Below are 115,694 nucleotides of genomic sequence, written 5' to 3'. Positions count from 1 at the left end.
AGGGTAGATAGAAATAGCCTCAGCATGAATGTGACCACTCTGTTGGTTACTGCTACAACCAACTCTATTTTGTGGGAAATGATCAGGTCAGAAAGAATCCCGTGGTTAAGGGAGAGGTACCCCAATCCTGCTCTAACAGGTTAAAGGTATAGCTCACTAGACATGGGTTAGTTTGTCTTGAGCTATGAATGTGACTTTTCCCCTGGGGCTGCTAGCTTGGTCACACATGGCAGCCTGCTGGTCAGGGCACAGGGTGGACTGTAGTTCTGGGAAGCTCCTTTTACTCTGTTTATCTCACTTTCCAAGAGTCCATCTTTGAAGCTCACGCCCTTGTTCTATCCTAGAGCCAACTGTCTTACTCTTTGCTGAGATGAAAGCAAAAGCCTGTACCTAGTCTGCCATTTGGACTTCCAGCCATTCTCTATACTATGCGGAGGAATTGTTTTAAAAAACAAATGTGATACGGTCAGCTCCTTGATTAAAAGGACCTCAATGGCTGCTTACTGCTCTTTCGATAAAGTTAGAAATACTATATCCTACAGGGCCCTGAGGTCTCAGGACACTTACCATCTCCATCTAGTTCTCAGTTGCATTTGTTTAAAAACAGTCGAATTGGCCATACTCTGTTTCATGTTAGGGGTGCTGAACACTGATGTTCACGCCATGAGTATTCATCAAGCTCTACTCTTTGATTTGTGGACTGGTCTGTACATATAGTATATTCTGATGAAAAAACAAAACTTCAAAACAAGTAAGTTGCCCAAAGTTCTGGGAGTTCCTTAGTCATATTCTTCTTTATGACCTTTTAGATCACTTGACAATCACTATGCAACTATGAATTTCTTTTCTCTCTCTTGGGAGAGAAAGATGGAATTAACAAAGAGGGGTTGATTCAGCAAGTTACATCATGGTCACAAGACAGATTATGCAAATTGCAACAAGAACACAACATGGTCCTACAATAATTTTGTGCTCTTTTTGTCCAGAAATTATGCTGGCTTGCTGTTTCCTGTTGCTAACTAAGGATGAAGAGTCATCACATGTTGCGTTTGCCTGCCATTCTACTTAAAACTGCAGCACCCATGACATCCTGCTCTATGCCCCACACTTTCTATTTCCCATACTTGGCTTTGCTTCTTTTTCCATAGCCCTTGGCACCTTCTAACTTGCCATATAGTTAGTTATTCTGTTTATTTGTCTGTCTCCTTCCACTAGAATGTAAATTGCATGACGCAGAGATCTTTTGTTTTGCTCAGTGATTCATTCCCCAACCCAGGATACTGCAACCTAACATTAAATAGTTGAATGGATGAATGAACGAGCCTGAGGTCTACATTCCCAAATGGTAACTCTCCCATTACCTGCTTGGGCCCCTGAAGGCATGTGCATTTGTACACCTGCCCTACACATCTGTCCCTACTGACCTGCCTCTCCCTCCCCTCCCCCTAACGCTTGCCGTGCTCGCTGGCCTTCCTGAGCCCACCTCTGGGCCTCGGCATATACAGTTTCCTCAACTGGAACACTCTTCCTGCATCTCTCTGCCTGGTTAACTCCTGCTCAGCCTGCCCTCTCAGCTCACACTGTCCTTGATCCCTCTGCCTCGGTCCATTCCCCCGAGCATGGAGCATGGAGAACAACTGCCCTTAGTTTAAAAAAAAAAAAAAAACAAAGACAAAAAACTGGGGAAATTTTCTTTAATTTTATAAGACATAAAATCTTTTCCATCTGCTTGCAGAGATGGACGCCCTCTCCTTCTACCCTGACCCTGAGCTCCGGATATAGCTGCTGCCCGCCCAGCTGCCCGAAGCCCAGCTCCTCTGAGTGAGTCAGTCCTGGAAACCGGTTCTGCAGGGCCAGGCAAGGAGTAACCATGGGTCAAGGTTACTAATTGGCCCCCTGGTCCTCTGTTTACACAGGACTTATATTACTCTTCATTGCATCCCATCTGTGTCAACACTGAAGGGGAGGGAGAGGGAGAGGGAGAAGGCGCTGGCCTTCCAGGGCATTCTGGCCACACCACGCATCCTCAGCGCAGGACCAGGGCAGACACCCTCTCCAACCAAATAACTCTGTGATCAAGGGCCCCTCCTGGGACCCTGGGCACAGAGAGGTAGAGTTTCTAAACAGAGGCTTCTGGGAAGTGTAACCCAAGTAGGGCATAGAGAATTCTGGACTGAAAGAGTTGGAGAGCAGCTTCCCCTCTCTATCCAATTTTGAGCTCAGGAAATTGAGACCCAGAGAGGGTAAAGGGTGAATCCAAAGCCACACAGCATGTGAGTCTCAAAGCCAGCACGAGAACCTATAAGTTTCATCATGTTTTATGGGCCTGGGCTTCTACAGCAGGAATTCTAGGTTCGGTTTCCACTAGCTGTGGGACCAAGGCATAGAAATTGATGAGAATGGATAGAACTTAGCAACTTTTATCTGGGGATGTTCAAAATACAGATGTTTGGGCCCCACCCCTCATTCACCAGGGAATGTAGGAAAGCCCTGACATGGGGATTTGGAAACGCTCCTTGGAGGTTCTGATGTGCCTGCTAGAAGGGAAGGATGGGCCGGATGACGCTTGAGTCCCTCCTAACTTGACAGATATTCAGCTGTAGATATTAACATGAGGCTTGTGTTAGCGTGCATTCCTGTTTTCAATCTTCAGTGGGACAGTTTGGCTCCCTAGGGGGAATCCCAAAATTTTAAGAAGTTTTGGGTGTCACAATGATGGGGGTCGTTTGGTAATGCTGTCATTTGGTAATGGTGATGGATGCTAGAGACATTGCAAAGGCAGTCCCTCACAATGAAGAACTGTCCTGAGCCCTACACATTTTTTTTTTTTTAACATCCTGCCAGAACAATCATGTAGGAGAAAAACCAGTTCATAGTCACATGGGCCAAGACCTCAATTTCACTTTCGTACAAGAAAAAGTGGATTTCTTTAAAAACATGGTTTTATCGTACACTCTTCCCGGAGCACATCTACCCTGTTGAAAGTTGCAGGTAGGTTATCCTTCATTTTGTTTGGAACTTTATCAACTCTTAATCCATCATTTTGGAAGATCACGTCACCCATGGTAATGCTGCTCACATAGTACTTGAGTCAACAAGACAACACCTCTGTACTGGACTGCATTTGTAGCTTTCCCGTTCAGAACAATTGTATGTAGTTGTATAAAAATACTAATTTAGCCTTATTTCAAAATGGCAAATATAAGGGAAAAAATGACAACAGTATTAAATATTATCTTCTCTTCAACGCATACGTATCCATCGTAAGTTCACGCATCTGCTAACTTCACGTAGGATTTTTTTCTGATGGCTTTCAGTTTTGAAGTTAGGACACTATATTGCTATGTAGGTAGGTACTCACCCCTGTTTACGACATATATTTTGTAACTCCCATAAACAAGGGGTGTTGGGTTTAGTTGGTTTGGGTCTTACTGATCTACAAACACCAAAAATCTGCAGGAATATTGATAGATCTGTAGCTCTTGGGTAAGCCTTGAAAAGGCCTAGGGTACACTCAATGGGGCAAGGGGCAAGTTGGAAAGGCTAATCAACTGTCAGGATCAGGTCCTGATGGGGATTGAGCCAGACCTAGAGCAATGAGATGAGAGAGAGCTGGGCTTGCTTTAGCTGGTCACAGAGCCTAGATTGGCATCTTACCTGAACTCCATCATGCACATGGTGGAGGAGGTTAGACTAATAGTTCTTGAGTGCCTACTGTGGATCGGGCCCTGTGCTGGGTACACATACCCACCCGCCCTCACAGTCCCAGGGTAGATGCTATTAACCTTTATTTTTCAACCAAGGAAGCCCAGGCTCAGTTAAACCCACTCACCTGAGCCCACACAGTGATCTCTGGGTAGAGGCTCGTCTGGCTTCAAAGCTGTTCTGTCATCGCAGGCCCAGCTGGTTTCCTTCTGCCCAAGGAAGTTTGTATTTATTTGGTTTTTGATAAGCAGTCACTCTCTGGTTTTGATGCTTTGCTAGGAGTGATTGTGTAGCCTGGTTAGCAACAGGGGGCTTCCTCAGGAAAGGTGGGCTTCCTTGGGAAATAACTTGTTTCTCAGGATCTGGCCTGGCCACTCTGACTTTTGGCTGAATTGGCACCTGGCACATGTAGCTCAGTGATCCACCGCACCTTGCTCTTTATCCCAGTGTGGCAACCTCTGGGAACATGCTCCCTGCCCTGGGCGGCTGTTAGCACCCTTTTCCCCAGTGGCCGGTTCTGTCATGATCTTCCCAGCCTGCTGCTGTTGGGTGGTTTCCTGCCCCTCCTTGGGCAGGGCGTTTTAGGCTCCATGACCAGATGTCCTGCAGGGGGCTTTCCTGTGGGCCATTCCTTCCCAGGGGTGGTTTAGAAGCTGCAGCTGCCCCGAGATCTTCCCGCAGCCCTGTCCTAAGCTGAGCTTCCATAGAAAGTCCCAGTTGGGTGGGTTGGGGGTGGTGGTGTCAGGGTCAGGATTGGAGGCATGATAGCACGTTCATGCTTTTTAGAGTGGGGACTGTGTGCTTGTGTCTAGAGGGAGGGTTGTCACTGACTTGGCCATGGCTAGCTGCCATTGTAAGCAGAACCAGATTTGCCAGCATGGATTATTTTAAAAGAAGCCACATGGGGAAAAAAGTCCAGACTGTCTTCCTCCACATTCTGCCCCCTGCCATCCCCGGCCCTCTGTCATCAGCAGGTATTTCGGTTCTCCCTCGTCCCCCATAGGCCTTTCTAATCCCTCCCAATCTTCTTTTTTTATCCCGGAAGGCACCATGATGGCGCCAAACGCCAATTTGGGGAGCATTAGTTCTCCTCTTCACCCTCATACATTTCATCAACCTCCTTAAACCGTCCCAAACAAATGCACAGTCTTAAAAAAAACACGGTGCTTTCTCTGCAAGCAGGGTGTTGAGGGACTTGCTTCAAGTTTTATTGCGCATATGTCTCACCTGCGGGTCTTGTTAAAATGCAGGTCGAGATTTGGTAGGTCTGGAGTGGGGCTCCAGGAAACTGCATTTCTAATCATCTCCCAGGTGATGCCAGGGCCGCTCACTGGGAGACCACGCCGCGAGTATGGGAGCCCCAGCACCCCGCCTCTGCCTCCCTGAGCCCCTCCTTTGTAGAACTTCTGAAGCCTCTACTGTGTGAGCATCCGGGGGGAAAGGGGAAAGAGGTGGACGTTTGTCCCCTCCTTAGCCATCGCTCCTGCTTTGGCACATCTCTTTTCTCTCTGAACTGTAATTCTCTCTCATTTATATCCCCTTTGCTCTCTGCTCTCTTGCTTTCTCCCGAGGGCTCACCAATAGAGCACTAGGACAGGTGAGTCCGATAGTCAGTGGGGACTTTGCTCCAGTTTGATTCCCCCTGTGAAGGCTGAAGTTTTCTTTCTTAATCCTCATGCATCTTTTATCTCTGGTCATTTTCTACTTGATGCTTCTCTTGTAATCCCTGATGTTAAGCTGCAGTCAGAGGGAGTGTGGGGACAGGAACAGTGTGCCGGAAGTCTCAGCCCCTGTCCCCCTCCCCGCACACACCCTCATCCAGGGCCCTTGGGCTCTGCCAGGAACTGCCAGGAGTCATGTTCCTTTCCCCGCCTTGGTTTCTTCATGCATGTATTATGGGGTTGAACTGCAAATAGTTGAAGGCCCCTCTAGCTCTAACGTTCTTTGATTCCAATTCATTAACAAACATATCTTAGGTTCTTCCTACAAAATCTGAAGATTTCACTTCCCATCCAAACTCTGCTCCATTCTCCTGTGTGTCTTTGGGATGATCATTTACCTTCTCTGGGCCTTAATGTCCTTGTTGACAAGTTGAGAGATGATGAGAGTCACCTGAGCTGGGCAAGTTAGGACATAAATACGGCCTTTGATGTAAAGTTGCCTTAGCATAGTTCTTGGCAAAGTAAGTATCTTAGCTTAGGCTACTATAGCATAATACCACATACTGAGTGGCCATAGACATTTATTTATCACAGTTCTGCAGGCTGGGAAGTCCAAGGTCAAGGTGCTAGCAAATTTGGGTTTTGGTGAGGTCCTCTTCCTGGCTTGCAAATGGCTACCATTTCACTGTGTGCCTGCATGACCTCTTCTTTGTGTATGGAGAGAGAGAGAGAGAGAGAGAGAGAGAGAGAGAGAGAGAGAGAGAGAGAGGGAGGGAGAGAGAGGAGAGAGAGAGTGAGAGAGAGAGAAGAGAGAGAGAGAGAGAGAGAGAGGAGAGAGAGAAGAGAGAGAGAGGAGAGAGAGAGAGAGAAGAGAGAGAGAGGAGAGGGAGAGAGAGAGAGGAGAGAGAGAGAGAAGAGAGAGAGAGGAGAGAGAGAGGAGAGAGAGAGAAGAGAGAGAGAGGAGAGAGAGAGAGGAGAGGGAGGGAGAGAGATAGAGGAGAGAGAGAGAGAAGAGAGAGAGAGGAGAGAGAGAGGAGAGAGAGAGAAGAGAGAGAGAGGAGAGAGAGAGAGGAGAGGGAGCGAGAGAGAGGAGAGAGAGAAGAGAGAGAGGAGAGAGAGAGAAGAGAGAGAGAGGAGAGAGAAGAGAGAGAGGAGAGGGAGAGAGAGAGAGAGAAGAGAGAGAGGAGAGAGAAGAGAGAGAGAGGAGAGGGAGAGAGAGAGTGAAAGAGAGAGGAGAGGGAGTGAGAGAGAGGAGAGAGAGAGAGAGAAGAGAGAGAGAGGAGAGGGAGAGAGGAGAGAGAGGAGAGAGAGAGAGAAGAGAGAGAAGAGAGAGAGAGGAGAGAGAGAGGAGAGAGAGAGAGGAGAGGAGAGAGGAGAGAAGAGAGAGGGAGCGAGGGGGAGAGAGAGAGAGGGAGCATGCTCTGCCTGGTCTTCTTCTTGCAAGGACATGAATCCTATTACAGGGCTCCACCCTCATTACCTCATTGAAACCTAACTGCCTTCCAGAGGCCCTGCCATCACATTGGGGGTTAGGGCTTCAACCTATGAATTTGGGAGGGGGAAACCTTCAGTCCATAACAATAAAGGTTAGACAATATGGTTGAATTTATTCATCTGGGAAGAATGAACAGACCCCCTACTGTGCAGTGTGAGGAGCAGAGAAGTTGTAACAGGTTTAGGGAGCAGTCAGACGTGGACCTTGCCCTTCAGTCAGCTCCACAGAAATTCTAGATGAAAGGATGAGAGGTGGCAGTTCAGGAGGCTAGGGAGAGCAGATCCTAGGATCTGAGAAGAAGTAAAGCAGAGGGGTCGGGGATGAGGGCTGGGGAGGACATAGCTGGAATCCCAAATTTACTCTTGATGAGTAGGCATTGGCAGGAAGCCCAGGACATTTTCTGACCCTTCAACACTGAGGATGCATGTCTGCTGGGGAACAGCAAGAGGACTAGGGGTATGGGGGTGTTAGTGCCTGGTTTAGGAGCTCTGGATAGTAGAGATGTCTGGGACTTCTGATGGGTAGGGCTGAGGGCAATGAAGCCCAGAGATAACCTGTTTGACTCTTTCATAGTCTTGACCATTCTGGCTGGGAAACTGGGAAGTGCTAAAGGGGCTGTGCAGAGAAGGGCAGATGTGATAACAAGGACTTCCATCCTAAGAGCACTAGATGAGGGTAACGATGGTAGTGATGACACCCCAAATTAGTGTCATGACATTTTGCAAAGGGATGGAATTGGGTACACTCATAAGTGTCATTTTTATTAAGATTTCAAGATGCCATGTAGGTGTCATTTAAATAATTTGTTGGAAAAAATTACTGTATGCAGATCACCGATCAGTTACAAGTAACTACACTGTCTTCTGCTTCTGCTGAATTAGTGCCACGACAACATGGGCAAGTCATGAAACTGACTTAAGAGTTAGTTCTTCTGGAAATGAAGGGTGACCTCTGTGATCCTGGTGGGTGCTCTCACTTGAATATCAGATGACTCCCAACATTGCTCACGAAAATAAAGTAGTATTGGTAGCATTTTTGCCCAACAACTATAGTCACTGTTATCCATTTTTGTGGGGAGAGGGGAGGATGGGGATAATATTTCCAATAAGGGCGTTTTCCTGTCGCTTTTCTTCAGGCATCGTTGACCTCGGTGGAAGTCTCCAGGAAGGAGACAAGGAGCAAATCTCTGAGTCACTCAAAATCGCAAAGGCCTCTCTAGAGACCCATCTTGAGTCGTTGTTATGGATCAGTTTGCACAGTGCTCTGCAGGCTGACTCTCTCAGGGGCTCCAAGTGGCCAAAAGTGACCAGCAAGTTGGTTTTTAAAAACGGAGACTGAAGAAGCTGGGTACCCTCTGGGGCGGGCGCGTTCCACCTTCTCTAAAGGCCCGGGCGCCGCCCCCGCCAGGCCAGCAGGAGGCGCGCACGCACCGTGGGGCCCGTAGGGGACAGCGGGCCTGGCGCCCAGGCCGGGGCGTGCGCGTGACCGGCGGCGGAGCCGCGCACGCCAGGGCTGGGGAACGGGGCGGGCACCGTGGGAGCCATTTCCGGACGGGGCGGGGGGAGGGGCGGGGCCACCGGCGGCCGGATCTCTAATCTCGGCGGCGGCGGCGGCGGCGGCGGCGGCAGCGGCAGCGGCAGCGGCAGCGGCGGTAGGAGTAGACGCCGCCTGGGGAGCTTTCGCCCAGCGGCCCGCGAGTCGATCTCGCGGTGAAGAGGAGCAGGGCCGGCGAGACAGTGTCCGAGGGAAGGAGCGCAGAAGCTGCTCCCGGCTGAGGAGGTGGACGGGGCCGCCGCGGACCCGGAGGAAGGAGGAGGGTCCGGGCTGGGAAGGAGGGCTTCGGCTTGGGATAGGGGAGAGTCGGGACTGAATGGGAGGCGGGTCCTGGCCGGGGAGAGAGAGGAGTGTCTGGACTGCGGGGGGTCCTGTTGCGGAGGGGTCCTGTTGCGGAGGGGTGAGGAGAGGAGGAAGGGCCAGGCCGGACCGAGGGGCTAGCAGCTTGGGGCGGGCTCGGGTTCGGGCTGAGGGTAGGGGCGCCGACCACCCGAGGTCTGAGTGAGTGCAAGGTTCGCGAGTGGGTGGGGGAGGGCGCCAGGGCCGAGAAGGAGCGGGGTCCGAAACTCCACTCGCTGGCGGGGTAGGAGTGGTCTTGGGGTGGGCAGGTTTGCTGGTCCTTCGCCGGCGAGGAGAGGGTTGTGGGGAGGGAGGGATGAAGTCGAGAACGAGGCCTACCTGTTTCTAAAGGGAGTCCACCGGAGGCTGGACCCTGGGACTGGACTGCCTGTAGCGTCCGCTCCTTGGCCGGGTTAGTTTGAATGGGCGGGGCTCCGGGCCTTCAGGCCCTGGTCCACTGCAGGCTGGGCGTTTCCCCCGGTAGCTACCTGGGGGGATTGCTTTGTGGGAGGGTGGCTCTGGAAGCGTTTGGGCAGCTGTGGGAGGGAAGCAGAGTGCCAGCAGGATTCTGATTCGCTGGTTTGGGGTGCTGGGGTGGAGTGTGAATGCTAGGAGTGAAATCTGAGCTCTTAAAGGAGGGATAGAACCCTTTCTCTGCAGCTCTGGCGAATCTCGGCGGGCCGACGGGAGCGTTTAAAGCGTTAGAAGTAAACAAACGTGATTCCCTTTTGCAGAGGGGAGGCACTGAAAGGAAGCTTGGAAGAGGAAGATGCCTAGTACGGACCTTCTGATGTTGGTGAGTCCTTTTTGCATCTATTCTCCTTGTTGTAAGTCACTTGTCGTTTACGTTTTATTTTTAGTCCGAAGGATGAGTGTGTAGATTTCTTTCACCTCTGATGCTTGCTTTTGGTAGCTGAGAGTTTCTGCCACCTTTTATTTTGGGTTCAATGATTAAGATGGATAAGTGACTGATTTAAGTGTATGTGTGTATATATATATATAATGAATATTAAGAATCATTTTCAGAATTCTTGCAGTTGATTTTAATCTCTCCTTTCTTATACTACCAGAACAGTTTTAAAACTTCTATTAAATTTTGTCTGGATCTGCCGTATATTAGTTTATAAGTGTTTGTTTCCCAGACTAGAGTTTTGATTCTCTGGAAGGCAGATATCTTGTCTTATTTGTTTAGAGATGATAAACACCTGTCATGGTGCTTCGTATATGGTGAATTGCTTAATTGCTGAATTGAGCTGGTTTGAATTTACTTCTGCTGTGCTGAGGAGTATGCCTGTTTTGGTAGAGGCTGTTTTTTTCCCCTCTCCTCTTGAAATCTTTCTGTGCTGTTTTTTCACTGAGCAGGGAAAATACAATTACCAAATGAGTGTTTACCAAAATGACGTTTTATTCTTGGGACATTCATGATTCCATGGAGGCTCTTTATTGATTTTTTTTCATAGAGGCTTGTTACTGTGAGGATTGTGAGGAGCCAGTGGTTTTCAAATAGCGATGTAGAAGTGTCTGCGTTTAGTTTTGAGTAAGTCACTTCTTTGAATCTGATGTCTTTTTGTGCAAAAAACACATTGATTTAAAACATTTCCTTTCCCTCTCTTTACAACTGGTAGTTGGTAGCTGTCACTGGGAAATTGGTGAAAACTAATAGTGAGGTTTTTTTAATATCCAGTGCTGATGTCCTGTAGTGTCAAAACCTGTAAGGTCTGCAGGAGAGATTAAGAGGGCAACAAAGTTGTGATTGGTTCTGGTTTGAGGTGGGGAACAAGGATAATTTTTAGAGACATAGATCAATACTTAGTTTATCCACAGGTTCAGTGAAGAGTTCACCTAAAATAGTTTTTTTTGCCCCAGATTTCATGGATTGTCAGTAGATAATAAATTGTGTTGTGTAATTTTGAATTCTCATTACGAGAGCAATATGTTAGAAGAATTGGAAACTATTAATAAGCAAAAGGAAGCAACCCCCAATAATTCCACTACTCAGAAATAACCACTGTTAGCACCTTGCAGAATGATTTGCAATAATTGGCAACTTCTGTTTTATAAAGCAGTATGTGTATGTAAATTAAGATTCCTGTATGTCAGTAGGATATAACTCCATGCCCAGCCATGTGCTTATTACTTCTTGGGCCTGTGGGCTCCCTTTAACAGCCTGAGCAGTGAGTGCTTTTAATCAGAATATTAACTTTGGAATCAGTTTGAAGTATTTCTCTAGCTGTTACCACTAGTTTTCACTTCCATATTTGAAAATCTAGATGTTTAGGGGTGTTGCTTTGCTCCTTGGTGTAAGGAATAAATTCATATAGATAACAGCTGGCCCTTGAATCATCACTCTCTGAAGACACTGTACAGGTTGCTTGAGGTGCCTCTCTGGAAAAGTTGTCCTTCTTTCTTTGACTGCCCTGTGCTAAATGGTAAAGAACCAATGACCAGGGCTGGGCTTTCAAGGGGGACACTAAACTGTCATGATCTGAGTTCAAGGTGTTTCTCCATAGTTGCTTTGTACAGTATGATGCGTTAGACATGTTCTTGGTCCTCTAACTGGGAAAAAAGGACCCCAGTTAATAGAAGATAACGTCAGTGTAGGGCAGCATATGATAGAATCTCAGAATTAGAAACAACCTTACAAGTCATATGATGCAACTTCTTTCTTATATTGCACCTGAATCCTTTTTAGACTATCTCTGCTAAATGAATATCCAGTCATCCATACTTTCTCCTGGGAGAGTAAGATGGGCATAAGCTAAGACATAATACGAGGTGGATTCAGGAATAATAGTTTAAGTCTGATAGCTAACATTTATTGAGCACATATTATGTGTTAGGTGCAGAAATAGATATTCTACATGCTCATTTAATTTTCCCAAAAACTCATACTTTCTCCTGGGAGAGTAAGATGGGCATAAGCTAAGACATAATACGAGGTGGATTCAGGAATAATAGTTTAAGTCTGACAGCTAACATTTATTGAGCACATATTATGTGTTAGGTGCAGAAATAGATATTCTACATGCTCATTTAATTTTCCCAAAAACTCTGAAAAATATGCTGGCATTCTATTTTTATAGGTGAGAAACTAGACTTAGAGGGTACCATAGCAGTGAAGTGGAGGAACTGTGTTTTAGCCACAGCTGGTTTGACTTCAAAGCCCTCTTTTTTTTTTTTTGGCTGCGTTGGGTCTTCGTTGCTGCACGTGGGCTTTCTCTAGTTGCAGCCAGCGGGGGCTACTCTTCGTTGCAGTGCGCGGGCTTCTCATTGCAGTGGCTTCTCTTGTTGCAGAGCACGGGCTCTAGGTGCGTGCACCTCAGTAGTTGTGGCACACGGGCTGAGTAGTTGTGGCTCATGGGCTCAGTAGTTGTGGCTCATGGGCTGTAGAGCGCAGGCTCAGTAGTTGTGGCACACGGGCTTAGTTGCTCTGTGACATGTGGGATCTTCCCGGACCAGGGCTCGAACCCGTGTCCCCTGCATTAGCAGGCGGATTCTTAACCACTGCATCACCAGGGAAGCCCCAAAGCCCTCTTTCTTACCTATTTTGTGATGCTGCCTCTGTGTCATATTCATCGAAAGGGATGGAGGTTGCTGAACTGTGTGACTGCTGAGAGCAGGTTTGTGTGGAGCAGGAGTGGGATAACTCTGCCCTCTAGGGGACACTTCGGAAGAGTGGTGGGGATGCTTTTGTCTTGCAGTCTCGTCTTCTCTGAACATACGTTTTATTATACAAATCTTCTTGTTTCTCTTCCCTTACATTGCAGTTTGGGCGCTATATTGAAATTTTAAAAAAGTTATATCTATGGGTATAATGTTATAATCTTTGAATTTCATTTCAGAATAAAGAGCATTACAAAATATTTGTTACAGAAGGGGGCGTTGGGTCTGATAGGGTAGAAAGCCACTTTTGTGGACAGTGTGCTATGGCAATAAAACTTGAAGATGGACTGGAGTCCATATATGACAAACTTTGGATTCCAGACAAAGGTTCTTGGGCTGTCAGCCCTCAGTGCTTTCCTGCCTTTGACTTTGTCCTCACTTGATTAATGGGTTTTGCCTGCCTTTTTCCATTTGTTCATTTATGCCACGGACTGTGATACTTTCCACGTAACGTCTCAGAGAGAATAAAGTGAGTGAGTGTATTCATTCATCTGAGAATTCTGATGCTTTCAGAGGGAATTCAAGTCTGGAAATTTTTTAGCAATCTTTCTCCACTTTAGCAACCATTCTTTTCATCCATCTTCCCCTCCTTCCTAGTGCTAGGGGTGTGTATCGCTTTGCGAGTTGCCAAATACTCCTAGCTTTAACAACAAAAAAAAGGTACTTTATAAAGCTAAGTCTACTCCCATAGACCCATCCAGATGGATGACTCAGAGTTACCGTATGCACTGTGGTAGTGCTGGGTGGGGTGTGAGTGATAAAAGTTGATCTAGGGTCGAGGTTCTCAGCCAGGGGCAGTTTTTGCCCCAGCCCCTATTCCCCGGACGTTTGGCAATGTGTAGAGACACTTTTGATTGTCATACTGGAGGAGTGCTAGAGGTCAGAGATGCAACTGATTGCCCTACTCTGCAGTGTAGTCCCTCACAACCTAGAATTACCTGGCCCGAAATGTCAGAAGCGCCCAGGTTGAGAAACCCTGCTCTAGGTTCCTTAACATAAGTAACAATATCTGTGCCGCCCTGGCATTCATGTGGATGGGGCAGTAGGTCTTTTCTTAGAGTTTAATGGGTCTGTTACAGTGATACTTGGGTTGTTTTGCCCGTGGATCAAGCTCTGCTGCTTTGGAATATATATTGGGGAGTGTACAGCATGATATTCTGAAGCACAGTAAAAGTCCTAAGAAGTGCTGTCTTTTGCAGCATTTCTGCAGCACTGTTGATTTGGAAACGGTAAGCCTGTCTCAGTTTTGTTTCTCAGGTGCAAAAATCACATCTTTCCAGATATTAGAGCTTTATCTTTGACCCTTGAATCTTTTTCAGGGATGCTTTCTTTATGACTCTCAAATGGGATTTAAGCAATAAACTGAAAGATTGACACTAAAAACTCATTTCTATTATTTGAATCTGGTGTCTTACTTGTAGGCTTGTCTATAAGAAAGGGAAGATTCATTGCAACTGGTAGGACATTTCAATTTTTGTTGACAATTTGAGTGGCCATTGTAGGATGAGCACTGTTTTTGGCCTTGTTCCATTCTTGTAAATAAAGCAAAATATAATAACAAGTATGATAATTTCTCCAGCTTTTGGTCTAAAGGAAAGGAAAGTTATAAATAGATAAACCCCAAATCCCAGTCTTTGGCTTGGCTTTGCAGTCTGTGTGTCAGGAATTTTTAGTAACATTTACCTCTTAATTAGGCATTGCCCAATCTAGTATTACATGTAGTTTGTACGCATTGGTGGCAGAAGTGGGAATCAGCCTGGGATTAAGACTTTTCCATAGGGAACTGATTTGTAGTGAATCAGTCCATATGTGGAAGCATACAGAATGCAATTACTGAGAGAAAAACAATGCTATGGGGTAAGGGGAGATGGGAGCCATCAGGGATGACGGAACAGTGCAGGCTGAAAGTAGTTTGTTGGGTCTATCAGTTATCTCCTGGTGCACTCCAGCAGTGTGATTGCTCAGAGTTAAGGAACACCAACAGGGGTTGGTGAAACACTTCAGGGCTAAGAGCAATTAGCACCCTTAGGCCTGATGGAGCAAGAGAGGGAGTAATTTCTGGAACTTGAGAGAGCTTAGCGGAAGGAGAAGGTAACCTATGGGAATGCAGCCACTTCCAACCAGTGGCCTAGCAGGAAGGGAATCAAGGGGAATAAACACCTCACATGTTTTCTTTTCCCACCCTCTGGTCTGCTGGAGCTTTTCATTGGTCAAACCCAACTGGAAACCAGAGGATACAGGAACCTGGGTGATTTAATTTATAGGACAGCCCCATGAAGCACATAACAGAGTTGAGGAAGGTTCGGTAGAGGAGTATACTGAAGTCAAGGTAAAGTTAGTTTTGAAAGGTACAAGTGAGAAGATAGTGTTGGAGCAGTCTTGAAGAATGTAGGTCATGGAACGTTATAGAAAAGGAATGTTCTCGCTGATAACAGAAGGATAGATTCAGAGGCAGAGAGTTGCCACAGCTTCAGAGCTAGTTTGTTCCCGTAGTAGCCTTAGAATCTTAATTGCCAGAGGGGCCTTTAGAAATCTTGCAGTGCCACTTCCCTTCCCATGTGGGAATTCCTTCCACAATGCCTGGCCAGGAGTGGGTGCGGTATAGTTTCTCAGGGAGTCCTTTCCATTGTTGGACAGCTTTAAATGTTAGAAAGCTTTTATTTGTCCAAATCACTGAATGTGTCAGGATTAGGTTTGGCTGAATATAAGAGAAAAATCTACAGAAATAGAGATTTCTAAAAAGTAGAAATAAATTTTTCTAAAGTAAGAGAAATCCAGAGTCAACAGTTGGTGCCGATACTGCCATTCCTAGGTCTTTGAGGAGGTTCCACCGCTCAGTGCATCCTCTCCAGGTCAGGATAGCTGCTTTGAGCTTGAGCTGTCAGGTTTGCGTTTCATTCGGCGGGAAGAGGAAATGGGAAGGAAAAGAGCTTGCCTGCATTCTTAATTTATTATACAAACAGAAGAGTGTATAATGCACATATCCTCATTTTAAAGAATAACGATGAAGAAAACAGTAATATATCTACCACCCAGGTTAAGAAATAGAGCGTTCACCACCAACCCCATGTGCCCCACCCTGGTTACATCTCCTTCCCTTTTCTCCATTGATCTCGCTCTACTATCCTGATTTTGGGGATAGTTATTCCCTTGCTGTTTAAGAAAAAAAATTACCACCTAGTTCTGCATCCTGAATTTTAATTTTGTTTGTTTTCAACTTGATACAAATGGATTTATATGTATTTTTTTAACCTTTAAAAAAATTGAAGTATAGTTAATTTACAATGTTGTGTTTGTTTCTGGTATAGAGCAAAGTGATTTGGTTATATATATAGATATATATGTGTCTATCTATATTCTTTTTCAGATTCTTGTCCATTATAGGTTATTACAAGATAATAAATATAGTGCTATATAGTAGGACCTTGTTGTTTATTTTATATATAGTAGTGTGTATATGTTAATCCCAAACTCCAAATTTATCCCCCCTCCTGCCCCTCCACTATCCCCTTTGGTAACTGTTAGTTTGTTCTCTATGTCTGTGAGTCTATTTCTGTTTTGTAGATAAGTTCATTTGTATGATTTTTTTAGATTCCACTTATAAGTGATTTCATATGATATTTGTCTTTTCCTTACTTCACTTAATGTGTTCATCTCTGGGTGCCTCCATGTTGCTGCAAATGGCATTATTGCATTCTTTTTTATGGTTGAGTTGTATTCCATTGTATATATGTACCACATCTTCTTTATCCATTTATCTGTTGCTGGATAGCTAGGTTGATTCCATGTCTAGGCTGTTGTAAATAGTGCTGCTGTGAACATTGGGGTGCATGTATCTTTTTGAATTAGAATTTTTTAGGGATGTATGCCCAGGAGTGGGATGGCAGGATCATATGGTAACTCTATTTTTAGTTTTTTAGGGAACTTCTATACTCTTCTCCATAGTGGCTGCACCAGTTTACATTCCCACCAATAGTGTAGGAGGGTTCCCTTTTCTCTACACTCTCTCCAGCATTTATTATTTGTAGACTTTTTTTTTTCTTTTGCTGTACACGGGCCTCTCACTGTTGTGGCCTCTCCCGCTGCGGAGCACAGGCTCCGGACGCGCAGGCTCAGTGGCCGTGGCTCACGGGCCCAGCCACTCAGTGGCATGTGGGATCTTCCTGGACCGGGGCACGAACCTGTGTCCCCTGCATCGGCAGGCGGACTCTCAACCACTGCGCCACCAGGGAAGCCCCTATTTGTAGACTTTTTAATGATGGCCATTCTGACTGGTGAGAGGTGATACCTCATTGTAGTTTTGATTTTCATCTCTTTAATAATTAGCGATATTGAGCATCTTTTCATGTGCCTGTTGGCCATCTGTGTGTCTTTTTTGGAGAAATGTCTGTTTAGGTCTTCTGCCATTTTTTAATTGGGTTGGTTCTTTCTCTGATATTAAGCTGCGTGAGCTGTTTGTGTATTTTGGAAATTAATCCCTTGTCCGTAGCATTGTTTGCAGATATTTTCTCCCAGTCCATAGGCTGTCTTTTCATTTTATGGTTTCCTTTGCTGTGCAAAAGCTTTTAAGTTTAATTAGGTCCCATTTGTTTATTTTTGTTTTTATTTCCATTTCTCTAGGAGAGAGGTCCAAAAAAAATAATGCTGCGATTTATGTCAGAAAGTGTTCTGCCTATGTTTTCCTCTAGGAGTTTTATAGTATCCGGTCTTACATTTAGGTCTTTAATCCTTTTAGAGTTTGTTTTTATATATGGTGTTAAAGAATGTTCTGATCTCAATTTTTAACATGTGGCTGTCCAGTTTTCCCAGCATCATGTGTTGAAGAGACTATTTTTTCTCTGTTGTATATTCTTCCCTTCTTTGTTGTAGATTGACCATAAGTGTGTGGGTTTATTTCTGGGCTTTCTATCCTGTTCCATTGATCTGTATGTCTGTTTTTGTGCCGGCACAATACTGTTTTGATTACTGTAGCTTTGTAGTATAGTCTGAAGTCAGGGAGTGTGATTCCTCCAGCTCCATTCTTCTTTCTCAAGGTTGTTTTGGATATTTGGGGTCTTTTGTGTTTCCATACAAATTTAAAATTTTTTGTCCTAGTTCTGTGAAAAATATACCATTGGTAATTTGATAGGGATTGCAGTGAACGATTTATATGTATTTTTGGTGATTTTCCTATATTGCCCAGTATTTGCGAGATTCATCCATGTTGTTGCATGTAGTTTATAGTTTAGTTCATTCATTTTCATTGTTGTATAGCATTTCATTATATGATTACTACAATTTCTTTAGCCATTTCACTGATGATGGATATTTGGACTGTTTCCATTATTTCTTCTTGTAGTTCTATTAGATTTTGTTGTACATAACTTGATATTTTATTACTAGGTGCATCCAGATCTAAAATTGTTACATCTTATCTAGTGAGTTTTATCTAATAATGCTTTTTGGCTTAATATAACATAGCTATATGAGCTTTTTGTCATGAAATAGGCAAACTATAAGTGTTTGATGAATGAATGTCTTGCCTGTTGTATAGGCAGAAACCGCAGAGCACTCGTCCTAGCCTGTTCTCCTGGCACATTGTTATTTACGTGTCCTGTTATCCTACGAAGTGAACAAAGCACTTTTAAATTAAAAAAAACAAAGTGTGGAGTTTTCTTTTTGGAGGGATATTTGTGTATAGTAAAGGGCACAAACCTTAATTGTACAGGCCAATGAATATTTGTATATGGATACACGTACTCACTGCCCAGATCAAGATGTGAAAAATGTCCAGCATCCCAGAAAGCTCCTTATATCCCTCCCAGCTGATACCCACCAAAGGCTGTCATTCTTCTCACTGTAGTTTTGCTTATTTTTCAGTTTTATATAAATGGAAGCATACAATATATTTTCTTTTGTGAATGTCTTTTGTTCTGAATGTTGATTGTATCTGTGAGTTGCAGCCATGGTCTGATGTAGCAATATTTTTAAGAATTATTGCTGTGTAGTTTTATGGTATATAAAATATCAAAATTTATTCATTCTGTAGTTGATGAACATTTATGTTTCTAGTTTTTGGCTGTTATGAATGACATTGCTACATTCTTGAACATGTCTTTTAGTAAACATAAATACAATTGTTGGGTCATGAGGTATACTGCCAAACAGGTTTCTAAAGTGGTTGTACCAGTTTATACTCCTGTAGGGTTTTCTTAGTATATAATTTTGGATTTAGCTTTGGGCAACAAGTTTTAACATTTTGTTACCTGCACAGTGGAGGGAGCTTTAAGAACTCTTTCCTGAAGTAGTGTAGGTACTTCTAAAATGTGAAATGCCCTTTTCTTGGCATTCTCGTTTACCTTGTCTATAACTGTTAATAAACATTTGATGGAAAAAAAACACCTTGGTTCTTTTTGAGTATTAAAAGGGCTCTGTTAAGAGCAGAGTTTAGATTTGTAAAACACCATTTGTAGCAGTTAAGTCCAAGGCTGAAATCATAATCCTTTGGAACTCTTTGGAACCTAAGTAGTTGTGGTATATTTACGCCTTGTGCTTAGTAGTGGGAAGACCTTCTTTTTGGAGACTTTTCCTGAGAGGCATTTGAGTTCACTCCTTTGAATTGCATTTTGGTAGGTGAGGCTAAAAAGGAATACATTAATCCTGCCTTGAGTTCCAGTCTTAATGGTGCTGAGTCTTTGAGACAGTTGAGGGAAATTGATAATTGTTTCAAATTCTAATGGGGAGGAATTGAGGACAAATATGAGAATGCCATGGTGGACCTGCTCCTTGTTGAGCTGTATTGCAGCCAGGGTGGAAGAAAGCCTAGGATTAGACTATTACCCAGCCCTTTTTGATAAGCTTAAGGTTTCAGATGCTTTCGCATGAGTCATGCCTGCAGCAATCAACAATAGTCTATCTGGATGACTGAAATCAGGTTTATGATCTGTAAACATAAGTAGGTAACTGGTTTAATCCTGTTTTGTTAGTAGGTAAGGGGACACTTGCAACCTTCTGATTGAATTAGATTGTGGAAAGCTGAGTTGATTTAACATCTGTCTTACAAAATTGAGGAGCAGCTCACTATTTACCTGCATTTATTACCATCATCTGTAGTAAAATACAGCATAGGCATGGAAATCAAACTACTTAAAGCCTCTCGCAGCTCTACCTTTGTGGTTTTGCCTGGAACATTGCAAAGGTCACTTTTCCTTGCTGCTAACTGAAAAGGAAAGGAAAATGTTTATCAGAGAATTCAGATTCATCAAATAATTTGTGAAGTGTTTATTATCTGCAGTCATTTGCTCATTACCTTGCTGCATTTAATATTCACAGCAACGCTGTGAATTTTTTCTTGTGAATTTTTTGTTGAACTATAACAATGGCATCTAGTTTTGTTTGCAGATGAGTGAAATCCAGTTGCACAGAGGTTCAATAAGTGCCAAAGGTCACACAGCTTCTAAGTGAGAGCTAAAACTAGAGTAGAAGCCTTTGACACTATCCAGACTTTCTAGGACACCACAGTGGCCTGTAAAACACTATTAACACGACTCTCAAAGAATTCACAGGAGTCGTGATGAGGTGTCAGTTCAGGACAATACTCAGAGGTGTCGGTCCTTTTCAGATATCCTGGGTAGTGGCTGGAGTATGTGTTCATGAAAAAACACAAAAAGTGTTTTGAAAAAGTTTTGTCATTTTAGCAGTTAGTAATTTTGTTTATAGATTCTTAAAAACTATACCTCTGGACAATAATGACCCTTTTTGTCTAGTTTACCCAAAATTACTCTACAAATTTCTATGTTATTTTTAAGATACTTAGGGTTGCTTTCATTTGGAGTCCAAAGCTTTAATCTCTGTTTCTGGAATTACAAAGTTTCTGCTATCTTTGGCCATATGGAAACTTTTTTTCCAGAAAGACTTTTTTTTAAAGAAAGTCTTTGAATCCAAACAATCTTAGGTGGTTGGTCTTAGCTAAGAAAACATTTGGTGAGCATAAATGGAATTGCTGAGTCATAATGCTTTTTTTTCTTTAAAGTATACAATCCAGTGGTTTTCAGTGTATTCACAGAGTTGTACAGTTGTCACTACAATTTAGAACATTTTCAGAAGAAACCCCTTACTCATTAGTAGTCACTTCCTCCCCGTCTCCTACTCCTAGGCAACCACCAAACTACTTTTTGTCTATAGATTTCCTTATTCAGAACATTTCCTATAAATGAATCATGTAAATACTAGGTGGTGTTTTATGACTGACTTTTTTCTCTTAGCGTGATGTTCTCAAGGTTCATCCGTGTTGTAGCATGGATCAGAACTTCATTCCTTTTTATTACACTCATGAGGCTTTTCCTGAAGAATTGTAAGTGATGGATGTATCCAGTGTTTCTATTTTGTTCTCAAAAATGTTGTTTGCTTTATATATAATAGGATAGTTTGTCATATTAAGGCTACTTCTGTGATTCATTTTAGGGAAGGCATTATTAATCTGAGGAATATGGATCCCATATATAACTGGCCTTCAGGATGTCCTGAACCCTTCGTAATTATTTGCAAGATTTTATATTCCCAGGCATTTTTTGGTGGGAGAAGTTAGGGGACTGAGAAGATTTAGCTTTTGTTAAAAGATAATTTCCCAAAAAAGGTAAAATCATGACACTCATACAGTTAGAAAATGAATACACACTTTATTTTACTTACAGTGTTCAAAGGAGAAGTCCAAAGAACAGATACATTTATAGATCAGGAATATTAAAATGAGTATGCAAATGGAGGCAAAACTAGTTTCTTCCATAGTGGAGAGGGAGGTCATTTGAACCTTTACTGGACATGGCAGACTTTATACGTTTATAGATTAAGATCAGTTTGCATTGCTATCAGTTATCTACAACTTCCAGACTTGTAAAATAACTGCCGTATAATCAGAATCAGAGGGATGTCCTAGACAATGTATGATTTTCTACTGGAAACACACATTTTCTCCTGCACTTGCAACAGATTATCCAAAAAGTCTGAAAGTCTTCCAAGTGTTAATTTTTTTTTTTGTGGTTTTTTTTTTTTTTTTTTTTGGCGTTATGCGGGCCTCTCACTGTTGTGGCCTCTCCCGTTGGGGAGCACAGGCTCCGGACGCGCAGGCTCAGCGGCCATGGCTCAGGGGCCCAGCCGCTCCGCGGCATGTGGGATCTTCCCGGACCGGGTCACGAACCCACGTCCCCTGCATCGGCAGGCGGACTCTCAACCACTGCGCCACCAGGGAAGCCCCCAAGTGTTAATTTTAAATTTAGAGTTCTACTTCAGTTTTAAAAAGCATCTCCTTTGTGACTAGATTTAGAAAAATGTTTGTATCCGTTGAGTATCAGTCAGAGACCCAGGGATAGGTCTCTGGTTTATTCTTTTGAACAGGATTATTTGTTAGAAATCTCCAGAGAAGTAGGCTTTGCATCTTAACTTAGGTTACACTTTTGGGCATATATTCAGTATTTCTCATCTCTAATATCAGCATGACTATTGAAGGGAGGGGATTTCTATAACTAGTTTAGAAAAGTCTAGCTTTTCTAGAAAAAAAAAGTCTAGCTATCTTAGCTCTGACAAAGGTAGCTAGATAATCCTATTAGTAAAAGAAGTACAGGAAGGGAGAAGCCTAGACAACTTCTTCCGCAGTTGTGGTATGCTCAGGGAAGTCAAGACTTCTCCTTTGTGTGTGAAGAACGTAGGATTATTTCCACTAGACCTTGCTTATTCTCCAGGGGGTTCTCATTTCCAGTCTTCAGAGGATAATGAACCTCTTTTACTTTGAAAGGTAACTTCTGTGCACGTGTACAGAAAGTCATCTAGCTACTGACTTTAAGAGACTCTGGGAGTTCATAGCAAATTTGGCAACATGACATGTTCCGGTTTGCAGAGTACTTTTTCCCCACATCTTCCCTACTTCCCTCAGGCTGAGAATGTATTTACCAAGAAAACCCATGATTGCCCTTACCTCTACATCCCTCAGCCTGTTCCTCTGCTTGTTCAACTTAGTTTTATGCATTTCAGTCTTCTCTGCTAGGTTAAGCTCCCTGTAGTGCCTTTCTTGATAGACATCAGAAGAGAGGTGCTCAGAGTTGTTAGTTGACAGAATCAGCATCTGTCTTCACTTGAAGACAGACTTATGGTCCTGACCATAAGTAAATGAATAAGAAGTTCTCAGCAACCATTTGGCAGTCTTCGGGGCTGCCCACTTTTATGAACCCAGGAGCTTGGATTTTCTGTGAGTGCACTCCTAGTGACTGGAGAACATTGCATGGCTGTCTCTCCTTTCTGAGGCCAAGATTGTGTCTCAGTGACGGGGTGCTTTGCCCAAATACTCCAGTGTTAAGTGTAGAGCAATTAGACTTTGTAAGTGCTTGTGAACTAGTACTGAGCATGTATACTTGACTCCAGGCATGGCTGGAAGGGAAATGTGGACAGTTAATTAAGCTTTTTGAGATGAGCTTCTCAGATACTGGATCTTTTGACTTACATAGTAGAATTTTGGGGGAAGTATATGGTTTGCTCTTTACCTCCTAAGAAATGATGACTCGGTCCTTTTAAACATTTCTATATCACACAGTCACCGTTGGTTGGTTGGAATGACTGTTTGGTTTATTGCTCAATTCTTACTTCTTTAATGACCCAAGGGAATTTTCCCTTTGAGCTTGTGATCTGTTTTTGCTGATAAACTTTAATGCCTTTTGAGGCTCTAAAGACAATAGTGTTTTCTTACCTGTTTGCTTTGCACTTTGAAGTTCTGCAGAATGTAATATGAAAGAGAATCAGATTCAGTTAATTTTTTTCTCATTTTTAGAGCAGAAGTAGAGTAAGAATAAATACTTAACTTTTAGGCTTTCTTCTGTATTTTAACTTCACTCCCTTATCTGAGTCTCAGTCACTAGAGTACCATTTGATTTGAAGACATTCAGGCGTGGATGAACTGGGTGAAACAGGTTTTTCTTTTCCTCAACAGCCCATTCCTGCTTTAAAGCTCAGATTTCTGACTCTTCTGGAAAAACTCTTGAGTGTTGAATTGTGCACTTGTATTAGAGGTGAAGAAAGTGGAAGGAAGAGGAAAACAAAATCCTTTTTTTCTCTGTAGCATTGCAGAGTGGAAGATTTTGATTTTCTTTAGTATCTGGCTAAAGAATAAATATTAGCCATGAGTAATGCATTGATCTGTGGATTGATGTGGCTGGGCCCCAACTTTAACACTTACAGTAAAACTTGGTGGATGTCTTTTTACCCCCGTCTTGTAATATGTTAACTCAATTATTGGGTAATTCTTTTATCAAAGAAGGGGATGGGGAGAGTAGGGGCCATGTTGTGGTGTAGAGAAAGGGTTCTTAACCAAGCAAGGATGTCTGTCACAATCACCTGGGGGAAGTTTTCCAAAATATATATTTCTGGGCTCCACTCTGTACTTACTAAACCTCTGGGGTGGAGTGTTCTGAAGAAAGCTCCTTGGATGATTTTGAAGCATTCTACTGGTTAGCCCCCATTAAATCATGGTGAAGGGATTGTTATAATTAAGGAAAGAAGCACCATCCAGTGTGGGTCTGGAAATGTCTTCTTTCAGTGATAGTCATTTTTAGAATGTTTCTTCTGGTATAAGTTGGTAATTAAGGACATTTAATGGGGGAAAATTATCACTGCCTAATTGGCAGTTGGTTAAGTACAGTAATAGTTCTCAAAGAAGTTTTTTTGGGGGGAATGGGGGTGTGGATAGTGCCATTATGGGAAGTCTGCTTACAGAATCTTGTTCTCTTGAAGTGATTTAAGGATTGAAAGAGTTTATTACCATTGGGGAGAACCGTGGGCTAGTACTGATAGGAAAGTATCTTGTGATTGAAGAATTCTGAGTTTGCTGGATTGAGTCACTCCATCACGTCATAATCCTGGCCTCACAAAAATGTTAAGAGAATAAATCCTAAGTATAAAAAGCGCTGAGATTGTGTTGAGTGGAAAATAACCTTAGTGTTAACTCCCTTCACTGCATTACAGAACCGCATTCTAAATTTAAGGAAGCCAGGAGTGAAACCACTCTAAGACACTGGTTTTACAACTGAAGGTCATGATCCATTTAGAGGGATGCAGGGTCAATTTAGTGGGCCAAGCCTTTGAAAAAAGAAGGAAGAAATAGAGAAGGAATGTAAGTGTATCACAAGTAATAAGGTGTTAAGTATTATTTTGGAAATTTTTGTTTTGGTTTTATATCTTTCTGTTGCTGTGCGTGCTAGTTTGTGTTGTAAAATACATTTCTGTGGGACTGTATTGGAAAAGTTTGCAACTCTTTGGTCTAAAAAGTGACATGCCCTGGGACTTCCTTGGTGGCGCAGTGGTTAAGAATCCACCTGCCAATGCATGGCACACGGGTTGGAGCCCTGGTCCGGGAAGATCCCACATGCCGCGGAGCAACTAAGCCCATGTGCCACAATGTGGAGTCTGCACTCTAGAGCCCGTGAGCCACAACTACTGAAGCCCGTGTGCCTAGAGCCCGTGCTCCACACCAAGAGAAGCCACCACAGTGAGGAGCCCGTGCACCACAACAAAGAGTAGCCCCTGCTTGCCACAACTAGAGAAAGCCCACGCAGCAATGAAGACCCAACACAGCCAAAAAAGCCCAAACCATATGCTTAAAAAAAAAAAAAAAAAGTGGCAGGCCCCAAATTTAGCAAATTTGTAGACTGCTACTATCATGTTCACGAAAGTGTCTTGCTCCCTTGAAGTGATTTGGGGGGTGAGAGGGTTCAGTATGAGAATAGTAGGCTACCAAGCTCCCATACATCCCAGCAGCTGCCTTTTGTCTAGTAATGATTAGGATTATTGAGTACTATTTTGATGTCTTTTAGGTATCTGCTAAAACCTAAATCTTTAGATTGAAGTGGGATGAATAAAAAGAGAAAGTCTGGTTAGTTTATTCATCCTTATTTGACAGTAGCTTCTTCAAAGTAGTTAATATTTTAAATCTTCACACTAAAGTTGATCTTTTTTCCTTTAATATTATACTTTTAAAAGATTTATGGTATTCTTACTATCATTTTATATACATTCATTGGGCAAAGTATTTTGTTTTTTTCCTCTAGGGGAATACATTTCCAATTTTATAGAAGTGTGAAGGGAAGAATGCTTTTTTTTGTGGAAGTTTTACCAAAACTACTTTTCTATTAAGCAAATATTGGAGATAAACAGCCACGAACACCCACACATACCCACAGACACACATGTACACAGACACTTTATTTTGTGAATATTCTGCGTCCCTTCTAGATAAAGAAATGAAGGCACAGGTGGGTGAAATAATTTGCCTGGAGTTGCACAATAAGCTAGTGGCCTTCATAGACGACCACTTATGGTTCTTGTATTTCCAGAGACACAATGTAGAGATTAAGTTGAAATAGACAGAAGCCTAAGTATTGTAATTATAAATAAATATGCAAGTGTATATAGACAAAATATATTTCTATAAGAAGAAAGATGCGGTGGGAAATAGTAATTATAATTATATTAAGTTCTCGTGCCATCTCTGTCTAGATGTTTTTTCTGTAGTCATGACCTAGCAGTACAATATTGGTTTGTTGTATGTTACCATATATCCAAGGTATATTCTGCCAGGAGCATAAACTGTGGAAAGAAAATTCCTGGGATAGCGCTGGATTGTAATGTGTTTGGTGATCCTCTGCCTGTGACACTGAGAGTGAAGAATTGAAAGAGTAGTAAATACTGGCAGGAGGCGTGGGTTCCTAGTCTCCACTCTGACACACGCCCGTCCGCATGAGCTGAGGTATGCCGTGCTGCTTCGGGGCCTCTGTAAAGTGAAAATGTGGGCTTGATCTCTAAAGTTCTCTTCAACATTTAGATTGTATACTTCCCCAGGGCTGGAATATTGCATCAGAACCCAGCCTGGGGTTGGTGCTGGTTGCAAGGCCCCAAGGAACTGCCTCATCCTTTTTTCCAAGGAGATAGCACACGTTACCCCACAGAGCCCTATAGTGCAGCGAGTTGTCAGTGTTGTGAGGTGCTTCTTTGTTGGGACTGAGCCTAGGTTGTTTGTGGTAACCTAGAAGGACCTTGGAATGAGGCCAGGAGATATAATTTCTGTGACCAACTGGTTGCCCATTCAAAAAGCTTGCTAGGACCCATCCAAGTACAGTATCATTCTGTCACAGGAGTAAGAGAATATAGAAATAGATCTCCTTGAGAGGTGTTTCTCTATATCTCCTCTTAAGGAGATGTATTCGAGGACTCCCATTATCTTCTCATAGCAATTACAAAGAAAATGTACTTCTGCTGAATATAATTTTGTAAATGTTAGCAAGGAATGCCTTCATATCTTAATGGGCTTTTTCAAAATGGAAGTAGTTTGCATGGGCTGACTCTTTGCTCTTTCCCTAATACTAGTTGTGTTACTCGTTGGTTTAGTCAGTGCTGTGATAATATCTACAGTCATCTTTTGCAATTGGTAACCCCTATTTTCTGGGTGAACCAGGAACTAGAATCACCAGAGGAAAAGCTGATCTGTATGATTGTTCTTCCGTCATCCCATTCATACACACGATTCAACCATTTGGTTTGATCACAGCTTTAACACTAGAAGATTCTCTATGATAGTTGAAATTATGACATGCCTTCAATGGTGGTAGACCCCTCTGGTCTTTCTCGGGTCTCGACCAGCACTGCCACTGCTGTGCAGGATTGAGATTGTTGATAGCAACAGTGGGCTCTAGGGAATGGCCACCACGAACTATGAGGGGGTTGCAGATAAACTGTGTTTCCATGGATAGCCCTCTGGGAACCCAGTACTTGTCTAATGCTAATTACCTTATACTGCAGCCTAATTGCTAAGTGTATAAATGCTTTCAACAAACATTAGTTGAGCACCCGTCCTCCTTCTGAGCTTTCATGCTGCTCCTCGAACATTGCATGTAGATATCCAACAGGAACATGAACCTACAGCATTATCTTGTTCTCAGAATCTCCTCTACCATCTTCAGCTTCCCTTCCTCTTTTAGTCTGCCATGGTTAATGCTGTCACCACTTAGCCAGTCTCTCAAACTTGAAAATCTGGAATTATTTTCCCCTCTCCATACTTTCTATATCTAATAACTTATCAAACACTGTTCTAAAAATGTGTTTCAAATCCATACCATGTTTTGGCCCAGATACCATACTGCTTAAGGTGAAACCCAGTTTATTTCTCCCCTGGACTTTTTTTAAAAAATTAATTAATTAAATTTATTTATTATTTTTGGCTGTATTGGGTCTTTGTTGCTGTGTGCAGGCTTTCTCTAGTTGCGGTGAGCGGGGGCTACTCTTCCTTGCGGTGCACGGGCTTCTCATTGCAGTGGCTTCTCTTGTTGCGGAGCACAGGCTCTAGGCGCGCGGGCTTCAGTAGTTGTGGCACGCAGGCTTCAGTATTTGTGGCTCACGGGCTCTAGAGCACAGGCGCACGGGCTTAGCTGCTCCGTGGCATGTGGGATCTTCCCAGACCAGGGCTAGAACCCGTGTCCCCTGCATTGGCAGGCGGATTCTTAACCGCAGCGCCACCAGGGAAGCCCCTCCCCTGGACTATTTCAACAGTCCTCTTAACTAAAATTTTTGTCTCTAATTTCTGTCCTCCTTCTCTTCCTTTCCTATGAAGTTATCTTAAAAAAAATTGCTCTCCTGATTAATACCCATACCTTTCGTTTTGTTTTTGTTGTTCTGCTATTTGCTTTTTTCTTTTTTTTTTAACTCAACATCGTGTTCTGGAAATTTTTCCATGTGGTTCATTTAAATCTGTCTTTTTAAAAATACATAAATTTATTTATGTATATATTTTTTATTTTTGGCTGCATTGGGTCTTTGTTGCTGTGCGCGAGCTTTCTCTAGTTGGGGCGAACGGGGGCTACTCTTTGTTGTGGTGCATGGGCTTCTCACTGCAGTGGCTTCTCTTGTTGTGGAGCATGGGCTCTAGGTGTGCAGGCTTCAGTAGTCGTGGCTCACGGGCTCTAGAGCGCAGGCTCAGTAGTTGTGGTGCATGGGCTTAGTTGCTCTGCGGCATGTGGGATCTTCCCAGACCAGGGCTCGAACCCGTGTCCCCTGCACTGGCAGGCGGATTCTTAACCACTGCGCCACCAGGGAAGTCCATAAATCTGTCTTCTTTTTAATGCTGCATAGTATGGGTACATAAAATGTATATATTATAGTTTATTTAACCATTTATCAATGGACAGTTATTTATATTTCTTTTGCTGTTACAAAGAATACTGAATTGAACGTCCTTGAACATGTACATAGGTGCAATTATATAGATACCAAAAAGAATTTCTGGGTAAAATTGAATATACATTTAAAATGTTAATAGATACTGAAAAATCACTTTACAAAAAGTACCTATCAATTTATACTTCCAATCTCTATGCTTTTTTTTCCCAAGACCATTTAAAATCTGGACATAGTGTATTTCTCCCAGCCTCAGTTCTCTTGTAACTTGATGTGTTCATTCATTTACTTGGTCACTGTCAAGCCGCTCTCCAAGCTTTTATTCAGTACAAATTGTTTGCCAGGCACCATGCTATATGTTGAGGATTTAGTGCTGGAGAAGACAGATATGGTCTCTGCCCTCATCTAGCCTGTGCTCTTACTACACAGACCTTTTTGCCATTCTCAGACTCTTTTTATGCATTTGCAGCTATTATTCTGTCTTCCTGGTATGACTTTTTTTTCTTTTAATTTTTCTGCCTAGAGAATTTTTTTGATCATTGTTAGATTTTATCTTCTGTCATATCTTCCTTATCTCCCCCCAGGTAGAGTTAGATAGGCCTTCCTTAGTGGTCTCTCTTAGCACTTCATTTACATCCTTTTTATAGTGTTTATCCTGAAGAGTTCCAGTTACTTGTTTATATATGTGTGTGCCCATGTGTGTCTGCATGTGTATGTATGAACCTCTCTCATTAGATTGTAAGCTCAGTAAGGGCAAGAACTTAGCATATATACCTTAATGTTCCCCCAGCTTAATGCCTTAAACACTGGAGAAGCTTCATAAATGTTGAATAAGTGAGTGAATGGCAAACTGAAGACGAACTTATTTTTACAGGGCACCCGGTGGCTTGTGAATATGGCTGGGATCCGGTCAGTCTTCAGGGACCTAATCATGTTGTAAAGGAGATGAGAAACAGATGAGTAGACAGCAAGGCACATTGTGATAAGCTCTGTGTAGAGGCACAAATGAATGCTTGACGAGAATTTAATGGAGATTAATTCTCATGAGTTGGGTATTCTGGTAACTTCATGGGAGAAGATTTTTTCTTGTGCTATGTATTGTGAGGGATACACATAATGATAAGATATGGTTCCTGGCTATAAGAGTTTTCGTCAAATAGGGCCTTAGAGCAGAGATTGGCAGGCTATGGCCTATGGGCCAAATCTGGCCTGCTGCCTGTTTTTGTATAGCCCATGAGCTAAAATGATATTTTAACTTGAAATTGTTTTTATAAAAAGAATATTTTGTGATATGTGAAATTACATGAAATTCAAATTTTAGCATCTGTAATTAAATTTTGTTGGAACACAGCCACGTTCATTTCTTTACCCACTATTTTGTGACTGCGTTTGCGCTACAGCAGCAGAGTTGAGTGGTTGTGACAGAGACTTTTGGCCTGCAGCGCCTAAAATACTTACTATCTGGCCTTTTACGGAAACAGTCTGCTGCCTTTTGTGTTAGAGGTTGGGAAAGATTCAAGTAGAGAAGAAGAGAAAGACATTCATATTGAGAAGATTAGTTGAGTGGGACAGTGAATACTGCAGTCATCTAGAAACTTTAGAGCTGAAATGATGATCTAGCTTAACCTTTTATTTATTTATTTTATTTATTTTTGGCTGCGTTGGATCTTCGTTGCTGTGTGTGGGCTTTCTCTAGTTGTGGTGAGCTGGGGCTACTCTTCGTTGCGGTGCGCGGGCCCCTCATTGCGGTGGCTTCTCTTGTCGAGCATGGGCTCTAGGTGCGCAGGCTTCAGTAGTTGTGGCATGCGGGCTCAGTAGTTGTGGCTCCTGGGCTCTAGAGTGCAGGCTAAGTAGTTGTGGTGCATGGGCTCAGTAGTTGTGGCTCATGGGCTCTAGAACGCAGGCTCAGTAGTTGTGGCGCATGGGCTTAGTTGCTCTGTGGCATGTGGGATCTTCCCGGACCAGGGCTCGAAGTGGTTAAGAAGTGATTCTTAACCACTGCACCACCAGGGAAGTCCAATTAACCTTTTATTTTACAGATAGAAGATCAAAAACGCTGTCAAAGTCCACTTGTATGTTAAGGGGCAGTGTGCACTGGAGTTCCTAGCGCAGAAGCAGGATGATAAGATTATTGCTGGGGTAGGGCCAGATCATGAGTGGCCTTGCCCTTGAAAAATGAGTTGAAGAGCAAACTAAGAATAGACTTCCTTTCTCTCTTTGAATGTAATATTTCTTTTTTTCTTTTGTATTTCTAGAAGGCCTTTGAGCCCTACTTCGAGATTTTGGAAGTGTATTCCACAAAGGCCAAGAATTATGTAAACGGGCATTGCACCAAGTATGAGCCCTGGCAGCTAATTGCATGGAGTGTCGTGTGGACTCTGCTGATAGTCTGGGTATACGAGTTTATCTTCCAGCCAGAGAGTAAGTATACTGTCCCCCCTGTAAAGATACAGTGGAGTTACACTAGCTTTGGAACTGATGGCTAAAGGACTGTACTAATTTCTTGTCTGGTTGGTTTGGTTCTGATTTTTAAAATCTGTTTAAATAGAAAGGACATTGCCTTCTGACTGGTAAAATTTTAATAGGACTTGTGTAACTGTAACTGTTACATTGATTTTTCTGGATTTGCAGTTTACATTAAAACCCCTGAGAGATTAGTCCTGGTAAGGATCCACAGAGTATGGCTTAAACCCTCTTCACTTTCAGCTTCTTGCCTAGAACATAATTGTGTCACCTGGAGTTCCCCAAGCATGAGTTTATTGCTTTCATTTTAGGCCATTGTTTCAATAAAGATTATGTGACATTGGAACAGCACTCATGCAGTGACCATTGGAATGTCTGCTATGTGTCAGGCACTGCCAGGCTCTAGGGATCCATACAAGTAATACAGGGTCCGTGTCCTCTTGGAGTTGAACCTCTGCTGTCAGGGGACAGTACACTTTGAGCTTCCTGGGTAGTGACTCTGGGAGCCAGACTGACATGAGAAGAGGAGGCTGCTTCTCAGGGAGTGTGGAAGATGAGAAGTCTATTAGTGATCAGTTTGAACATCCTCCATCCTTCCTCAGATCCTGCCCACACTCCCTGCACCCCTCCCAACCTCCCAACCACCTGGTTGTGTGGTACCTCCTTACAAATTCTTTTCCCCTGCAGGCTGTGTTTTGTAAGTAAATGGTAGGAGAGGTGGTGGGTGCTCTGTACACTCCCCTGCACTCCTTTCTCACCCTTAGTAGGGTATCTGAGTTAATAACATTGACGAGAGTTGCTTGCCATTTCTCATTTGTTTAAAATTTCCATAACTATTTGCTTCCCCGATAACATCTGTTTGAAGGGGCTCTTTAACTGAATACTGTTTCTGCTTTTTTTCCTCTTCCCCCAGAAAAGTCAACTTAGAGGCCAGATTCTGTTTCCTCTCTTTACCATGCAGACAGCCATCCAGCTGTTCTAGTAACATTGCCGAGTTATGGTGGAGTCAACATTGCACTTAGTTAAAATGGAAATGAGACGTGACTGCCCTGTCTGAAGTTTAGCTCACTCCAGCTTTAAAAACCCTGTCCTCAATTTCTGCTCCTAGTCCGTGCAAGATTTTCTCATAAACTCTGACAGATTAGACAGACTAACCCTTGTGCTTTGTTTGCTCCATGGTTTGGAAACGGACGCAACCCCTCCCTTCTGCTCAGGTTGATTCCTTTCCTGGGAAGCATTTGATTCAGTGCTGCCCACCATCCTGTCCAATTCCAGAGGCCTCTAAGGAGTAGCAGTACATGTACTTCTCTTTTTTTTATTGTGATAGAATATACATAACATAAAATTGATCATTTCACCCATTTTTAAGTGGACAGTTCAGTGGCATTAGGTGCATTCACATTGCTGTGCAGCCATCCCCACCGTCCTTCTCTAGGACTCTCTCATCATTGTAAGCTCTGTACCCATTAAACACAAACCTCCCACGACTCCCTCTCCCCGGCTCCTGGCAGCCACCATTCTGTGTACCTTTCCTTTTAAGATGGTGCATTTGTAAATCCAAACTAAGGCCAGAGATCTTGAGGTTTATATTTCTTTGCTGTGATTAGTATTAGCTGTAGGTTTTCACTTCTGTTTTCCATTGTGCAGCCCTCGGTGCCCGTGTGCATTTTGCTTAACCGGTAGTTGACGCAAGCCGTCTTAGGTCTCAGTACTTACTTGCCTTTAGCGTTCAAAAAGAATGTGCTGGCTTCTGAGTACACCATGAGAAAATTAATAGGAGCAGTGTGTTAATGGTATGTGGCATCTGAATCTTTGTGAACTCCAAGCCATTGCGGTTGTTTTATTTTTAATAACATTTTTTCTTATTATAAAAGCAGTACATGTTCATTGTATAAAATTAGGCAATGTAGCTAAACCATAAGAAAAAAATTCAAATCTTATTACCTAGAGATAACCACCATTTATGTATCTGTATCTCTTTCTGTATCTGAATCTGCTTGAATCATATAAAATGTAGTTTTTATCGGTCAAAAATTGTTGAATATTGGCAATTTCATATTGCTTTAATACATATACACACACAACACATTTTTTATTTTGTAACTTCCAACTTGAATTTTAGACACAGATAGAAATGTCTTCCCGCCAGAGATCGGAGGTAATTTTGATAGAACTGCCGATTTCTTCAGCACCTTGCTCATGTAGAAGTATTCCACGTATTACTGAACATCCAGTCACTTTTAGTATGTTGCCTTAGAGGAGTCTAATGTCCATCTAGTGATAAATTTTGCTGATCTTCAAATTCCGGGTACCCTTCTGAGGGGGGAGGGTAATTGCGGAACACAGGACAGACACGGGTAGATAAGAACTGGAGGTGGCAGGAGGGTGGGGCCGGGCAGGGCTGGAACCCTCTAAGATGTGATCTCTCCTTTAATCCTGCTCCATCCTTACTAATTCATGTTGACTTAAACTGTGGGACTGTCTGCAGTTCATCAACAGAAATCTGAGTTCTGTGGTAGGAGGAGGTTTCTAGCCATGGCACCTTGGGCAACACCCTTAAGCCTGTTGGCCTGTTTCCTCGCAGTAAAATGGGAGGATCGAGTAGCATAAGTGGTGTGAAAGGAATTTGTAAACTGTAAAGAGCCAAGCATTGTCGTTCTTAGACTGGCATTTCTTATTGTATTACCTTAAAACATTCTCATTACTTTCTTTTCCTGTACCTCTGGGAAATTTTGCTTTTGAGATGATCTTTTTAGGTCTTGACCATGTAATCTTTTCATTCTCAATTTCTCCATCTCTGGTCTGTATTCTGTTCTTTTTACCCCATACCATATTATCTCACAACTTCCACAAAATTCGTTTACTCTTTTCTCCTCCACCTGTGGTCACATCAATGTACTTTTGGACACCTGACTCAGCTTGCTGATTTCTAGACCTCTTTCTAGCTCATTAATTAATTACTTCATCTGTTAAATAAGGAAGTGGTTCTGAATCTTTACAGCTTTAACATTGTTAGAAATAATCAAATAACAAGCAGCTTAACTATCCAACACTAAGTTACGCTCATTTGATGGACTACTGTGGTAACACTGAAAAATACGTTTAGGAAGCATTTTTAATAATGTAGAAAATGCTGTAAATGAGAAGAGGGTATGACATTGTACATACAGTAAAATCTCAGGACTGAAAGGAAATACTCCAAAATTTAAACAAAAAGTAACAGTGGTTTCAGTCCCTTTGTCTTAGTCAGTCTGTGTCTTAGATAGTGGGTTTTGTCCCAGACATTTACAGAGTGTTGACCTCAGTGCTTGGCACTTAGGGATGCAACCTAAGCAAAAACAATTAGTAAAGATGCAAGGCATCATATAATAAATACCCAAAAAAGGTACAGACACATTCTTTGGCTGTTGAAAGCACCTTCTGGCCAAGGAAATTGGATTTCCCAGATCTCCTAGGAAAGCAGTGAAGTTCATTCAGTTCATGCCGTGTATCTTTGCAGAAAGTCTACGTGTAGATTCCTTAGAAACTCACTTGGGTTAACTGAAAATTCCTGTTGTGCGTCTGAAGCAGTGTAGAGGCCTGGGAGTCTAGGACTAGAAAAACAAAGACTTCAGTTAAACCCCCGCCCCATCACTGATCTCATCTGTGGCCTTGAGCAAGTTAATGCTTTGATCCTTAGCTGCCCTTGGATAGTAGGTAGTGCCTTCTTTGCCAACCTCAGAATCTTGTTGTCAGAGTCAGTTGAGATATACTGAAGTGAATTCATTAAAAGGCACGACTGTCTATTTAGATGCCATGTATTTATAACTATTGTAATTGATAGGGTCAGAATTCCATATTTGTCCTGTGTACTGCCCAACAGAATGGAGTCCGATTGGTGTCCGTGATATTTGAAGGCCTTTTTAGGTCCAGAAAATGCTGTTGGGATGTGTGTTGGATGAGAGACTGGAGCATAGATCCTGAAGAAAAGCACGGGTTGGGCATTTGTTTTGAGGGAGGGGAGAGAAATGTTGGGCATCCGGAAACCTTGGGAAGGTAAGGAGCTCTGCAATATACTTGACCCAGCAATTCTCTTTCTGGGAATTTATCCTGTAGGTATACTGTCACGTACACATACGGTGTGTGTTACAAGGTTAGCTATTTCAGCATGGTTTGTGATAGCAAATATTAGAAACAACCTAAGTTTCCATCAGGAAAGGGCAGGTTAAATAAACTAGGGTACATCCATCTAATGGAATACTCTACAGGTATAAAAATGAATGAGGAAGCACAGATCTTTAAGAGAATATTGCTAAGTAGAAGAACAAGGTCTAGTACAGTACTGGAGTATGCTACCTTTTGTGTAAAAGAGACAAATAAGAACATACCTCTATTCTTACTTGTATATGCATAAAGAAATTCTAGAAGGGTATCTAGAAACTAGTAGTAATATTAACCTGGGGGTAGGATGAGGGTCTGGGGGATAGATGAGAGAGTGTGTGTGTTTATTTTTTTATTTTTGAACCATGTAAATGTATTACTTATTCAAAAATTAAAAGGTTTTTTTAAAAAAGGAAAGAAACTACCTTTGCCATCTGAGGGCAGGTGAGATTGCGGAGGACATGTTGAATAGTTCATACATTATGACTGTCAGGTCATATAATATGTGGAAATTTATTTGGATAATAGAACCATTTGTTTCTTTTAGGTTTATGGTCAAGGTTTAAAAAGAGATGTTTTAAGCTTATCCGGAAGATGCCTATTATTGGTCGTAAGGTAAGCAGAATCCTGTAGATTTTCCCTACCGCCTCCTACCCCCATGGTCATCAGACCTCTTTCTGTATAGTCACTGAAACTAGAAGTTCAAGGGGGCTGGGTGAGTTTTGTCCCCCACCTCCAAGAAACATTCGACAATGTCTGGAGACATTTTTGGATATCACAAGAGGAGGTGGGTGCTGGCGGCATCTAGTGGATAGGGGCCAGGGATGCTGCCGAACACCCTCCAGTGCACAGGTCAGCCTCCACAGCAGAGGACTGGCTGACTCAAAATAGCAGAAGTGCCAAGAATGAGAAGGCTGACCCAGCCCTTTCTCCAACGTATCTGACCGAAGGAGAAAGATGCTATTCAGGAGAAATTTGAAATTCGACAACCTGACAGAAGTGACATGAAGCTTTGGAGCAATATTTGGCTGAATTTGGATACTTGTCAGGGATTGAGTGCTTACATGGTTTAGATCAGGGTTGGCAAACATTTCCTGTAAAGGGCTAGGTATGAAGCATTTTAGACGTTGCAGGCCCTGCCATGTCTGCCACAGCTCCTCACCCCTGCCCTTGCAGAGGGAAAGCAGTGATAGTACGATGGGTAGAGGGATGAGCCTGGCTGTGTTCCAGTGAGATTCTCTTTACAAAAACAGGCACAGGCCAAATTCAGCCTGTAGTTTGATTTGGCCTGTAGTTTGCTGATCCCAGGTTTAGAAACTTAGAGCAGAGCCATTCTCTTGCTCTTTGTTCATGTCTGTAGTCTAGTACGTTCCCTTCACTGGATCCTCTCTATCCTTGTCCATGCTCAGGATAAGACAGTCACGTCTGTGCCCTTCCCACAGATTCTTTATCACAGGTGGAAATAAACAGGGCAGGCCCCACTGCAGGCTCTAAGGAACGCACATGATCCTTGATGGCTTCATCTTCCTTGCTTCCCTGCCCTGCCCTTCAACTTTGCTGCAAGCTTTCTTTCACTTTTGGCTTTCAGTTCCTTTTCCCCTTTCCTGGCCAAACCAGAAAAGATGGCCTTTGACCATCTTTTAGCCTTTGACTGAAGTCCATTCAGACCACTGTGCTAAGTCTCCCAGAACTTTGTATTTTCAGGTTCATTTCCTGTGGGGAAGTGGAAGTAATAACTAGGGTGGAGAAGGAGCATGAGGGCTTTTATTTGACCTCTAATCATATTAAGTCCTAAAATTAAATCTACTTTAGTCCTTAGAAAATGAAGGGTAGGGGAGAGGGAAGATAGGATGGACTGATCACAAAGGATAATAGCTTTTCCCCGTATTATTCTCTGTATTTTTTCTGCTTTTATTCATCACACTTTTCTCCTTCAGTTTCAGATTTTGAGACAAATAAATGCTGGGGTTCCAGAACCCATTAAATGTATATGATAACAGAATTGGAAGGTACTTAGAAATTGTATAATCACCTTTCAATTTTTAGATGCAGATTTTGAGGCGCAGAGACAAAAGTTACTTGTTTTGAGTGAGTGTGTGTGTCCCTCTGTCATTCATTGAGCACCTGCTCAGGGTCAGGTACTATTCTGGGTGCTGGGGACACCGTGGTGAACAAGGCCAAGTCCTTCCTCCATAGAATCTATATTTCAGTACTAAGGAAAGACAGAAAATCAGTGAGTAAACAAATACATAAGAGTTTCACTTTGAAATAAATGCTGTGAAGAAATTAAAATGCAGTGGAGGTTCTGAGGCAAGAATTGGGGTGAGGATGTGTTTGCTGTGCTTTCTAACCTGCCTCTCTATCATTTTTGTCTGCTTTATTACAGCAGCAGCATCTATGCATGGAAGCTCAGCTTTCATAGTTCTGGTTACATTTATGCAGCATAATTCTTTATTTACAACTTAAAAAATATCTTCATGTCCATCACATGCCCTGGCATTGCCCAGGAGTGTGGACTCTGCTTCCTGCCAATGTCTGCGTGTTAGACTTTGCAGACATGTTTTAAAGGAGAGGCTTTCCCTGTGGTTTCATTGAGGGCCACGTCTGAGAAGACCCTCTTGGATTCTAATCATCCATGGCACTTTTCATTACCTGACTTTTAGTTTCTGACTGTGATGCTAAAAATAAGCTCAGGAGAACAGGACACACACACACACACACCCCATTCCCGGCCTAAGTTTGTTTTGTTCACTGTGTATCTCTGGCCCACAGTTGTAGTTCAACAAATATTTATTAAGTAAATGAGTGCATGAATGAAAGAAAACGTCTGATGAGGATGGAAACGAAATAACCATGGCTGATAAGTGATGTAGCAGAAAGGACTTCAGCTCCTCCTAGCACTTAAGAGTCAAGCAGTGCAAAGCTGTCAACCTGAGGAGACAGGTGGCAGCCTCCCTGGCTCTTCCCAGCATGTCTTGGGCTTCTGTGTGGGGATTTGTGTAGGGCCTCCAGATGCCTGGTGTGCTCTGGGCATGCCTTGGTGAAGGAGCTCATCCCTTGCTCAAGCACCAGAATCTGTTTTACTGCTGCTTGGCCTGTTTTCTGGCTACTGTTCATGGTTCTACCTTAGTTTCTTTGGTGCACACACTGTAGCTGCTGCCAAGGGTCGAACAAGGTCCAAATATCGCCCTCAGAGAAGTGCTGACTTGGTGAGGTCATCCTGGCAGAGGAAAAGGGTGGGGGTGGAGTAGGGAATTGAGTGTCTCTTTGACCTTCAGAGAGAAAGCTGACTTTTCAAACTTCTAAGAGACTATTGCCCAGGCCAGAAAATAGCTGAATGGTCAAAATGTCACCACACCTTTTTAAGAAAAAATACCATCCTTATTCTGAAGCACTTGTGCAGTGCCCAGTGTTGAGCAGTTGGTTTGGTGTTGTAACTGGTTCTTCTACTCTCCGCGCTGTATTCTTCTAGCTCCCTGTTAACTTTATCTTCCTTATCTTTGGAGATCCAAGATAAGTTGAACAAGACCAAGGAAGATATTAGCAAGAATATGTCATTCCTGAAAGTGGACAAAGATTACGTGAAAGCCCTGCCCTCTCAAGGAATGAGCCCGGCTGCAGTTCTGGAGAAGCTCAAAGAATACAGCTCTATGGGTACGATTCTCAGCAAATATATGCTCCCTGCTTCCTTAATGTGGCTGCTTATTTGGTCATCATCTGATGTTGGCAGAGGTTAAGAAGAGTTCATCTCGGGTGCTTCTATATTCAGGAGGGCCCACTCCCTGTCTCAAAGGCTGAATTTCGTATTTTAAAAACTGTATTTATATAGATTCATCCTTCACCCATAAAGCAAACAAATCTCGGAGATGGTGGAACTTGGTTCCATTTTCTTTTCTAAGCCTGAATAAAATAGACCGATTTGTTTTTTGGAAAGAGAAAGTATCTAATAAAATGAAATACAGATTCATTATAGAAATTGTGAAATCTGTAAAGAGGCACAGAAGAAAATAACAAGTCAGTATAATTTCATCCTCAAAAGAAACACAGATGATATATATGTATCATCTCAGAATGTTAATAGTGTCTTGTGTAATAAGCACACACACGTACATATATGCATGAGCACGTGTGGGAAGGATAAATGAACTAATAAGTAGCTTAATGTTTGAGAGTACAGCCTGGATTCACTCAGCCTGAATTCACATCTGGTTCAGCCACTTAAAATATGGCCTTGGGTTGGTTACTTAACTTCTCTCTGCCTCTGTTTCTGTCTCTCTACAATGAGGATAATAACAATGATACTTATCTGAAAGGATAATTGTAGAGATTAAATGAGATGATGCATGTAAATATATAATACCTGGCTTATAATAAGTGCTCGATAAGTGTTAACTATTATTAACACAAACATGTTTGTTACAAATTGAGATCATATTACAAATACCTTTTAAAAATAGGCTTTTTAGTTTGGCATAATTTTAGATTTATAGAAAATTTGCAAAGATAATAGATTTCCCACATACCCCTTACGCAGCTTCTCCTGATGCTAACATCTAAAATAACCGTGGTACATTTGTCAAAACTAAAAAATTAACATCGGTACAGTGCTATTAACTAAACTACAAATTCTCTTCCTGTTTCACCAGTTTTCCTATAATGTTCTTTCTCCTGTTCTAGGATCTAGTCCAGGATACCATATTACATTTTAAAATTTCTAATTGAAATCTGTTGAATTTTTGACATCAGATGGTACAAAACTCGATACAGTGCAGGATTTATATATGATATAAAGCAAGGATTAGCATTCTCTGAGGCCTGTGTATTAAAGATTTCTATGAGTATGAGGGCTGGTTGGCTGCCCCATATTTCCTTCCCTTCCATTTTTAAGTCACTGTCCATTGCCATACTCTGTAGCCCCAGTAAAAGAACAGGAAATAAAACCATATATCATGCTTTTGAAATGCTGGTGACCTCTGGTCTGAAGACATGCATGGCACAGACCAGTGTCCTCTAAAGAAAGAGGGAAGGTCAAACTGGCCACAAGCTGGCAGATCACGTGACAATGAGGGGTTTGTCGGGATATTCACTACTCAGTCTTCTGCTCTCATTGGAACTGCAGATCTTGGCTTTGTAGAGCCCATGGCAACAGTTTTCAGTTAGGGTGCTTCTGTAATCCTCACTACCCATTTTCAATGGGCACAGCCATGTTGTCCTAAAAGGACCTGAGACACCCACATGAACAGATTTGTTGGTATTGTAGAGTGTCTCTGGGGGGGGAGGGCACCTCAGAAAGTGGAAAGTCGGACCTTACATTCTGGTCAGGAACCTGTCCTCTGAGCCTTCTCGCAGTGATGGCTGTTCCTGATGCTTAGTGCTGCGGCAGAGGTTGCTGGAAGCAGGTGGCTAATTCTGTATGGGTTTCCGGGCTTGTCTGAAGGAGGGGTCCCTGAGGACAGGATGCCAGTGGTTCATCTCTCACCACGGTTTGTCTAGTCAGGGATTCAGTTCCCTGGCTCCAGCTCTGGTGGTAGTTAGTTTACGGAAATTCTGCACCTTCGCCTTACTCTTTTCTGCTAACTCTGCTCATAGCAGTTCCCACACTTCCTTTGACTGGCTAGGAAGGGAGAGAAGAAGGAAGCCACTGCCAAAAAAGGTCAAGCTGAGCCATACAGAGAACAGAAAAGGAGTACAGATAAAGGAAAATTGTTCTGCTGTTAGAAGGCAGTTGGGGATGGTGACATTATTATTGGACTGTCTTTACTGTACCTAGATGCTGTTAATACCTTTTTCACACTGTTGTTGATGGTAATTGTTGACCTTTCATCTTTATTTTGCTGTGATAGCTCTTTATTGGAGTTCTTTTTCTTGATTTTATGTAAGAACACCTTTGGGTTTCCACTCCAACTTTTTTTTTCTTTTGTACACAGAGGAGTTTCTTCCTATTTCTTCTTTATTAGAACCTGTCTTCCCAAAGGCTCGTGCTTACTGATCCAGTGGTCTTCCCTTTCTCTGTAGATGTCTTGTGGCAAGAAGGGAAGGCCTCCGGAGCGGTGTACAGTGGGGAGAAGGAGCTCACTGAACTCCTTGTGAAGGTGAGCGAGTGCCCAGTACTTGCAGGGAGTGTGTGGCCCTGCCACTTTAGATTACTGCATTTTTTTCTCCTTATTTTTGTAATTAAAAAAAATTACTTAATGGAAGTTTATTGTTAAAATAAAACTAAAGAGGTTTAGAAAGTGTCTCTTTACCCAGACATAGGCGAATATGCATAATATTGATCAAAGACATCTTCCATCTGTAACAAAGTAAAATGTTACTTATGTTTCCAGGCTTCACAGACACCCTGTGTAGAAGGCAGATACTAGGGAAGGTAGTCCATCATTTGAGATTATTAATGACAAGGTATATTTTGTTGGATCAGAAGAGACAAGGGATGGAAACTGGGTCATAATCTCCTGTACAACATGAGTCTCAAATCACATGATCTGAGAATGAGCAGTGGTCTCAATTATAATTGAAATAATTCTCACTTTTTGTGGACTTTAAAATTGCCCTTAGCTTCTTCCACTTCTAATCAGATTTATTTTTTAAACCCCACTTTGTCGTATAAAATTGGCATTGGACTGCTGGTCTCTAAGGTCTTTGTGTTTGATTATTGTAACTATGAAACTGTGCATACCTTACTAAATATTATAGGTTTTGCTCAGCTGTATCTTGACAGAATACCCTGACCTTACTTCTACGCTTAAGAATCTTTCAGTGGCTTCCCATTATCTACAGGACAAAAGTCAAGCTGCCCATGCAGCAGAAAATACAAGTCCCTTCGTGAGCCAGCTCCCACCTATTTTTTTCAACCATTCCTGTTATTTTCCCTCATGAATACTAACCACTGCCTTTTCTCTTTACTGAGTACACCTTGCTCCTATGTTGTTTTCCTTTCCCTCCTGTTCTAAGTGATGAATTCCTACTCATGTCTCAAGGTTCCACTGAACAGATAACCTCCAGACCACTCAGGATGTCCGTTATTCCCTCTTTAAGGCCCCTTACCCTCATGTACGTATGCACATCTGGTATCGCACTTCAGATAGTTAAAGTGCTTCGCATGCGTTATCTTACTTACTTACGGCTGGAACCCCATCAGGTAGGTACTATGATTATCCCCTTTAGCATATGAGGAAATTGAGCCTCAGAGAGGTTATCTGACCTAAGAATACACAGCTAGATGTGACAGGTAAAGCTAAGATTTCAAACTGGGGCTGTTTGGTGTTTTAGTCTGTGCTTTTAACCGCATTTATACTTCCTCTCTTACCACATTGTAAAATAATTTTTATGCCTGCCTGTCTCCTCCAGTATATTTTGATCTTCTTTAGATTGGGGAACATATCTTACCATTTTTCCAGTTTCTAGTGTTGTGTCTGATACCTAGAAACGTTTGTTTGTTGCATGATTCTTTTTTTCTATACAATGTAATCGTCTTCACATCTGCTTGCATTTCTCTGCAGGCTTATGGAGATTTTGCATGGAGTAATCCGCTGCATCCAGATATCTTCCCAGGACTACGTAAGATAGAAGCAGAGATTGTGAGGATGGCTTGTTCCCTATTCAATGGGGGACCAGATTCCTGTGGATGTGTAAGTATATGCAGGTGACATCCTATAATCTGATTTTTTTAGCTTAAAATGGAAGAATTTATTCAAAACATTTTATTACACAAGTAATACATGATTATTGTAGGAAGATCGAGATTAACAGCGATTTTTAAAGGTTATGATTTTGTAATTCATGGAGTATCAACATTTTGGTAAATATCTTCTAGATATTTTTTCTCTTCAGTCTTTTATTTTGAAAAACTTTAAACTTACATTAAGTTGTCAGAATAGTTTAAAGAACATCCTAGATTCACTAAATATAAATACTTTGTCATATCTGCTCTCACCTCCTCTTTCTCTCCCTCCCTTTCTTCCACCCACCTACCTACCTACCTACCCACTTATCTATATAATTTTTTCAAACCATCCCATAGTTTTTTGATACACTTGTTTTGCTTGAGCTGGATGTTTATTATTTTGCTATAAATTGAATCTCAGTTGGTTTAGGAATAAAGGAAGAGGGTGTCATTGTATTTAAAGATGCACGTGAGGATTCCTTCTTTCAACTATTCTTCCCAGTAGATGTTTGTTAGTTTTCCTAAACTGTGATTGATAAACTTCTGTTGAGGTTTGGTACCACAAACTGATCTTGCCTTCTCTAGAAAAAAGTAAATTTCAGCTTATCAGGATAGTTAGATTTAACCCAGAGTGCTGTAATGGTAACCTAGGGGTGCTAACCCTATCATACCAAATACTTTTGTAATCATTAGAAAGTCTGCAAATTTAATTTTGAAGGGCCCATCCAAAGACGAGAACATTTTATAGTTACTTTTTTGTTTTTTCCCAATAAGCAGCGTTAGGTTTTACTTTTTTTTTTTTAACATCTTTATTGGGGTATTAATTGCTTTACAGTGGTGTGTTAGTTTCTGCTTTATAACAAAGTGAATCAGTTATACATGTACATATGTTCCCATATCTCTTCCCTCTTGCTTCTCCCTCCCTCCCACCCCTCCAGGCGGTCACAAAGCACCAAGCTGATCTCCCTGTGCTATGCGGCTGCTTCCTACTAGCTGTCTGCCTTACGTTTCGTAGTGTATATATGTCCATGCCTCTCTCTCGCTTTGTCACAGCTCACCCTTCCCCCTCCCCATATCCTCAAGTCCGTTCTCTAGTAGGTTTGTGTCTTTATTCCTGTCTTACCCCTAGGTTCTTCATGACATTTTTTTCTTAAATTCCATATATATGTGTTAGCATACGGTATTTGTCTTTCTCTTTCTGACTTACTTCACTCTGTATGACAGACTCTAGGTCTATCCACCTCATTACAAATAGCTCAATTTTCTTTCTTTTTATGGCTAATATTCCATTGTATATATGTGCTACATCTTCTTTATCCATTCATCCGATGATGGGCACTTAGGTTGTTTCCATCTCCGGGCTATTGTAACTAGAGCTGCAATGAACATTTTGGTACATGACTCTTTTTGAATTATGGTTTTCTCAGGGTATATGCCCAGTAGTGGGATTGCTGGGTCATATGGTAGTTCTATTTGTAGTTTTTTAAGGAACCTCCATACTGTTCTCCATAGTGGCTGTACCAATTCACATTCCCACCAGCAGTGCAAGAGTGTTCCCTTTTCTCCACACCCTCTCCAGCGTTTATTGTTTCTAGATTTTTTTGATCATGGCCATTCTGACTGGTGTGAGATGACATCTCATTGTAGTTTTGATTTGCATTTCTCTAATGATTAATGATGTTGAGCATTCTTTCATGTGTTTGTTGGCAGTCTGTGTATCTTCTTTGGAGAAATGTCTATTTAGGTCTTCTGCCCAGTTTTGGATTGGGTTGTTTGTTTTTTGTTATTGAGCTGCATGAGCTGCTTGTAAATTTTGGAGATTAATCCTTTGTCAGTTGCTTCATTTGCAAATTTTTTCTCCCATTCAGAGGGTTTTCTTTTGGTCTTGTTTATGGTTTCCTTTGCTGTGCAAAAGCTTTGAAGTTTCATTAGGTCCCATTTGTTTATTTTTGTTTTTATTTCCAATTCTCTAGGAGGTGGGTCAAAAAGGATCTTGCTGTGATTTATGTCATAGAGTGTTCTGCCTATGTTTTCCTCTAAGAGTTTGATAGTTTCTGGCCTTACATTTAGGTCTTTAATCCATTTTGAGCTTATTTTTGTGTATGGTATTAGGGAGTGATCTAATCTCATACTTTTACATGTAACTGTCCAGTTTTCCCAGCACCACTTATTGAAGAGGCTGTCCTTTCTCCACTGTACATTCCTGCCTCCTTTATCAAAGATAAGGTGACCATATGTGCGTGGGTTTATCTCTGGGCTTTCTATCCTGTTCCACGGATCTATCTTTCTGTTTTTGTGCTAGTACCATACTGCCTTGATTACTGTAGCTTTGTAGTATCGTCTGAAGTCAGGGAGCCTGATTCCTCCAGCTCCGTTTTTCTTTCTCAAGATTGCTTTGGCTATTTGGGGTCTTTTGTGTTTCCATACAAATTGTGAAATTTTTTGGTCTAGTTCTGTGAAAAATGCCAGTGGTAGTTTGATAGGGATTGCATTGAATCTGTAGATTGCTTTGGGTAGTACAGTCATTTTCACAATGTTGATTCTTCCAATCCAAGAACATGGTATATCTCTCCATTTACTTTTCAGTTGGCACCATGAAAAATCAACATGTTCAGATACTCAGTAGCTAACAAAACTGGTATTCCTGGCATTCACTTTCCCCCCAAAAGTTCCAAAACTGTTAAAAACCAACCATAATCTAGCAGTGGGTTCCCTTATGGCATTTAGATGAATGGGATGATGTAGAGGGGAGATGCCAGTATACTTACAGTACGTGGGTATTCTTCTGTGCCATTAGACTCTTTATGAACTTTTTTCAAGCCTCACTAAATATTTTTTTAAATAATTTCTTCTGAAGATCAGTTGCTCAGTTTACTTTTTTTTTTTTAATGGAGTATAGTTGCTTTACAGTGTTGTGTTAGTTTCTGCTGTACAATGAAGCGGATCAGCTATATGTATACCTATATCCCCTCCCTCTTGGACCTCCCTTCCACCCCCCCACCCCGCCGAATCCCACCCGTCTAGGTCATCACAGAGCACCGAGCTGAGCTCCCTGTGCTATACAGCAGGTTCCCACCAGCCATCTGTTTTACGCGTGGTAGTGTATATATATCAATCCTAACCTCCCAATTCGTCCCACCCTCCCCATCCCCCTCTGTGTCTACATGTCCGTTCTCTACATATGCGTCTCTATTCCTGCCCTGAAAATAGGTTCATCTGTACCATTTTTCTGGATTCCACATATATGCGTTAATATATGATATTTGTTTTTCTCTTTCTGACTTCACTCTGTATGACAGGCTCTGTGAACTTTTAAGAGACCACAGTTTAAACAAGCACAAAACCACTTCGGCCTTATCCGGTGAAGTTGAAGATACCTATATCTTATGACCCTGATATGCCACTACTTGGGATATATTCTAGAAAAACGTACATGTGTGTATCAGGATAGATGTATATTCATAGCAACATTGTTCATGATAGCTAAAAACTGGAAATAATTCAAATGCTTATCAACAGTGGGGTGGATGAATCATAGAATAGTGTGTGTGTGTCAGTCTATTGTAGCTGTCACTCAGAATGATACTCAAATTACTCCATTTTTGGCCAGTGGGAACTTTTTTTTTTTTTTTTTTAAAACATCTTTATTGGGGTATAATTGCTTTACAATGGTGTGTTAGTTTCTGCTTTATAACAAAGTGAATCAGCTATACATATACATATGTTCCCATATGTCTTCCCTCTTGCGTCTCCCTCCCTCCCACTCTCCCCATCCCACCCCTCCAGGCTGTCACAAAGGGGAACTTCTTAATTTTGGCTCCTGGGTCTTTTTGCATGATTCAAGTAGTCTTTGCAAACTTCCTTTCTTTCCTTCTCTTTTTTTGGACAAATTTTTTTTTTTTTTTTTGCGGTACACGGGCCTCTCCTTGCTGTGGCCTCTCCTGCTGCGGAGCACAGGCTCCGGACGTGCAGACCCAGTGGCCATGGCTCACGGGCCCAGCTGCTCCACAGCATGCGGGATCCTCCCAGACCGGGGCACAAACCCGTGTCCCCTGCATCGGCAGGCAGACTCTCAACCACTGCGCCACCAGGGAAGCCCTGGACAAAATATTTTTATTTGATGAGATATTCCAGGTTTACCTTTTACATTTCCTGCTCCAGACCCAGAATCAGCCATTCATTCAAGGAGCCCTAGTTCATTTATAGCCATGTAAAATATTTACATGGTTCCTAAGTCAAATTTATGGAATAAGAGAGTTTTCAAAGTTAACCAGAATAAAACCTGGAGAGACAAATAGAAAGTTAAGAGACATGAACGATAGAGAAAGGCTAACACACCTCTAGTTGGTATTTAAAAGCAGCCAGAAGACATAGATAACCTGTAAAGGTTTAACTTTTAGAATGACTGATATTCTCAATAGCAACAATGGCTGGGGCAGTTGAGGTTAGAAGAAAGATGGGCTATGAGTTGAGAATTGTTGGAGCTGGGTGATACATGCAGGGTTTTTATTAATTCCCCCTTTAGCTGTGTATAATCCACTCTTTAGTTCTTCCATTGTTTTTTAAATTTCATTTACTGTGTTTTTCATTCTTGAGAATTCGGTTTGGTTCTTTTTTTAATTTGCTTGGTTCTTTGTAGTCCCTTTCCTTGTCTTATGCTTTGTTTATTTAAATATATTACACATAATTGTTTTATAGTCTATGTCTGATAATTCCATTATTGATGAGCCTTACCTGTCTGCTTCTGCTGGTTTCACTTATGCTGTCTTGTATCCTTATATTTGTGTTTTTTTGTTTTGTTTTGGTTTTTTCTGTGAGTCACTCATTTTCTTGGAAACTTAACTTTGAGGCCTAGATTGAAGTTAAGTTCTTCCAGAGAAGATTTGTATTTTTGTATTTACTTCTGCCAGTTACTGGGGATTTGCTGTGAAGTGCGGCCACACTGGAACCAATTTAAGTCTGAGTTTCAGCTCACAGTTTTGTACTATGGAAGTAGTCTGAACTCAGACCACAAACTCGAATAAAAGCTGTCTTGGCATACATTCTTGAGAGATCCTTATTTTTCTTTACCCTGAGCATCTGGGTTGAGAAAAGTAATTTTTCTTGCTGTTCTCTTCTGTACCAGCGGGGTTTATTTCTTGTACTGCTAAGAGTGTGGGTGAAGTCTCTGTTTTCAGCCATCACCTCTTAGATTCCTTATCTTGAGCAGGCCCTACATTTATTTCCTGTTTATTTGTCAAAGTGGGAGTTTGAGGTCTAGATCTAGGAGTTGGCAATAATCCTCAGAGTTAAAACCAGCTTTGACATTCACTTATCTTGTAGGATTCTTGATTTTGCTTTGTTTGGGGGTTCAGTGTGTTCCTTTATGTTAACTCAGTGGTGGATGTAAAAATATTTTTTAATGTTTTATCAAGCTTTTTTAGTTGTTCTAGTTAGGAGGGTTGCCCAAGCTATATAATGTATATTGCTGGAAATTGAAGTTCCATGATTGTTTTTTTCCATGTGGGAGACCTTTGTATACTTGAAAGCCTCTTTCCCCCTGAATCTTCTCTTCACCACAGTTTTCCTAGGATTCTCCGCTTTTCTTAGAGAATATGATTTCACAGATTTCCACCTGTGCCCGTCCTTCCTCTCTGTATGCCTTTTGGTTATCTATGACCAGCCAGGTGGACACAGTTCTGCAAATGTAGAGCAGCACTGAGCTTTCAATCTCTTTCTTATCTGGGTTCACTAATTTACCTTAAACCTTTCCTCTAAGTCAGTATTTTTATTCTCAGCAGTGTTCAGTCTGTTTCTTGCCGTTCCTAATGTATTTAGTAATTCTGGAATCATGCTACTTGGTACTTTGGGGTTTTTTCCAGATCTGTGGTCTCACTCTGTTGTTTCAGTGGCCAGTCTTTCAGCTTCTGTTTTCTTGAATTCATGTTCTTATGATGTTGTCCTGCAGTGAGAAACAGGAGGAATTTCCTCCTGAGTTGGCCTTTACTTTGCAGGCTGCCTTTTTTCCTTTTCATATGTTTGCATAGTTACCATGCCATTTCTTTCATCTTGGCTCGTGCTTCAGTGACTGTCTCTAGACGTTCTGTTTGTTCTGATGCATGATGGGTCATTTCTTGTCTGAGAGGCAAGGCTTGGGTGAAGCTTTGTTCCACCTGTATTAGAATATCTAGGCCTCTTCTGAGATTTTGTTAAAAGTTACCTACCAGAGTTCACTCTGCCTAGCTGGAAGAGAATAATACTCTTTGGGCTTTATTTCTTTAGCTCATCCTGTATCCCTGGAGTCTTCACTTTTAAAGAGTCAGTCCTGGTGTTCTCTCTCCCCAGGCTGCTTGTTTCTCCCCAGCCGCTATGTCTGTCACCCACTCATCTGACAATAAAGAAACCGCCTCCATTTGCTTCTCTGAAGATTTGGGGGGTGTTAATGAGAATTCTCAGGGTTTTGCTGACTTACCCGGACAATTTCCATGTCTTGGAGGAGGGATGAAGAACTGGGTTTTACTCTTTGCTGTGCTTTAGAAACTTGTTTCTTTTTCTCATCATCAGTATTTGAAGTTTATTGTGTTAGATTCCCTCTCCTAAGATCTTTGTTTGGTTGTTGTTATTGCAGCGTTTTAATGCTTTTTTCCTTTATTCTTGCACATACTGGGGGAGAGAAAGTCTGTGAAGTAGTTTCAGTCTTCCATCTTAATCCAGAAATCCAACTCTGGGGGGGGGGTGGTTTTTGCATTGCTACAGTTAAACCATGCCTCTCCCATTAGGACCCTTTTTAGTGCTGTGTCAGGGGTCAGGAGAAGGAAAGACAGAGTCTAAGATCCCCAGTCTCTTCTGATACTTAGACTTTTATAAGAGAACTAATTACCTCTGGGATTATGTGAGTTTCTCTGTTCCTCTCTTTTGTCTGTCTCTGTCTTTCTGTCTCTCTTGATGAGCCATCTCTGGTGAAGACAGTTCAGAGTTCAGAGGTGGGAAACAAGAAGACACGGCCAACTGGCTGGGCAGTCTTTAGCCTGTTTCCAACTAAGGTATTAAGCTCTTCTCATTCTTTCTTCTTCAACCTTAAACTGTCCTTTTATTAGCTTCATTTGCCCCAGTTCGAATGGGTGAGAGGTGACTTTATATACTGAAGGAAATTGTTGCCATGGGAAACAGCTTTGGCTTGTGCAAATGTATCTAAAAGAGTATCTAAAAGAAAAATTTCCAAATAGGACCTGTTCTCTTGTTGCTGATTTAGATGTCATATATTAGAGTGAGAGGTTTTAAAAATGTTGAAAGATGTTGACTAACGTAATAAGTAGTTATTGAGGCCTCTGTCTTCTTACTTCAGAATTAGATTTCCATTTTTGGAGGGGTAGTGCCAGGGGTAGAGGGAAATGGGAGAGTAGCAGCATATCTGAACACAGAATTTAGGGATCAGAAATAAAAATTGGAAGTAAAATTTAGGTGTTCCTGCTTTTACAGTCCAAAGTACACTGGTGTTTGCCTAACAGATAATGATGTTGATTGGATGAATTATTGGACTGAAAATAGGACATGTGAAGTGAGTGAGTGACTAGGGGTTTGGAAATATTTCTGCTTAGGTCATTACTGGACCTTAGTGAGAGATGAGTGTGCTGAGGACTTGATCCTTTCTCGACTTCCTTCACAACTGGCTTGGCTCCTCATGTGATGTCCTAAGGTTTTATGCTGGACCACAGGACATGCCGCGATTTGCAGCGCTGACCTCACCTGTAAGCAGAGACATGCAGAGACCTACAAACAAGTGTCCCGTGCCTGAGTTCAGTGGCTTACTGTGTGGATGACGGTCACGTTTCCTGAAGGCTTCCTCAGTTACAAAATGACTGACTCTTCTCAGCTAATTCCTGACTACTGGGATTTTTAATTTTTATTTTTGGTTTCTTTGGGTCTTTGTTGCTGTGCGCGGGCTTTCTCTAGCTGTGGCGAGCGGGGGCTACTCTTTGTTGGGGTGCGCAGGCTTGTCGTTGCAGTGACTTCTCTTGTTGCGGGCTCTAGACACGTGGGCTTCAGTAGTTGTGGCTCACGGGCTCTAGAGCGCAGGCTCAGTAGTTGTGGCGCACAGGCTTAGCTGCTCTGCAGCACGTGGGATCTTCCCGGAGCAGGGCTCGAACCCATGTCTCCTGCACTGGCATGTGGGCTCTTAACCACTGCCACCAGGGAAGTCCCTCCACTGGGATTTTGTATCCTGTGGTATTTTTGTCTTATATGTGGATATTACTTTAGGAAATTTCAGTCATCGCCTGCTCTCATTTCATCTCATGTTAAGTTACACTAAATATGAAAATATAGAAAGTTTTACTTTTTATCAAAAGATGGATGACACTGGATGAATCACTTAGTCTCTCAGTTTTGGGGCTCAGTTTTCTTACCTGTAAAATGGAAAAGCTTTCTAAGATTATATGAATCTTTGGAGATGATAAATCTAAGGAAATATCCACCTAGCTCAGTGCTATGGCTTTTTTTTTTCCCTGTTTGTTTTGAAATTATTTCATTCTTAGATGTTATCAAAGGATAGCCAGATGGATATGACATACCTGTATTGGTCATGGTTTACTGAGAGTCAAATCAGGCATTAAGAAATGTTAATGGAGGATCTGGTAGGTGCCAGCTACTAGCTAGGTGCCAGGAATATTGTCATGAACAGAACGGTCCCCACCTTCATGAGTTTTGTAGTCCAGTGAGGAAGACAAGATGAATGAAATGACCTCTGAGTATTTTTGTATCAAATCTGGTAAAGAAATTCGCCTGTATCAGAGGTGCTAGGCCTAGTAGCTTCAGGAGAACATTTTTCTTCACTTTAAAAACATTAGGATTTTTTTTTTTTAATTTCAGAGAAGTTAACAAACTTCTAAGTAGAGGCTTCTGCTTTTTTCTGTGTTTCAAACTTGTCAAAACGACAAGTTTACTTTGGAATATCTGAGTGTCTCTTCTTGGTCTTCTGGTGTATTGCATAGCTGACTAGAGTTGTAACTTCACAGTCTCACATTCTTCAATGGGCATTAAAATTTTAAATGAAAGTCAGTAATCCTGATGCTTTTGGATGAGGTACAATGCCCTATGCTATCTGCAGCTGGACGAACAACAGAAATGTAGGCGGATTGTGCACAGATGGGATCTGGGCAGAGGTACATTTGTTCATACAGTGTGGAGCTTCTCATCACTTAGTAGTTTTTATTCTTCTCCTGAACCAAGATCGGGCTTAGCCAATAAAGCCACGTTTTCCTTCTTGTGGACAGAAGCATGTGCTCTGCAGCATGCATCCAAGAGCTCACCTGTCTGTGCATCAGACACCCTCAACATCAAGGCAGGAAGTGCGCGCTGATAGCCGTCCCTAACTGCCTTCCACAGATGGCCTCTCTTTTTTTTATTACAGGTCACCTCCGGGGGGACAGAAAGTATTCTGATGGCCTGTAAAGCTTATCGGGAACTGGCCTTCGAGAATGGGATCAAAGCTCCAGAAATGTATGTACAGTTCCCTTGGTATCCATGGAGGATTGGTTCTAGGACCCCCATGGATACCAAATCCTCGATACTCAGGTCCCTTATATAGAGTGGTATAGTATTTGCATATGGCCTATACATATCCTCCATATAGTGGTTTGTGTTTTTTTTTTTAATTTATTTATTTTTGGCTGCATTGGGTCTTCGTTGCTGCACGCAGGCTTTCTCTAGCTGCGGTGAGCCAGGGGCTACTCTTCATTGCGGTGCATGGGCTTCTCATTGTGGTGGCTTCTCTTGTTGCAGAGCACGGGCTCTAGCGCGCAGGCTCGGTAGTTGTGGCGCACAGGCTTAGTTGCTCTGCGGCATGTGGGATCTTCCTGGACCAGGGCTCAAACCTGTGTCCCCTGCATTGGCAGGCGCATTCTTAACCACTGTGCCACCAGGGAAGCCCCTCCATATGGTTTTAAATCATCTCTAGATTACTTAGAATACTTAATGTGTAAATGCTATGTAAACAGTTGCTGGTATGCAGCAAATACAAGTTTTGCTTTTTGGAACTCATTTCCCCCTGAATATTTTCCTTCCTTGGGTGGCTGAACTCATGGATACGGAGGGCTTGACTGTATGTGTGGCTGGGTTTTTTCCCCTGTTAGGTTTGTCTGTGTGGAATACTGCTGTGTGAAACAGCCTGATAATCTGTTTTCTGATTCTTGTCTTCCTCTGGTAATTCCAGTCCTCTTCTCTCCCGTCCTGTGCCCCTGACCATTATCCTTCACATTCAGCAAAATCCTAAGTGGATCTGCTAGTTAATATTGAAGGTCATTCCCTTTCCCAACCACCCAGATTTATACCTGGTGTATATTGATCCTTTTTCTAAAAGTTGACAGAGTTATAGGACTACATCTTTGAATTCTGTGATGCTATAAGTTTATCTCGTGCCTAAGGAAAGCTCTCTACTTATCTCAGTTCAGTGAAAGTTACTTAAGTATAATAGGCTGCTTCGGGGTGCTCCCTAAGAAAATTTCAGCCTGACAGCTGTGTTCTGGGAGGAAAGTTTTAAAAAATCTTCTTGAGATGTACCTGTATTGCCACCCCATGGACATAATTTTGATACTTGGTTGCATTTTTTTTTTCTTTAGGTTCCCTCCTTGTACGATGTGTTTATACCACATCTTTTGGGTTAATTTTTTTCCACAAGTGTCAAGTGACTAAGAGTTTTGTTGTACATGATCTCATGCTGTGATTCATACCTAGCCTAAGAGTAAGTTAGGCTGCCATCTCTCTTCATGCACGAATCTTTGATGCTTGGTACTTATTCAGTGATAGCGATTTTTCTGCCTTAAAGGGAACAGATTAATTGTAAGAGAGGAGTAAATGAGGGAAGTCTGAAAGCAAATGACTTGGTTTCCTTTTTCAATACTGTTTGAAATGCTGCTCCCAAATATGAAGGAAAAATGGGGATTGTCGTTTTTCATAGGATCATGGTCTTCCAGAGATGGAGAAGAGCACTGATCTGATGCTTGACTGCTGCTTTAGCATCCCTGCCGAGCAATCTTATGTTTTGTGCTTGAACATGTGTTGTGTCAGGAAGCTTGCTCCTCACTGAGGTACCCGTCTTTGGGTAGGCAACCCCTAGAGGGTTCGACCGCATGTTGATCTGAGCCAGATTCCCCGTCAGCCCTGACTGATGCTTGGGATCCCTCCATGTGGCATTATTTCCAAGTTCTTCCTGCTACCAAAATGGTTTGGTAGCAGGAAGAAGCAGGGAGAAGGTTTCTCTAGAAAATCAGGTGACCTCTTTTTGTCTGTGTTTAAAAAGAAAAATAAAACAATATAAACAGTTTTAAAAACTGGACTAAAAATAATCAGAAGTTGCTTCCTGGTGATTTAGATTAGCTGCTAACCATGTTATCTCTTGAACCCTGTTTTGATTTGAATTTCACTGTTTTCTTCTTCCCTGTCCTTTAGTGTAGCCCCCCAGAGTGCCCATGCTGCATTTGACAAAGCAGCCAACTATTTTGGGATGAAGATTAAACGGGTTCCACTGAACAAAGTGATGGAGGTGGATGTTCGGGTGAGTTCCTCTGAAGGGCTGTTGTCTGTCTTGGGCTGCAAGAAGCAGGAAGTGCTTTTTCCAGTGTCACACACAGATAGGCTCAAAATGCCTTTGACTGTAGTAGCCAGAGTTGCAAAAACTGCCACTGGCAGTGGTGAGTCACTGCAGCTTCAGTCTTTTCATGAACTCGAATAGGAAGATGAGACAAACCTGAGACTTTAAGGTTTTGTTTCAGCACCATCACTCTCTTCTGTCTGTAAAATGAGCCAGGACTAACTTGCCCTAAGACTCTCACTGTCGTTTTCGATTGGCCTGAATTAGTACCATTGCCATTATAATAGTAATTTTTTTTTCAGAAGTAAACTGTACAATTTATTAGCACTAGCATTATTCCCCCCACCTTAATTGAGGTATTAACTAATTGACAAGTAAAAAATTGTGTATAGGGTATACAACTTGGTGTTTTGATCCATGCGTACATTGTGAAATCATCACCACAGTCAAGCTATTTAACATCTCCATCACCTCACATAGTTCCATTTTCTTTCTTCACGGTTAGAATACGTAAGACCACCCTGCAGATCTCTCAGCAGATTTCAGCTATACGGTGCAGTGTTGCTTAGCATAGTCACGTGGCTCTACATTAGAGCTCCAGAACTTACTCATCTTGCCTAACTGGAACTTGGTACCCCTTGACCAACATCTCCCTGTTGCCCTCATCCTCCAGCTCCTGGCAAGCACAGTTCTACTCTTTGCATCTATGAGTTTGTTTTAGATTCCTCATATAAGTGAGATCGTGCAGTATTTGTCCTTCTGTGTCTGGCTTATTTAACTTAGCATAATGTCGTCCAAGTTCATCCACATTGTCGCAAATGGCAGGATATTTTAAGCCAGAGTAATATTCCTTTAGTAATTACTTTTATGCCTTGCATTTACACAGAAGAACTCTGTAGTTTTCAGTGTTATCAGAATCGCATTTGAGCCTCATGACAACCTGGGGAGGTCGTAGAAGCTGTTAGTGTTATTGCAGCCGCGGAAACACACTGGCTGGTTACGTAGTTTCCTCAAGGCTTCACTGCTAATAGGTGGGGCAAGGACTCACATTTGGCTCTTTTGCCTCTTAGCCGAATATTCTTTTTTACCCTCACGGTGATTCTGCTGTTTTTGTACTGTGCTCTCAGACTGTTCCCCCCAAATGTTTGTATCCGGCCAGCACGGCAGGGCGGTGGTGTTCTTCCAGGTTGGAGAGGTGAAGCAGGGGTGCTAGTGGAACTGGAACTCGAGGCTAGTAGCCTAGATGGCTCCTGGCGGCAGAAAAGAGGAGGAATTGTGATGTGGCTTCTCACTTTCCTTTCAACTTTAAACCCCTAGGCCATGCGAAGAGCCATCTCCAGGAACACTGCCATGCTCGTCTGTTCTGCCCCCCAGTTTCCTCACGGTGTGATAGATCCTGTCCCTGATGTGGCCAAGGTATGTGTGAGAATGGACTACTAGGCAGGCAGACTGAGATTTTAAAGTAGAATCTAATGGTGCAGTACTTGGCAAAAAGAAGCTCTTCTGAGTTCAGATTCTAGCCCAGTGGTGATGAACAGCTCTCATCCGCCCTGTGATACACTGCACAGCCCTGCCGAAGCCTCTGAAAGTGACTAGCTTCTGCTATGGGGGAGGGATAACACGAGGAGGAAGCCTTTGTTTAAACTGGACATTCTGAAGCAGTACTGACGTTTTGATTCAGATCAGGAAATAATCTGCATTTAGGGCATGCCTGCCAGAGCTCACCATGCTGCCCCAGAGCATCCCTCCCTCCTTCCCCGCCCCCAGCCTAAATCAGAGTGCTTCTCATTTCTTGCTGGATTTTGCAGGTGAGTTTGAGGCCCCACGTATTTAAATATAAAATAGAAACCACATTCAGATGAATTATTTTGAAGGCTAACTACATTTGAAAGACAAGCTTTATTAAAAAATGTCAAAAACAGCCAGGTTTTTAAAACATGGAAGACAGTACATAATGCCTTGGGCCTGTATCCCACCATTCCACCCATGTCTTGCAAAGTTTTCGTTGTAGAGCTATAACTGATATTGTCTATGGTCTTTGGTTTATGGAACTAGCTGGCTGTCAAATACAAAATACCTCTTCACGTGGACGCTTGTCTGGGGGGCTTCCTCATCGTCTTTATGGAGAAAGCCGGATACCCACTGGAGCACCCATTTGATTTCCGGGTGAAAGGTGTGACCAGCATTTCAGTTGATACTCATAAGGTGAGTGAGGGAAGAGACCACATGTTAATCAAAGTAGACAGTTGATTATTTTGACTACTACCAGTAAAAAAATTGGTTAAAGCATTAGTTTCCCCCATTAATATAAAATTAAATCTGGCTCTTTGCTCACACCAAGGCAGCTGATTCGTATGACAAGGTACAATGCTAGAGGTGACCAGCAGTAGTGAAAAGGAAGCTATTATCTTTACGTCACAGCTAAGAGAGTTTCTGTATCCAGTGACTGTATGTAACTGCGACATGCTAGTGTAGTGGCCCTTACACAAAGGTTCCCTGAAGCCTTGAGATCCTTGGGGGTGGGGGGAGGAGGTGAGGTTGATAACCGGAGTTCCTAAGAGGAGGTACGCTGACGCTGCAGCCCCCAAGCTCCTGGGGCTCCTGTACCTGCGTGACTGGAGTTTATCACTGGAAGAGCCCTTCTGAAAAAGGGATGAACTTATGTGCTCAGGAATGTTTGGCTTGTCATGTTTGAAATGTCCATGCCTGCTACCCCTGGTGGACTGAGGCAAAGTGCCCTCTTTCTTACTGTCTATCCTTGTGTGGCTCAGGGGGTAACATCAGTCACGTGTTAGCTTCAGTGAGCTAATTAGGAGGGCACACTCGTGAAGTACGTAGTTCATTTTACAGCTGGATGAAGTAGCTTCTAGATTTTGAGCACCATGGTGTTAAGAAGGAAGCATGATACTCAGCCAGAAAGGATGGAAAGGGGGTCAGAGCGTGATTTTAGTTGCTACAAGTGACCTCAATTCCACCTGTCCTGGCTTCCAGTGGAAATTTATCTTTGCTTCCATCCTGACATACCTTCCTGGGGTACTGTCTTAAATAAGAATAAGGAAAACTCTATGCTGCGTGAGAGATAGGAAGCAAACCGATTAACTAGACAAGACGTTGCTTTTCCTGGGCCTCAGATTCCTCATTCCTAAAACAGAGAATTTAAACCCCATGAACCGCCCTGAAGTTTCTTATACTTTTTAATAAGTTGGAAATCTTAATGTGAGTGGGAACAGAGGGAAACCGACAGACAGGGGGAATCTGCATGAAGAGAGCTCTGGGGCAGGTCTGCCGCGTGGAACTGTACACTCACCTGTCTGCTTCTGCCCCTCAGTATGGCTACGCTCCCAAGGGCTCTTCAGTGGTGTTATACTCTGACAAGAAGTACAGGCACCATCAGTTCTTCGTTGACACAGATTGGCAGGGCGGCATCTACGCTTCCCCAACCATTGCAGGCTCACGGCCTGGTGGCATCAGTGCAGCCTGTTGGGCCGCCCTGATGTACTTCGGTGAGAGCGGCTACGTTGAAGCTACCAAGCAGATCATCAAAACCACTCGCTTCCTCAAGTCAGAGTATGTCTGGAAGGTTGGGGGGCTCTGCCGTGTCACTTGCTTTGTCTGCTGTAGGCTCAAGGCAGCTGCTAGGCCCAGTGCCGTGGCTGCAGCCCGTCTGCAGGCCCGGAGTGTGGTGTTGGCCTGGGGGGGTCAGCTCCCTTGCGTGCTGGGACTTGGAGGCCGCACCCGGGCTTCATCCGTGGGCCGTGTTGTCTCCCTGACAACTGGCAGCTCTTGCCAGGTGCTGGTGTACAGCTTAACGGTTAAGACAGCGCTTCTCAGAACGTGAGGTTGAACCCTCATCAGTCACACGGAGGGCTTGTTAAGATGCAGATTGCCGGGGCCCACTCCTAGGATTCTGACGCAGTAGGTCTGGAACGGGAGTCTGAAGATTGGCATTTCGGAAAGTTCCCAGTGGACACTAATGCTGCTGGTCTGCGTCACACTTGGAGGGTCGCTGGAGTAAGAGAAGAACTGGAGAGGGGGAGGGCGGAAGGGGTGGTGAAATCTGGGGTGAAGGCTAGAACCAGCTTGTGTGCTTTGTCTAACACACCTCTTCGTGTGTCACCTGCCTGGCTCTCCGTGTGTCACCAGGATTGGGGAGGCCTCTTCACGCTCTTGAGGGTGAATGAAAGCAGCCAGTAGGCACAGCTCACTTGAAAAAGGCCTGCATATGGTCCTGATACACCATCTGCTGAGAAGTGCTGTACCATTTCTTGCTTTAGGGATTACGTGGATGACTTTTTATTTTTATTTTTTAATTTTGTTGCTGCACGCGGGCTTTCTTTAGTTGCGGCGAGCGGAGGCTACTCTTGGTTGTGGTGCATGGGCTTCTCATTGCAGTGGCTTGTCTTGTTGTGGAGCATGGGCTCTAGGTGTGCAGGCTTCAGGAGTTGTGGCTCGTGGGCTCTAGAGCGCAGGCTCAGTAGTTGTGGCGCACGGGCTTAGCTGCTTTGCAGCATGTGGGATCTTCCCGGACCAGGGCTTGAACTCGTGTCCCCTGCGTTGGCAGGCGGATTCTTAACCACTGAACCACCAGGGAAGCCCTACATGGATGACTTTTTTAAAGAGAGATGGATTATTTTTCCAGGATTTACAAAAAAGTACAGTGTTTATCCCTCAGATACCCCTGAGGGGCATATTATAATTTGGGGGTTGGGCAGACAGGTTAAGAGCCAACAGTCTTGATTCATTGGATCTAGTGGGGTTTGAGCCTTAAAAATATTTTTAATATTTAGGAACCACTGATCTCAGTCTAGCCACCTTATGAGAAAACTTAAGCCCCCAAAGGTTAGATTTGTTACAAGGGAGACATGAGATGACCAGAAGAATGTACGTGCCTGAATTTCCTTTCTGTTCCTTTTGTTTTAAGACTGGAAAATATCAAAGGCATCTTTGTTTTTGGGAATCCTCAATTGTCAGTCATTGCTCTGGGCTCCCATGATTTTGACATCTATCGACTATTCAACCTGATGAATGCCAAGGGCTGGAGCTTGAACCAGTTGCAGTTCCCACCCAGGTGAGCTTGAAGACTTTCCTTTGCTCCATGACTGCTGAAGGACTTGGACAGCAAGATGACCTGAAGTACAGAGAGTGACTGCTAGAGCCCAGCACTTTAGTGGCACCTGTAGTATCTCAGGATGTCTGTCTTGCTATTTGGAGTTATTCGATATCAAGAACAAGACTGTTAGCTTTAAAGTCTGGCAAATTAGGTGGCAGCCTTGAGACAAGTGGTCGGTCATGAGATCGTCTCCCACCGCCCCACACACACTTGCTCTCTCTCTGGGCTCTGTTCTGGCCCATCCGCAGGTGCTCTCATGACCTGAGTAACAGAGGGCCTCTAATCCAGGGCCTGCAGTCATTCAGGCCTGCTGCTGTCGCCTTCCATAGGCATTTCTAACCTAATCTTCCAGGATGCCTTTAAATAAACACTCTGCTTCAACAGAGTAGGTCTCTTAGTGTCCTCCGCACCCCTGCCGATCCTGTCATGTGTCGTGCCACTGCCAGTCCCATCTGGATTCCGTTTTCTCCTCTTCACAATCCCACTGTACCCCAGTCTCCCTACAGGAGCAGTCAGTTTCTTCTCTGCCCTGAAGACCTTCGAGACCCCAGCCATATGGCCCTAGCCCCATGAGGGTTTACCACCTAAGATAAAAGCATCCTGTGGGTTGTCACATGCTTGAAGGAACAGCAGTGGACAGTTTCTGAGGGGAGGGGGAGGACAGAACAGCCAGCTGTATTCATCTTGTCAGGGTGGTTCCCGGTCACGCTGAGGGCATGAAGCCCTCTTGACAGCCCGTGTATCTGAGAGCCCTGATGCCCACGGCTGGGAGCACTTTGGCTACACTTGTCACGAGCACCATGAAGAAGCAGTCAATCAATTCCTGTGTTGGGGGCTGCCTGATTTCAGAACTTTTTCCCCCTCTTATTCCAGGATTCATCTCACTTTGTCTTTCTTCTCCCATAGCATTCATTTCTGCATCACACTGGTACACACCCGTAAGCGAGTAGCGATACAGTTCCTAAAGGACATCCGGGAATCCGTCACTCAAATCATGAAGAATCCGAAAGCAAAGACCACAGGAATGGTAGGGACACGTGGGGTTTTTTCTTCCTGTGGAAGTTCAGGTGGTGTTGGTGGGCTTGAAAGAATCAGATGATCTCCAGTCTGTTCCTGCCTCTGTCCCTTATCCACAAACCTCTTTCCTTATTAGTCAGAACTGATGATCTCTGCTCACCCATTCCCAGGGTTTGTTTTAGTCTCAAACGAGGTATGCTAGATATAATAAGCACCTTGTAAATTTGAAAGTGCTGTACAAAGACAGGTGGTGGTAGTGTCCATTTCAAAAGAAAATTTTGACACAGGTAAAGGCAATAAGCCTGTTTCCTCCGGAATTTTCTACACCAAATCCCATAGGACGGTTCTTTAGGCAGAATGGCAGGCTGGCAAATGCCTGTGAAAAACAGCCTATGCCTTGCTGCTCGCACAGTGCCTGGGCTGGGGAGGCGGGCATGGGGGGAGGAGGAGTGCGCGACCGCAGCGCGGGCTGCTCCGGACCCCTCGTCTCTAATGACACTCTGTGACTGGGTTTGTAGGGTGCGATCTACGGCATGGCCCAGGCTACAGTCGACAGGAACCTGGTGGCAGAACTGTCCTCCGTCTTCTTGGACAGCCTTTTCAGCACAGACGCTGTAACTCAGGGCAGCCAGATGAATGGTTCTCCAAAACCCCGCTGAGCTGGGATCCTCCGTGGCCCTGAGGTGCCTCTGGCCTTCAGAAGGTTCTCGGGGTGTGGGACGGGCCACGTGGTTTCAACATCTGGTCTTTGCTCCACAGAGCACAGCACGGCAGACCATGAGACAGCTTGATCCTCAGGATTCTTGTTTCCATCCCTTTGTGGTTTTTAACGTGAAGACTCTAAAGGATTCCATGACGTAATTATTTTGCCCTTGTCCTAAATGTTACCCTGGGAATTGTTTTAACCATTTCCTTCTCTAACCCCTCTTGCTTTCAGCTTCACTTAATCACGGTGTGGGAACTCTGACCTGTCCTGACTCCTTAGGGAAGCTGGGCTACGGTTTACAAGATAGGAAAAGGTTTGCTTTGTTACCTCAGGCAGGTGGGCTAGTCAGACGGGAAGTGTTCCATAACCGATGTTTCCCTCGGTGAGGGTGAGGTCTGCTCTAAGCAGGAGGCTTTTCCAGTCCTCCTCTGTGAGTGGTTAGCTGTCTCAGGGTCCCTTCTGTTGCAGCTTGTGTTGTCTCTCGAAGACACAGGTTGACCAGCCATCTTCTTGCTCTGCGGGGCCGGCACGGTCCAGCAGATCTGCTCAGTCCACCACGGCAGGGTCTGGAGCAGTCACTGGTCCTCGGCGGTGCCTGCAGTTCCCATTTGATACTTGGTTGTCGTCATCTTTGAAGACTGTTGTTGGAAATTATGCCCCCACTGGTTTGTCCCTATTTCCATGGACGAGGGAAAGAACGCGGTTTCAGAGAATCTAGGGCCTTCTGGGGCTGCCTCCCTGAATTGGCAGCGTTGGGGCACACCTGAACTCTCTCCTGGGCCCTTTTCTGTACTTTCCTGAGGATCGGGGTGGGATGAGCACCCAAATTCACATGTGTCACCAGAGTTGGCAGCAGTCCTCCCCTCCCTGCCACTCCAAGCCGTCAAGCATGTTTGCTTGCCTGAAGGAACAGCTCAAAGCACCTTCACAAATTGCCTCAACTTACCCGAGGTGGGCGTGAGAGAGCCCCCAAGGCAGGGAAAATCTCTCTCCATTCTGTGTTCTTCCTGCCTCTTCCCCCTTTATTCAGCTCCCAAAGGTACGACGGCAGTTAAGCCTCAGGTACTGCAAGCTCCTCGGCCCTGGCTAGGATGAGGTAAACTTTCTGGAATAGGAAGACATGATGGCAAGTGTCAGTTGTGGCCCAGGGCCTGGGATTCCTTCGTCAGACTAGTTGCTCAGGGTGGTGCAGGGACAGGACCCAACCCTGCGCCCGCTCCCCACGCTCCGCCTCCCACGCGGGGCCCTGATCTAGGCCGAGCCGTGGTCCTGCTCTCATGCTGACACCCCATGTGCCTTCTTCCTCAATGGGGCCGGGCTACTCCTGACCCGGGCCGAGGGCAACTGGATCGGTCCTTGAGGCTTTCACCTGGGTAGGGGTAAGTCAGGAGGAACTTTCCTTCGTCCCCTACCCCTCTCAGGGACTCCTGAATATTCAGCCTCTTCAAGCTGGACTCCTCTAGCCTTCTTCGCTGGGAACACCGGCCGGGAGAGCCACGACGCCCGGACTTCCCGCCGGCTCCTTGGCACGGTTGTCTGAAGTGTTCTTTAGCTCTGTACTTCCTACACACTAACTGTGACCAGCTGGCCATGTCACTGCAGGGCTGGTGTGGTGTCTTCGTCCTGTCTTCTGTGGGTTCCAAGGATGGTTGGGGTATGTTTCTGTTAGAGGCTCAGATCCTTTGGAGGTGAGGGTCACGTTCCCCCTGGTGGCTGAACTGCTGGGCACCTCCTGAGAGAGAGACTGTGCATGAACCGTCCCTGAATCTCCAGTGTGTTCAGGTTGGACAGAGGAAGTCCAGGGGCCCAGAACCCCCCGGCAGGCAGCACTGTGGTTTGTCAGCTGCTGAGATGGAGAAGCACGTGTCCTGCAGAGTGTGCTCTTGCTTCCGGTGTCTCCCAGGACCTTCCTCTGTGCTGTGACAGTGCTTGTTGCCACTTTAGGTTATGGTCACGAGCGTTAGTCTGACCAACACTTGTGGGCTTTCTATTCTGTACACCTGTGCACGTAACAGTCTGGCAGTGGTGGGTAGAATGTCTTGATGATGTCTTGTTGCTAGCAGGTGTCACATCGGCCTCTGCGAAGACTGTACTCTCTTTTCTGGGTTAGAATTAAGTAGTCGCGTGAATATACTGCCACGTCACTTTTAACATGACCGGTTTTATACCTGGAAAACGGTACTGGCCTCTTTTAGATCTTTTCAGTCTTTAATCTCCCCCTTTTCCATCTCAAGGCTCCCTTCCTAATTGCAGCAATAATCTCTTAAGAAGCAGTTAATAAAATGTCCCCAGTTTTAGTCACTGTGGATGACTATATTCACACAGGGAAGATACCTACTGGGGTGGTGGCAGCTCCAAACCGGCTGCTGGGGAGAAGTGCCCCTTGGTGTTGAAATGGTTGTGTGTGACCACTGATACCAGAACCAGTTCAGACATGGACGAGCGGCAGTTCTGCTCAGTTCCAAGCACCTTCCTGGTAGCTCCACCAGGAGTGGTGGCCACACCTGTTTAAAGGTCTGGAACTCACATCTTCAGTTCCTCAGGGCCAGGGCCTTCTCTTAAGTTTTCAGTCGCCCCCCTCATCCACACCTGCTTACATCTTACTGATGGATTGAGCCATCTGGGGTGGTCTCCACCCAGCTGGGCAGTGTGGATCCATTTCACCAAAGGACACTGATTTCAAGCCCTACATTTGGTTTGGGAGCTGATGGAACTCCTCAGATATCTGCACACGTAACCACTGGGCCTCTTGTCCCATTATGAATAGGAAGTGAGAAGTCTTTCTGAAGGGTTATTCAGGCTCTGAAGTTCTGTCCTTCACGTAACCCAGCTTTTCATTCTGGCTCTCAGCCCATTCACACTTGGCCAGAATCAAGCCAAGGAATACCGCCTTTGCCATATAGTTTCTGCCAAAGGACTTGGTTCCCTGAGCCCCTACTTGCTTTGGGGTAAACCCTAGAGAAAAAGGGGCCAGGATATGTTTGGTGAGGAGGCGTGGTCCACCCAAGAAGTGGTGTCCTGATGCTCACAGCTGTGAGCCCCTTTGCCTTCTCTGTGGGTCTTGACAGCAACAAGCTGCTTTTAGCTAGACCCAGTAGTGATAGAAGTAATGACAGAGGCCTAACTTGGTAGCCACCAGCTATAGCCCGTAAGCAGAAGGCATGTGTTTGAGAGCCTTTTCTTGAGCTGGAGTTGTAATTGCCTTACTTTTTCTTGTGTTTTTTTTTGGTCCATAATAGCTCCTTAACATCCTCTGCTATAATTTCAATTATTTGCATTAATTTTAGAATAAACATGTTTATTTCCAAAAAGTGTTCCTTGTGTCTTTGTACCACATCAAGGTGCTTCATATAACTGTAGTGCCTTCCAGGTTGGCATTTTTCAGTCTTTGATCCATGAGTAAGCAGAGGCAGAAAGGTGACATAACAGTCCATACTGCCATGTCTAGTGGCTTGTCCCCTGATCCAGTCATTAGGTCAAAGCACATTTAGAAGAATTTATGTCAGAAGTGAAGCAGATGGGGGAACCACTGTCTGAACCTTGTTGGTTCGACATTAAGCTTTACTGAGAACTTGTTACTAAAAAAAGGTACCGGACAGAGAGATCAAGATGGCAGAATATAAAAGGACATGGAGGGCTTCCCTGGTGGCGCAGTGGTTGAGAGTCCGCCTGCCGATGCAGGGGATGCGGGTTTGTGCCCCGGTCCGGGAGGATCCCACGTGCCGCGGAGCGGCTGGGCCCGTGAGCCATGGCCGCTGGGCCTGCGCGTCCGTGGCCTGTGCTCCGCAACGGGAGAGGCCACGACAGTGAGAGGCCCGCGTACCGCAAAAAAAAAAAAAAAAAAAAAAAAGGACATGGAGCTCACCTCCTCCCATAAATACATCAACAATACATGTACATGTGGAACAATTGTCAGAGAATACCTACAGGAGGCTGGCAGAAGATCTCATACAACCAAAGCTTCAAGAAAGATCACCATATAACTGGGTAGGATGAAAGAAAAAAAAAAAAAGAATCAGGATGGGACCTGCACCCCTTGGAGGGAGCTGTGAAAGAGGCAAGGTCTCCTCACCCCAGGAACCCCCTTCACCAGCTGGGAGATCAGCCGGGACAGGGAGCTTCAGCAGCTCAGACAGTGCGGCCAGCCGGCTTGCAGCAGGCAGAACAGAGAGAGACCAGCACAGACAGTCGCGGCCACCTGGTTGCACTCCGCAGCCCAGACGCGCATCTGCTGGAGCACGTGGGGCTGGGTGCTGAAACTCGGCTTCAGCAGATAGACACAGGGAGAGGACGGGTTGGCTGTGCAGAGATGGCCCAAAGGGGCTGGAGCGTGGTCCAGGCTGCAGCCAGGCGTGTGTGCAGGACAGAGTATGGGTTGGTCACAGAAGCCCCGTTATTAACGTGCACACCAAGGGAGTGGGGGGCCTCGCCGTAGCGGCCTCGTTCTCGGTGCTTACAGTGGGCACGGCTCCCCCTCTACAGCTCGGGGGGCATGCGAGTGCTGGCGGGTTGCCCACAGGCAGAGGCGTGTGACTTCAGTGGATTTATGTAGCTGCACGCAGCTTTGTACCTTCATTGCCTGTGGGACACCTGAGCAGATTACTGGCGCTCCTGTAGCTATGGTGGGTCCGGCATTAGTAGCTGCAGGCTTTGTGGGCCCCGTGCATGCAGATGCATGGTCAGGGCCTGAGCTGACTCCTTAGCTCCCATGGCGGGTCCAGGTGTGCAACTACAGCGGTCCCCATGCCTGACTTTGGTGGATCTGTGCTAGTGGCTTTGTGAGCACAGCACCTGAGGTACACCTGGTAGACTGCCTGCATTCCCATGGCTGACTCGGGGCCAAGGGCAGTGCCAACAACAGTGTACTTTGTGAGCCTGCACGACAGGTGACAGGCAACACCACAGAGCACATTTCCTAGTGGACAGCTCCGGTGGAAGAATACTCAGTGGCTCCTCTCTCAGCGGGAGTGCTCCAGTCCTGCCTACCTCACACCACAGCTCAGAAATGGATATGGGGCTTCTTCTCCAACAACTGGGGAGCAGACCCGGCCCAAAGAGGGCTGTGACAACCACAGAGCAAAGAGGGGGCCCTGCTGAACATCCAGTGCAGGCTCTGGTCACCACAACACCTATCGTACCTCCTATAACATCCAGCACAACCTGAAGACAGACATGGCAGGCATCCACACTAAAAAGTCCTCGCACCAAAAATATTAGGCCACACAGGGATGCTCCCACAGAAAAACAGCCCTTCAAGACCACAGTATATAACTTTGTCTTAAATCCATAGAGTCAGAGAAATTTAAATGAAATGAAAAGGCAGAGGAACTACTACCAATTAAAATAAGAAAATCCCCTGAAAGAGCAAATAATGAAACAGACCTCTACAGACTACCAGACCCCCAGTTCCAGAAGGAGGTAATAAAGATACTGAAAGAATTAAGAAAGGCTATCAACAAATACAAATCACTGTAAAAAGGAACTAGAAACTATAAAGGGGAGACGATTAAAATTATAAAACTCACTTGCCAAGATGAAAGCCAACCTAAAGGCAATAAATAGCAAACTAAATAATGCAGAAGAATGAATAAGTGATCTGGAAGATAGAGTAATGGAAATCACCCAATCAGAACAGCAGACAGAAAGACAAGAAAAAGCAATATATGAGATCTATGGGATAATATAAAGCACGTCAATCTATGCACAATAGGAATCCCAGAAGAAGAAGAAAAAGGGGATCAAAAATGTATTAGAAGAAATTATAGCTGAAAATTTCCCAAACCTAAAGAAGGAAACAGATATCCAGGTATAGGAAGCACAGAGGGTCCAACACAAGATGAACCTGAAGAGAACTACACCAAGACACATTACAATTAGAATGGCAAAAGTGAAAAATAAACGGAGGATTCTAAGGACAGCAAGAAAAAAACAAAGAATTAATTACAAGTGAACCGCCATAAGACTATGAACTGACCACAATACAGAAACACTGCAGGCCAGAAGGGAGTGGCAAGATATATTCAAAGTCCTGAAATAGAAAAACCTGCAACCTAGGATACTCTAACCAGCAAGATTATCATTTAGAATAGAAGGAGAATTTCTCAGAGAAGAAAAAACTAAAAGAATACAGTAACACTAAAATCCTAAAAGAAATATTGAAAGGTATTCTCTAAATAGAAAATAAGAATCTATAGGAAAGAGAAAATCACACAATTGGAAAAAAAAGTCACTTAAATAAACCAGTACAGAGATTGAGGAAAAATAATCAAAAAAATTTTTGTGAAAGTGATGATAGCCACATTGAATAGCAAAAGTATAAATGAGATGTAAAAGAGGACATCAGAGTCAAAATGTGGGGGAAGAAAGTAAGACAATGTAGATTTTTCTTCTTAGACTATGCTTGAGCCTATATGGCTACCAGTCTAAAGCAAGTAGATACAGTAATGGGTAAACGTACTTGAAAACAGGGTAATCACAAAACAAAAACATATTCACAAAAAGCGAAGAGAACAAAAAGCATAATACAAAAGAAAACCATCAAATCACAAAAGAAAAAAAAAGAAAAGAAATACAAAATCAATAAGAAAACAAGGTTTAAAATGGCAATAAAAAATATCTTTCCATAATTACCTTAAATGTCAATGGACTAAATGCTCCAATCAAAGCACAAAGACTGGCAGACTGGATAATAAAACAAGAGTCTACAATATGCTGGCTATAACAGACCCACTTTAGGGTGAAGGACACACATAGATTGAAAGTGAGGTAATCAAAAACAGTATTTCTAGCAAATGGAAATGACAATAAAGCAGGGGGTAGCAATACTCATATCAGACAAAATAGACTTTAAAGCCAAGGCCATAAAGAAACAAAAAAACACTATATAATAATGGTATCAATACAAGAAGAGGATATTACACTCATTAACATATATGCACCTATTATAGGAGCACTTCAATAAAACAAATGTTAAGAGACATAAAGGGAGAAACTGATGGGAATATAATAATAGTGGGAGATTTTAACAGCCCACTGTCATTAATAAAGAGATCTTCTAGATAGAAAATTGATAAGGGAAAAGAGATCCTAAATGACACAGTAGAACAGTTAAACTTAATAGATATTTTCAGCATATTACATCCAAAAAACTAGAATACACATTCTCTTCAAGTGCACATAGAACATTTTCTAGAACAGGCCACATACTGTCTCACAAAACAAGCCTAAACAAATTTAAGATAGAAATTTGAAGTATCTTTTCTAACCACAATGGCATGAAACCAGAAATCAACCAGAGAGAGAAAGGAAAAGAAAAGACTTATATGGAGACCATACAACATGCTACTAAAAAACCAATGGGTGAACAATGACATAAAAGAGGAAATTTTTAAAAACCATGAGACGAACAACAATGAAAATCTAACCATACCAAATCTCTGGGACGAAGCAAAAGCAGTCCTAAGAGGGAAGTACAGAGCCATACAAGTCTTCCTAAAAAATAAGAAAAATCTCAAATAAACAACCTAACCTACCACCTAAGAAAATTAGAAAAAGAATAAACAAAACCTAAAGGTAACATAAGAAATGTAATAATAAAGATCAGAGAGAAAATAAAATAGAGATGAAGAAAAATGTAAAAATTCAAAGAAACCAAGAGTTGGTTTTTTGAAAGAGTAAACATAATGGACAAACCTCTGGCCAGGAACACCAAGAAGAAAAGAAAGAGGACCTAAGTTAAAAAAAAATAAGAAAGGAAAGAGAAGGAGAAACAAACTTCTGAATTGTTTTGTCTCCTTTCCTGCACTGCTGTTATCACCAGTCAGTGCACTGTGATGCACAAGGGCTAGGGTGAAATGGAAATTTCTTTCAGGAAACAGGAAATAGGTTACGAATAAAAGAATGCTCATCCACTGAAAGGAGATGGTCTCTCTCTGGGCATCAGTGTTGACTGAATGCAGAGAACCTGGAAACTGATTCAGGAGTTTTGGAAACTAAACAAAAAAAAATCACTGAGGGGCTTCCCTGGTGGCGCAGTGGTTAAGAATCTGCCTGCCAATGCAGGGGACACGGGTTCAAGCCCTGGCCCGGCAAGATCCCACATGCCGCAGAGCAACTAAGCCCGTGTGCACAACCACTGAGCCTGCGCTCTAGAGCTCACGTGCCACAACTACTGAAGCCTCTGCGCCTAGAGCCTGTGCTCCGCAACAAGAAAAGCCACTGCACCACAACGAAGAGTAGCCCCTGCTTGCCGCAACCAGAGAAAGCCCATGCACAGCAACAAAGACCCAACACAGCCAAAAAAAAAAAAATCACTGAACATCATCAGGATTGTCAAATTCTAACCAGAACTGAAACCAGCCGTGTGGCTGACAGGGTCTTGGTGCTCTGGCCGGGTGTCAGGCCTGTGCCTCTGAGGTGGGAGAGCCGAGTTCAGGATATTGGTCCACCAGAGCCCTCACGGCTCCACATAACATCAAACAGCGAAAGCTCTCCCAGAGATCTCCATCTCAACGCTAAGACCCAGCTCCACTCAACAACCAGCAAGCTACAGTGTTGGACAGCTTATGCAAAACAACTAGCGAGACAGGAACACAACCCCACCCATTACAAGAGAGGGCTGCCTAAAATCATAATAAGGTCACAGACACCCCAAAACACACCATTGGACATGGTCCTGCCCACCAGAAACACAAGATCCAGCCTCATCCACCAGAACACAGGAACTAGTCCCCTCCACCAGGAAGCCTACACAACCCACTGAACCAACCTTAGGCACTGGGGGCAGACACCAAAAACGAGAACTATGAACCTGCAGCCTGCAAAAAGGAGACCCCAAACACAGTAAGATAAGCAAAATGAGAAGACAGAGAAACACACAGCAGATGAAGAAGCAAACTAAAAACCCACCGGACCAAACAAACGAAGAGGAAATAGGCAGTATACCTGAATAAGAACTCTGAGTAATGATAATAAAGATGATCCAAAATCTTGGAAATAGAATGAAGACAATACAACAAATGTTTAACAAGGACCTAGAAGAACTAAAGAGCAAACAAACACTGACGAACAACACAATAAATGAAATTAAAAATTCTCTAGAAGGAATCAATAGCAGAATAACTGAGGCAGAAGAACAGATAAGCGACCTGGAAGATAAAATGGTGGAAATAACTACTGCAGTGCAGAATAAAGAAAAAAGAATGAAAAGAATTGAGGCCAGTCTTAGAGACCTCTAGGACAAAACTGAACACACCAACATTCGAATTACAGGGGTCTGAGAAGAATAAGAGAAAAAGAAAGGGACTGAGAAAATATTTGAAGCAATTATAGTTGAAAACTTCCCTAATATGGGAAAGGGAATAGTCAAGCAAGTCCAGGAAGCGCAGAGAGTCCCATGCAGGATAAATCCAAGGAGAAACACGCCAAGACACATATTAATCAAACTAACAAAAATTAAATACAAAGAAAAAAATATTAAAAACAGCAAGGGAAAAACAACAAATAACATACAAGGGCATCCCCATAAGGTTAACAGCTGATCTTTCAGCAGAAACTCTGCAAGCCAGAAGGGAGAGGCAGGACATATTTAAAGTGATGAAAGGGAAAAACCTACAACCAAGATTATGCTACCCAGTAAGGATCTCATTCAGATTCAACAGAGAAAGTAAAAGCTTTACAGACAAGCAAAAGCTAAGAGAATTCAGCACCACCAAACCAGCTTTACAACAAATGCTAAAGGAACTTATCTAGGCAGGAAACACAAGAGAAGGAAAAGACCTACAATAACAAACCCAAAACAATTAAGAAAATGGTAATGGGAACATATCAATAACTGCCTTAGATGTAAATGGATTAAATGATCCAACCAAAAGACACAGACTGACTGAATGGATACAAAAACAAGACCCATACATATGCTGTCTAGAAGAGACCCAACTTCAGACCTAGGGACACATACAGACTGAAAGTGAGGAGATGGAAAAGATATTCCATGCAAATGGAAATCAAAAGAAAGCTACAGCAGCAATTCTCATATCAGACAAAATAGACTTTAAAATGAAGACTATTACAAGAGACAAAGAAGGACACTACATAATGATCAAGGGATCTATCCAAGAAGATACAACACTTGTAAATATTTACGCACCCAACATAGGAGCACCTCAATACATAAGGCAAATGCTAACAGCCATAAAAGGGGAAATCAACAGTAAAACAATCATAGTAGGGGACTTTAACACCCCACTTTCACCAATGGACAGATCATCCAAAATGAAAATAAATAAGGAAACACAAGCTTTAAATGATACATTAAACAAGATGGACTTGATTGATATTTATAGGACATTCCATCCAAAAACAACAGATTACACTTTTTTCTCAAGCATGCACAGAACATTCTCCAGGATAGATCACATCTTGGGTCACAAATCAAGCCTCAGTAAATTTAAGAAAACTGAAATCGTATCAAGCATCTTTTCTGACCACAACGCTATGAGATTAGAAATCAATTACAGGGAAAAAACGTAAAAAACACAAATACATGGAGGCTAAACAATACGTTACTAAATAACCAAGAGATCACTGAAGAAATCAAAGAGGAAATCAAAAAATACCTAGAGACAGATGACAATGAAAACACGATGATCCAAAACCTATGGGATGCAGCAAAGCAGTTCTAAGAGGGAAGTTTATACCTATACAAGCCTACCTCAAGAAACAAGAAAAATCTCAATCTAAACTTACACATAAAGGAACTAGAGAAAGAAGAACAAACAAACCCAAAGTTAGCAGAAGGAAAGAAATCATAAAGATCAGATCAGAAATAAATGAAAAAGAAATGAGGGAAACAATAGTAAAGATCAATAAAACTAAAAGCTGGTTCTTTGAGAAGATAAAATTGATAAACCATTAGCCAGACTCATCAAGAAAAAAAGGGAGAAGACTCAAATCAATAGAATTAGTAATGAAAAAGGAGAAGTAACAACTGACACTGAAAAAATACAAAGGATCAGGAGAGATTACTACAAGCCACTATATGCCAATAAAATGGACAACCTGGAAGAAATGGACAAATTCTTAGAAAAGCGCAACCTTCCGAACTGAACCAGGAAGAAATAGAAAATATAAACAGACCAATCACAAGCACTGAAATTGAGACTGTGATTAAAAGTCTTCCAGCAGGGCTTCCCTGGTGGCGCAGTGGTTAAGAATCCGCCTGCCAGTGTGGGAGACATGCGTTTGAGCCCTGGACCGGGAAGATCCCACATGACACGGAGCAACTAACTCCGTGTGCCACAACTACTGAGCCTGTGCCCTAGAGCCTTCGAGCCACAGCTACTGAAGCCCGCGTGCGTAGAGCCCGTGCTCCGCAACAGAAGCCACGGCAATGAGAAGCCTGCGCACAGCAACGAAGACCCAACGCAGCCATAAATAAATTAATTAAAAAAAAAATCTTCCAACAAAGAAAAGTCCAGGACCAGATGGCTTCACAGATGAATTCTATCAAACATTTAGGGAAGAGCTAACACCCATCCTTCTCAAACTCTTCCAAAAAATTGTAGAGGAAGGAACATTCCCAAACTCATTCTATGAGGCCACCATCACCCCGATACCAAACCAGACAAAAATACTACAAAAAAAGAAAATTACAGACCAATATCACTGATGAACATAGATGCAAAAATTGGCAACAAAATACTAGCACACAGAATCCAATAACACATTAAAAGGATCATACACCATGATCAAGTGGGATTTATCCCAGAGATGCAAGGATTTTTCAATATATGCAAATCAATTAATGTGATACACCATATTAACAAATTGAAGAATAAAAACAATATGATCATCTCAAGAGATGCAGAAAAAGCTTTCAACAAAATTCAACACCCATTTATGATAAAAACCCCCTGGAAAGTAGGCAAAGAGGTAACTTACCTCAACATAATAAAGGCCATATATGACAAACCCACAGCCAACATCATTCTCAATGGTGAAAAACTGAATTCATTTCCACTAAGATCAGGAACAAGACAAGGCTGTCCACTCCCACTGCTATTATTCAACAGTTTTGGAAGTTTCAGCCACAACAATCAGAGAAGAAAAAGAAATAAAAGGAATCCAAATCAGAAAAGAAGAAGTAAAGCTGTCACTGTTTGCAGATGACATGATACTATACATAGAGAATCCTAAAGATGCTACCAGAAAACTACTAGAACTAATCAATGAAGTTGTAAAGTTGCAGGATATAAAATTAATGCACAGAAATCTCTTGCATTCCTATACACTAATGATGAAAAATCTGAAAGAGAAATTAAGGAAACACTCCCATTTACCACTGCAACAAAAAGAATTAAAAACTTAGGAATACACCTACCTAGGGAGACAAAAGACCTGTATGCAGAAAACTATAAGACACTGATGAAAGAAATTAAAGATGATACCAACAGTTGGAGAGATATACTATGTACTTGGATTGGAAGAAGCAATATGGTGAAAATGACTATACTACCCAAAGCAATCTACAGATTCAACGCAATCCCTATCAAATTACCAATGGCAATTTTTACAGAACTAGAACAAAAAATCTTAAAATTTGTATGGAGACACAAAAGACCCCGAATAGGCAAAGCAGTATTGAGGGAGAAAAACGATGCTGGAGGAGTGAGACTCCCTGACTTCAGACTATACTGCAAAGCTACAGTAATCAAGACAATATGGTACTGGCACAAAAACAGAAATACAGATCAATGGAACAGGATAGAAAGCCCAGAGATAAACCCACGCACCTATGGTCAACTAATCTATGACGAAGGAGGCAAGGATATACAATGGAGAAAAGACAGTCTCTTCAATAAGTGGTGCTGGGAAAACTGGACAGCTACAGGTAAAAGAATGAAATTAGAACACTCCCTAAAACCATACACAAGTATAAACTCAAAATGGATTAGAGACCTAAACGTAATACCGGACACTATAAAACTCTTAGAGAAAACACAGGAAGAACACTCTTTGACATAAATCACAGCAAGATCTTTTTTGATCCACCTCCTAGGGTAATGCAAATAAAACCAAAAATAAACAAATGGGACCTAATGAAACTTAAAAGCTTTTGCAAAGCAAACTACAAACAAGATGAAAAGACAACCCTCAGAATGGGAAAAAAATATTTGAAAACGAATCAATGGACAAGGGATTAATCTCCAAAATATATAAACAGCTCATGCAGCTCAATATTACAAAAAACAAACAACCCAATCAAAAAATGGGCAGGGGCTTCCCTGGTGGTGCAGTGGTTGAGAGTCCGCCTGCTGATGCAGGGGACACAGGTTCATGCCCCAGTCTGGGAAGATCCCACATGCCATGGAGCAGCTGGGCCCGTGAGCCATGGCCGCTGGGCCTCCGCATTTGGAGCCTGTGCTCCACAACGGGAGAGGCCACAACAGTGAGAGGCCTGTGTACCAAAAAAAAAAAGGGCAGAAGACCTAAATAGACATTTCTCCAAAGAGGACATATAGATGGCCAAGAAGCACATGAAAAGCTGCTCAACATCACCAATTATTAGAGAAATACAAATCAAAACTACTACAATGATGGGCTTCCCTGGTGGCTCAGTGGTTAAGAATCTGCCTGCCAGTGCAGGGGACACGGGTTCAAGCCCTGGCCTGGGAAGATCCCACATGCCGTGGAGCAACTAAGCCCGTGTGCAACAACTACTGAAGCCCACGCGCCTAGAGCCTGTGCTCTGCGACAAGAGAAGCCACCGCAATGAGAAGCCTACGCACCACAATGAAGAGTAGCCCCCGCTCACCACAACTAGAGAAAACCTGCATGCAGCAACGAAGACCCAATGTAGCCAAAAAAAATTTTTAAATAAAATAAATAAATTTATTAAAAAAAAAACCTACAATGAGGTATCACCTCACACCAGTCAGAATGGCCATCATCAGAAAACCTACAAACAACAAATGCTAGAGAGGGTGTGGAGAAAAGGGGACCCTCTTGCACTGTTGGTGGGAATGTAAATTGATACAGCCACTATGGAGAACAGTATGGAGGGTCCTTAATAAACTAAAAATAGAATTACCATATGAACCAGCAATCCCACTACTGGGCATATACCCAGAGAAAACCATAATTCAAAAAGAAACATGCACCCCAAACTTCACTGCAGCACTATTTACAATAGCCAAGTCGTGGAAGCAACCTAAATGCCCATCTACAGACGAATGGATAAAGAAGATGTGGTGCATATATACAATGGAATATTACTCAGCCATAAAAAGGAACGAAATTGGGTCATTTGTAGAGACGTGGATGAATCCAGAGACTGTCATACAGAGTGAAGTAAGTCAGAAAGAGAAAAACAAGTATCGCATGTTAACGCATATATGTGGAACCCAGAAAAATGGTGCAGATGAACTGGTTTGCAGGGCATAAATTGAGACACAGATGTAGAGAACAAACGTATGGACACCAAGGGGGGAAAGCAGCGGTGGGTGGGAGTGGTGGTGTGATGAATTGGGACTGACATGTACACAATGATGTGTATAAAATGGATGACTAATAAGAACCTGTATAAGAAAATAAAATTCAAAAAAAAGTATCTTCCAACAAACAAAAGCCCAGGACCAGATGGCTTCACAGGCAAATTCTATCAAACATTTAGAGAACAGCTAACACCTATCCTTCTCAAACTCTTCCAAAACATAGCAGAGGGCGGAACACTCCCAAACTCATTCTACGAGGTCATCATCACCCTGATACCAAAACCAGACAAAGATGTCACAAAAAAAGAAAACTACAGGCCAATATCACTGATGAACATAGATGCAAAAATCCTCAACAAAATGCTAACAAACAGAATCCAACAGCACATTAAAAGGATCATACACCATGATCAAGTGGGGTTTATCCCAGGAATGCAAGGATTCTTCAATATCGACAAATCAGTCAATGTGATAAACCATATTAAGAAGTTGAAGGATAAAAACCATATGATCATCTCAATAGATGCAGAAAAAGCTTTCAACAAAATTCAACAACCATTTATGATAAAAACCCTCTCGAAAGTAGGCAAAGAGGTAACTTACCTCAACATAATAAAGGCCATATATGACAAACCCACAGCCAACATCATTCTCAATGGTGAAAAACTGAATTTATTTCCACTAAGATCAGGAACAAGACAAGGCTGTCCACTCCCACTGCTATTATTCAACATAGTTTTGGAAGTTTTAGCCACAACAATCAGAGAAGAAAAAGAAATAAAAGGAATCCAAATCAGAAAAGAAGAAGTAAAGCTGTCACTGTTTGCAGATGACATGATACTATACATAGAGAATCCTAAAGATGCTACCAGAAAACTACTAGAGCTAATCAATGAATTTGGTAAAGTAGCAGGATACAAAATAATGCACAGAAATCTCTTGCATTCCTATACACTAATGATGAAAAATCTGAAAGAGAAATTAAGGAAACACTCCCATTTACCATTGCAACAAAAAGGATAAAATACCTAGGAATAAACCTAAGGAGACAAAAGACCTGTATGCAGAAAACTATAAGACACTGATGAAAGAAATTAAAGATGATAGAAACAGATGTAGAGACATACCATGTTCTTGGACTGGAAGTATCACCACTGTGAAAATGACTATACTACCCAAAGCAATCTACAGATTCAATGCAATCCCTATCAAGCTACCAGCAGCATTTTTCACAGAACTAGAACAAAAACTTTCACAATTTGTATGGAAACACAAAAGACCCTGAATAGCCAAAGCAATCTTGAGAATGAAATAACAGAGCTGGAGGAATCAGGCTCACTGACTTCAGACTCTACTACAAAGCTACAGTAAGCAAGACAGTATGGTACTGGCACAAAAACAGAAATACCAATTAATGGAACAGGATAGAAAGCCCAGAGATAAACCCACACACATATGGTCAATCTTATCTTTGATAAAGGAGGCAAGAATATACAATGGAGAAAAGAGAGCCTCTTCATTAAGTGGTGCTGGGAAAACTGGACTGCTACATATAAAAGAATGAAATTAGAACACTCCCTAACACCATACACAAAAATAAACTCAAAATGGATTAAAGACCTAAATGTAAGGCCAGACACTATAAAACTCTTAGAGGAAAACATAGGCAGAATATTCTATGACATAAATTACAGCAAGATCCTTTTTGACCCACCTCCTACAGAAATGGAAATAAAAACTAAAATAAACAAATGGGACCTAATGAAACTTAAAAGCTTTTGCACAGGAAAGGTAACCATAAACAAGACGAAAAGACAACACTCAGAGTGGGAGAAAATATTTGCAAATGAAGCAACTGACAAAGGATTAATCTCCAAAATTTACAAGCAGCTCATGCAGCTCAATATCAAAAAAACAAACAACCCACTCCAAAAATGGGAAGAAGACGTAAATAGATATTTCTCCAAAGAAGATATACATATTGCCAACAAACACATGAAAGGATGCTCGACATCACTAATCATTAGAGAAATGCAAATCAAAACTACAGTGAGGTATCACCTCACACCAGTCAGAATGGCCAGCATCAAAAAATCTACAAACAATAAATGCTGGAGAGGGCGTGAAGAAAAGGGAACACTCTTGCACTCTTGGTGGGAATGTAAACTGATACAGCCACTATGGAGAACAGTATGGAGGTTCCTTAAAAAACTACGAATAGAACTACCATACCACCCAGCAATCCCACTACTGGGCATATACCCTGAGAAAACCATAATTCAAAGAGAGTCATGTACCACAATGTTCACTGCAGCTCTATTTACAATAGCCAGGACATGGAAGCAACCTAGGTGTCCACTGACAGATGAATGGATAAAGAAGATGTGGCACATATATACACTGGAATATTACTCAGCCATAAAAAGAAATGAAATTGAGTTATTTGTAGTGAGGTGGATGGACCTAGAGTCTGTCATACAGAGTGAAGTTAGAGAAAAACAAATACTGTATGCTAACACATATATATGGAATCCAAAAAAAAAAAAAAAACACGTTCTGAAGAACCTAGGGGCAGGACAGGAATAAAGATGCAGACGTACAGAATGGACTTGAGGACACAGGGAGGGGGAAGGGTAAACTGGGACGAAGTGAGAGAGTGGCATGGACTTACATACACTACCAAATGTAAAAAGATAGCTAGTGGGCAAGTAGCCGCATAGCACAGGGAGATCAGTTTGGTGCTTTGTGTCCACCTAGAGGGGTGGGATAGGGAGGGTGGGAGGGAGACCCAAGAGGGAGGAGATATGGGGAGATATATATATATATATATATATATATATATACATATATATATAGCTGATTCACTTTTTTATAATGCAGAAACATACCATTGTAAAGCAATTTTACTCCAATAAAGATGCTTAAAAAAAAATGAAAGAGGAGATATAATACCGGTAACTGCAGAAATACAAACAACCATAACGCAATACTGTGAACCATTATATCCCAACAACTGCACAACCTAGAAGAAATGGAAAAGTTTGTAGAAAATTACTGTCCACCACAATTCAATCAGTAAGAAATATATAATTTAAACACACTGACCACCAGAAGTGAAATTAATATCTAATTAAAAAAAGCTTACTGTGAACAAAAGAGCAATACAAGATGTCTTCACTGGGAAAGTACACCAAACATACAAAGAACTTATACCAATCCTTCTGAAACTCTTACAAAAGACTGAAGAGGACATAACACTCCCAAAATCATTTGGTGAAGTGACCATCACCATGATATTAAAAAAAGACAAAGACACTAGCAAAAAGAAAATTACAGGCCAATATCTCTAATGAATATACATGTAAAAATTCTCAACAGAAGATTAGCAAAACAAATCCAACAACACATTAGAAAGACCACAGACCAAGGTGGATTCATCCCAGGCTCAGAAGGATGGTACAACATATGCAAATCAATCAGATGGCATGATAGTAAACATAGAAAATCCTAAAGATGCTACCAGAAAACTATTAGCGTTAATCAATGAATTTAGTAAAGTTGCAGGATACAAAATTAATACACAGGAATCTGTTAGGTTCCTATACATTAACAATGAAAAATCAGAAATTCAAGAAACAATCCCATTAACCACTGCATCAGACAGAATAAAATACCTAGGAATAAATCTACCTAAGGAGGTGAAAGACCTGTATGCAGAAAACTATAAAATACTGATGAAAGAAACCAAAGATGACACAAACAGGTGGAGAGATATACCATGTTTTTGGATTGGAAGAATCAATATTGTGAAAATGACTGTACTACCCAAAGCAATCTACGGATTCAATGCAATCCCTATCAAATTACCAATGGCATTTTTCACTAGAACAAAAAATTTTATAATTTGTATGGAAACACAAAAGACCCCAAATAGCCAAAGCAACCTTGAGAAAGAATAAAGGAGCTGGAGGAATCAGGCTACACTGACTGATTTCAGACTGACTTCAGACTATACTACAAAGTTACAGTAATCAAGACAGTATGGTACTGGCACAAAAATAGTAATACAGATCAATGGAACAGGATAGAAAGCCCAGAAACAATCAATTAATGTCAATTAATTACACACTTATGGTCAATTAATCTACAACAAAGGAGGCAAGAATATACAATGGAGAAAGGACAACCTCTTCAATAAGTGGTTCTGGGAAAACTGGGCAGCTACATGTAAAAGAATGAAATTAGAACACTCCCTAACACCATACACAAATACAAACTCAAAATGGATTAAAGACCTAACTGTAAGGCCAGACACTATAAAACTCTTAGAGGAAAAAACAGGCAGGGGTTTCCCTGGTGGCTCAGTGGTTGAGAATCTGCCTGCCAATGCAGGGGACACGGGTTCGAGCCCTGGTCTGGGAAGATCCCACATGCCGCAGAGCAACTAGGCCCGTGAGCCACAACTACCGAGCCTGCACGTCTGGAGCCTGTGCTCCTCAACATGAGAGGCCGCGACAGTGAGAGGCCTGCACACCACAATGAAGAGTGGCCCCCGCTTGCTGCAACTAGAGAAAGCCCTCGCACAGAAACGAAGACCCAACACAGCCAAAAATAAATAAATAAATAATTTAAAAAAAAACAAAACAGGCGGGGGCTTCTCTGGTGGCGCAGTGGTTGAGAGTCTGCCTGCCGATGCAGGGGACATGGGTTCGTGCCCCAGTCTGGGAAGATCCCACATGCTGCGGAGCGGCTAGGCCCGTGAGCCATGGCCGCTGAGGCTGCGCGTCCGGAGCACAGGCAACAGGAGAGGCCACAACAGTGAGAGGCCCACGTACCACAAAAAAAACCCAAAAAAACAAAAAACAGGCGGAACACTCCTTGATATAAATTGCAGCAAGAATGTTTTTTGACCCACCTCCTAGAGTAATGAAGATAAAAACAAAAGTAAACAAATGGGATCTAATTAAATTTAAAAGCATTTGCACAGCAAAGGAAACCATAAACAAACAAGGTGAAAAGACAACCCTCAGAATGGGAGAAAATATTTGCAAATGAAGCAACTGACAAAGGATTAATCTCCAAAATTTACAAGCAGGTCACCCAGCTCAATATCAAAAAAACAAACAACCCAATGCAAAAATGGGCAGAAGACCTAAATAGACATTTCTCCAAAGACGACATAGAGATGGGCAACAAACACACGAAAACATGCTCATCACTAATTATGAGAAAAATGCAAATCAAAACTACAATGAGGGGGGGACCTTGAAGATGGCGGAAGAGTAAGACGCGGAGATCGCCTTCCTCCCCACGGATACACCAGAAATACATCCACACGTGGAACAACTCCTACAGAACTCCTACTGAAGGCTGGCAGAAGACCTCAGACCTCCCAAAAGGCAAGAAACTCCCCACGTAACTGGGTAGGGCATAAGAAAAAACAGAGACAAAAGAATAAGGACGGCACCTACACCAGTGGGAGGGAGCTGTGAAGGAGGAAAAGTTTCCACACACTAGGAAGCCCCTCCGCGGGCGGAGGGAGACTGCGGGAGGCAGAGGGGGGAGTTTCGGGACCGCGGAGTAGTGCACAGCGACGGGTGCGGAGGGCAAAGCGGGGAGATTCCTGCACAGACGATCGGTGCCGACCAGCACTCACCAACCCGAGAGGCTTGCTGCTCACCCACCGGGGCGGGCGGGGCTGCGAGCTGAGGCTCGGGTTTTGGTTTTGGACGGAGCTCAGGGAGAGGACTGGGGTTGGCGGCTTGAACATAGCCTGAAGGGGTTAGTGCACCACGACTAGCCGGGAGGGAGTTCGGGGAAAAGCCTGCACCGGCCGAAGAGGCAAGAGACTTTTTCTTCCCTCTTTGTTTCCTGGTGCGCGAGGAGAGGGGTTTAAGAGCGCTGCTTAAAGGAACTCCAGAGACGGGCGCGAGCCGCGGCTAAAAGCGCGAACCCCAGAGACGGGCGCGAGCCGCGGCTGAGGGCGCGAGCCCCCGAGACGGGCGCGAGCCGCGGCTGAAAGCGCAAACTCCAGAGACGGGCGCGAGCCGCGGCTAAAACCGCGGACCCCAGAGACGGGCGGGAGACGCTAAGGCTGCTGCTGCCGCCACCAAGGGGCCTGTGTGCGAGCACAGGTCACTCTCCACACCCCTCTTCCGCGGAGTCTGTGCAGCCCGCCACTGCCAGGTTCCCGGGATCCAGGGACAACTTCCCCGGGACAGCGCACGGCGGGCCTCAGGCTGGTGCAACGTCACGCCGGCCTCTGCCGCAACGTCACGCTGCCTCTGCCGCCGCAGGCCCGCCCCGCACGCAGTGCCCCTCCTTCCCCCATCCCCCAACCCCCGGCCTGAGTGAGCCGGAGGCCCCGAATCAGCGGCTCCTTTAACCCCGTCCTGTCTGAGCGAAAAAACAGACGCCCTCCAGCGACCTACACGCAGAGGCAGGGCCAAATCCAAGGCTGAGCTCCTGTGAGCTGTGAGAGCAGGGAGGAGAGGGGGAGGTCTCTCCCGGCAGCCGCGGAGGCGGCGGATTGAAGCTCCACAATCAACTTGATATACCCTGCATCTGTGGAATACCTGAATAGACAAGGAATGATCCCAAATTGAAGAGGTGGAATTTAGGAGCGAGATCTATGATTTTTTTCCCTTTTCCTCTTTTTGTGAATGTGTACGTGTATGCTTCTGTGTGACATCTAGTCTGTATACTCTAGCTTCCACCATTTGTCCTAGGGCTCTATCCGTCCATGACTTTTTTTTAAAAATTCTTTTTCTTAATAATTAAGTTTAATTGTAATAACTTTATTATACTTTACCTTCGTTCTTTCTTTCTTTCCTTCCTTCCCTCCCTCCTTTAGACAACGAATCACCCCAAATTGAGGAGGTGGTCTCAGGGAGCAGGATTTATGATTTTTCCCCCTTTACCTCTTTTTGTGAAGGTGTATGTGTATGCTTCTGTGTAAGATTTTCTCTGTATAGCTTTGCTTCCAACATTTGTCCTAAGGTTCTATCCGTCCCTTTTTTTTTTTCTAAATATTTTTTAATTCAATAACTATATTATACTTTATTTTATTTTTACTGTATCATCTTTCTTTCTGTCTTTTTTTCCTTCTTTCCCTCCTTCCTTCCTTCCTTCCTCCCTCCCTCCTTTCTTTCCTTCTTTGCTTCTTTCTCCCTTCCTTCCTTTCCTCCTTTCCCTCTTTCTTTACTCATACTTCTACTAATTCTCCCTACTTTTTCTCCCTTTTATTCTGAGCTGTGTGGATGAAAGGCTCTTGGTGCTCCAGCCAGGAGTCAGGGCTCTGCCTCTGAGGTAGGAGAGCCAACTTCAGGACACTGGTCAACAAGAGACCTCCCAGCTCCACATAATATTAAACGGTGGAAATATCCCAGAGACCTCCATCTTAACACCAGCACCCAGCTTCACTCAACGACCAGCAAGCCACAGTGCTGGACAACCTATGCCAAACAACTAGCAAAACAGGAACACAACCCCACCCATTAGCAGAGAGGCTGCCTAAAATCATAATAAGGCCACAGACACCCCAAAACACACCACCAGACGTGAACCTGCCCACTAGAGAGACAAGATCCAGCCTCATCCAGCACAACACAGGCACTAGTCCCCTCCACCAGGAAGCCTACACAACCCACTGAAACAACCTTAGCCACTGGAGACAGACATCAAAAACAACGGGAACTACGAACCTGCAGCCTGCAAAAAGGAGACCCCAAACACAGTAAGATAAGCAAAATGAGAAGACAGAAAAACACACAGCAGATGAAGGAGCAAGATAAAAACCCACCAGACCTAACAAATGAAGAGGAAATAGGCAATCTACCTGAAAAAGAATTCAGAATAATGATAGTAAGGATGATCCGAAATCTTGGAAGTAGAATGGACAAAATGCAAGAAACAGTTAACAAGGACCTACAAGAACTAAAGATGAAACAAGCAACGATGAACAATGCAATAAATGAAATCAAAATCACTCTAGATAGGATCAATAGCAGAATAACTGAGGCAGAAGAACGGATAAGTGACCTGGAAGATAAAGTAGTGGAAATAACTACTGCAGAGCAGAATAAAGAAAAAAGAATGAAAAGAACTGAGGACAGTCTCAGAGACCTCTGGGACAACATGAAACGCACCAACATTCGAATTATAGGGGTTCCAGAAGAAGAAGAAAGAAAGAAAGGGACTGAGAAAATATTTGAAGAGATTATAGTTGAAAACTTCCCTAATATGGGAAAGGAAATAGTTAATCAAGTCCAGGAAGCACAGAGGGTCCCATACAGGATAAATACAAGGAGAAACACGCCAAGACACATATTAATCAAACTGTCAAAAATTAAATACAAAGAAAGCATATTAAAAGCAGCAAGGGAAAAACAACAAATAACACACAAGGGAATCCCCATAAGGTTAACAGCTGATCTCTCAGCAGAAACCCTACAAGCCAGAAGGGAGTGGCAGGACATACTGAAAGTGATGAAGGAGAATAGCCTGAAACCAAGACTACTCTACCCAGCAAGGATCTCATTCACATTTGATGGAGAAATTAAAACCTTTACAGACAAGCAAAAGCTGACAGAGTTCAGCACCACCAAACCAGCTTTACAACAAATGCTAAAGGAACTTCTCTAGACACGAAACACAAGAGAAGGAAATGACCTATAGTAGCGAACCCAAAACAATATATAAAATGGAAATAGGAACATACATATCAATAATTACCTTAAATGTAAATGGACTAAATGCTCCCACCAAAAGACACAGATTGGCTGAATGGATACAAAAACAAGACCCTTATATATGCTGTCTACAAGAGACCCACTTCAGAACTAGAGACACATACAGAATGAAAGTAAGGGGATGGAAAAAGATATTCCATGCAAATGGAAACCAAAAGAAAGCTGGAGTAGCAATTCTCATATCAGACAAAATAGACTTTAAAATAAGGACTATTAAAAGGGATAAAGAAGGACACTACATAATGATCAAGGGATCGATCCAAGAAGAAGATATAACAATTGTAAATATTTATGCACCCAACATAGGAGCACCTCAATACATAAGGCAAATACTAACAACCATAAAAGGGGAGATCAACAGTAACACATTCATAGTAGGGGACTTTAACACCCCACTTTCACCCATGGACAGATCATCCAAAATGAAAATAAATAAGGAAACACAAGCTTTAAATGATACATTAAACAAGATGGACTTAATTGATATTTATAGGACACTCCATCCAAAAACAACAGAATACACATTTTTCTCAAGTGCTCATGGAACATTCTCCAGGATAGATCATATCTTGGGTCACAAATCAAGCCTTGGTAAATTTAAGAAAACTGAAATTGTATCAAGTATCTTTTCCGACCACAACGCCATGAGACTAGATATCAATTACAGGAAAAGATCTGTAAAAAATACAAACGCATGGAGGCTAAACAATACACTACTTAATAATGAAGTGATCACTGAAGAAATCAAAGAGGAAATAAAAAAAAACCTAGAAACAAATGACAATGGAGACACAACGACCCAAAACCTATGGGATGCAGCAAAAGCAGTTCTAAGGGGGAAGTTTATAGCAATACAAGCCCACCTTAAGAAGCAGGAAACATCTCGAATAAACAACCTAACCTTGCACCTCAAGCAATTAGAGAAAGAAGAACAAAAAAACCCCAAAGCTAGCAGAAGGAAAGAAATCATAAAAATCAGATCAGAAATAAATGAAAAAGAAATGAAGGAAACAATAGCAAAGATCAATAAAACTAAAAGCTGGTTCTTTGAGAAGATAAACAAAATAGATAAACCACTAGCCAGACTCATCAAGAAAAAAAGGGAGAAGACTCAAATCAATAGAATTAGAAATGAAAAAGGAGAAGTAACAACTGACACTGCAGAAATAAAAAAAATCATGAGAGATTACTACAAGCAACTCTATGCCAATAAAATGGACAATCTGGAAGAAATGGACAAATTCTTAGAAATGCACAACCTGCCAAGACTGAGTCAGGAAGAAATAGAAAATATGAACAGACCAATCACAAGCACTGAAATTGAAACTGTGATTAAAAACCTTCCAACAAACAAAAGCCCAGGACCAGATGGCTTCACAGGTGAATTCTATCAAACGTTTAGAGAAGAGCTAACACCTATCCTTCTCAAACTCTTCCAAAATATAGCAGAGGGAGGAACACTCCCAAATTCCTTCTACGAAGCCACCATCACCTTGATACCAAAACCAGACAAGGATGTCACAAAGAAAGAAAACTACAGGCCAATATCACTGATGAACATAGATGCAAAAATCCTCAACAAAATACTAGCAAACAGAATCCAACAGCACATTAAAAGGATCATACACCATGATCAAGTGGGGTTTATTCCAGGAATGCAAGGATTCTTCAATATACGCAAATCTATCAATGTGATAAACCGTATTAACAAATTGAAGGAGAAAAACCATATGATCATCTCAATAGATGCAGAGAAAGCTTTCGACAAAATTCAACACCCATTTATGATAAAAACCCTCCAGAAAGTAGGCATAGAGGGAACTTTCCTAAACATAATAAAAGCCATATATGACAAGCCCACAGCAAACATCATCCTCAATGGTGAAAAACTGAAAGCATTTCCACTAAGATCAGGAACAAGACAAGGTTGCCCACTCTCACCACTCTTATTCAACATAGTTTTGGAAGTTTTAGCCACAGCAATCAGAGAAGAAAAGGAAATAAAAGGAATCCAAATCGGAAAAGAAGAAGTAAAGCTGTCACTGTTTGCAGATGACATGATACTATACATAGAGAATCCTAAAGATGCTACCAGAAAACTACTAGAGCTAATCAATGAATTTGGTAAAGTAGCAGGATACAAAATTAATGCACAGAAATCTCTGGCATTCCTATATACTAATGATGAAAAATCTGAAAGTGAAATCAAGAAAACACTCCCATTTACCATTGCAACAAAAAGAATAAAATATCTAGGAATAAACCTACCTAAGGATACGAAAGACCTGTATGCAGAAAATTATAAGACACTGATGAAAGAAATTAAAGATGATACAAATAGATGGAGAGATATACCATGTTCTTGGATGGGAAGAATCAACATTGTGAAAATGACTCTACTACCCAAAGCAATCTACAGATTCAATGCAATCCCTATCAAACTACCACTGGCATTTTTCACAGAACTAGAACAAAAAATTTCGCAATTTGTATGGAAACACAAAAGACCCCGAATAGCCAAAGCAATCTTTAGAACGAAAAAAGGAGCTGGAGGAATAAGGCTCCCTGACTTCAGACTATATTACAAAGCAACAGTAATCAAGACAGTATGGTACTGGCACAAAAACAGAAAGATAGATCAGTGGAACAGGATAGAAAGCCCAGAGATAAACCCATGCACATATGGACACCTTATCTTTGATAAAGGAGGCAGGTATGTACAGTGGAGAAAGGACAGCCTCTTCAATAAATGGTGCTGGGAAAACTGGACAGGTACATGTAAAAGTATGAGATTAGATCACTCCCTAACACCATACACAAAAATAAGCTCAAAATGGATTAAAGACCTAAATGTAAGGCCAGAAACTATCAAACTCTTAGAAGAAAACATAGGAAGAACACTCTATGACATAAATCACAGCAAGATCCTTTCTGACTCACCTCCTAGAGTAATGGAAATAAAATCAAAAATAAACAAATGGGACCTAATGAAACTTCAAAGCTTTTGCACAGCAACGGAAACCATAACCAAGACCAAAAGACAACCCTCAGAATGGGAGAAAACATTTGCAAATGAAGCAAGTGACAAAGGATTAATCTCCAAAATTTACAAGCAGCTCATGCAGCTCAATAACAAAAAAACAAACAACCCCATCCAAAAATGGGCAGAAGACCTAAATAGACATTTCTCCAAAGAAGATATACAGAATGCCAACAAACACATGAAAGAATGCTCAACATCATTAATCATTAGAGAAATGCAAATCAAAACTACAATGAGATATCATCTCACACCAGTCAGAATGGCCATCATCAAAAAATCTAGAAACAATAAATGCTGGAGAGGGTGTGGAGAAAAGGGGACACTCTTGCACTGCTGGTGGGAATGTGAATTGGTTCATCCACTGTGGAGAACAGTATGGAGGTTCCTTAAAAAACTACAAATAGAATTACCATATGACCCAGCAATCCCACTACTTGGCATATACCCTGAGAAAACCAAAATTCAAAGAGAGTCATGTACCAAAATGTTCATTGCAGCTCTATTTACAATAGCCAGGACATGGAAACAACCTAAGCGCCCATCATCGGATGAATGGATAAAGAAGATGTGGCACATATACACAATGGAATATTACTCAGCCTTAAAAAGAAATGAAATTGAGCTATTTGTAATGAGGTGGATAGACCTAGAGTCTGTCATACAGAGTGAAGTAAGTCAGAAAGAAAAAGACAAATACCGTATGCTAACACATATATATGGAATTTAAGAAAAAAAATGTCATGAAGAACCTAGGGGTAAGACAGGAATAAAGACGCAGACCTACTGGAGAATGGACTTGAGGATATGGGGAGGGGGAAGGGTGAGCTGTGACAGGGCGAGAGAGAGTCATGGACATATACACACTAACAAACGTAGTAAGGTAGATAGCTGGGGGGAAGCAGCCGCAAGGCACAGGGATATTAGCTCGGTGCTTTGTGACAGCCTGGAAGGGTGGGATGGGGAGAGTGGGAGGGAGGGAGACGCAAGAGGGAAGACATATGGGAACATATGTATATGTATAGCTGATTCACTTTGTTGTAAAGCAGAAACTAACACACCATTGTAAAGCAATTATACCCCAATAAAGATGTTTAAAAAAAAAAAAAAAAAAACTACAATGAGTTATCACCTCACATTGGTCAGAATGGCCGTCATCAAAAAAATCTACAAACAAGAAATGAGGAGAGGGTGTGGAGAAAAGGGAACCCCCTTGCACTACTGGTGGGAATGTAAATTGATACAGCCACTATGGAGCACAGTATGGAGGTTCCTTAAAAAAACTAAAGATAGAACTACCATATGACCCAGCAACCCCACTACTGGGCACACACCCAGAGAAAAGTATAATTCAAAAAGACACATGGACCCCAATGTTCACTGCAGCACTATTTACAATAGCCAGGTCATGGTGGCAACCTAAATGTCCATCAGCAGAAGAATGGATAAAGAAGATGTGGTACATATATACAATGGAATATTACTCAGCCATAAAAGGAATGAAACTGGGTCATTTGTAGTGAAGTGGGTGGACCTAGAGACTGTCATACAGACTGAAGAAATGCAGAAAGAGGAAAACACTTATCGTACATTGACGAATATATGTGGAATCTAGGATGACCGTATCTAGGATCTAGATGATCGTATTTGCAAACCAGAAACAGAGACAAAGAGGTAGAGTTCAAACGTAAGGATACCAAGGGGGAAAGGGGGAGTGGGATGAATCGGGAGATTGAGATTGACATATATACATACTGCTACTATGTATAAAAGATAACTAATGAGAACCTACTGTATAGCACAGAAAAATCTACTCATTGCACTGTGGTGACCTAAAGGGGAACAAAATCCAAAATAGATGTGTGTGTGTGTGTGTGTGTGTGTGTATACACATAAATGTGTATGTATAGTGATTCATTTTGCTGTCCAGTAGAAACTAACACAACATTGTAAAGAAACTATACTCCAATAAAAATTAATTAAAAAAAACTAAAAGTAGAGTTACCATATGATCCAACAAAACCATTCCTGGGCATATAGCTGGAGAAAACTCTAAATCAAAAAGATACATACACCCCAGTGTTCATGGAAGCACTATTTACAATAGCCAAGACATGGAAGCTATCTACATGTGCATCAATGGATGAATTCATAAAGATGTGCTATACATATAGACATATGTATAAATAGATGTGTGTATGTATATCTATATATGCACAATTAAATACTACTCAGCCATAAAAAAGAAAGAAATTATGCCATTTGCAGAAGAGATGATCATACGACATCACACAGAGAAAGACAAATATCATATGGTAGCACTTATACGTGGAATCTGAAATATGACACAGATGAACTAATTTGCAAACCAGAAACAGACTCACACACATAGAACACAAATTCATGGTTCCCGCAGGGGAAAGGGCGGAGAAGGGATAAATTAGGAGTTTGGGATTAGCAGATACAGACTACTATATATAAAATAGATAAACAAGGTCCTACTGTATAGCACAGGGAACTCTATTCAATATCTTATAAGGAACGATAATGGAAAAAGTACAACAAGGAATGGAGATACATAAATGTATAACTGAATCACTTGGCTGTACACCAGAAACTAACACAACACTGTATATTAACCATACTTAAAAAAAAAAAACAAACAAAAATAGCTCATACACCACGATCAAGTTGGATTCATGCCAGGCTCACAAGGAGGGTTCAACATACACAAATCAACCAGCGCAACACAGCACATCAACCAAAGAAAAGACAAAAACCACACAATCATCGCCATCGATGCAGGAAAAGCATTTCATAAAATTCAACATACATGCATCATAAAAACTCTTACCGGTGCGGGTATGGAGGGAACACATCTCAACATAATAAAAGCTATTCATGACCAACCCACAGCCAACATAATACTCAATGAGGACAAGCTGACAGTCTTCCCACTAAAATCTGGAACAAGTCAGGGATGCCCACTCTCACTGCTTTTATTCAACATGGTATTGCAAGTCCTCACCACAATACTCAGACAAGAAAAAGATATAAAAGGTATCCAAATTGGAAGGAAAGAGATACAATTCTCTTGGTATGCAGATGACCTGATACTATACACAGAAAACCGTAAAGACCCCACACAAAAACTACGAGCAATGATAAACAAATTCAGCAAGGTAGCATGATGCAAGACTGACATATGGAAATCTGTTGCATTTCTTCACACTAACAATGAAATATCAGAAAGGGAAAGTAAACAAAACAATCCCGTTTAAAATCATATCGAAAAATAAAATACAGAGGAATAAACCTGACCAAGGAGGTGAGAGACTTATATGCTGACAACTGCAACACACTGATAAAGGCCACTGAAGATGATTCAAAGAAGTGGACAGCTATCCCATACTCCTGGAGTGGAAGAACTAGTATCATTTAAATGGCCATACTACCCAAAGCAAAGCAGATTTCATGCAATCCCTACCACACTACCCATGACATTTCTCACAGAACTCGAACAAATAATCCTAAATGTACATGGAACCATAAAAGACCGAGAATTACCAAAGCGCTCCTGAGGAAAAAGAACAAAGCTGCAGCCATAACCCGCCCAGACTTCAGACAACACTACAAAGTTACAGTAACCAAAACAGCATAGTACTGGCACAAACACAGCCATAGGGATAAAGGGAACAAAATATAGAGAGCCCAGAGATAAACTCACACACCTACGGTCGATTAGTCTTTGACAAAGGAGGCGAAAATATACAATGGAGAAAAGACAGTCCCTTCAGCAAGTGGTATTGGGAAAGCTGGACAGCCTCATGTAAACCAATGAAGTTGGAACACTCCCTCATTCCACACACAAACATACACTCAAAATGGCTTAACAACTTAAATGCAAGACATGACACCACCAAACTCCTAGAAGAGAACCTTAGGTAAAACATACTCTAGCATAAATCCTAGAAATGTTTTCTAAGGTTGGCCTCCCAAGGCAATGGAAACAAAAGCAAAACTACACAAATAGGACCTCATCAAACTTCTCATCTTTTGCACAGCAAAGGGAACCATAAATAAAAACCAAAAGACAACCTATGAACTGGGAGAAAATATCTGCAATGGGGTGACCGACAAGGGCTTCATTTCCAAAACATACCAACAGCTCATACCACTCAATACCAAACCCACAAACAACCCAATTTTAAAAATGGGCAGAAGACCTCAACAGACACTTCTCCAAAGGAGACATAGCATGGGCAACAGGCACATGAACAGATGGACAACATCACTAATTACTCGAGAAATGCAAGTCAAAACTCCAATGAGCTGTCACCTCACAATCGGGCAGAGTGGCCATCATCAAAAAGGCTATAAATAATAAATGCAGGAGGGGATGTGGAGAAAAAGGAACCCTCCTACCCTCTTGATGGGCACATAAACTGGTGCAGACACTATGGAGAAGAGTATGGAGGTTCCGTCAAAAACTAAACAGAGTTACCATATGATCCAGCAATCCCACTCCTGGCCATATAGCTGGAGAAAACTCTATTTGAAAATATACATGCACCCCAATATTTAAGCAGTACTATTTACAATAGCCAAAACTTGTAAGGAACCTTTATGTCCACTGATAGCTGTATGCATAAGGAAGATGTGATACACAAACACGCGCGCACACACACACACACACACACACACGGAATATTACTCAGCCATAAAAAAGAATTAAATAATGCCATTTGCAGCATCATGGATGGACCTAGAGATTATTTTACTACTTGAAATCAGACAGATACAAATATCATGATATCAATTACATATGGAATATAAAAAATAGTACAAATGAACTTATTAGAAAACAGAAACACTTACAGTAATAGAAAACATACTTATCGTTACCAAAGGGTAAAGTGGGGTAGGAATAAATGAGGAGTATGTGATTAACAGATACACACTACCATATATAAAATACATAAACAACAGGGATGTATGTATAGCACAGTGAACTATCTTCAACATTCTGTAATAACCTTTAATGGAGAAGTATAAAAAAGATATCTATACTGTATATATGTGTGTGTGTATACATATGTACTCATACACATATATGTAACCAAATCACTGATCTACACCTGAAATTTACACAGTATGGCAAATTGGCAAATGAACTATGCTTCAAGTAAAAAATAAATAAATAAAAGAGAGATCTCCATGTGTTGGATCCTGCAGGCTGGGAAGAAGATCTAGTCATAGGTCCCACCATGCATATAAATGTCCGGCTAACCTTTATCTTTTCAAGATGCTCCCTCAGTCACCTCTGCGTCCAGAATCCTAATCAGGTCTTGGAGGCAGAGCTGAAATGAAGCCTTCTGATTCACCCTTGTGAATCACTTTGTGTTCGTTAACTCACTTATCTTTGCATCTGGCGTTAACTTCACTCATGCTGCCTAGTAATAGTTAACTATTTTTCTAGTTATTTCCCTGAGGTAATAAGGAGCTTAAAAGGCAGGGTGCCCTGGTCCCCTTTCCCCCTAGTGGCCTGAACTCTGTCTTGCACAGAGTAGGTGATTTAGATGCCTGTTGACTCCAATTTGGATTGACTTGTCGAAAAGAAGATTCCAGAGCCTGAGGCCAAGTGAAATAGTGTTTTTATTTGAGGCATAAAAGCACATGGGCTTCTGTCACACAGGATGAGGATGGCTTTAGGTTACTGGTTTCTAAGATAAGACTTTATGTTAAACACAGCTTCTATCACAGCTTCTTGGGAAATGAATCAGAGAACAAGACACAGCCAGGAAAGAAAATCATTACTGTTGCTGGGAAGTTGTAAAGAAAGAGAAGAACTTATTCAAATCAATGTACATGTCACAGGGCCCCAAGGAGGATGAGAGTGGTGTGGGGAAAAACGGTCTAAGTTCCTCGTCTTGGCAGTGATGTTGGCCTCTCCTTCCAAGGCAAGGACTTGCCCCTAAATGGAAGCAGCAACTTGGCCCTTCTGACTGCACCAACGTCTCAGGGCTCCCCAGTTCCCTCTCTGGATCCCCAGTTCAGTCCCCCCTTTCCCCTGAAGAACTCAGAGAGGAAGGACAGGGTCTATGTCATGGACACTGCTACTTGCTCGATGAAGCTGGCCAGGTTTATGTCCCGTTCTGAAAGGCCCGCACACTCATGAGTGCTCAGGGTGATGTGGACCTGAAACAAAACCAGAGATTCGGGGCCAGCTGATTCCACCGACTGCACCTAAGAGCAGGAGAGAGTCACCAGCTCCCGGGCTCAGCCACACCAAGAAGTGTAACCAGACACTAACCCCTCTCCTGGGGGCTGCCTTCCTGACGAGTCTCTAACCTCAGTGCAAAACTGTCTTTTATTACACCTCCATAAACACTGGTAACCACAGCATAGGATTAAAAAAGAAAGATCCAGATATCAAGAGCAACCTAAAGGCCAGAGACAAGACCCCAAACCAACTCCTCAACACGGTCCATTTACAGAACATCACTTCCAGCCTTAATGCCTTTAGAAAGAGTCCAGCATAGCTCTTGGTTCACGACAGGCATTTAATGACTGTTTCCATTCATTCAGCGGACAGGCTGATCTCCTTGGTGTGCATGGGTATTCTTAGTTCAAGTTTACTGCCTTTTCATTCTTCCATATCTCCAGAAAATGTCACCCCTTTAGAGCTATTAACAGTGAATATGCCTGGTTCCCACAGCCTTTCCTTCTCTAGGATTTGCCTTCTTAATGTCTCCTTAACCCACACGTTGTCTCACTAGTGTTTCAAGTTGCTTTTCTTTAATCTGTAGTGAGACTGAATATTTTCTAGGGGTGTTTATGTCGATCCTAGGAAGGAGATGAAAGGAACAGGAGCGGACAGTCGACCTATGGGTGAGGAGAGCCCACAGGCAAGTCCAAGGAAGTGGCCTTCAGAATGAGTTGGAGTTCTAGGCATGTATCACTCACCTTGTTGTACACGTTAAACCATTCAGGATGGTGGTCCAATTTCTCAGCCTGAAGAGCCACTCTTGTCATGAAGCCAAAAGCCTGTTTAATGAAGTGAGACCCAGGTTAGTGTCCTGAAGGAGAGGACTGCCGGGCCCCCTTTTATGGCCAGCGTAAGGCCCAGACTCAGGAGGATTGCCTCGCTCCCTACAAGGTGATCCTTCCAGCTTTCAGCATTCCGCCTAGCACCCTGCCACTCGTTCTGAGGCTGCAGTTTGAGGTGGTCCTTCTGCAGTAGGAAGTCTTGTTACCAGGACCACCAACAAGGTGGAAACCCCAGAGAGCTTCTGAGTCTTCGCCAATCTTTTGGTTATCTACTAAAATGTCTTCAAATGTGCATCCGCTTCCCACTTGAACTGTCTTCTCTAAGGATCGTTTCGAAAAGTTCCAGGTGTGGAGAGCCCAAGACCCATCTCCGACCTCTCCAATCCCCAAGGAGGACACCTTCCAAGTAAACTGGATTAGCGGAGCATCTGACAGTCTTGGCTAACAGAACTTTAAGGGAAGGAACACGTTCTGGAGCGTGACCCCGATCAGCCCCAGTCTCAGGAAACTCTGTCCCACCCTGATGCCATACCCGATTGAAGTCTTTGAAATGGAACTGCTTGAAGATGGCATCCCGGCCTTCCAGCTCGTTCCACCCCACGGCCCGCAGATTTGGCAGCAGCTGGTCCCTCTCCTCAGCACTTAGCCTGTGCGCTTTGCCAGCCTAGGAGAGGGAAAACACAGAAGACCAAGGACATTCGTTTTTTTTCACAGGACAAAAGAGAGGGCTCTGGACCTTTGGGGAAATTTAGCCAGCCTCCACTGGCAGTTCTGGTGGCGCAGTCAAAGGGCAGCTGGTCTAAATCAACAGACTGGGAGGAGGGGCTCTGTCTGGTGCACTGATAGGTTCTTAGAGAACAGAGTCCTGAGGTGTAATGCAAATCGCTGGGGCAGAGAAACACTCCTTCCCCACCCCTGCCCCCAAAGCCTTACAGAGGGCACTCCTCCGTAAAAAAACTAGGTCTCTTCTGTTCACGGGGGAGCAAAAGCAAATCAAGCCCCTACTGTTGCTGTGTATTGAAGAGGAAACTGCGGCCTAGAGAGGGGAAATGACCTCTCTTCCTTCACCCCCCACCCTCAGTCAGCAAAAGCACAGGAATCCTTCTCAAGGTGGGTCCATGTGTCTGCATCCCTGGGGCTGGGCAAAGGAACCAGCACTTAAAGCATGGTCCAGGCGATCCCCAGCCACACCGTGGTCAACAACCACTGGCACTACCTCCTAGTGGGTATCCCACCACGCTCCCAGGCAGCCTCTGGTTCCCAGCTGCTAGGCCTACGTTTCTCAGTTTTCCACCTTCTTTTCTATTCTGTCAGCTTGAGAAGCTGGAGCCACAGAGCTCAGTCCCCAAAGCAGAAGTAACTTGGCCAAGGGCAAATGGCAAAGCCACTGCCTCAGCCTATTTTCCTATTGTGCAAAATGCCCTTGAGGCAGCCCAAACTGGCAGTTAATTCAGGCGGTGAGTGGAACCCTCTCTTGGAGAACAGAAGAAAGCAAAGGTCAGTTCCAGCCTCTAAGAAGATCCAGGTGGAGGAGCTTAAGGGATCCCAGAATTTAGGCCCCTGAAGTAGAACTACCCAAGGCAGGAAAGTGAGAGTGCTAAATTAAATCAGTTAGGTCTGGGAAGAGAAGGCAAGGGAGGTTAATTCAGCTTTTATGAGGCAGCCTGCCAACTGGAAGCCAGGTGGCCTTGGGGCACTCATCTCCCCTCGCCTGATGGGTATAAAGGCACAAGAACTTCCACTTTAGGAATCAGCCAGAGGAGCCAGGAGACACTTTAATAAACTCCATTGTTATTAAGGGAATATCACCTGCATTTTTAAAAAGAGACTTGCTGGGGCAAGTAAGCTTATGACAGGCCTTCAGGTTTGGGGCAGAACTGGAAAAACATTTCAGGGCTCTGATAACCGTTTTCTCCCTCCTGAAAGTGTGCTGGCTGGCTCTGTCTCCTCTACTAGGCTCTGGAAGGCCAGTGAGGGCAGTCGAAATCTGCATCACCGCCCAACCCCCAGACAGCTGACCCTGTCTCAGTGGCTGGTAAGCCTGGTCCGTGTATCCAGGCAACCGGGTGACCACATGGCAGCCAAGGCATCAGAACCCACCATTTAGTTCTCTGGCTCTGAAAGGAGTGCGCAGGTACCAGCGGGCTCCTAGGAGGCTCCTTTCTAGAGTCTTCTGGAATCCCCTACATTTCACAGCCTGGGGCTGAACTGACAAGTCCCTCTGAAATCTGGGATCAGAGAGGGGGCAGGGGTGGTGTTTGCTTAGTAAATCACAGGTCAGGCCTGGACTCAGCCTGGGCCTCTGGGAGTGTGCAGAGGGGTTACTGATTACCCACGCCCTGTGGCTTTGGGCCTCAGTGTACCTCACAATCAGCTCACCCACCACCTCCCCTCCATCTGAACCGTTACCTTCAAAGTGCCCTCCCAGGTGGCACCGCAGTCCCGACCGCTCCTAACGCTTTGAGGCCTAACACTTCTGCTGTTTAGTAAAGCTTCCTGGGTCTAGAAGCTTCTCCGCAGGCTCACCTTCACCTCCCTAGCTGAGCACAGGGCCTGAGACTCCCAGGAAAGCTCAGCCTGGAGGGCGGGTGACCCTGAGCAACCATGTCCCCATTGCTGGGCAGAGGCCTCAAACTAGGAGCCAGGGGCCGGCTCTGAGGTCAGGGGACAGCACAGAGGGCTTAGCAGAAGAGCAAGCGAGAAGGGCAGTAAACAGGCAGACAGAGGGACACGCAAATTCAGTCGCCCCAATACAGGACAGAACCTCTCCACCAAGGGGAACTATGCCCTGGGCTCACTATGCTGCCCCTCCCCACCCCCGCCCAGAAAGGTCTCTAAACCCCACCCGCGGCACTGAGGCCCCGCGCGGGCTCTGGCCGGGGCTCCCGCCTAGCTGTAACCCGGACCTGCCACCGCCCCTCTCCCGGCTTCAGCTTCCCAGGGGGCACCACTCGGGGGCGGGGGTGGGACAGAGACCCCCACTCTCCCAGCCGGGCGCGCGGCTGCTCTGCGAAGGCCTCGGAGGAAGCCCCCGCCCCGTACCTCCCGGCGCCGTCCTCTGGCCTGGGCGGGGACCCAGCGCAGCCCCTGGCTCTCCTCCGCCCCTCCCGCGCGCCCCCTCCTAACCCGGCCGCCCCTACGGGTGATCCCCCCCCCACCAACCACCAACTCGCTCACCATGCCGGGCGCGGACGCGGGCAGCAGCTGGTGGCGGCGGAGCAGACGAGCGAGACGCCCGGCGCACTGGGAAGCCGTCGCGCGGGGCGGCGCTCGGGCCGCCCCGGGGCTGGAGCTCAGCCGGGAAGGGGCCGCCCACTGGTAATCATTAACAACAGCTGGGGCTGCCTTCCAGCACTTTCCTCCGTGCCGACGTTGCAGGGAGCTCGGGGATTAAGGACCCAGGCTCCAAACGCGGACTCCAGCAATTGCATCGCGCTCTGCCACTTACCAGCTGTGTGACCCTGGGCGCGAGATTACTAACTTTTTCTTTTTTAAAAACACCTTATTGAGAAATTGAACCACACAGTAAACCGCACGTTTAAAGTGTACAGTTTGATGCGTTTTGACATGTATGCATCTGTGCAACCATCGCTACGATAAAGATCATGAACATAGCCATAACCCTTAAGTTGCGTCCCCCCAACTCAAGACAACTGTTGACCTGCTTCCTCACTATAGATTAGGTTGCATTTTCTAGAATGCTATGTAAATGCAAATTATACAAATTATACTCTTTTTATATCTGCCTTCTTTCACTCAGCAGGATTACCCATGTCGTTGCACATATCAATAGTTTCTTCCTTTTTATGGCTAAGTAGACGTTATTTTATAGAATTATATTGTAATGGATATGCTACAATTTGTTGGACGTTTGGGTTGTTTCCAGTTTTTGACTATTACAAATAAAGCTGCTGTGAACTTTGGCATACAAGTGTTTGTATGGATATATGTTTTCACTTGTCTTGTGTGAATACCTAGGAGTGGAATGGCTAGGCCATATGGCAAGTATATACTTACAACTTGTTAGAAATCTGCCAAACTGCTTCTGAAAGTGGTCAGACCATCTTACATCCCCACCAGCAGTGTATGAGACTTCCAGTTCCCTTGCACCGCGCCCCCCCCAGCTGCACGAATACTTGCTATGTCAGTCTTTTTAATTTTAGCCAATCTAATTGGTGTGCAGTGGTATCTCACTGTGGTTTTGAGTTTCCTAAATGACTAATGATATTAAATACATTTGCATGTGCTTATTTGCCAATGGTCAGTCTTTGGTGAATTGCCTGTTCAAATTTCCTGCCCGTTTAAAAAAGAAAAATTGAGTTTTTTGTTTTCTTACTGGGTTTTCAGAGTTCTTCATTCTGGATACAAGCACTTTATCAGATATATGATTTGCAAATATTTTGTTTGCTTTCTCACAATGTCTTTCAAAGAGCGAATGTTCTTAGTTTTGATGAAATCCAACTTATCAAAAGTTTCTTTTATGAATTGGTATTTTGATGTTGTAACTAAGAAATCTTTGCCTAACCCAAGGTCACAAAGATTTTTCTCCTATGTTTTCTTCTATATTTTATAGTTTTTAGTTTTACTTTTTAGAATTTACAGTGCCTTTTTAAAGTTGGTTTTCGGAACTCTATATATCTCAACTTTAATTGCTTGTCAGTTTTAGATATTGCAAATATCTCCTCCCGTTCAGCCATCTGTACACTAACTTCTTGCATGATGTCCTTTGTTGGCAGAAATCTTATATTTTGGTATAATAAGACTTATGCATTAGCTTGGCAACGCTGGTGGGTAGAGGGCAGATGAGAGTTTTCAAAGACAGAAAGAAGGATTTGGGCTCTGCTAGGGTGTAGACAGCTGGAAAGAGTGTTCCACAGTAGCAATGAGAAAAGCCTGGAGATAATATACAATCATCACTTTTCTTCAGCTGGCCGGGGAGCTGAGGTCACAGGGCAACCAAGTAGTCTGAATTCCATGGGAGGCAGGATGCACCTGTGCCAGGCGTGCCGCCAGGCGTGGGGCCGGGAGGGGAGGGGGAAGACACACAGCCTCCATAAAAGTGGGTGAGAAGAAATCAGCTGAAATGTTAACACATTGTTGGAAGCCAGGTGTGTGCTGGCATACAGTCTGGAATAGCTGGGTCCCCGAGACACCACGGGGAGAGTTTGCACACACAAACAGCTTTTATTTATGGACCTCCACTGAGTGCTCAGGAGAAAGAGTGGGGGAAGGGCAAAAGATGGGAGCAAACCCCCCTTCCCTCTCCCTCCCCCCAAGCCAAGCAGGGGATTGGCTGCTGCTGTGGGAAAAGGGCCAAACTTGAAGTCCTCTCCAGACCCTTGTCTTAAAGGAGCAAAAGCCTTAAATCGCTAGGAGAGGGCCAACAAATCCTGTCTCTCCCAGAACCCAGATAAATATGCATTGTGGCTTCATTTCCATATATATATATATAGATAGATATAGATATAGATATATGTGAAAGCATATATCCATACAAATACTCGGAGGAAAAAAGAAAATCCCTCTGCCCTGGGGTAGGGGCAGGAAACAGTTCTGGGCCTGGGATCCTATACCAATACAACTGGAGGTCGGCTACCTCTGGGGAGAAGCAGGAAACTTGCACACAAGTCCAGCCACAGATATAAGGCAGTCTGGCTGCCATGGGGCCGAGGGAGGGCGGGGATGGGCAGGAACACTGAGAAAGCTCCAGCACCCAGGGCCACAGAGAGCCCACTTCCAGCCCCCTACCAGGGCCACAGAGAGCCCACTTCCAGCCCCCTACCAGCCCCCCCCAGTAGCGTACCACTGGGAGAAGGGCAAGAATGTGGGAAGTATGTGGAGAGACACCTTCTTCCTGTGGGATCGTTAGGGAAATGCCAACTGGTACTACAATGAGATCCCACTACACACCTCTTAGAAGGACTAGGAAAAAATGCCACCTGATAATACCATGTGTGTGGATGAAGATGTGAGGTCACTGGAACTCCCATGCGTTGCTGGTGGACATACAAAACGGTTCAGCCCTTTGGAAAACAAATTGGCAATTTCTTGTGAAGTTAAACATACACTTACCTTATGAATCAGCAATCCCACCCCAAGAGAAATGAAAACAGGTCCACGGGGAAAAAAATCCCATATGCAAATGTGTATAACAGCTGTATTTGGAAATAATCCAAATGTCCATCAACAGAGAAATGAATAAACAAATGTGGTCCCTTCATGAACTAGAATACTACTCGGCAATACAAATGAATGCTGACCCCTGCAACAATGTGCATGAATCTGAAAAGCATGCTAAGTGACAGAAGCCACACTGAAAGTTAAAAAAAAAAAAAAATCATCTGCTTACAAATATTGCACATCTGATGATAGGAAGGAATTTCCACACATTAGATGCTGTTTCTGTACACATCGAGCCTTGTGTACAGAAGCCACCCAGCTCCCCCGTTAACATGCTTCTCTGCCAGGGGCTGTGGGATGCATTCCCATCACAACTTCTGGCCCTGCACCTCTATGTCACCACACAACGCTGGGTGACTCGGCACAGCAGGAGTTGGGGATATTTCTGGAAGGAATTCTTATAACCAGAACAGCTAGCAATAACTAATCTAGACATGGATGTAACTTAGAATCATTCATTCATGTATCCATCTAAACCCAAAATAACTCTATCCCCAATACAACTTGCCCTTAGTATGATCCCCAAACATGCCCAATGTTTAACACAACCCAACATGAGGGGTGTGACATAGGGAAAGTTGGAGTGACAAAAGACAAGGGGCTTAATCTATTGCACTTAAAATATCTATCTTTTGCAAATTTTGCAAAACCATGTGACCATATTGGTCCCTGGGTAGGTCCCCTTCAAAAGAAGGGCCATGAGGCTCAGGTTTTATCTGCTTCCCCATAAACCCACCCCTGCCAGGGAGCCTTCCCTGAGGAACCCACCCAGCTCCTGACCATCATTTATTTGGTCTCTTTCCTCAATACTTCCTGTTCTTCCTTTCCTTTGCTCCTGAAAGATGAAAATTGGCATCTCTGAATCTCCTACAGTGTCTGGCACTCTGCTCTGTACATAATACCCTCTCAACAGATGGTTCCCAAATCCATGTTTGTGTATTGGTTTTTGGTAGCTGAGATGGCTACCGAACAACATATACACCATATTCAACTATCTAAAATGACAATTTGGAGACGCTAACATTAATGTAGAACTCATTTTGTTGCCAGTTCCTAGGCTAAGGATCTCAAAAGTAAAAAACAAAAACAACAAAAAAAAACTTTTTTAGAAAGAAAACATGCTAATAGTAAAAAACAACAACAATAAGAACGAGAATAATATGGTTGGGCATAAAGAGGAAGATAAGAGCCACCCTTCTCGGGCTTCCCTGGTGGCGCAGGGGTTGAGAGTCCGCCTGCCGATGCAGGGGACATGGGTTCGTGCCCCGGTCGGGGAAGATCCCACATGCCGCGGAGTGGCTGGGCCTGTGAGCCATGGCCGCTGAGCCTGCGTGTCCGGAGCCTGTGCTCCCCAACGGGAGAGGCCACAACAGTGAGAGGCCCGCGTAACGCAAAAAAAAAAAAAAAGCCACCTTCCTCATCCCCTTCTGCACCCACTCAGGGCACCACACAGAGGCAACCATGGGAACTAGGGCAGTGTCTGTGCTGAGGTCAGCCTCCTCCATTTGACTGATTATGGGATCTTGAGCAATATGCCTAACCATTTGGAACCTCAGTTTCCCCAACGGTGAACCATGTGTGTGGATGAAGATGTGAGGTCACTGGAACTCTCATGTGTTGCTGGTGGACATACAAAACGGTTCAGCCCTTTGGAAAACGGCTCCAAAGGGGGATGAGGGTGATAGCCACCTTGTAGGGCTTTTGTAACGATTAAATGAGATACTCAATGACAAGTGCCTGGCATTGCTACCTGTGTCCTCCCAACTGCATGCTGGAGGTCACCTGCATACAGTTTCTCTTCCCATCGATGCCTTTCCACCTCCCTCTACCTGAGGACATTCTCTGCCCAAGATGGCACTCTGTTCTGCCAGTGAGAGGTGTTGATTCTCCTCTCAACCAGTGGGAGCCGGGCTCAGTGGGTAAATATCCACATACTCACTCACCCCTTGGTGGAACCATTCTGTGCATGCCAGTCTCTCAGGGGTCCCCAGCGGGATCAGGCCCAAAGCCCTAAGTGATATCCTGTTCACTACTGCACACGTTCTTGGCTTTCCTTCCTCTCCATTAACCTGCCTGCTGCCTCCTTTGATTTTTCTTCATTCAAGGTTGTCCTTTTCTTGTTGAGTTGTAAGATGATAACCCGTCACTTATCACATATGTAATTATTTTCTCTGAATCCCACTTGCTTTTCATCTCAGTGATGTAGAAAAATGTTTAATTTTTAGGTGAATCCTCCTGATTTTTCCTTTATGGTTTCTGAGTTTCAGGCCTTGCTTAGAAAGGACATTTTTCAACCCAAGATGAACAAATATTTGTCTCTACTGCCTTCTAATGCTTTGACAGTCAGTAAAAAGTGTTTAGATTATTAATCTCTCTGGAATTTACTTTTGGGCATCATGTGAAATAACAACAACAACTTATTACTTTATTTCTCAAGCAGATAAACAACCATCCCATACTATTTTTAAAATACATTAAACTAGTCCATCTTTTCCCCACTAATCTGACTGCTACTTTTGTATTATGCTAAATTCCCATAATCCCTGTGGCTTGGTTCTTGGATTGTTTGTTCTGTTCCTTTGATCCATCACTCCACCCTGGGGTTTTTTTTGTTGTTTTTTTTTTTTGCTGTACGCGGGCCTCTCACTGTTGTGGCCTCTCCTGTTGCGGAGCACAGGCTCCGGACGCGCAGGCCCAGCGGCCATGGCTCACAGGCCCAGCCGCTCCGCGGAACATGGGATCTTCCCCGACCGGGGCACGAACCCATGGCCCCTGCATCGGCAGGCGGACTCTCAACCACTGCGCCACCAGGGAAGCCCTCCACCCTGTTTTAATTACTCTAGCTTTATAACATGTTTTGATATCTCGTAGGTCAAGTCTCATCTCATTTTTCTTCTTTCTCAAAATGTTCTTGGCTATTCTTGCATGTTTACTCTTTCAGATGAGCTTTAAAATCAGCTGGTCAGGTTCTATAAAAATCCCTTTAGGATTCTGATTGGGAATGCACTGAATTTATAGATTTAATTTGGGAAGAATTGACATCTTTGTATTACTGAGTCTTCCCATCCTGGAGCATGATATATCACTTCATTTATTCAGGCCTTCTTTATGTCCTTCAGTAAAGTTTTATTGTGTTTCTCATACAGGACCTAGACATTTCTCATTAAGTTTATTCTTAGGTATTTTATAGTCTGGGTTAGCCATTGTGCATGGGATAGTTTTCCCATTACATTTCTTCTTCTTCTTTTTTTTTTTTAATAGATCTTTATTGGAGTATACTTGCTTCACAATACTGTTAGTTTCTGTTGTACAAGGTGAATCAGCCATATGCATACATATATCCGCATATCTCCTCCCTCTTGAGCTTCCCTCCCAACCTCCCTATCCCACCCCTCTAGGTCATCGCAAAGCACCGAGCTGATCTCCCTGTGCTATGCTGCTGATTCCCACTGGCTAACTATTTACATTCGGTAGTGTATATATGTCGATGCTACTCTCACTTCGCCCCAGCTTCCCCCTCCCACCCCAAGTCCTCAAGTCCACTCTCTACGTCTACCTCTTTATTCCTGCCTGGCCACTAGGTTCATCAGTACCATTAAAAAAATTTTTTTTTAGATTCCATGTATATGTGTTAGCATATGGCATTTGTTTTTCTCTTTCTGATTTACTTCACTCTGTATGACAGACTCTAGGTCCATCCACCTCACTACAAATAACTCAATTTCGTTTGATGGTTAAGTAATATTCCATTGTGTATACGTGCCACATGTTCTTTATCCATTCATCTGTCGATGGACACTTAGGTTGCTTCCATGTCCTGGCTATTGTAAATAGTGCTGCAATGAACATTGTGGTACATGACTCTTTCTGAATTATGGTTTTCTCAGGGTATATGTCCAGTAGTGGGATTGCTGGGTCGTATGGTAGTTCTATTTTTGGGTTTTTAAGGAACCTTCATACTGCTCTCCATAGTGGCTGTATCAATTTACATTCCCACCAACAGCACAGGAGGATTCCTTTTTTTCACCACACCCTTTCCAGCATTTATTGTTTCTTGATGTTTTGATAATGGCCATTCTGACCAGTGTGAGGTGATACCTCACTGTAGTTTTGATTTGCATTTCTATAATAATTAGTGATGTTGAGCATCTTTTCATGTGCCTCTTGGCCATCTGTATGTCTTCTTTGGTGAAATGTCTATTTAGGTCTTCCACCCATTTTTTAACTCAATTGTTTGTTGTTTTGATAGTGAGCTCCATGAGCTGTTTGTATATTTTGGAGATTAATCCTTTGTCCGTTGTTTCATTTGCAAATATTATCTCCTATTCTGAGGGTTGCCTTTTTGTCTTGTTTATGGTTTCCTTTGCTGTGCAAAAGCTTTTAAGTTTCATTAGGTCCCATTTGTTTATTTTTGTTTTTAGTTCCATTACTCTAGGAGGTGGGTCAAAAAAGATCTTGCTGTGGTTTATGTCAAAGAGTGTTTTTCCTGTTTTCCTCTAAAAGCTTTATAGTGTCTGGTCTTACATTTAGGTCTTTAATCCATTTGGAGTTTATTTTTGTGTACAGTGTTAGGTAGTGTTCTAATTTCATTCTTTTACGTGTAGCTGTCCAGTTTTCCCAGCACCACTTATTGAAGAGGCTGTCTATTCTCCATTGTATATTCTTGCTTCCTTTGTTGTAAATTAGGTGACCATATGTGTGTGGGTTTGTCTCTGGGCTTTCTATACTGTACCATTGCTCTATATTTCTGTTTTTGTGCCAGTACTATACTGTCTTGATTACCGTAGCTTTGTAGTATAGTTCTAAGTCAGGGAGCCTGATTCCTCTAGCTCCGTTTTTCTTTCTCAAGATTGCTTTGACTATTCGGGGTCTTTTGTGTTTCCATACGAATTGTAAAAATTTTTGTTCTAATTCTGTGAAGAATGCCATTGGTAGTTTGATAGGGATTGAATTGAATCTGTAGATAGCTTTGGGTAGTGTAGTCATTTTCACAATGTTGATTCTTCCAATCCAAGAACATGGTCTATTTCTCCATCTGTTTAAGTCATCTTTGATTTCTTTCATCAGTGTTTTATAGTTTTCTGAGTACAAGTCTTTCGTCTCCTTAAGTAGGTTTATTCCTAGGTATTTTATTGCAATGGTAAGTGGGATTGTTTCCGTAATTTCTCTTTCTGATTTTTTGCTGTTAGTGTATAGGAATGTCAGAGATTTCTGTGTATTACTTTTGTATCCGACAATGTTACCAAATTCACTGATTTGTTCTAGTAGTTTTCTGACGGCATCTTTAGGATTTTCTATGTATAGTATCATGTCAGCTGCAAACAGTGACAGTTTTACTTCTTCTTTTCCTATTTGTATTCCTTTAATTTCTTTTTCTTCTCTGATTGCCATGGCTAGGACTTCCAAAACTATGTTGAATAAGAATGGCAAGAGTGGAAATCCTTGTCTTCTTCCTGATCTTAGTGGAAATGCTTTCAGTTTTTCACCATTGAGTATGATGTTTGCTGTGGGTTTGTCATACATGGCCTTTATTATGTTGAGGTAGGTTCCCTCTTTGCCAATTTTCTGGGGAGTTTTTATCATAAATGGGTGTTGAATTTTGTCAAAAGCTTTTTCTGCATCTATTGAGATGATCATATGATTTTTATTCCTTAATTTGTTAATATGGTGTATCACATTGATTGGAGTATATTGAAGAATCCTTGCATCCCTGGGATAAATCCCACTTGATCATGGTGTATGATCCTTTTAATATGTTGTTGGATTCTGTTTGTTAGTATTTTGTTCTGGATTTTTGCATCTATGTTCATCAGTGATACTGGTCTATAATTTTCTTTTTTTGTAATATCTTTTTCTGGTTTTGGTATCAGGTTGATGGTTTTTTTGTAGCATGAATTTGGGAGTGTTCCTCTCTCTGAGATTTTTTGGAAGAGTTTGAGAAGGATCGGTGTTAGCTCTTCTCTAAATGTTTGATAGAATTCACCTGTGAAGCCATCTGGTCCTGGACTTTTGTTTGTTGGAAGATTTTAAATTGCAGTTTCAATTTCATTAGTTGTGATAGGTCTGTTTATATTTTCTAATCCTTCCTGGTTCAGTCTTGGAAAATTGTACCTTTCCAAGAATTTGTCCATTTCTTCGTGGTTGTCCATTTTATTGGCATATAGTTGTTTTGTAGTAGTGTCTTAAAATCCTTTGTATTTCTGTGGTGTCAGTTGTGATTTCTCCTTTTTCATTTCTAATTTTATTGGTTTGTGTCCTCTCCCATTTTTTCCTGATGAGTCTGGCCAAGGGTTTATCAATTTTGTTTATCTTCTCAAAGAACCAGCTTTTAGTTTTATTGATCTTTTCTTTGTTTTCTTTGTTTCTATCTCATTTATTTCTGCTCTGACTTTTATGATTTCTTTCCTTCTATTGACTTCGGGTTTTCTTTGTTCTTCTTTCTCTAGTTGCTTTAGGTGTAGGGTTAGATTGTTTATTTGAGATTTTTCTTGTTTTTTGAGGTGAGATTGAAATGCTATAAACTTCCCTCTTAGAACTGTTTTTGCTGCGTCCTATAGATTTTGGGTCATTATGTTTTCATTGTCATTTGTTTCTATGTATTTTTAAAATTTGTTCTTTGATTTCTTCAGTGATCTCTTGGTTATTTAGTAGCACACTGTTTAGCCTCCATGTATTTGTGGTTTTTACAATTTTTTTCCTGTAATTGATTTCCAATCTCATAGCATTGTGGACAGAAAAGATGTTTGATATGACTTCAGTTTTCTTAAATTTTCTGAGGCTTGATTTGTGACCCAAGATGTGGTCTATCCTGGAGAATGTTCTGTGTGCTTTTGAGAAGAAAGTGCATTCTGCCACTTTTGGGTGGAATGTTCTATAAATAACAATTAAATCTATCTGGTCTATTGTGTCATTTAAAGCTTGTGTTTCCTTATTTATTTTCTGTTTGGATGATCTGTCCATTGGTGTAAGTGGGGTGTTAAAGTCGCCTACTATTATTGCGTTACTGTCAATTTCCCCTTTCATGGTTATTAGCATTTGCCTTATGTATTGAGGTGCTCCTATGTCAGGTGCATAAACATTTATAATTGTTATATCTTCTTCTTGGATTGATCCCTTGATCATTATGTAGTGTTCTTCCTTATCTCTTGCAACAGTCTTTATTTTAAAGTCTATTTTATCTGATACAAGTATTGCTACTCCAGCTTTCTTTTGATTTCCATTTGCATGGAATATCTTTTTCCATCCCTTCATGTTCAGTCTGTATGTGTCCCTAGGTCTGAAGTGGGTCTCTTGTAGACAGCATATATTTGGGTCTTGTTTTTGTATCCAGCCAGTCTGTGTCTTTTGATTGGGACATTTAATCCATTTACATTCAAGGTTATTATCAATATGTATATTCCTATTTCCATTTTCTTAAGTGTTTTGAGTTTGTTTTTGTGGGTCTTTTTCTTCTCTTGTGTTTCTCACCTAGAGAAGTTTCTTTAGCATTTGTTGTAAAGCTGGTTTGGTGGTGCTGAATACTCTTAGCTTTTGCTTGTCTGAAAATGTTTTGATTTCTCTGTGGAATCTGAATGAGATCCTTGCTGGGTAATCTTGGTTGTAGGTTTTTCTCTTTCATCACTTTAAGTATATCTTGTCACTCCCTTCTGGCCTGCAGAGTTTCTGATGAAAAATCAGCTGATAACCTTATGGGGATTCCTTTGTATGTTATTTTTTGTTCTTCCCTTGCTGCTTTTAATATTTTTTCTTTGAATTTAATTTTTGTTAGTCTGATTAATATGTGTCTTGGTGGGTTTCTCCTAGGGTTTATCCTGTATGGGACTCTCTGTGTTTCTTGGACTTGGGTGACTATTTCCTTTCCCATGTTAGGGAAGTTTTCCACTATAATCTCTTCAAATATTTTCTCGGACCCTTTCTTTTTCTTTTCTTCCTCTGGGACCCCTACAGTTCGAATGTTGGTGCATTTAATGTTGTCCCAGAGGTCTCTGAGATTGTCTTCAGTTCTTTTCATTCTTTTTTCTTTATTCTGCTCCTTGGCAGTTATTTCCACCATTTTGTCTTGCAGCTCACTTATTCGTTCTTCTGCCTCAGTTATTCTGTTATTGATTCCTTCTAGTGTATTTTTCATTTCAGTTATTGTGTTGTTCATCTGTTTCTTTGGTCTTTTGTTCTTCTAGATCTTTGTTAAACATTTCTTGTATTTTCTCAATCCGTGCCTCCATTCTATTTCTGAGATTCTGGATCATCTTTACTATCATTACTCTGAAATCTTTTTCAGGTAGATTGCCTATTTCCTCTTCATTTATTTGGTCTTGTAGGTTTTTACATTCCTCTTTCATCTGTGACGTATTTTTTTGCCGTCTCATTTTTTTTTCCTTTTTTTTATGAGTGGGATTTTGTTCCTGTCTTGCTGGTTGTTTGGCCTGAGGCCTCCAACACTGGAGTTTGTAGGCTGTTGCGTAGAGCTGGGTCTTGGTGCTGAGATGAGGACCTCTGGGACACCTCACTCTAATGAATATTCTCTGGGGTCTGAGGTTCTCTATTAGTGCAGTGGTTTGGACTTGGAGGTCCCACCAAAGGAACTTCGGCTGGACCCCCAGCTTGTGAACAAAGATCCCACAAGCTGCGCAGGGTGGCAAAAAATAAAAAAGGAGAACAATAACGAAGTGAAAAATAAAAATAGACTAGGAAACTAACAAATATGTTAGAAAAAAATATAAAAATAAAAATATAGATGAAATAACAACTGGAAGGTAAAACAGAACCACAATAGTAAAAAAGAGGAGGAGAAAAAAAAAAAAGGTGGAAAAGGCCTTGGCTGTGGAGGGCGGGACCTAAGCAGGGACAAAGTTTGGGTGGTGGGCGGGGCCTATGCTGAGGACCCACAGGGCTGGAAAAGGCCCTGGGGGGTGGAGGGAGTGGGGCTTAGGCTCAACAGAACAGAAGGGGGGCCAGGTGTGCCTCCCATCTCTGGTCTCAGAGGGTGGAGGACCCCACCTGGGAGCCCAGCAGGCTTCCTGAGTTCGAGTGGGCAGGGCAAAGCCCTCTGCTCCTCTCTGGCTCCTCCGGTTCCGGAGAGCCCCTCCCACCTGCCTCTCTGTTTTCTCCTGGCCTCCCTCCTACATCCCCAGGACCAACCCGGCCCAGAGGGGACCTCTGAGGGCTAGGACCAGGCCGACTTCCCCTGCCGACTGGGCAGGGGAAACGCTGGGCCTGCTCCCCCTTGATCCGAGCCCCTGAGGGTCCCTCCAGGCATGGGAACACTTCCCCCATCTCAGCCACCCCTCAGTGGCGCAGGTCCTCTCTGGCCTCCACTTCTCCTCCCCCCTCAGTCCCTCCACGTCCTACCGGTTCGCTTGGGGGTTCTTTCCATTTCCTTGGACGTCGGGGTCCCCCACCTGCGTCCCCAGGCGCCCTAGTTGCGGGGAGACACGAACTCTGCGTCTTCCCACACCACCGTCTTGACTCCTCCCACCCCCATTACATTTCTAATTGGCTATTGCTGGGTGTATAGGAGAGGTGTGAATTTCGATGCTATCTTGCCTCCAGCCATGCTGGTGAACTCTCTATTTAGTTCGAATATTTTTCTGTGGCTTAGAAGAACTTTGAAGCAGTCACGCCTGTCCCATATGGGACAGGATGGGCCTTCCTTAAGAGCCGAAGGCTCTGTGTACCTGGATGGCAGTAGTTGAATGCACTGACCCTGTAGGGCTGCTGTGGGGACTGCTGTGTGAGCAGAGCTTTTGAGCAGATGGCCCTTAGATCCCTTCCAAATCTAAGCTTTTACGAATCCATAATTCTGGTCCCTGTGTCTGTTTTCATGCACTGTCTCTCCAGTTGCATGCTAATTGAGGGCAAATTCCCCTCCCTCCCTCCCTCCTTTCCTTCCTCCCTGTATTTGTTTGATTTCCACATACCAAGCACTGTGCCAAGTGCCAGGAAGGCAGGGAAGGAGATGTTGAGGGGATGGTTGCAGGTATCAAATGCTTCACATCCTTGGGAAGCAAGCAGTGTCACTTAAAATATTCTCAAATGAATTTAGAATGTGGTAGAGGCTCTTCACGCCCAAATGACTGGAAGGGCAGTATATACTCTGGGAGCTCCTCCCCCAGTCTGTCCCCTTAGGGGTTCTCGGTTGGGATGGTGGTGACAACAGCAGTTTTGTCCCCCAGGGGATAGTTGGTCTTTTGCCATCACATCCCAGGCTCAGCTGAGCCCCTGGCTCAGACGGGCACTTAGTAAATGTTATCAAATAAAATGAGGCATGAAAGACAGGTTAGGAGCAACCCAGGGGTCCTGGGCACTCTTGGAAGTGGCTGCTGGTTTTCAGGATGAGGTGTCCCCCAGGGTGTGCTGGCCAGTGAGCCACAGGGCACTCACTCCCTTAAGTCCACTCCATTCTGGGATGGCTCCAGCCATCTGAGCAGAAGTTCTCAATGATGGGCGAGGGCTTAGACACATTCAATTGTCTAAGGGCCACGTGTGACCAATGGCTACCATATTGGATAGCACAGGTTTAGACATTAGATATAGGAAGTCCTAGTTTCTTCTTTATGGGGACAAAACCTGTCATCTAGATAAGATGAGTCCTTCCCAAGGACAGAAGGGAGTTTTTGGCTACAGCAGTAGAAACCAAACAGTTCAGTTCTTAACGAGTCTCTGCCATACTGAGACCCAGTGTCTTCTTTCAAAGACCCTTTGGTCTAGAGAAGGATACGGTCACACCACTAATGCAGGTGACAACTGCTACCTTAGAGGGATGTGGCCGGGCTGCAATAGAGTGACTCAGAGTAACTCCACATGTGGGTGATGGTGAAGTGGACGCCTTGAAGATTCACTAGGAATTGGCCAGGCAGAGACAGGGTGTGTGTGTGGGGGGGGGTGGTGGCGGGGGTGGGGGCGTATGGGCCCTTCAGGCAGAGAAGGCAGCCTGAGCAAAGGTCAGGTGGCCTGAGTCCAGGTGTGGCCTGTTCCTAAGAGGAGTCCTCAAAGAGGCTGCCATGGGAGCCCTGTAAGAGCTGGGCTTGGAGGGGTTGGGAGAGGCTGATGGCAACAGGCTCTGCATGTTTCTGTGGTGCGCTTCCCTCCTACAGCCTAGTTCAGAGCTCTGCTCAGTAATGCGGGGGAGGGGAAGTGGGATGCTGAACTTGGACTGGGGTGGTGAGGAGGGGAGCAGTTTTGCTTCCAGCCATCCTGCAATGTTTCTTTCTAACAACAGGGGGCAGGACGACCTCAGGAAACGATACCCATTCTTTGGGTTTTAGGCAGCCAGGTGAAGTCCTATATTAGGTGAGACCTTTCAAACGTCAGTGGACATTTACTGAGCCTCAGGCTTCGTGCTGGGCTCTGAGGGCACTAAGACAAACCCCACCCGTTGCAGTGTCCCAGGCCACATGGACTGTGGGGACTGCAAGACAGCCGTGGTCAGTTCCGCCAGGGTGAAGGCCGGAGAAGTAGGCCAGCTTCCTGAAGGAGGAGACTCTTGAGCTGAACCAAGATGAGAAGTTGCCCTCTTGGCTGCCAGGGTTGGGAGACATGCCATCCCAAGGGGACAGAGCATGACACATGAGGTGTGGCAGAGATGGCAGTGTCTGGTTGCTGACGGCAGTCCCAGGTCCTGGAGCATCAGGTACAAGGGGCAGGGGTGCTGGGACCAGCAAGGCGTGGTGCAGCTGTGGGAAGCACTCTTGGAGGGCCCTGGAGCTGTACTAAGAAGCTCCATCCTGGGGCAACAGGGAGGATGAGACAGAATTTTCTTAAAAAAAAAAGTTTTCATTATGAAAATTTTCAAATATATACCAAAGTAACGTCATATAATGAACCCCCATGTGCCTTCCAACAATGATCACATTCTTCCATTTTTTCACCTTTTCTCCCTCCAGATTAAATAAAAACCTTTTTATGAGAGAAAATTTCAAACACACACAAAAGCAGGGAGCTAGGATAATGACCCTCACAGACTCACCACCCAGCTCAACAGCGAACAATTTGCCGAGCTCATGTCCGCTCTGGCCCGACCCCCCCTCCCCCCACTCAGATTACTTTGAAGCAAATCACATATCATTTCATATATAACTATTTTGGGATACATGTCTAAAAGTTAGGGACGCTTTAAGAATATGTAATTGCATTACCATGTTCACATCTGAACAAAGTTAATAGTCATTCTTTGATTTCATCCCATACCCAGGTCACTGATGCTGCCACAGTCACTTCTGGTTGACCTTGTAACACATCCTTAGGTAAAGGTCACTCTTCCCCCATACTTCCCTCCCCACCCACCACCCCACAGAGTCCCTGTCTGTTATCAGGGTGGGTGACAGAGGGCATTGGGGCGTCCATGGAGCATCCCTCTTTCTGGGCGGCAGCCATCAGGAGGGCTTGCCGTTGGGAGCAATGGGCACACAGAGCTCTTGCCTACCTCAGGTTGCAGATCGGAAAGCCAGGTGTGTGGGGAGCCTCCGGGGCTGGAGGTTAGTGAGCCCATGGTCAGGCCCACTCTGGCTGACACGGTGTGAGTCTTGGGCCCTTTCTGGGCCCCGGTTTCTCCGGCTATGAAATGAGGCGTGGTACCTGCCTCATGGAGTGGCTGTGAGGCTCCAGGGAGGTCATCTCTGGAAACTCACAGGCAAACTCTGAAGTGCCGTGCCTGGTGATGAAGAGGACGTGGCTAGCTTTATTCCTCCGTTGCCTCTGGATTCTGGGGCCGAGATCTGCTGTTCCCTCCCACCCCAAGGTCAGGTGGGTAGAGAGGGCTGGGTGCGTCCACCCAGAGACCCTGCACGGCCGCCCTCTGGGGCTGCAGGTTTCTCAGTGGGAGGCCTGAGGATCGTCTTCCCCACGTTAGTTCCCTTTCCTCACGATAATCACCCTTCCGTGCAGCTCCTGCCCATTTAACAGTTCCACTAGTCCCAGCCCTCCTACCTCCTACCTGCCCTGCATCCCAGGGAAGCCCACCTGTCTTCATTAACCAGAGATTTTGGCTGCCAGTGTGGTCCAGAGCTGGGGCCTGCAAGGAGCGAACCCTCCTGACCTATAAGCTGCCCAAGGCCCACGCACCCTGGGCTGGAGCTCTGGGGCCAGTGGCTTGAAGGAAGATGAACACAGCCTAACTGGTGTCTCTCTGTAGCCCGGTGGCCCAGGGAGACCAGGCAATCCATGTTTATCGATGTCTGAATCAGACTCCTGTACACCCAAACCAGCCCGAATCGTCAGGGCTGCTCCCCCAGGAGCCTCAGTCATGGCTGCCCCAGGGCCACAGGCACATTAGGGTGCTGGCTTATTCGTTCAGTAGATGAAGAGATAGATGACATAGATGACCACAGGTGAGGGACTTGCCCAAGGTCACTGCCTGCTGGTGGTACAGTGGGCCAGGGCCCAGGTCTTCTGCTTTACTGCTTGGGTTCTTCCCTTTACAGTGGGCCACCCAGACATGGGAGGAGCTGGGCAGGCTTGCCCCCCACCCAAAGATCCTGGTGGGGCTCTGCGGGGCTGGACCCTGCTGGCAGACCTTGGGCTCTTAGAAGCCCCTGCAACTTCAGAACCTGGGGATCCTTAGGGCTCACCTAGCCCAGCCCCATCCTCATATAGCAATTGTGGAATAGGGCACAGAGAGGGGAGCCATCTGCCTGGTCACCAGGCCACTGAGGATCTCCCCCTCTCTGTCCGCCTTCAGAAGCACCTGTAGGTCGAGGGAGGGAGACAGCCGCCCCTGCTGCCTCTGGCTCAGCCCCCTCCCCCTCCTCCTGCAGGAAGAACTAACAGGATAGCATCTTTCTCCCCCTCTAGGTATCGGACCCACTTCAGTGCTCCCCCTGGACCCTCCCATCTCAGCTTTGGGGTGGATGTGGGCAGCTGCTGCCCTGGTTAGAGCACTGGATGGGGAGTCCAGAGACCTGGATTCAAGTCCTCTCTCTGCCCATTGCTGTGTGACCCTGAGTAAGTCACTTCACTTCTCTAAGCCTTCGTGTTTTCACCTGAACGATGGTAATAATTCTACCAGCCCTGCCTTGATCAAGGGGGTCAAATCTGAAAGAAAACACTAGACAAATGTAAGGGGTGGGCCTGTTCTGAGCTGGCCAGAGAGAGGCTGAGAGTATCAGTGAGTGTCCAGAACATGGTACCTTCCTGGGCCTCTGAAGACTGTGAATACTGACTCCAGCTCTGTTGCTGATTTGCTGTATGGCCCTGGGAAAGGGGCCTAACCTCTCTGTGCCTCATAAAAACATGGAGATCAATGTTTCTCCATGCTGTGGTATTGACTTCCTGGCAGCAAGGGGAAGCTAAATACAGAAGAGCTTTAAGATCCTTGGAAGAAAGCCCATCTATAAACGTAAGAGATTATTAACAGCATCCAATAATCACGCTGTCTGCTAACAAAAGTAATGCCGCCCTAGAGTCAGGCAGGGAAACCAGCCCAGTCAGCATGGAGGCAGCTCCTAGCTGGTCTTCCTCTCGGGCTCTGAGGGCTAATAACCCTCTGTTTATGTGGTGCTTTGCCTCCTCAAACCAACGACTAATTAGTCCCTCCATGGGCGTGCCCAGGAGGCAGGCAGGAAGGGCATGGGGTGATGAGAGCTGAAGCTCTGGGAAGGGGGGTATAGCCTGGCCACCCAGCTGGTTAGGGAAGGGCTGCGTTGGGAACAGAAGGATCTTCCGGTTCTCAGCACCTACTTCTGTCACTGGTGAAGTGAGCAGCTGGGCAGAGAGCTTGCCCTCTCTGGGCCTCAGTTTCCTCACCAGAGCTGCCAGGGCAGGAAGGGGTGAGGTATCATGGGGTACGTGGCCAGATCGCCTGCTGGCTTGCCCACCGCCCTTTCCTCTCTGCCCACCTTGATGCCAGGTGCCAGCACCGGGAGGGCACCCAGGGCCCCTGCAGCTGTAATTCTGAAGCCGGGGTCCCACCGAACATCCTC

The 115,694-nt window shown here is 43.4% G+C and overlaps 2 protein-coding genes across 2 annotated transcripts; one reads left to right on the top strand and one right to left on the bottom strand.

Annotated features, from left to right (window-relative positions):
- Positions 1–28,951: 28,951 nt before the first annotated feature.
- On the top strand, positions 28,952–61,220 carry SGPL1 (sphingosine-1-phosphate lyase 1). The gene is made up of 14 exons (XM_065893924.1): positions 28,952–28,993; positions 30,858–31,023; positions 35,753–35,820; positions 38,712–38,859; positions 41,221–41,297; positions 42,705–42,833; positions 52,257–52,345; positions 54,293–54,398; positions 55,752–55,850; positions 56,490–56,639; positions 57,763–58,001; positions 59,356–59,502; positions 60,451–60,571; positions 61,080–61,220. The coding sequence occupies exons 1-14, from the start codon at positions 28,952–28,954 to the stop codon at positions 61,218–61,220; spliced, it is 1,722 nt and encodes a 573-aa protein (XP_065749996.1).
- A 31,966-nt stretch (positions 61,221–93,186) lies between these two features.
- On the bottom strand, positions 93,187–97,886 carry PCBD1 (pterin-4 alpha-carbinolamine dehydratase 1). The gene is made up of 4 exons (XM_065894426.1): positions 97,777–97,886; positions 95,132–95,263; positions 94,516–94,596; positions 93,187–93,747 (listed from the first exon to the last, which is right to left on the bottom strand). Exons 1-4 carry the CDS (start codon positions 97,777–97,779, stop codon positions 93,649–93,651), a joined length of 315 nt encoding a protein of 104 aa, XP_065750498.1. The 5' UTR covers positions 97,780–97,886; the 3' UTR covers positions 93,187–93,648.
- Positions 97,887–115,694: the final 17,808 nt, after the last annotated feature.

The sequence above is a fragment of the Phocoena phocoena genome, chromosome 16 (assembly GCF_963924675.1).
Source record: "Phocoena phocoena chromosome 16, mPhoPho1.1, whole genome shotgun sequence".
Taxonomy (NCBI): Eukaryota; Metazoa; Chordata; class Mammalia; order Artiodactyla; family Phocoenidae; genus Phocoena; species Phocoena phocoena.
This window is presented reverse-complemented; position numbering and strand designations above follow the sequence as displayed.

Excerpts from the sequence above, each read along its gene's own strand:
- PCBD1 (XM_065894426.1), bottom strand. Across the intron at positions 94,597-95,131 it reads ATTTCAAAGACTTCAATCGG|GCTTTTGGCTTCATGACAAG; the intron begins GTATGGCATCAG and ends TTCATTAAACAG. Across the intron at positions 93,748-94,515 it reads GGTTTAACGTGTACAACAAG|GTCCACATCACCCTGAGCAC; the intron begins GTGAGTGATACA and ends GTTTTGTTTCAG.
- SGPL1 (XM_065893924.1), top strand. The coding sequence starts at position 28,952 with ATGCTATATGTTGAGGATTTAGTGCTGGAGAAGACAGATATG. Across the intron at positions 41,298-42,704 it reads TCACTGAACTCCTTGTGAAG|GCTTATGGAGATTTTGCATG; the intron begins GTGAGCGAGTGC and ends ATTTCTCTGCAG. Across the intron at positions 54,399-55,751 it reads TGATGGAGGTGGATGTTCGG|GCCATGCGAAGAGCCATCTC; the intron begins GTGAGTTCCTCT and ends TTAAACCCCTAG.